This window comes from Triticum urartu, chromosome 7A (assembly GCF_056163025.1).
Source record: "Triticum urartu cultivar PI428250 chromosome 7A, HENAU_Tu73, whole genome shotgun sequence".
Taxonomy (NCBI): Eukaryota; Viridiplantae; Streptophyta; class Magnoliopsida; order Poales; family Poaceae; genus Triticum; species Triticum urartu.
This window is the reverse complement of record NC_141879.1, coordinates 347,138,377-347,282,555: the sequence shown is the minus strand read 5'-3', so window position 1 is coordinate 347,282,555 and position 144,179 is coordinate 347,138,377.

Sequence of the window (144,179 nt, the reverse complement as noted above, 5' to 3'; positions counted from 1 at the left end):
GGTCGAAGTGAGGAATTTGTCTATTAATCATCTTCAAAAATAATCAACCTAATTGCACTCTCCAGTAAAAAATGGCAGCAAATCTCGTGAGCGCTAAAATTTCTGTTTTTTACAGCAAGATCATAAGGTCTTCCCCCAAGTCTTCCCAAAGGTTCTACTTGGTGCAAACACTAATTAAAAGCATAAAATCACATCTAAACATAATCTAGATGAATTATTTATTACTAAACAGAAACAAAAATAAAATTGGGTTGCCTCCCAACAAGCGCTATCGTTTAACGCCCTTAGCTAGGCATTGATAATTTCAACGATGCTCACATGAAAGACAAGAATTGAAGCACAAAGAGAGCATCATGAAACACGTGACAAAAACATCTAAGTCTAACATACTTACTATGCATAGGAATATTATATGCAAACAAATTATCATAGCATGCAAAAACTAGCATATGCAAGGAAGTAGAAAGAAACAATAGCAATCTCAACATAACGAGAGGTAATTTAGTAACATGAAAATTTCCACAATCATATTTTCCTCTCTCATAATAATTACATGTGGGATCATAAGCAAATTCAACAAAATAGCTATCACATAAAATATTTTCAACATGATCCACATGCATGCAAATTTGACACTCTTCCAAAATAGTGGGATTAACATTAACTAAAGTCATGACCTCTCCAAACCCACTTTTAATAATATTGAAAACACTATTATCAATCTCATATTCATCATGGGGCTTAAATAAATTTTCAAGATCAAAAGAAGAATCACCCCAATCATGATCATTGCAACAAGTAGTAGACATAGCAAAACTAGCATCCCCAAGCTTAGGGTATTGCATAGACATCAATAGAATTTATAGTAAAATAATTGCAATCTTGCTTTTGATTCAAGGAACTAACAAGTATGGGTGCAATAGAAATAATCGCGTGTTTAACATAAGGAACTATAGAAAATTCATCTCCATAAAATATTGGCATCATGGCTCTAAGAATAGCAAGCATCATGTTCATCAATGGATATTTCAATCAAATCATCGGAATCACAATTATCTATAGGTTCGTGCATATCATTATTTTCTTCCAAAGCAACGGTCCTTCTCTCAATAAATTCCTTAACATAGGCATTGTGAGCATAGTTTTCATAGCAATATTTAAGTATGTCGGAATTATCAGATTTGTTGGAAGTAATATCATACTTTTAAATCAAAGAAACAACTTCATGAGCACCCTTAAAAACGAGAAATTCTTCAATTTGTTCGATATCATAGTAACTATAAACATCCTTTCCATAAGAAGATAAGACTTCATTATCATTAAACTCATATAGGTAGGGAAGGTGTTTTTTAGGGTTCTTAGAGCGACAAGTAAAGTCATAAATTTCACAAAGATTCCAAGCATAGCATAGCAAACTATTTATTTGATACCATAAGAGCTTCCCCTTTTCAGACAAACGACGATGCACAAAATGAGCATGCTCATCTAAAGATTTCCCATCAACTAGGCTAGTTGGGGTTTCAGCACTAGCGCATAAGGATCGAAGATGATCCAAGTAGAAAACTTTAAGTGGATCCATATCAATAGATTTTTAGCAAGCAAAGATGCAAGCAAACAGAAGGAACATGGAAACACAAACAAAAAGACATATGGGAAGAAGGCGAAGAAAAGGCAAAGGTGAAGTGGGGGAGAGGAAAACGAGAGGCAAATGGCTAATAATGTAATGCGAGGGATAAGAGTTTGTGATGGGTACTTGGTATGTCTTAACTTGATGCAACCTCCCCGGCAACAGCGCCAGAAATCCTTCTTGCTACCTCTTGAGCGTGTGTTGGTTTTCCCTTGAAGAGGAATGGGTGATGAAGCACAGTAGCGTAAGTATTTCCCTTAGTTTTTGAGAACCGAGGTATCAATCCAGTAGGAGGTAACACACAAGTCACCTAGTACATGCACAAACAAACAGGAACCTCGCAACCAACGCGATAAAGGGGTTGTCAATCCCTTCACGGTCACTTATGAAAGTGAGATCTAATAGAGATAATAAGATAAATATTTTTGGTATTTTGATGATATAGATTGGAAAATAAACGGTAATAGAAATAGCAAGTTGGTACGAAAATAATATGATGGAAGATAGACCCGGGGGCCATAGGTTTCACTAGGGCTTCTCTCAAAATAGCATAAGTGTTGCGGTGGGTGAACAAATTACTGTCGAGCAATTGATAGAAAAGTGCATAATTATGAGAATATCTAGGCATGATCATGTATATAGGCATCACGTACGTGACAAGTAGACCGAAACGATTCTGCATCTACTTCTATTACTCCACACATTGACCACTATCCAGCATGCATCTAGAGTATTAAGTTCATAAGAATAGAGTAACGCATTAGGCAAGATGACATGATGTAGAGGGATAAACTCAAGCAATATGATATAAACCCGATCTTTTTATCCTCGATGGCAACAATACAATACTTGCCTTGTTGCCCCTGCTGTCACTAGGAAAGGACCCCGCAAGATTGAACCCAATGCTAAGCACTTCTCCCATTGCAAGAAAGATCAATCTAGTAGGCCAAACCAAACTGATAATTCAAAGAGACTTGCAAAGATATTTATATCATGCCTAAAATAATTTAGAGAAGAATCAAATATTGTTCATAGATAATATTGATCATAAAACCATAAATTCATCGGATCTCGACAAACACACAGCAAAAAGAATTACATCGAATAGATCTCCAATATAATTGAGGAGAACTTTGTATTAAGATCCAAAGAGAGAGAAAAATACATCTAGCTAATAACTACGGACCCGAAGGTCTGTGGTAAACTACTCACACATCATCGGAGAGGCTATGGTGTTGATGTAGAAGCCCTCCGTGATCGATTCCACTCCGGCAGAGCTCCGAAAAAGGCCCCAAGATGGGATCTCACAGGTACAGAAGGTTGTGGCGGTGGAAATAGGGTTTCGTGGTGCTCTTGGATGTTTTTGGGGTATATGGGTATATATAGGATGAAGAAGTACGTCGGTGGAGCTGCGAGGGGCCCACGAGGGTGGAGGCCGCGCCTGCCCCCCTGGGCGCGCTCCCTGCCTCGTGGCCTCCTCTCTTCTTTCTTGATGGCCACTCCAAGTCTCTTGGATAACGTTTGTTCGAAAAATAACTCTTCCAAAGGTTTCATTCCATTTGATATTCCTTTTCTACGAAACACTAAAATAGGCAAAAAAACAGCAATTTGCACTGGGCCTTTGGTTAGTAGGTTAGTCCCAGAAATAATATAAAAGTGTAAATTAAAGCCCATTAAACATCCAAAACAGATAATATAATATCATGGGAGAATCAAAAATTATAGATATGTTGGAGATGTATCAGTAGCCCCTGAGACTCTGTTCGGTTTTGAAAAAAGCCGAACAGAGGATCACATAGTATTCAGAATAGGTGACGTACTTTTATTTTTTTATAACAAGATTCCCTATTGGCGGCAACCGGCCAGGATGCTGAAGTTTCCGAACTCAATCAGAAACTAAAGCTGGCTGACGATTAGATCAACCACGTTAACAAGTGGTTCGATGAGGCACAAGTTATGTTTGTACGCTTGAAAGAGTGTAATCATATATCTGAAGTGATATTCAAATTCAGAGTTTAACTCATGTACTGCTATGATGATGAGTGCAGGTAACGCGGCCGAGGTTGAGACCCTCAAGAGCGCCCTTGCCCAAGCCAAGGAGGAGGTGAAGGTGGGCAAAGCGGCTGCGGAATTAAAGGCCGAACAGGTCACCCGCCGCCACCACGAAGAGTGGGTGGCCGAAGTGGAGCAAAAGCTAAAGGAAACCATCGGAAAATGCGAGGCTTTGGAGGAGAAGACTATGGCCCAAATGGCCAAACTCGCCAAAGCCCTCAATGAGGCCAAGGAGGCATGGACTGAGTCCCGGAGTGCTCGTAAAGAGATCCGGAGGACGGATAGATATCGGCTGGTAAGCCCTATCTTTTGCAGACTATATTTGGGGGTCAAAGATATGCCTTGCTCACTTGACTCTAGAGTTCTCCATATGCCTTTGCGGATCTTCCGAGGTGTGCTGCCGATGCCACGCAGTTCTTCCGAGCCCAGGAGGGGAACACAACAGTGAAGCTATTCTGGTCACAGTTCCTGGCGCCAGAGCATCTGGAGCTGTTGAACAACCAGATAATGCAACTGTCGGAGCTGCATAGGATGTCTAGCCTTGCCATGAAGTACATCATAGTATAGCTTGGCAGCCGAACCCATTCCCAGCAGCTACTTCAGCTTGGTGAGGCGACTCGTCGATGCACTTACCCGAGTTGAAGCTGTGAAGCGCTCGACATGCATAGAGGGTGCGCGGACGCCCTTTGCCCATGTCAAGATGCACTGGGCGAAAATGAAGGCCACCATCGTGGCAACCGAAGGCCCGCCCGAAGGCAAGGACCACCGCAAGCCGGAGAGGTACTTTGACGATGTCCTAGCGGGTGCCCGAATAGTAGACGACCAATGCTCAAAGGATATCATGTTTGAGTAAATGTATTAGGCTTATTCAGACTTTGTTTTATGAACCAAGGCTTGTAAAATATAAAGGCCTTTACCTGAAATTATTTTCCTCATGTGCAGCCGTTTCAATTCTAAAAGTTTGCCAGTCGCCGGCTTCAACCCCCACGTAGAAGCTACAGGGGTGTTCGGGATAGCGTGTGATCACACTTGACCCAACGTCTTGGTCCGTAAAGGAGGTGTCTGCGTAGCTAAACAGGCAATCAGATTATGCAGCTTTATTACTTTCACTTAGCCATAGGAGTTTGACGGTGGGGCTAAGGACTAGCCCCTGGTGCGTGTGCGGCCATCCGAACTAGGACGACTTTATTGCATGACTAGGCGAAGCCCAGCCCTTCGTATAATACGGAGTAAATCACAAAAGATTTGTAGTTAGTCGCCGAATCGGTGACCAGCTCTCGCCCTATCATGAAAGTCAATTTTTGGCTTTCTCTACTGAGGTGTTTGACCGGACGAACCGGAAACACAATCGCAGTAGTTCTCCCTTTACTGCCTTAGCTGAACTAGCGGAACGTAAGGTGGTAATCATAGGAGCCGGGCAACCCAACTCTAGACCAAAGACATGATTCGGAGTTGATGCATATAATGCAGTATTCAGGATGCCGAAATATACCCTAAAAGTATTTGGACTTCCGAATATATACGTGGCCGAATGGAGCCCCGGATATTTAGGCCGGACCAAAGTATATATGGCAATCTGAAGCAGAGAAGGAACACAGATTATGAGATAAACCAATACCGAACAGGGGTTGGCGAAAAACTGTTTCCATTATTATCAGATAGATAGGTCAAAATGTGCTATTACAGGTAATGCCATAGACATCAAGGCTATTTTACATGCTGAGAATTTGTAAACAGGGGGAAGTTGTATACAGGGCCTCAAAAGAAAAGGTAGTCTTGAAGATCCCATTGATGCCCTACCACACATCTCCGCCACTTTCGCCTTGGTAAAAGATCCTTTGAGAGGAGAAATCGATGATCATTTATACAAAAGGGGCCTGGAGAAGAGCCCGTGTACGACCGTAAAGTAACTAGGTTTTAATGAACTTGTAATATGAAAGAGAAAAGAAAAGGAAGGAAAGAAAAGAGAAAGAAGGTTATGGTCCAAATAGGGTCGAGCCGTACTATAGATCTTGTCCACAGTGTGCCTCCACCGTTTGCCTAGGGTATTTTAAGTGCGTAATTATGCACATGCGGTACATATGCTTCGGTTTTATGAGCCGATCGATGGAGGCAAAATTACTAATCCTGCTCAAGATCCATCGAGATGTCGTTCTGCAGAGTAGGCCGAACTCGCTTAGCGGTGTCCTATGGCTTGGTGGCCGATGGTTTGTTCAGCTTCATGAGGCTGCTCTGTACTTCAGCTGCAAGGGCCGCGGTGTGCTCCTCAGTACGGAGGGAGCGCTCCATGTTGCCATTGATCATGATAACACCGCGCGGTCCGAGCATTTTGAGCTTTAAGTAAGCATAGTGCGGGACTGCGTTGAAACATGCGATGGCAGTTCGTCCGAGCAGTAAGTGATAACCACTGCGAAAGGGGACAATATCGAAGATCAAGTCTTCGCTTCAGAAGTTCTCCGGCGAAAGGAAGACTACTTCTAATGTTAACGAACCCGTGCAGCGGGCCTCTACGTTGGGTATCACTCCTTTAAAAGGTGGTGTTACTAGGCTTGATTCTTGACGGGTCAATACCCATTTTACGAAAAGTGTCTTGATAAATCAGGTTAAGACTGCTGGTGTAGGATCGAAAGTATGTCTAGAGGGGGGTGATTAGACTACTTGACCAAATAAAAACTTAACCTTTTCCCAATTTTAGTTCTTGGCAGATTTTAGCTATTGTAGGACAAGTCAAGCAATCATCACACAATTCAAGCAAGCATGCAAAGAGTATATTGGCAGCGGAATGTAAAGCATGCAACTTGTAAGAATGTAAGGGGAAGGGTTTGGAGAATTCAAACGCAATTGGAGACACGGATGTTTTTCCCGTGGTTTGGATAGGTGGTGCTATCCTACATCCACGTTGATGGAGACTTCAACCCACAAAGGGTAACGGTTGCGCGAGTCCACACAGGGCTCCACCCACAAAGGGTAACGGTTGGGCGAGTCCACAAAGGGCTCCACCCACGAAGGGTCCACGAAGAAGCAACCACCCACAAAGGGTCCACAAAGAAGCAACCTTGTCTATCCCACCATGGCAATCGCCCACACAGGACTTGCCTCACTAGCGGTAGATCTTCACGAAGTAGGCGATCTCCTTGCCCTTACAAACTCCTTGGTTCAACTCCACAATCTTGTCGGAGGCTCCCAAGTGACACCTAGCCAATCTAGGAGACACCACTCTCCAAGAAGTAACAAATGGTGTGTAGGTGAACTCCTTGCTCTTGTGCTTCAAATGATAGTCTCCCCAACACTCAACTCTCTCTCGTAGGATTTGGATTTGGTGGAAAGAAGATTTGAGTGGAAAGCAACTTGGGAAGGCTAGAGATCAAGATTCATATGATAGGAATGGAATATCTTGGTCTCAACACATGAGTAGGTGGTTCTCTCTCAGAACATATGAGTTGGAATTGTGTGTGTGTTCTGATTGCTCTCTCCATGAATGAAGAGGAGGTGGAGGGGTATATATAGCCTCCACACAAAATCCAACCATTACACACAGTTTTCCAATCTCGGTGGGACCGAATAAACAAACTCGGTCGGACCGGAAAGGTAAACCTAGTGACCGTTAGAGATTTTTGGTGGGACTGACATGCAACTCGGTAGGACCGATATGGTTAGGGTTTGGGCATAACGTAATCTCGGCGAGACCGATTACACAAACTCGGTGGGACCGAATTTGGTAATTAGCTAACCAGAGAGTTGGTCAGGCAAACTCGATGGGACCGATTTGCTCTTTCAGTGAGACCGAAAAGTTACAAAAAGGAAACACTGAATTTACATTGCAATCTCGGTGGGACCGATTCGCTCTTTCGGTGAGACCAAAAAGTTACGAAAGGGAAACAGAGAGTTTGCAACCCCATCTCGGTGAGACCGAGATCCCTATCGGTAGAACCGATTTGCTAGGGTTTGCCAGTGGCTTATGACAAATGAAACTCGGTGGCGCCGGATAGGAAGAATCGGTAGGACCGAGTTTGGCTTAGGGTTTTGGTCATATGTGGATATGGGAAAGTAGTTGAGGGTTTTGGAGCATATCACTAAGCACATGAAGCAAGAGGCTCATTAAGCAACACCTCATCCCTCCTTAATAGTATTGGCTTTTCCTAAAGACTCAATGTGATCTTGGATCACTAAAATGTAAAATGAAGAGTCTTGAGCTTTTGAGCTTGAGCCAATCCTTTGTCCTTAGCATTTTGAGGGTTCCACTTTCACATCCATGCCATGCCAATCATTGAGCTTTCCTGAAATAATCATCTTGGAATAGCATTAGCTCAATGAGCTATATGTTGTTATGAATTACCAAAACCACCTAGGGATAGTTGCACTTTCAATCTCCCCCTTTTTGGTAATTGATGACAACATATATATCAAAGCTTCGATAAATGATAATAAGCATGAAATATATCGTTGCTTTGAGAAGTATGTGACAAGTAAGAGCTCCCCCTAAATTTGTGCATATTTAAAATTTGCTTTGGACTGCAAATGCACAAAGAGTTAGAGTCATGGGTTACTCTTCCATGTCACATACATCTTGGTGGAGCGCTTAAAATGATAAGAATGAAATACATGCACTCATCACCAAGAATAGTGAATGATCACATAAGATTAGATAAGATAATAGCATTCATCAAGCATTAAGTGTAGCTTATGATCAAACACATGATCATCAATGTCTCACAAATAATGACGTAGTATCTCAAGCACTCAAAAGCAAAAAAGTTCGAAAAACCACCAAATAAAGCAAGAGAGAAAAAGGCAACACTCCCTCTCTCTCAAAGCCTATGATCTATACATTTTTCTCCCCCTTTGGCAACAAGTTACCAAAAAGTTCCTAGAAAATGCATAGTACTAGATCGATGCTCAGGCTTGATCTTCAGGTGTTGGTGGAGTCCGGATCACTCCAAGGACGAAGGCTTCTGTAGACGCTGAAGTAGACGCTGGAGTTGGAGCTGAAGTAGATGCTGGAGCTGGTGGAACTGAGGCTGTGGCTGGAGCTGAGGCAGTTGCTCTTGTGTCAGGAACTGGCACTGCAGACGACCTCAGACCTCTTGGCACTCTAGCAAAGGCATCAGTTCTAGTCCTGCCTCTCCTCTCCTGCATGTCATCTTGGAGCTACTCCACTGCAGTCTGAATCTCTGTTACCTTGACATCCAAGTCATAGAACTTTTGTTCCATGATTCTCTCTAGGCTTGCCTGGTTCTGAGTTAGGGTGGCTAGTCCTTTCTCAATCCGCAGGGTGGATGCAATCAGGTAACCAAGCTGCTCTTGTTTGGTTTTCAAGAAGTACTCAGATGCCTCCTCTTGAGTTGGCATCTTGGCAGCTTTCTCCTTCCTTGCCTTCTCCTTCTTTGCTTGTGCTTGGGCAGACGATGGCTCATTCTCAGTCATGACAACTTGATTGTCCTCAAAATCTGGACGGATGGGCAGGTGTTCCTTGTCCAATAAATATATGCCCGTGCCCATCTTAGAGTTGATGAGCTCCTGAATCTGAGGGGCATATCCACAGCTCCTCTTCTGATCTGCTGCAGTCCTCTTGATAGTTTCTACTATGAGGCTCATGACCTTGAACTTCTGTGGCACATCAAAGACATGAAGCAAGTTGATTGCATGGCCTCTGATCATCTTGTGATCTCCAGACTTGGGCAAGAGACTGTGCCTCAATATCCAATTTATAGTTGGCAGCCCTGACAGAAGGTAATGCACAGACCCAAATTTGAAGGTGTCAAGAGCTTCATTGGGAATTTCCTTGTACATGTTGGACATTGAGTTATGATCCATCTTTTTCTTGGCATAAATGTCCAAGTCATCTGCTTGCTCCTCTGGGGCATTGATCAACTTTGCCCATTCCTCAACAGTAGATTGGTACCTCGTACCTTCAGACATCCAAGTGATCCTTCCATCTGGATAAAAATGTGCCATGGAGTAGAATTGCATAATGAGCTCCTCGTTCCACTTTGTGAGCTTCTGCCCAACAAAGTCTGCAACTCCACAAGCACTAAAGCTGTCATACACTCCAGGGTAGTGTTCCTCATTGTCCTTGATGTATTGCCAGTCAACCCATCTCATATCACAGACTATTGGCTTCTTATCAAGCAGCTCTGTCTCATAGAAATCTTGCTGCTCCTTGGTGTGAAATCTGTAGTCCACAGCAGTCCTCCTCCTTGAAGCATACGGGTCTGCTTCTCTCCACTTCCTCAGCCCTGAGTCTCTCCTGAGCTTCATATCCTCAGCCACAGGATGAGCATCGTTGTGGTCTGGGATCTTGGGCTTGAGCTTTCTAAGAACTTGCTCTTCATCCTCTTCTTCAGCAACAGTCTCAGGCACTGGGGCCTTGTTCTTCTCAGCTGCAGGTATGTTCCTTGTATTCCTCTTTGGTTTTGTCTTGGAGGCAGCTTTGGGTGCTTCTTTGGGCTTAGATGCAGCAGCCCCTGATTTGATAGCATCACCCATCAGCTTGGGTGCCTTAGGTGTTGGTGCAGCTACATCTTCTTCCTCTTCCTCTTCCATGATGGAAGCCTTTCTAAGCACTCTGGCCACGGTCTTCTTGACCCTTTCCTTCCTCTTCTTGCCTTCAGCAGCAACTGGCTCTTTGGGTGCAGGCTTTTCAGTTGAAGCTCTTGCCTTTGACATGGGCTACCTGCCTGCTAGCCTTTTGATTTTCAAACCTGGCTTTGTGCCTTGAGCTGGCTCAACTCTCTTTGATGTGGCCTCTTCCTCTGCCACATAATCTTCATCTTCAGAATCAGAAGTTCTCTTCTTCCTCTGTCTGGTGGCAGCTTTTGGCAAATTGCTAGGAGTACTCCTGCTGCCATCATCTGAAGAACTTGAGGGACTAGTGCCCTCACTCATCTGCACCTGCTCTTCTGACATGTTCTGGCTGTCACTCTAGTCTGACATGATGAACAAGCTGACTGCTGACCCTGTGAACAGATTATAGATGAGGCAGAATAGATGAGCATCACAAAATGCAGAGATTTTTGCAAAAGAATGATCCAAAAACTTAGTTTTAGTTTCCCACTGAAATCATCTCGGATCTACCGATTTTTAAACTCGGTGATACCGAAGCAGTTTTGGCACCTAAACTAGTGAACTCGGTCAGACCGAGTCACAGTTCGGTGGCACCGAGACTGCTAGGGTTTCACAGAGTTCCAAAATCGGTCACACCGATAAGTAATTCTCGGTCAGACGAGTCTCACTTGTGCAATGGCATAAGCCAAATCGGTGGGACTGAGTTTTTCAACTCGGTGGGTCCGAGATGGTTTCGGCGGAAACCTAACCCTAAAATTTTCGAATCAAACCTAATCTACGAGCGTATTGACTGGATAGGAGTGTTTCAATTGTGGCAAGAATCATGATGATCACAATGTGCTAAGAATCGGATTGGAGAATAGCACAAAGATCGAGTCCATACCCTAGTTCGGCGGAGACTCGCTACGGCGGCAACGGCGGGGCAGAATTCCCGTTGACGGCGACGGAGACCAGCGACTGGAGGCGGCTGGTGGCGAGAAGACGATCCGGAGACCACGTTGGCAGAGCAGGCTATCACGCGAGCGAAGGGGTTCGGAGAAATTTCCAAATTTTTCCCGTGACTATATATAGCCCGACCCTGTCGGTGTGACCGAGTGGAACAACTCGGTGGCACCGAGATTCATAACTGTAAGCAGTTACTGAAACTCGGTGTGACCGAAAAGTTCAAATCGGTTACACCGAGATCGAAAACCTAGATCAACTTAATGATCTCGGTAGGACCGAAAGTGGGGTATCGGTCAGACCGAGAATCATAAAGAGGTTTTGGAAGTTTAAGTCTATGACGAATCGGGGACTCCGAGCGCTCCTCACACAGAGTGGTTCGAATCTGACTTGATCAAATTTTGTGATGTAGCATGAAAAGAGTTTGAGACGAGAAAAGCATAGATAGCTAGAGGAGGTTCTTAGGCATTCTTGTCCATCCACTTGGCAAAAAGAAATAAAACCGAACAATCAAAACAACAAGTGGATGTCCTCGAATGAGTAAAATATGCAACCAGCATGCTCACACAATAAGATGGCAAATGAAATATGTGACAAGGCATGCACAACCAATTCTAGCATCTATCAAGCAATTTGCGATGACTAGGCCATCTATATATGAGTATATTGACTTAGGAGTCAAGTGAGAACACTTGATCATAGGTCATACTCATCGTTTAAGCTCAAGTGGGGTTACCACTTTTACATAAAGCATTGTTGTGTTCACATCTTTAGAGTTGCTTTAGCTCAAGTCTTAGAGTAAAGCTCCCCCTAGATGTGATATCCCCCCTAAGAGGGATGAACTAACCTTGGGTTTTGTCGATGATGACTTCATGTAGATGTTGAAGATGTGGACGCTCAATGTTGATGTAGATCACTTGGAGCTATCCATTTGAGTGAATTGCACTTTCAATACCTACATGGGTTAGTCCCACAAGGAACAAACAAGGATATCCATAGACATAGAGTGATGCACACACAAGATGATGTCCATGAAAACTTTTAGGTTACCTTGTCCCTTGTCTTACCAACAAGAGGGTTTGTGACTCCTTGAACTAGTGCAAGATGTGGAAGTTGATTGCACTTGTTCTTGCCAAAATAATAAGAGTGAAGTATGTTGGCGGAGTCACCCTCAAGAACTCTCTAGTTCTTCTTCTTTTGGATCCACACCATCTTGATGGGAATCCTTGGAGTTGTAGTCGTACTTGATGAAGTGGAACTTGAAGTAGTCTTGGGAATCCACTTGACCAAGGTCTTAGGAGCTTCTTTAAATGCATCAATTTCCTCTTGAAGCTTGTCCTTGCCTTTTTGCTTGTAGTCTTGTGGTGGAAGATCATCTTGAGCTTGTGTCCCCTTGAAAGAAGTATCATACTTCTCTTGTTGAGGAACAAACTTTGTCTTGGGGTATTGATCTTCTTCCCACTCAACTCCATTGGCATTGAACTTTCGTTCAAAACCAACACCTTGATTCTTCCGGTGCATTCCTTGCTTGCGCACAATTTCCTCGAATTGCTTACTCCCGGCAAGGCTTTTGTACACTCCTTTCTCTATAATTACCTTCAATAAACTATTTTCTTGCTCAAGTGTAACTTGGCTAAGAGAATCATTAGTGGAATCAAGAGAACTACTAGAAGCAACAATATTGGATATAGCATGATCATTGTTACTGCTAGAGGAAGAATCTTTCTTGTTCTTGTTACTAGACTTGACTTGAGGCATGTAAGTGGATAAGAGTAAACGCTTGGCAATGTGAGAAGAACTTTTCTTGCGGAGATCATCATTGATTGCTTTTAAGAACTCATGCTCTTGCTCAAGATTGAGCTTTTCAAAGCGTAATTTCTCATGAGCTCTTAAAAGTTCTTGATGATCTTCGAAGATAGTTTCATGAGCTAACTTAAGAGTGTTTAATTCTTTAGTTAGAGCCTCAATCTTCTCCTTATCATTGTCATTCGTTTTATCTTGATTAGCATGATTAATTGGTCTTTCATCATAGTATTCATCACTAGAGTTGTCAACAAGCAAATCATCACCTAACAAGTCATCTTCATCACTATTGAAATCAACATACTCGGGATGTGTTACCTTAGGACCTTTGGCCATGAAGCATCTTCCAACTCCTTCATTTGGTGAGTCAAATATGTCGTAGGAGTTGGTTGACACAAGTGCTAGACCGGCAACACCTTCATCTTGAGTATCTTCGGAGTCGGAGTGATAACTTCTCTCGGAGTGGCTGTCGGAGTCGGAGCCGGATACCCATTCACCAACATGAGCTTGATGTCTTCGTCTTGTGTAGCTCCTTGATGATTTTTCCTTCCTTTCCGAATCCTTGCTTCTCCGTGAGTATCTTCGTTCATAACGATCATCTCTACTCCTTCTCTCTCTTGGTGGTGATTCTTTGCTTCTTCTTTTTGGAGAATCTTGTCTTCTCTTGTAGGGAGCCGTACACTCATTGGAATAGTGTCCGGGTCTTCCACAACTGTAGCAGTTTCGCTCTCGACTAGAAGATCTTTTGTCATTGTAGGACCTTGACTTGAAGCTTCTATCTTTGCTTCTACTCTTGTAGAACTTGTTGAAGTTCTTCACCATTAAGCTCAATTCTTCATTGAAGTCTTGTTTCTCACTTGATGATGTGGGGGCTTCACATGAGGCTTTATAGGCACCACTTGACTTGTTGTGAAGTTCCTCTTTATCCTTAAGTGACATCTCGTGAGCAACAATTCTTCCAATCACCTCCGTTGGCTTGAGATCTTTGTAATTGGGCATCATTTGGATCAATGTGCACACGGTATCATATTTTCCATCCAAGGCTCTTAGGATCTTCTTGATGATGAATCTATCGGTCATCTCTTCACTTCCTAAGCCGGCAATCTCATTTGTGATGAGAGCAAGCCTAGAGTACATTTCAGCGACACCTTCACCATCCTTCATCTTGAACTTGTCAAGTTGACTTTGAAGCACATCCAACTTGGATTCCTTGACGGAGTCGGTACCTTCGTGCATATCAATCAAAGTGTCCCAAATTTCCTTTGCATTCTCAAGACGGCTGATTTTGTTGAATTCTTCGGGGCACAATCCGTTGAAGAGAATATCACAAGCTTGAGCATTGTATTGCAACATCTTCAACTCATCCGCGCTAGCTTCACGGTTTGGTTCTTTCCCATCAAAGAAGTCACCTTGCAAACCAACACACACAATAGCCCAAACGGCGGGGTTATGTCCAAGAATATGCATTTTCATTTTATGCTTCCAACTAGCAAAATTAGTACCATCAAAGTAAGGACATCTACGGTGATAATTTCCCTCGCTAGACGCCATACTCTCCTAGGTTGTGAAACCAAGGCTATGACTACCAAAAGCTTATGGAGATCAAAGCAAATGGAGACCAAAGCTCTGATACCACTTGTAGGATCGAAAGTATGTCTAGAGGGGGGTGATTAGACTACTTGACCAAATAAAAACTTAACCTTTTCCCAATTTTAGTTCTTGGCAGATTTTAGCTATTGTAGGACAAGTCAAGCAATCATCACACAATTCAAGCAAGCATGCAAAGAGTATATTGGCAGCGGAATGTAAATCATGCAACTTGTAAGAATGTAAGGGGAAGGGTTTGGAGAATTCAAACGCAATTGGAGACACGGATGTTTTTCCCGTGGTTCGGATAGGTGGTGCTATCCTACATCCACGTTGATGGAGACTTCAACCCACAAAGGGTAACGGTTGCGCGAGTCCACACAGGGCTCCACCCACAAAGGGTAACGGTTGCGCGAGTCCACAAAGGGCTCCACCCACGAAGGGTCCACGAAGAAGCAACCACCCACAAAGGGTCCACAAAGAAGCAACCTTGTCTATCCCACCATGGCAATCGCCCACACAGGACTTACCTCACTAGCGGTAGATCTTCACGAAGTAGGCGATCTCCTTGCCCTTACAAACTCCTTGGTTCAACTCCACAATCTTGTCGGAGGCTCCCAAGTGACACCTAGCCAATCTAGGAGACACCACTCTCCAAGAAGTAACAAATGGTGTGTAGGTGAACTCCTTGCTCTTGTGCTTCAAATGATAGTCTCCCCAACACTCAACTCTCTCTCGTAGGATTTGGATTTGGTGGAAAGAAGATTTGAGTGGAAAGCAACTTGGGAAGGCTAGAGATCAAGATTCATATGATAGGAATGGAATATCTTGGTCTCAACACATGAGTAGGTGGTTCTCTCTCAGAACATATGAGTTGGAATTGTGTATGTGTTCTAATTGCTCTCTCCACGAATGAAGAGGAGGTGGAGGGGTATATATAGCCTCCACACAAAATCCAACCGTTACACACAGTTTTCCAATCTTGGTGGGACCGAATCAACAAACTCTGTCGGACCGGAAAGGTAAACCTAGTGACCCTTAGAGATTTTCGTTGGGACTGACATGCAACTCGGTAGGACCGATATGGTTAGGGTTTGGGCATAACATAATCTCGGTGAGACCGATTACACAAACTCGGTGGGACCGAATTTGGTAATTAGCTAACCAGAGAGTTGGTCAGGCAAACTCGGTGGGACCGATTTGCTCTTTCGGTGAGACCGAAAAGTTACAAAAAGGAAACACTGAATTTACATTGCAATCTCGGCGGGACCGATTCGCTCTTTCGGTGAGACCGAAAAGTTATGAAAGGGAAACAGAGAGTTTGCAACCCCATCTCGGTGAGACCGATATCCCTATCGGTAGAACCGATTTGCTAGGGTTTGGCAGTGGCTTATGACAAATGAAACTCGGTGGCGCCGGATAGGAAGAATCGGTAGGACCGAGTTTGGCTTAGGGTTTTGGTCATATGTGGATATGGGAAAGTAGTTGAGGGTTTTGGAGCATATCACTAAGCACATGAAGCAAGAGGCTCATTAAGCAACACCTCATCCCTCCTTGATAGTATTGGCTTTTCCTAAAGACTCAATGTGATCTTGGATCACTAAAATGTAAAATGAAGAGTCTTGAGCTTTTGATCTTGAGCCAATCCTTTGTCCTTAGCATTTTGAGGGTTCCACTTTCACATCCATGCCATGCCAATCATTGAGCTTTCCTGAAATAATCATCTTGGAATAGCATTAGCTCAATGAGCTATATGTTGTTATGAATTACCAAAACCACCTAGGGATAGTTGCACTTTCAGCTGGCGCTGTCCATAAGGACTCGAGTGAGATGGTATCCATCAATGATTGGATCGAGGACTAGGGCTGCCGAACCACCATGACGGATACTGTACGGGTGGTCCCTACGATCGAAGGTGATTGGGCAAGCCGACCATGGGTTGAATTTAGGGGCGACGGGCTCTACGGCGTAGACGTCCCTTAGTGCGCGCTTGCGCTCCCTCTTGGGGATATGCATGACATATATCATATTCGCTGTTTTCACCTCAGGGGGAAATTTCTTATGTCCCCCTATGTTCGATGGGCGGGGCTCATCATCGTCCTCGCTTGGCAGCCCTTTCCCCTTGTGTTCGATATTTCACTTACCGGCATGTTTAAAGACCCAACAATTTCAGTTGGAATGATTGGTAGGCTTGTCGGGGTGCGTGAATATGGCAAGGTCGGTCGAGTATTTTGTCCAAATTAGATGGCCCGTCCTTATTTCCTTTGAATGGCTTCTTCCACTGACCGGGCTTAGAGCCACTAAATTCAGCGTTGACCACTGTATCTTCAGTTTCTTCATTGTTGTTCCGACGCTTGTGTTTGTTATGTCGTGGCCTTCCGTTTCCATCCCTGGTTTCGGAGGTGTCAGGGTCACTGGTACTGTTGCTTCTGCGAGCTAAACATCTATCTTCTCCTGCACTGAAGCGGGTCATGAGTGTAGTAAGAGTTGCCATAGACTTCGGCTTTTCCTGGCCGAGGTGTCGGGCGAGCCATTCGTTGTGGATGATGTGTTTAAAGGCTGCTAGGGCTTCGGCGTCCGGACAATCGATGATTTGGTTTTTTTAATTAAGAACCAAGTCCAGAGTTTGCCAGCTGACTCTCTGGGTTGCTGGACTATGTGACTAAGGTCATCGGCATCCGGTGGCCGGACATAGTGCCTTGGAAGTTGTCTCGAAAGGCATCCTCCAAATCTTACCATCTGCCAATGGAGTTCTCTGGGAGGCTATTCAACCAATGTCGTGGTGGTCCTTTTAGATTTTGGGGGAGGTATTTAATGGCATGGAGATCATCATCGCGAGCCATGTGAATATGGAGAAGAAAATCTTCAATCCATAACGCGGGATATGTGCTTCAATCGTATGCTTTGATGTTTACGAGTTTAAACCCTTCTGGAAACTGGTGCTACATTACCTCATCGATAAAGCACAAGGGGTGTGCGGCGCCTCTGTATCGGGCAACGTCCCGACGGAGTTCGGACGACATCCGTGTTTGGTTTTCGCCCCGAGTTTGGTTGTGCTTATCGCGCCAAGCTTGATGGCCATCATCTTGCGTTGGAGCACGTCCCCTTGATCCATAGATTGATCTAGTCTGACCGGCTCTATTGTCCAGGTCCTGACATAAGTTGTAGGTGTAGCCCGGAGCCGCTACCTCTTTGCCTCTACGGCGAGGTGGCGTGGGCTGGTGTTCGGCATAAGCTGCCGCTTTGTCCCATCCATGTGGTGGTCGGTCTGGTTTGTCAGCGTGATTATATCTTGACGGTATTGGCTCAAGGGCTTCATCGTCAAATTGTGGTAGTAGCCGACGTGTCGGATAACTCTTTGTTGGGCGCTAGAAGCCGTATTCTTCGACAGCCAGGACCTTGGTCCATCTGTCATTGAGCGTATCATGTTCGCCTTGAAGTTGTTGTTGTTTCTTTTTTAGGCTCCTCGCATTGGCGATTAGTTGTCGCTTGAAGCGCTCTTGCTCGAGGAGTTCCTCTGGCATGATGAAATCTTTGTTGTCAAGGCTGACATCCTCCTTGGAGACCGGTAGATAGTTACTATCCTCCAAATCCTCATTCCTGATAGATTCGCAGGGGTTAACTTGTCCCTCCTCCCATTCATCCTGCTCGGACGCAGGCTCAACGACGTCTTCAGGGTCTTCGGCGTCATTCGGAGTATTGTTATCTCCGGTGCCAGTATTACTTTACTTTTCATGACGCGATTTTGAGCGGCGCCGCTGGCGTCGGCATTTTGATGGTGCCTCGACAGGCTTGTCCTTGATCGGGTTTTTAGCATAGTCGTCATCCTTCTTTTCGGGGGTGTCCACCATGTACACGTCGTAAGTGGAAGTGGTCTTGGCCTGGATCGTCTCCGGCATCGTCGTTCATACCGTCCATGTCTTGCATAATCTAGCATGCCGGAGTCCTCGACAGTGGCTATTAAGTGGGTGGTGGGTGGGAACCAGAATTCCCCGCTCTCAGCCCCTAATCCGGGCTGGGCGTAATTCGGAGGTGATACTTTCATAATGGTGAGAGATCGCATTAAGTCTAGGGCCTCGTTTAGGAGCGGAGGCTAGACGGGAAACCGGGGACCTGTGGAGCTAGGCATGGTAAGCGTCACCTGGCCGTGCTCAATGGACGCAGGTCACCCAGAGGTGAGTTCGGCTCCCCGATGGTAGGGAGAGTCCTGTTTGATTCCAGGCCTGTTGGTAATATAGTCGCCTCTAGGTCTCCGGCAGGGAGCTCCGTAGTAGGAGAGAGTCTAGTGAGGTTAATACTCCTGCCTTTGGACCAGATGGTCCGCTCTGGATCTAAAGCTAGGGTAGGAATGATAGTTTATCCTTGAATGGTGCTTGATGGTTAATCCGACGGGTTCCCTTCTTGAAGATGAGGAATAGCGGTCGAGGTTGTGAACCCTTCGAAGATCAAGTCTCCCTGGATATCTGCAACATAGTTCAGGCTTCCGAACCTGATCCGATGATGAGGGGTGTAGCTATCGATCTATTCAAGGTGACCAACTGAATTGGCATGCAGAGCGAAGCCGTGAAACACAAAAAGTTAACCAGGGGAGAATGTTTCCCCAGAAACAGCATCATTGTCGATGATTGAATGAGCCATCGAACCTTTTGCCGACGACACAGTGGAACTCTCAATGAAAGCACCAATGTCGGTGTCGAAACAGGTCGATCTCGGGTAAGGGGTCCCGAACTGTGCGTCTGAGGATCGAAGGTAACAAGGGACTAGGGGAACATAATGTTTACCCAGGTTCGGGCCCTCTTAAAGGAGGTAAAACCCTACATCCTTCTTGATTGTATTTGATGAGTATAGGGGTTACAAGAGTTGATCTACCTAGAGATCGTAGTGGCTAAACCCTAGATGTCTAGCATGTATGAATTATGATGACCTCTACGGACTAAACCCTCCGGTTTATATACACACCGGAGGGGCCTAGGGTTGTATAGAGTTGACTTGCAGAGGAAGGAAATTACATATCCGGACACCAATCCTGCCATCCATGCATAGGAGAGTCCTACCCGGACACGGGGGAAGGTCTTCTGCCTTGTATCTTCATGGCCCATCAGTCCGGCCCATATCACACAGCCCGAACACCCGAGGACCCCCTAATCCAGGACTCCCTCAACAACGTCTACGAACGCAGCCGCATCTGGCCAGTAATACCAAGAAGATATGTGATCTGCCTGAGCCAAGGACCACGCTCCGCCTCCAGTGGCGGATATTGCTGGAGCTTGCATGCCGCCATCAGTGCCTTAGTCGGTGTGTGATGACCCACAAGTATAGGGGATCTATCGTAGTCCTTTTGATAAGTAAGTGTGTCAAACCCAATGAGGAGAAGAAAGAAATGACAAGCAGTTTTCAGTAAGGTATTCTCTGCAAGCACTGAAATTATCGGTAACAAATAGTTTTGTGATAAGGTAGTTCATAACGGGTAACAAGTAACAAAAGTAAACAAGGTGCAGCAAGGTGGCCCAATCCTTTTTGTAACCAAGGACAAGCCTGGACAAACTCTTATATAAAGGAAAGTGCTCCTGAGGACACATGGGAATTATCGTCAAGCTAGTTTTCATCATGCTCATATGACTCGCGTTCGTTACTTTGATAATTTGATATGTGGGTGGACCGGTGCTTGGGTACAGCCCTTCCCTGGACAAGCATCCCACTTATGATTAACCCCCTTCGCAAGCATCCACAACTACGAAAGAAGAATTAAGGTAAACCTAACCATAGCATGAAACATATGGATCCAAATCAACCCCTTACAAAGCAACGCACAAACAAGGGTTTAAGCTTCTGTCACTCTAGCAACCCATCATCTACTTATTATTTCCTAATGCCTTCCCTTAGGCCCAAACGATGGTGAAGTGTCATGTAGTCGACGTTCACATAACACCACTAGAGGAAAGACAACATACATCTCATCAAAATATCGAACGAAGACCAAATTGACATGACTACTTATAGCAAGACTTCTCCCATGTCCTTAGTAACAAACGTAACTACTCACAAATCATATTCATGTTCATAATCAGAGGGGTATTAATATGCATAAAGGATCTGAACATATAATCTTCCATCGAATAAACGAACTAGCATCAACTACAAGGAGTAATCAACACTACTAGCATCCCATAGGTACTGTGACGCCCGGATAATCAAGCTACAGTAAACCTCTGCTAATGTTGTCACGTCACCACGATTACTGTTGATAATCTCGCGATGATTCAAAACTCTTTCAAATTCAAATTTGAAATAAAGTTAAACTATAAAAGTTTCCAAAAGTCAAAACTAATATGTTCTAAATGTAGCAAGTAATTCATAATAAATATTGGTGGAGAAGACACACTATTATAAAGTAGTTAAATGCACTGAAATAAATAAAATAGTGGTAGAACTATTAATTAATTGCCCGTAAATTAATAAACAAATACAAACTACTTTCTAAAATGTGCTATATTGCTTGTGGCAGTGGGATGTTTAGAAATACTAATTTAGGGACTATTATTGTATTTTAATTAAACTAAAATCTATTAAAGGTTAAAAGAAAACAAAAAACAAAACTAAAAAAAGACAAAAGAAAAGAACCCCTCTCCCTGGGCCGAATGGCCCAGCTAGCTACAGGCCGACCCGGCCGGACCGGCCCACCCCACCTCACCTACTAACCCCCCAAGGGACACCGAACACTAACCCACTCCTCCCACTCCCCACGTCTCTCCTCTCCTTGTCCCGATCTGGATCAGGGACGAGCGCCCCCTCCCCCCCATCGACGAGCGCCCCCTTCCCACCCCTCTACCGCACGCCCCCGAGGGCGCCCCTGGCGCCGCCGCCCCGCCTCTACCTCGCTGACGCCGCCTCCCCATCGGACCAGGGCCACCGGACCGCCCCATCATCATCTCCTCCCCGCCGGTCCTCACCGACCCTCGCCGCCCGAGGACCCCGCCGTTGCTCGCCGCCCAAGACCGCTTCACCACCGGCCGCGGCCTTCCTCCGCCCGCCCCTGCCGTCGGTGCCGCCCCGCGCCTCCCTTGGCCATGCCCGGTCGTGGCCGATGCTCGCCCGCATCTCGTCACCGCCCTGCACGCCTCGACGTCCTCCTCGTCGCTTGCTGCCGACCTCACCAAGCGCTTCCCCGAACCCTGTTCACCGTGAGCTCCTACTGCGCGTCCCCTTCTTCCCCCCCCACTGCTTTACTCGTTGTTCCACCATCGCACATGCGCACCGTGCCTAGACACCCGCGGTCACCGTGGCCATTCCCATCCGCGCGTGCCTCACCGCGCCTGGCGACCGTCCGCGCACCTCGACGCCCCGCGTGAGGTCGCCCCTCCGCGTGCAGTCGCGCAGCCCTGTGCCCGTCCCTCATGCTCCCAGGTCGCGCTGCTCACCGCCGTTCCAGCCGTCCGGCCTGCCGCGCTGGCGGCCCTCGTCTGTGCGCGGGCATAGCCCATGCCGGTTGTGCCTCTGCCAGATTGGGCAGGTCCTGCTAATTGGGGGTTAGATTAGCACTAACCCCCTCCTAGTTAGCCACTAACAATGGGCCATGCCCCTGTTTAAGTAAAACAAAAAAGTAAAAGATTAATTAAATAATAATTGTTAATTAATTAGTAGGTTAATTAGTTAACTTAATTAACCTACTTAATAACCTAATCAACCGGTTAGTTAATCAAATGTTATTTAGTAAAACATGTATGAATGACATGCGGGCCCCATGTGCCCTTTTGACCAGTCAACGGTCCAGTCAAACGTTGACTGGACATTTGACCAGGGCCCCACCTGTCAGCCCCTTAGGCACACTCTGGGTACACTTCCTGTGTACCCGTAACATTTAAATACAATTTAATTTCGAATTAAATTAAATCCAGAAATTAGAAAAAATCAATGAAAACTTTAATAATTAATATAAAATAATTTGTACCTCGGATGAAAATAATTTATATATGAAAGTTGCTCAGAACGACGAGACGAATCCGGATACGCAGCCTGTTCGTCCGCCGCACATCCCTAGCCTAGCGAACACGCAACTTTCCCCCTCCGATTCATCTGTCCAAAAACGCGAAACACCGGGGATAATTTCCCGGATGTTTTCCCCCTTCACCGGTACCACCTCGTACCACGTTAGGGCACACCTAGCATCACGCTTTGTCACGTCATGCATCGTCATGCATTTGTTTGCATTATATTTATTGTTTCTTCCCCCTTTACTCTCGCTAGACACCGAGACCGACGCCGCTGCTACCTAGTACGACTACGGTGTTGATGACCCCTCTCTCTTGCCAGAGCAACCAGGCAAGCCCCCCCTTTGATCACCAGATATCGCCTATTCTTCTCTCTACTGCTTGCGTTAGAGTAGTGTAGCATGTTACTGCTTTCTGTTATCCTATCATGATGCATAGCCTATCCTTGCTACTACTGTTGTTACCTTTACCTGCAATCCTAAATGCTTAGTATAGGATGCTAGTGTTCCATCAGTGGCCCTACACTCTTGTCCGTCTGCCATGCTATACTACTGGGCCATGATCACTTCGGGAGGTGATCACGGGCATATGATATATACTTATACAGTTACATTACTTATGATACTGTTCGGAGATGGGGGCTGAAGGGGCAGGTGGCTCCATCCAGATAGTGGTGGGCCTGAGTTCCCGACGGCCCCCGACTGTTACTTTGAGGCGGAGCGACAGGGCAGGTTGAGACCACCTAGGAGAGAGGTGGGCCTGGCCCTGGTCGGCGTTCGCGGTTATTTCAAAATAACATGCTTAACGAGATCTTGGTATTTGATCTGAGTCTGGCTACTGGTGTATACGCACTAACCATCTACGCGGGGACAGTTATGGGCACTCGATGTCGTGATATCAGCCGAAGCCTTCGTGACGTCAGCGACTGAGCGGCGTGCGCCAGATTGGAACGTAAGCCTGCTCTTGTATTAAGGGGGCTAGTTCTGCTTCCGGCCACCCTCGCAACGTGCAGGTGTGCAATGGGCGATGGGCCCAGACCCCTGTGCCATAGGATTTAGACTGGCGTGTTGACCTCTCTATTGTGCCTAGGTAGGGCTGCGACGTGTTGATCTTCCGAGGCCGGGCATGACCCAGGGAAGTGTGTCCGGCCAAATGGGATCGAGCGTGTTGGGTTATGTGGTGCACCCCTGTAGGGAAGTTAATCTATTCGAATAGCCGTGATCTTCGGTAACAGGACGACTTGGAGTTGTACCTTGACCTTATGACAACTAGAACCAGATACTTAATAAAACACACCCTTCCAAGTGCCAGATACAACTCGGTGGTCGCTCTCTAACAAGGCGACGAGGAGAGGATCGCCAGGTAGGATTATGCTACACCATGCTACTTGGAGGACTTCAGTCTACTCTCTTCTACATGCTGCAAGACGGAGGCTGCCAAAAGCGTACTCTTCGACAGTATTAGCTATCCCCCTCTTATTCTGGCATTCTGCAGTTCAGTCCACCGATATGGCCCTTTACACATATACCTATGCATATGTAGTGTAGCTCCTTGCTTGCGAGTACTTTGGATGAGTACTCACGGTTGCTTTCTCCCTCCTTTCCCCCTTTCCCTTCTACCTGGTTGTCACAACCAGATGTTGGAGCCCAGGAGCCAGACGCCACCGTCGACGACGACTACTACTTCTCGGGAGGTGCCTACTACTACGTGCAGCCAGCTGACGACGACCAGGAGAAGTTTAGGAGGATCCCAGGCAGGAGGCCTGCGCCTCTTTTGATCTGTATCCCAGTTTGTGCTAGCCTTCTTAAGGCAAACTTGTTTAACTTATGTCTGTACTCAGATATTGTTGCTTCTGCTGACTCGTCTATGATCGAGCTCTTGTATTCGAGCCCTCGAGGCCCCCTGGCTTGTAATATGATGCTTGTATGACTTATTTTATTGGTAGAGTTGTGTTGTGATATCTTCCCGTGAGTCCCTGATCTTGATCGTACATGTTTGCGTGTATGATTAGTGTACGGTCAAATCGGGGGCGTCACAGGTACCAATCTGAGATTTTGAGACAAAGATCGGATACAAAAGAGAACTAGGGTTTGAGAGGAGATGGTGTTGGTGAAGATGTTGATGGAGATTGACCCCCTCCTGATGAGAGGATCGATGGTGATCACGATGTTGACAATCTCCCCCTCCCGGAGGGATGTTTCCCCGGCAGAACAGCTCCACCGGAGCCCTAGATCGGTTCCGCCTCGACATGGCTTCACTTCGTCCCGAAAGCTTCCTTCTGATTTTTTTCGAGGGCAAAAGACACCTTATACCAGAAGATGGGCATCAGAGGCCTGCCAGGTGGCCCACGAGGCAGGCGGTGTGCCCAGGGGGTAGGGCGCGCCCCCACCCTCGTGGATGGTGGTTGGCACCCTCTGGTGCTTTCTTCACCCAGTATTTTTAATATATTCCAAAATTGACTTTCATGGAGTTTCAGGACTTTGGGAGTTGTGCAGAATAGGTCTCTAATATTTGCTCCTTTTCCAGCCCAGAATTCCAACTGCCGGCATTCTCCCTCTTCATGTAAACCTTGTAAAATAAGAGAGAAAAGGCATAAGTATTGTGACATAATGTGTAATAACAGCCCATAATAGAATAAATATCGATATAAAAGCATGATGAAAAATGGACGTACCAACTCCCCCAAGCTTAGACCTCGCTTGTCCTCAAGCGGAAACCAATATCAAAAAATATGTCCATATGTTTAGAGATAGAGGTGTCGATAAAAAATAAAATTCGGACATGAGGGCATCATGATCATTCTTAGAATAACAATATATATATATATAGGGTCGGTCTATTATGATAACACCCTTAAGACACTTATTCTGATAAACAAAAACCTTATTCTGCTAACACAAGAAAACTACTCAGCCCCGCACCCACCCCGAACTAAACCAGGCCACCTACCACTAACCCACGATCCCCTCCACCTTCGTCCGCAGATGCCACCCCCCACCACCGGCCAGCCTTCCCCGCTCCGCCGCCTGATAATCCCCAAGTGTAGGGAATCATCGTAGCAATTTCCAAAGGTGGAAGTGATAAGTATGGAGTGTCGAACCCAATCGGTGTGTGGAATTGTCCTAGGAAATTGTTAACAAGGCCGATAGTCGTCATTGCAATTTCATATGAGGGAGAGTCATAAGCTAACATACTTCCTCTTCTTGGATCATACGCACTTATGATTGGAACTCTAGCAAGCATCCGCAACTACTAAATATCATGAAGGTAAAACCCAACCATAGCATTGATGCATCAAGTCCTCTTTATTCCCATACACCATGTCCCGCTTATCCGTGTTTGTGTTTCAGTCGCTCATGCAACGCAGACAATAAGGAAACCATGGACATATTGCAACACCCTACAGCGAGAATCCCTCACGCTTCCGCGACACGGAGGGCACCATAGGACAGCACCAAAGTAAAATATACAACTCATACCAATCTAGATCATCAATCAACCCAAAGACAAAGGATATCTACTCAAAACATCATAGGATGGCAACACATCATTGGATAATAATATGTGGCATAAAGCACCATGTTCAAGTAGGGATTACAGTGGGGTGCGGGAGAGTGGACCGCGTGAAAGAGATGAGGATGGTGATGATGATGGTGATGTTGATGAAGACGATCACCGGAGAGATGATTCCCCTCCCGATGGCACTCCGGTGCCACCAAGAGAGAGGAGGAGAGGTTCTCCCCCTTGTGCTTCCTCCTCCATGGCCTCCCCCTGGATGGGCAGAGGTTTCCCTCTGGTCCTTGGCCTTCATGGTGATGATGGCCCCTCTGTGATCCTCCTCCATAGCCTCCGGTGATGATGGCCCCCTACGGCAGGGTGCCGGAGAGGGCCTAGATTGATTTCTTTTAGCTACAGAGGCTTGCGGTGGCTGAACTTCCAATCTAGGTAAATTTCTAGAGGTTTCTATATATATAAGAGGTTTTGGCATTGAGAACAAGTCAGGGGGGTCTCCGGGCTGTCCACGAGGTAGGGGGTGCGCCCAGGGGGCGCGCCTCCCACCCTCGTGGGCAGCCCGGAACTCTTCTGGCCCAACTCTTTTACTCCATGGCCTTCTTCTGGTCAAAAAATGAGCTCCATCAAGTTTCAGGTCAATTGGACTCCGTTTGGTTTTCCTTTTCTGCGATACTCTAAAACAAGGAAAAAACAGTAGCTGGCACTGGGCTCTAGGTTAATAGGTTAGTCCCAAAAATCATATAAAATAGCATATAAATGCATATAAAACATCCAAGGTTGATAATACAATAGCATTAATACTTCATAAATTATAGATACGTTGGAGACTTATCAGCATCCCCAAGCTTAATTCCTGCTCGTCCTCAAGTAGGTAAATGATAAAAGAAATAATTATGTAGTGTGAATGCTAACAAATGCTTCAGTTTGATCAATGATAGTTTCAACCACTTTTTATAGCATCATTATATATCATAATAGTAGCTCATTTTCATAAAACTTTTCATGATCAAGTAACAAGCTATTCACATGTTAAAGTATAGATCATAAACTTTCTTGAAACTAACAAACTATATTCTCAGTCATCAAACAATTGCAATTCATCTTATTTTAAGGAAGGGTCTATTCAGAGCTTTGATTTAGCAAACTCTACATACTCAACTATCATTTAATCTTTCACAATTGCTAACACTCACGTGATATTTATGGGTTCAAAGTTTTAATCGGACATAGAGAAAGATAGGGGCTTATAGATTCGCCTCCCAACCTTTTACCTCAAGGGTAATGTAAAAAATAATAGTTCATGATAACTTACATCCAATTGGATATATATATTAGTATCTTTCCAACACAATGTGCTTGCCAAAAGATAAAATGTAAAAAGGAAAGTGAAGCTCACAATGACTCTTGCATAATGGTAGAAGATAAAAGTAAAATATAGGCCCTTCGCAGAGGGAAGCAGAGGTTGTCATGCGCTTTTATGGTTGGATGCACAAAATCTTAATGCAAAAGAAAGTCACTTTATATTGCCACTTGTGATATGGACCTTTATTATGCAGTCTGTCGCTTTTATTTCTTCCACATCACAAGATCGTATAAAGCTTATTTTCTCCACATTAATAGATCATACATATTTAGAGGGCAATTTTTATTGCATGCACCGATGACAACTTACTTGAAGGATCTTACTCAACCCATAGGTTGGTATGGTGGACTCTCATGGCAAAACTGGTTTAAGGAATGTTTGGAAGCACAAGTAGTATCTCTACTTGGTGCAAATAATTTGGCTAGCATGAGGGGGGAAAGCAAGCTCAACATGTTGGATGATCCATGACAATATACTTTATTTCGGATATAAAAAAATAACCCATTACGTTGTCTTCCTTGTCCGACATCAACCTTTTAGCATGTCATATTTTAATGAGCGCTCACAATTACAAAAGATGTCCAAGATAGTACATTTATATGTGAAATCTCTCTTCCTTCAATATTCTTTCATGAATTGTTCAAGTCACCAATTTTACGTTTGCTAACTTTCAATAAGTTTACTACCTATGCTTGTTGTGTGTGAAGTCATTACTCCCCATGGTATAAGCATATGAAACATATATAAATTCAGATTTATGATATTCTATTCATTGAACCATTTACTCGTGAGTAAATGACAAACTACTCCAAAAAGATATAAGTGAAGGACACTGAGTAGTCAAATAATTAACTAGCCATGGGAGGATTCTTTTTCATTCAAGATTTCAGATCCAATGATTTTATTCAAACAGCAAGTAAAATTGAAAATACGCTCCAAGCAAAACACATATCATGTGATGAATAAAAATATAGCTTTGAGTAAGGTATACCAATAGTTTTGAAGACGAAAGAGGGGATGCCTTCCGGGGCATCCCCAAGCTTAGGCGCTTGAGTCTTCCTTGAATATTACCTTGGGGTGCCTTGGGCATCCCCAAGGTTAGGGTCTTTCCATTCCTTATTCTCCTCATATCGATATCTCACCCAAAGCTTGAAAACTTCAATCACAAAAAACTTAATAGAACTTCGTGAGATAGGTTAGTATGATAAAGAGTAAACCACTCACTTTGGTACTGTCAAAAACAAGGCTCATAATTGTTCTCACACAATGCCTACTGTACCATATCATTTCTACAATTTATATTGAGAAAATATAAGCCATGGAAACTAGAAAACAAGCAAACTATGTAATGAAAACAGAATCTGTCAGAAACAGAGTAGTCTTTAATGATCAGAACACCAACCATACTTTTGCTACTCCAAAATTTACTAAATAAATTTCTGGACGTGAGGAACTTGTCTATTAATCTTCTTAAAAAAGAATCAACACAATCTCACTCTTCTGTAAAAAATGACAGCTAATCTCGTGAGCGCAAAGTTTCTATTTTTTACAGCAAGATCACCTTAACTTTCACCCAAGTCTTCCCAAAGGTCTTACTTGGCACTTTATTGAAGCAAAAGCTATAATACATGATTACTACAGTAGCTTAATCATGAGAACACACAAAAACAGTAAGGGTAAATATTGGGTTGTCTCCCAACAAGCGCTTTTCTTTAATGCCTTTTAGCTAGGCATGATGATTTCAATGATGCTCACATAAAAGGTAAGAATAGAAACATAAAGAGGGCATCATGAAGAATATTACTAGCACATTTAAACATAACCCACTTCCTATGCCTAGGGATTTTGTGAGCACACAATTTATAGGAACAAGGATCAACTAGCATACGAAGGAAAAACGAGGATAACTTCAAAACTTTAAGCACATAGAGAGGAAACTTGATATTATTGTAACTCCTACAAGCATATATTCCTCCCTCATAATAATTTTAAGTAGCATCATGAATGAATCAACAATATAACCATCACACAAATAATTCTTTTCATCATCTACAAGCATAGAAAATTTACTATTCTCCACATAAGCAAAATTCTTCTCATTCGGAATAGTGGAATCATTACTAACTAAAGTTGACACTCTTCCAGATCCACCTTAGATTATAGTATTATTAATAATCCAAAAGATATAAGTGAAGTTCATGAAGCATTCTACAATTAATATAGACTAACCAATATCCAAGCTCAAAATATATAAGTGAAGCACACGAAGCATTCTATAAAACCATACTCAAAAGATTTAAGTGAGGCACAAAGAGCAATTCTATAAGATCATACTTAAAAGATATAAGTGAAGTACATGAAGCATTGTATAAATAAGTGAAGGGCTATCTCATACTATCATGGTTCATAAAGGAAAAAAGAAAAAACATAAAGGACACAAATCATGTGAACAAAACAAAAATCGAGGTATACCGATAATTGTTGAAGAAGAAAGATGGGATGCCAAACGGGGCATCCCCAAGCTTAGATGCTTGAGTATCCTTAGAATATTTACTTGGGGTGCCATGGGAATCCCCAAGGTTGATCTCTTGCCTCTCTTTATTCTTCTCACATCGGTAACTCCTCGTTCTTCAAAACACTTCATCCACAAAAAACTTTTAACAAAAACTTTGTGAGATCCGTTAGTATAATAAAGCAAATCACTACCTTTAGGTACTGTTTCAAACTCATTATAATTTCATATTAGAACTATATCTACTGTATTCCAACTTCTCTATGGTTCATACCCTCCGATACTAGCCATAGATGCATCGAAATAAGCAAACAACACACGAAAAACAGAATCTGTCTAAAGCAGGATAGTCTGTAGTAATATGGAGGTTTAGTAAACTTCTCTAACTCCAACAATTATGAAATAAACTTTAAAATTTGCAAAATTTATACATAAGTAATGTGCAAAAAGTTTCAGACCCATTTGACTTTCCAGTAAAAAAGGTAAAATACCGCGCTACATCCAAAGTTTCTGTTTTTGTTCTGCACATAGTAAACAAGCAATCTAATCATCCTAAAACCAAAGCTTGGCACATTATTTTTATAATACAATGGATATATATAAGGGGATAATTATTTGCAGAGAAACTTCCATGAAAAATTCTACATTGTTTCCGTGAGAATGAACACGAGTGCTCAAGGTCGACCCTCACTTCTTCAATGCATAACTTTCCAATCACTTCTCTTTTTGAAAAACTTTTTAGGCATGAGAGGCAAGTAATTTTTTTGTATTTTTATTCTTTTAAAAAATTGTATGTTTCACCCACAACTAAATCGAAAAAAGGAAAAACAAAATCTACTTAGTGAAGAAAGCAAACAAGCACACACGAGAATATCAAGCCAACGCTATTGCTCCCCGGCAACGGCGCCAGAAAAAAGCTTGATAATCCCCAAGTGCAGGGAATCATCATAGAAATTTCCAATGGTGGAAGTGATAAGTATGGAGTTTCGAACCCACAAGGAGCTAAAGGCAATATCAATATTCTCTCGAGCCCTATCTACCACTGATATGACTCTATGTACGCCGAACGTTTGCTTCCAACTAGAAACGAGAAACAAAACTACGTTGGGGGCATGAAGTGGATAACTTTGTATTATATCGGAGAGCTAAAATATTAAAGTAGGTGATATTATCATAAAGTTAGAATATATTAATAAATATTATAAATAGCAAGTGTTGACTAATGATGGATCGGTGTGCGGAATTGTCCTAGACAATTGTTAACAAGACCGATAGTCGTCATTGCAATTTCATATGAGGGAGAGGCATAAGCTAACATACTTTCTCTTTTGGAGCATATGCACTTATGATTGGAACTCTAGCAAGCATCTGCAACTACTAAAGATCATTAAGGTAAAACCCAACCATAGCATTAAAGCATCAAGTCCTCTTTATTACCATACGCCATGTCCCGCTTATCCGTGTTTGTGTTATAGATACGTTGATAATATAATAGCATGAATACTTCATAAATTATAGATATGTTGGAGACGTATCACCGCCTGCCCCCACCCCTCCACCAACCTTATGCCACTGCTGGCCCGACGCTAGAGGCAGTTGCTGGTAGCGCACCACTATAACACCCCGGATGTAATTTACCTTATATGTATCCCAACTCTTGCCGTTTCCGGTGCTAAGTTATTTTATTTCCTCGGGTTCGGGTTTTTGTCTCCATGTGTTGTTGCCTTTGTCATGCATCTCATATCATGTCATCATGTGCATTGCATTTGCATACGTGTTCGTCTCATGCATCCGAGCATTTTCCCCGTTGTCCGTTTTGCATTCCGGCGCTCCTATCTCCTCCGGTGCCCCTTTCTACCTATTTTCGTGTGTTGGGGTTAAACATTTCCGGATTGGACCAAGACTTGTCAAGCGGCCTTGGTTTACTACCGGTAGACCGCCTATCAAGTTTCGTGCCATTTGGACTTCGCTTGATACTCCAACGGTTAACCGAGGGACCGAGAAGGCCTCGTTTGTGTTGCAGCCCATCACCCTTCCAATTTGGCCCAAAACCCACCAAAGACCCTTCCATCACCTAGAGCGTTTGATCACGATCGTGTGGCCGAAAACCGCACTCCATTTGGAGCTTCCTAGCTCCGTCTATGCCTATAAATAGATCCCCCACGAAAAATCCCGGATCCCCTCCTTCCAAACCCTAGGTTTTTCCCTCGCGCCGCGCCGGACGTGTCCGATTCCGGCCGGACATGTCCGATCTGCCTCCCCGCCGCCACGTGTCGCGCCGCGACTCGCCCGCGCGCCGCCCCACATCGCCGGCCCGGAGAGCCTAGGGAGGGCCCTCCCGGCCCGCGCGCGCCCGCCGCCACCATCCCTCGCCCGAAGCCACTCGCCCGCGCCCGCCGTTCTTCTTCCCCGCGACCGCCCGCCCGGAGCTGCCGTGCGCCATCGCCGGCATCGACGACCGCGGCCGCCGCCTCCTCAACCGCCGGCGCACGCCTCCGCCGCGCCGCCCGAGGCCGGCGCCGCCACCGCCGCCATCGTCCTCGCCCGCAAGGCCGGCGAGTTCCTTCCACTGCTCCGGTGAGCTCCCTCACCTCCGGCCGCCTCCCTCTTCTCTTTGGTGAATAGTGTACTCCGGTGAACCTCGGGATCCGCGCCCGGCCAGATCTGGATCTCGAGACTCGGTTGACTTTTGCCCGCAAGCCCTAATTATTTTGCAAAATTTGGCATGTCGTATCTCTACATCTGTAGCTCCGATTTACGCGTGTAGCATATCAAAATGTTCATTTCAAAGAGTAGATAATTTCATCTCATTGCGTCATTTTCATTTGAGCTCATCTTGATGCCCGAAATGCTATTGGAAGAGGGCTATGTGATAAAATTGCCAGATCTGTTTCATCAAATAGATATTTGTCATTTTTGCCATGATTAATGTGTGCATGATATGCTCCTGAGCTCTACATGAGTTTTGTTATATGCCATGCCATCTTTACACAGGTTCTTACCATGTATTTTTGTGATATGTGTGGTGACTAGCACAAGCTTGCAAAGTAGCGTATTCGGTAATGCTGATTTCAGGGACTTAGAATTTCTCTAAGTCCTTGTCCTGATTTTGTCATTATGTCATATGTTCATGTTCTTTCCTAGTCATCCGTGCCTCTTTTGAGGATGATAATTAAGGATGTTTTGTTAACATTGTGGTGATCTATCCATCCATGTATTTTTTTGCATTTATGGAGCACCCTAGCTTGAGTTAATTGAGCTCTACTTTTGCTATTTCGTGAATCCTGGCAGATTATTAACTTGTTAGTGATTTTGTCGAGGATGTTGCTATTGATCCGTGCATGCTATGATGTTGTTCTTGCCATGTCTAGCTTCTATTCCATGTAATTTTGATGGGTGTATGCTTAGTTTGTCATGCCATGCTCTGTAGTTAGTGCATCGAGCTCGTGAACATGCCTACTCGTTAACTGATTTGCATGCTCCAGTTTTTCACCAAGTCTGTAATCTGATTATGTTTTTGCCATGTTCACATGCTTGCAATTGTATTTTCTCATCCCTTTTGGCTCAAGGTCACTAAGGGACTTTTGTTAAGTGCTTTGAGTAGCTTCATTCCATGCCTTGCTTTGCCATGTTAAGTATCTGTAGCATGTAGTTTTCATGATCTAAAACGTGCTACCTGATGTTAAATTCCAGACTTGTGTTAATTTCACTAAGTCTGAAACCTGTTATCATTTGCACTTTTTCCATGCTTGTTTGAACCTGTTAATGGATGAATTGGCCGTAGCTCAGTGTTAATCTTTTGTCAAGCATCATGAGTGGATCCATGCCATGTATTTTGTTGTCATGTTTGAGTGCTGTAGCATAATTATCTTGATGCTTTTAGATGGCTACTTGCTGATTATCGCAGACCGGTGCCATATTTGTTTTGCTTGCCATTTCCAAACCGTGCATCCGATTCCGGTGATCTTTATATCGATTTCAACCGAAATCACCTCACCTTTCCAGTGGAACTCTTGGATTTCCATGTTGAGGCCAGGTTCAATCATTCCTTGTCAAATCTTGCATATGCATCACATATCGCATCCCGCATAGCATACCATGTTTGCATCATGTTGTTCGAGCATTGCACGTGGTTGATTGTGTTCCTTTTGCTTGTTTGTCTTGTTTGGGTAGAGCCAGGAGAGGAGTTTGCTAACGAGGAGCCCGTTGAGTTTGCTTACGAGGATCAAGTCAACTCTGACAACTTTGCAGGAAAGATGATCATACCCTCGAAATCACTTCTATCTTTGCTTGCTAGATGCTTGCTCTTTTGCTATGCCTATGCTACGATGCCTACCACTTGCTTATCATGCCTCCCAAATTGCCATGTCAAACCTCTAACCCACCATGTTCTAGCAAACCATCGATTGGCTATGTAACCGCTATGCTCAGCCCCTCTTATAGCGTTGCTAGTTGCAGGTGAAGATTGGAGATCGTTCCTTGTTGGAACATTGTTTATTGTTGGGATATCACCATATTATCTTGTTATATTAATGCACCTATATACTTGGTAAAAGGTGGAAGGCTCGGCCTTTTGCCAAGTGTTTTGTTCCACTCTTGTCGCTCTAGTTTCCGTCATATCGGTGTTATGTTCCCGAATTTTGCGTTCCTTACGCGGTTGGGTTATAATGGGAACCCCTTGACAGTTCGCCTTGAATAGAACTCCTCTAGCAATGCCCAACCTTGGTTTTACCATTTTCCACCTAGCCTTTTTTTCCCTTGGGTTTCCGGAGCCCGAGGGTCATCTTTATTTAAACCCCCCGGGACAGTGCTCCTCTGAGTGTTGGTCCACCTCGTCAGCCGCCGGTGGCCACCAGGGGCAACTCTGGGCTGGCCTACCGGAAGTTTGGACAATCTGAGTGTGCCCTGAGAACGAGATATGTGCAGCTCCTATCGGGACTTGTCGGCACATTCGGGCGGTGTTGCTGGACTTGTTTTTACCATTGTCGAGGATGTCTTGTAAAACCGGGATGCCGAGTCTGATCGGAATGTCTCGGGAGAAGGAATATCCTTCGTTGACCATGAGAGATTGTGATGGGCTAAGTTGGGACACCCCTGCAGGGATTTGAACTTTCGAAAGCCGTGCCCACGATTATGGGAAGATGGGAATTTGTTAATGTTCGGTTGTAGATAACATGAATACTTAACTTAATTAAAATGAATCAACCGCGTGTGTAACCGTGATGGTCTCTTCTCGGCGGAGTCCGGGAAGTGAACACGGTGTTGGAGTAATGCTTGACGTAGGTTGATATAGGATCACTTCTTGATCATAGTTCTTCGTTCGTGCTTTGCCTTCTCTTCTCGCTCTCTTTTGCGAATTGGTTAGGCGCCATATATGCTAGTCGCTTGCCGCAGCTCCACATATTACCTTGCCTTACCTATAAGCTTAAATAGTCTTGATCGCGAGGGTGCGAGATTGCTGAGTCCCCGTGACTCACAGTTTACTTCCAAACCAGATGCAGGGACCGATGACACCGTTCCAGACGATGCGCTTGAGCTCAAGTGGGAGTTCGACGAAGACTCTCGCCGTTACTATGTGTCTTTCCCAGATGATCAGTAGTGGTGCCCAGTTGGGGCGATCGGGGACCGTGTCGCATGTTGGGGTTGATCTTTTATTTTGGTACCGTAGTCGGACCATGAGTGTATTGGATGATTGTAATGTTATTCATGTATTTGTGTGATGTGGCGAGTGTAAGCCAACTATGTATCCTTTCCCCTTTTATATATTCACATCGGTTGTTGTGAACATTACCTTACTTGCGACATTGCTTTCAATGTGGTTATGCCTCTAAGTCGTGCTTCGACACGTAGGAGATATAGCCGCATCGAGGGCGTTACAACCACCCCGCCACTCCACCTCCAGTGAGCCAGCGATGGGATCCGACCCTCCCCAACCAACATCGCACCCCTACCTTCTTCACCTGCACCTTCCTCCCCCTCACTCCACCACCGCCGCCAGCAGTAGACCCGCCCCAGCGATCCCCTCCACCTTCCTCCGACACGGGGCGCCGCCGCCTTGCCCTGGACCAAGACACCATGCTCCCTCGCCACTGGATCCCGTTGTCAGCCACACCGCAACGAGCCCGGGCACCACGAGCCACCGCAAGGCCAGCCATCGCCGGATCCGGACAACTGCGGCCCCACACGACCTGCCATCGTCGGTTCGTAGCCCGCAGGGCCTTGCGCGAGCCGCCTCCTCTCCCTCCGTCGCATGGGGCCGCCCCACCTTCTCCTCCTCCCTGGTTCAGATCGAGCCAAGAACGAGCTTTCTCCTCCTCGTTGCGGTCCCCGGCCATGGCGCCATCTGTGCTGCTCGGCCGTCACCCCACCTCATGCAGCTCGATCGCCGCCCCTGTGCACCTCGCCCCTTCCCCCATGCAGCTCGGTCCCTGGCCAAGGCTTCCATCCTCCAGATCCGGTGTCCATGGCTTCCGTTTCCTCCTCTACGCCTGTAATGGTGGCGACAACCACCCGTGCAGTACAGAAAAGGGCTTCTTTCTTATTTTTTTGCTGTTTTGGATGTGAAGTGCTGCCGGATCCTACAAGCAGTATGTTGTTCGCCTTCATGTGGTTCATCCACGGCCGCCGCGAATCCCCTCCCTTCCCTACCCTCTCTATTCCACAGACGGGCACGCTCCTCACGGGGCTGCTACTGGTCTAAGCACCGTGGGACGAGCTCAAGCGCCTGGTCTCCTTACGGGCGCATGATGGAAGCGATGCAAGTCATGGAGGATGGTTGGCGTGCGTGTTCCGTACTGCCTGACCGAGCCAGCCACATACGCGGGTGTCGTGCCAGTGATGTTCGCCATGGATGCATGGTGCAGTGCACCTCGTCGTCTGGTGCGGTTCAGAACAGTTTCTTCCCACATTTTTTCTGGATTTTGCATGTGCGATTCAGTCACATCACGTGAGAAAATAATTTTGTGTGTATTTTTTCAGATTATGGTTGTTGATTTGGGTGAATTCAGTTTCTAATGAAGTTTGTTAAATCCCTATGTGTAGTTCGGCTGGCGCCGACATGAGGTTCACTTCTACATGGTAGCTTGGACGCCTTGGCATTGCACATTGTCATTTGCTGTGGTGTCATGCGGTGTGTGTGGCATGCAACTTGAAGCAAGCGGGCATGCAATTTAGACCGTTGTTTGCGGGTTTTTTGTCTATCAAATGTATCCGGTTGGGATATGATGTATTGTGTGTAAAAAATATTTGTTGAGAAGTTTATTTCAACAAGCATTAATGGTTCATTTTCAAGAGAAAAAATTTGTTGATGAAGGCCACTTCGAGGAGTCTTGTGGTTCATTGTATTTAGTGAGGAGTCTTGTTGTCTCATACAGTTTGCTATAAAACTGATAGATGTGGCTTTGAAACTCACTTAGTTGTCCCATGTAGTTTGCTATAAAACTTCTACGTGGTTCACTTGTCCCACTTGTAAAACACTTGTAAAATAGGAAAAAACACTTGTAAAAATAGGGGAACATAATATCTCAAAGAAGCTCGCTTCTATATTAGATGTAGTTCACTCACTCAGTCACAGTGGTCCACTCGCTTGGTCAACGCGCGTAAAAAACTTGTAAAACAGGGAAAAATAATATCTCAAAGAAGCTCGCTTCTATATTAGATGTAGTTCACTCGCTCAGTCACTGTGGTCCACTCGCTTGGTCAACGCGCGTAAAAACATGTAAAACAGGGAAAAATATCTCAAAGAAGCTCGCTTCTATAGTAGATGTAGTTCACTCGCTCAGTCACTATGGTCCACTCGCTTGGTCAACGCGTGTAAAAAATTAATAAGTATGAAAAAAAGACAACAAAAACTCATGAGGTTCACTTTGGGTAGTGTTGCAGTTCACTTTTGAGAGTGTTGCGGTCCACTGTCGTTCAAAAAAGAGTTGAAAGAAAGACAACAAAAAATTGTGCGAGAAAAGTTTACGTCCGACAAAAAGAAATCAAGAAGTTCATTTTCCCGTATGATGCAGTGCGGTTTTTAGTCTGAAAGCAGTGCATTCTTCTGTCCGATGCAGTACATACAACGATTTTGGTCTCGTGAAAAATAGAGTGTCTGCTTTTCGGTAAAATCAAAACTGCTCTTAAACCGTAAGGAATTAGACAGAGTGTTCTACATGAAAAAGTTGCGTCTCGTCGATATCTTTCCAACGGTGTATGATTTGAATTATTCCGACCATAGGTTCATAAAAATTTCGCGCAAAAATGGCCGCTGCCTCTCGACGTCAGCCGCATGATTTTCAAAATTAACTAAAAATCATAAGGAATCTCGAAAACATTTCAACATATGAAAGTTGCACCTTGTCCGTAGATTTCCAATGGCGTATTATACGTCTCGTTTCGATAAACGATTCAAAAACTGAAGCAAAAACAGTACCGAAAATTGCAAAAAATTCGAAAAAACACAATTCCGCGATTTACTAAATTTAAAAATGCTCTTAAACCGTAACAAATTAGAGAAAAAAATAGATATGAAAAAGATGCGCCTCGACGATATCTTTCCAACGGTGTATAAATTGCTTCATTCCGACGAGCGGTTTAAAAAAGAACTTGAAAAAACTCTCGCTGCCACTCGTCGTGTGCCGCACCGTTTTCAAAACTGCTCTTAAACCGCGAGGAAACTTGAAAAGTGTTCAACATGACGAAGTTGCATCTAATACATAGCTTTTCAACAGTATATTACACACCTCGTTCCGATAAACAGTTAAAAAACTAGAGTGAAAAAGGTACCAAAAAACACTGTCTGCAGTTTTTTCCGACACGAAGTTCACTAATCTCTGTATTGTAGTGCCCTCGCGTTGAGCATGCAGTGCGGAAGTGTTATCATAATAATTATTCTGCTAATATTAGCAGAATAGACGGGCTGTATATATATGGATCCAAATCAGCCCCTTACGAAGCAACGCATAAACTAGGGTTTAAGTTTCAGTCAGTCTAGCAAACCATCATCTACTTATTACTTCCCAATGCCTCCCTCTAGACCCAAACAATGGTGAAGTGTCATGTAGTCGACGTTCACATGACACCACTAGAGAGATGACAACATACATCTCATCAAAATATCGAACGAATACCAAATTCACATGACTACTAATAGCAAGACTTCTCCCATGTCCTCAGAAACAAACGTAACTACTCACAAAGCATATTCATGCTCATAATAAGAGGGGTATTAATATGCATAATGGATCTGAACATATGATCTTCCACCAAGCAAACCAACTAGCATCAACTACAAGGAGTAATCAACACTACTAGCAACCCACAGGTACCAATCTGAGGTTTGGATACAAAGATTGGATACAAGAGATGAACTAGGGTTTGAGATGAGATGGTGCTGGTGAAGATGTTGATGGAGATTGACCCCCTCCTAATGAGAGGATCGTTGGTGATGACGATGGTGATGATTTCCCCCTCCGGGAGGGAAGTTTCCCCGATAGAACAGCTCTGCCAGAGCCCTAGATTGGTTCCACCAAGGTTCCGCCTCGTGGCGGCGGAGTCTCCTCCCGAAAGTTTGCTTATGATTTTTTTCTCAACGAAAGACTCCATATAGCAGAAGATGGGAATCGGAGGGCCAACCAGAGGGAAGTTTCCCCGGTAGAACAGCTCCCCCAAGCTTGAGGGATGCTTTCTCCTTCGCGGGGCCAAAAATTATATATATAATTACAATCACGATGAACAAGATTCATAGGATAAAACTTCTGATGGAATTCCAGTTTCAACCGTTTGTAGTCCCATGATCCCATATCATCACATAGCCTATACCATGTCAATGCATCTCCCTTCAAAGATAAAGGGAATACCTTCTTCTTGATAACATCATCGGGCATACCTGCAAGCTTAAATAATCCACAAACTTCATCCACATAGATTAAGTGTAAGTCGGGATGCAATATTCCATCTCCTGCAAAAGGATTAGCTAGCAGTTTCTCTATCATACCCGAAGGAATTTTGAAGTAAACATTTTCATTTTAAGTAGGTTCATAATCAGAGGGGTATTAATATGCATAATGGATCTGAACATATGATCTTCCGCCAAGTAAACCAACTAGCATCAACTACAAGGAGTAATCAACACTACTAGCAACCCACAGGTACCAATCTGAGGTTTGGATACAAAGATTGGATACAACAGATGAACTAGGGTTTGAGATGAGATGGTGCTGGTGAAGATGTTGATGGAGATTGACCCCCTCCTAATGAGAGGATCGTTGGTGATGACGATGGTGATGATTTCCCCTCCGGGAGGGAAGTTTCCCCGATAGAACAGCTCTGCCAGAGCCCTAGATTGGTTCCGCCAAGGTTCCGCCTCGTGGCGGTGGGATCTCCTCCCGAAAGTTTGCTTATGATTTTTTTCTCAAGGAAAGACTCCATATAGAAGAAGATGGGCACCGGAGGGCCAGTAGGGGGCCCACGAAGCAAGGGGGCGCGCCCAGGGGGATAGGGCACGCCCCCACCCTCGTGTCCAGGGTGTGGCCCCCCTCTGGAACTTCTTGCGCTCAGTATTTTTTATATATTCTTGAACTAGCTTCCGTGAAGTTTCAGGACTTTTGGAGCTGTGCAGAATAGGTCTCTAATATTTTCTCCTTTTCCAACCCAGAATCCTAGCTGCCGGCATTCTCCCTCTTCATGTAAACCTTGTAAAATAAGAGAGAATAGGCATAAGTATTGTGTCATAATGTATAATAACAGCCCACAATGCAATAAATATCGATATAAAAGCATGATGCAAAATGAACGTATCGACTCCCCCAAGCTTAGACCTCGCTTGTCCTCAAGCGAAAGCCGAAATCGAAAAATATGTCCACATGTTTAGAGATAGATGTGTCGATAAAAATAAAATACGGACATGAGGGCATCATGATCATTCTTAGAACAGCAACATATATATATATATTGGCATATGATCTCTTATGCTAAAGTAACAATTCAATCACAAATTCAAGTATGAACCATAAACTTCATTGAGAACCAACAAACTATAATCTCAGTCATTGAGGCAATTGCAATTTATCATAACATAGGAAAGAGTCAATATAAGAGCTTTTCAGCAAATCCACAGACTCAACCGTCTATTAGTCTTTCACAATTGCTAACACTCACGCAATATTTATGGGTATGAAGCCTTAATCGGACCCAGAGAAAGATAGGGGCTTATAGTTTTTCCTCCCAATGTTTTACCTCAAGGGTAATGTCAACAATAATAGTTCATGAAGACTCACATCCAATTAGCTATATATATTAGGATCTTTCCAACATATTGTGCTTGCCAAAGGATAAAATGTAAAAAGGAAAGGTGAAGATCACCATGACACTTATGTAAGGTAGAAGATAAAAGTAAAAGATAGGCCCTTCGCAGAGGGAAGCATAGGTTTTCATGCGCTTTTATGGTTGGATGCACAAAATCTTAATGCAAAAGAACGTCACTTTATATTGCGACTTGTGATATGGAACTTTATAATGCAGTCCGTCGCTTTTATTTCTTCCATATCACAAGATCGTATAAAGCTTATTTTCTCCGCACTATTAAGTATTTAGAGAGCAATTTTTATTGCTTGCACCGATGACAACTTACTTGAAGGATCATACTCAATCCATTGGTAAGTATGGTGGACTCTCATGGCAAAAACGAGTTTAGGGATATTTGGAAGCACAAGTAGTATCTCTACTTGGTGCAAAGAAATTGGCTAGCATGAGAGGGAAAGGCAAGCTCAACATGTTGGATGATCCATGACAATATAATTTATCTCAGATAAAAGAAAACATAACTCATTACGTTGTCTTCCTTGTCCAACACCAACACTTAGCATATCATACTTTAATGAGTGCTCACAATCATAAAAGATGTCCAAGATAGTATATTTATATGTGAACCTCTCTTTCTTTATTACTTCCTATTAATTGCAACGATGACCAAAACTATGTTTGTCAACTCTAAACAACTTTTATTCACCATACTCTTTATATGTGAAGTCATTACTCTCCATAAGATCCATATGATCTCTTTATTTCTTTTTTATTTCTTCTCTTTATTTTATTCCCTCAAGATCATAGCAAAATCATCAAGCCCTTGACTCAACACTAATCTTTATTATATAGCTCACGAACTCGATTACATAGAGGGATCATAAAGCAAAACTGACAACTAGATCATACTAAAACTTTATTCTACTAGATCAAGATATTACTAAAAGGATCGAACTAAGAAAAACGGTAAAGATAAAAGTGATGGTGATACGATAACAGGGCACTCCCCCAAGCATGGAAATTGCCAAGGGGAGTGCCCATACCGATGTGATTATGTCTCCTTCTTTGGGGTGGTGATGTGATATTCTTGGCGATGATGCCCCTCGGGATACGATTCTCTTCCTCGAGCTTATTGACTTGCTGCTTGAGGTTCATTATTTCCTTACGGAGCTTGCCAGTGATGGCTAAATCTCCTTTCACCCAAGGATGTTGCATAGTTGCGGTTGAACAAGTAACACTCTTTTTCATATTTTCATAAGAAAGAAATCTAGCATTGGAAGGGATAATCGAGTTTGGAATAGCTGAGCTCGGTGGTTCCCCCATCATGAATCCTGCCTGAAAACGAGAAGTAACTTCTTGATCCTCCTCCATGGCATCTATCCTTTTCAAGTCAGCTTCCATATCTTCCTCCGTTGAGGGCCCAAAGTGATAGGCATCATTGTTTCCACCTGGACCTGGTATCGGATGAGACACCCGACTCTCCCTGACTGACTCTTGAGAAGACATCTTGCACTAATCTGTGGTGGAAATAGCTCGAAACAAAGACATGAGATATTTGTGTGATACGGTGGTCAAAACCTTCGAGAGACTATATAATGAATTTTTACCGACCAAAAGAAGTATCGTGCAAGAAAACAGAGTCCGAAGAGCACACGAGGTGCGCACGAGGCAGGGGGTGCGCCCAGGGGGGTAGGGTGCGCCCTCCACCCTCGTGGAATCCACGTGTCCTTTCCGGTCTGCTTCTAATTTTCCTATGTTTTTAAATATTCCAAAATGGAGAAAAATTGCCATTAGAACTGTTTTGGAGTCGGTTTACTTACCGTACCACATACCTATTCCTTTTCGGAGTCTGAAACATTCTAGAAAGTGTCCCTTATGTATTCCTCCGGGGTTACGGTTTCAATAATATTGGTTTCAACATTTATGGGATTACCTGAGATATAATGTTTGATTCTTTGACCGTTCACCACCCTCAGATTTGTGCCTTCGAAGTTGTTGATTTTTAAGGCACCGGAATGATAGACCTCCTCGATAACGTAAGGACCTTCCCATTTAGAGAGAAGTTTGCCTGCAAAAAATCTTAAACGAGAGTTGTATAGCAATACATAATCACCTACATTGAACTCACGCTTTTGTATCCTTTTAGCATGCCATCTTTTAACTTTTTCCTTAAACAGCTTGGCATTTTCATAAGCCTGGGTTCTCCATTCATCAAGTGAGCTAATGTCAAATAACCTCTTCTCACCGGCAAGTTTGAAATCATAATTGAGCTCTTTAATGGCCCAATATGCCTTATGTTCTAGTTCAAGAGGTAAGTGACATGCTTTACCATAAATCATTTTATATGGAGACATACCCATAGGATTATTATATGCAGTTCTATAGGCCCATAATGCATCATCAAGTTTCTTGGACCAATTCTTACTAGATCTATTAACAGTCTTTTGCAAAATTAATTTGAGCTCTTTGTTACTGAATTCTACTTGACACTAGACTGTGGGTGATATGGAGATGCAATTCTATGATTAACGTCATACTTAGCAAGCATTTTACGAAAGGCGCCATGAATAAAATGTGAACCACCATTAGTCATTAAATATCTAGGGACTCCAAACCTCGGGAAAATAATTTCTTTAAGCATCTTAATAGAGGTGTTATGATCAGCAGTACTAGTTGGAATAGCTTCTACCCACTTAGTAACGTAATCAACAGCAACTAAAATATGTGTATACCCATTAGAGGAAGGAAAAGGTCCCATATAATCAAAGCCCCAAACATCAAATGGTTCAATAAAAAGTGAATATTTCACAGGCATTTCTTGACGTCTACTAATATTACCAATTCTTTGACATTCATCACAATACAAGACAAACTTATGGGCGTCCTTGAAGAGAGTAGGCCAATAAAAACCAGATTGCAATACCTTATGTGTAGTTCTATCTCCAGCATGGTGTCCCTCATAAGCCTCAGAGTGACACTTGCGTAGGATATGTTCCTGTTCATGCTCAGGTACACAACGTCTAATAATACCATCTACTCCTTCTTTATAAAGATGTGGGCCATCCCAAAAGTAATGTCTCAAATCATAGAAGAACTTTTTCTTTTGCTGGTATGTGAAACTAGGTGGTATAAATTAGCAACAATATAATTAGCATAATCAGCATACCATGGAGCAGCTCGAGAAGCATTTATGACATTTAATTGTTCATCAGGAAAGCTATCATTAATAGGTAGTGGGTCATCAAGAACATTTTCTAATCTAGAAAAGTTGTCTACAACGGGGTTCTCAGCTCCCTTTCTATCAATAATATGCAAATCAAATTCTTGTAGCAAGAGAACCCATCTAATAAGTCTAGGTGTAGCATCTTTCTTTTCCATAAGGTATTTAATAGCAGCATGATCAGTGTGAATAGTTACTTTAGAATCGACAATATAAGGTCTGAACTTATCACAAGCAAATACAACTGCGAAGAATTCTTTTTCAGTAGTAGCATAATTTCTTTCGGCGTTGTCTAGAGTTTTACTAGCATATTGAATAACATTTAATTTCTTATCAACTCTTCGCCCTAGAACAAGACCTACAGCATAATCACTAGCATCACACATAATTTCAAAGGGTAAATTCCAATCAGGTGGCTGAACAATGGGTGCAAAAATCAATGCTTTCTTAAGTATTTCAAATGCTTCTACGCAATCATCATCAAAGACAAAAGGAATATCTTTTTGTAATAGATTAATCAGAGGCCGAGAAAGTTTTGAGAAGTCCTTAATCAACTTCCTATAAAAACCGGCATGACCCAGAAAGCTTCTTATACCTTTAATGTCCTTGGGACATGGCATATTTTCAATAGCATCAACTTTAGCTTTATCAACTTCAATACCTCTTTCAGAAATTTTATGCCCCAAGACAATATCTTCATTAACCATAAAGTGGCACTTCTCCCAATTCAAGACAATATTAGTTTCTTCACATCTATGCAAAACTCAATCAAGGTTGCTTAAGCAATCATAAAAGAGGATCCATAAACGGAGAAATCGTCCATGAAAACCTCACATATCTTTTCACGAAAGTCAGAGAATATAGCCATCATGCATCTTTTAAAGGTAGCAGGTGCATTACATAAACCAAAAGGCATACGTCTATAAGCAAAAGTACAGAAAGGTCAAGTAAAAGTGGTCTTTGATTGATCATCAGCTGACACAGGTATTTGAGAGAAGCCAGAGTAACCATCTAGAAAACAAAAATGTGTATGTTTGGATAATCTTTCTAGCATTTGATCAATAAAAGGTAAGGGCTAATGATCCTTTTTAGTAGCCTCATTTAATTTGCGAAAATCAATTACCATCCTATAACCTGTAATAATTCTTTGCGGAATCAATTCATCTTTATCATTAGGAACAATAGTAATACCTCCCATCTTAGGGACACAATGAATAGGACTTACCCACTGACTATCAGCAACGGGATAAATTATACCTGCCTCAAGGAGCTTTAATATTTCTTTTCTTACCACTCTTTTCATCTTAGGATTCAGCCGTCGTTGATGATCAATAACTGGTTTGGCGTCTTCCTCCAAATTTATTTTGTGCTGACATAGAGTGGGACTAATGCCCTTAAGATAATCAAGAGTATATCCAATAGTAGCATGATGCTTCTTCAGAGTTTTCATTAATCTCTCTTCCTCCTTCTCTGAAAGGTTAGCACTAATAATAACAGGATATATTTTATTTTCATCAAGATAAGCATATTTAGGAGTATCTGGTAATGGTTTAAGCTCAAACACGGGATCGCCCTTGGGTGGAGGAGGATCCCCTAGGATTTCAACAAGCAAATTATGTTTTAGAATAGGTCCCTGTTTAAAGAATACTTCATCTATTTCCCTTCTTTCATTCATGAACATATCATTTTCATGGTCTAGCAAATATTGTTCTAATGGATCAGTAGGAGGCACGGCAATAGAAGCAAGACCTATAATTTCATATTTACTAGGAAATTCTTTATCATGGGGTTGTCTACGAAATTTAGCAAAATTAAACTCATGAGACATATCCCCTAAACCAACAGAAACAATATCCTTATTGCACTTTAAGCATTGACAGTATTTAAGAAGGGTCTACCAAATATAATAGGGCAAAAGCTATCTTGTGGGGAACCAAGAACAAGAAAATCAGTAGGATATTTAACCTTTCCACACAAGAGTTCAACGTCTCTAACAATCCCAACGGGTGAAATAGTATTTCTATTGGCAAGCTTAATGGTAACATCATTACCTTCTATCTCAGCTGGTGCAATATCATGCATAATTTCTTTGTATAAGGAAATAGGTATTGCACTAGCACTAGCACCCATATCACACAAGCCATGATAACAATGATCTCCTATTTTAATAGAAATAACAGGCATGCCTACAACAGGTCTATGTTTATCTTTAGCATTAGGTTGAGCAATTCTAGCAGACTCATCACAGAAGTAAATAACATGACCATCAACATTATCGACCAAGAGGTCTTTAATCATAGCAAAATTAGGTTCAACTTTAACTTGCTCAGGGGGTTTAGGTGTCTTAATATTACTTTTGTTGACTACAGTTGAAACTTTAGCATGATCCTTTATTCTAACAGGGAAAGGTGGTTTCTGAACATAAGAAGTAGGTACAACAGGATCATTATAAATGATAGTCTTTTCTTCAACTTTAATAGGTGCAACTAATTTTAATTCAATGGGAGGATTATATTTAAACCACTTATCCTTAGGGAGATCAACATGAGTAGCAAAGGATTCACAGAAAGAAGCTACTATCTCAGAGTCAAGTCCATATTTAGTGCTAAATTTACGGAAAACATCGGTATCCATAAAAGATTTAACACAATCGAACATAGGTGTTATACCTGACTCCTTACCTTCGTCGAGATCCCAATCTTCAGAGTTGCATTTAATTCTCTCCAATAAATTCCATTTGTATTCAATAGTCTTCATCATAAAGGAACATTACAAGAAGTATCGAGCATGGAGCGATTGTTGTCAGAAAGCCGAGCATAAAAATTTTGAATAATCATTTATCTTGAGAGCTCATGATTGGGGCATGAATATAACTGATTTAAGCCTCCCCCAAGCTTGAGCGATGCTTTCTCCTTTGCGGGGCCAAAAATTATATATATAATTACGATCACGATGAACAAGATGCATAGGATAAAACTTCTGATGGAATTCCAATTTCAACCGTTTGAAGTCCCATGGTCCCATATCATCACATAGCCTATACCATGTCAATGCATCTCCCTTCAAAGATAAAGGGAATACCTTCTTCTTGATAACATCATCGGGCATACCTGCAAGCTTGAATAATCCACAAACTTCATCCACATAGATTAAGTGTAAGTCGGGATGCAATGTTCCATCTCCTGCAAAAGGATTAGCTAGCAGTTTCTCTATCATACCCGAAGGAATTTCGAAGTAAACATTTTCATTTTTAGTAGGTTCAGTAGGTTGAGGAGCAACTCTTTGCTCTACTAGTCGAGGTGAAGATACCCCGAACAAGCCCCTCGGAGGATTACTTTCCATAGTAACAAGTGACAGTAAATTTCAGCATACTATATAAATTTTTCCTTACCAAAGGCGCTTCACTCCCCGGTAACGGTGCCAGAAAAGAGTCTTGATGACCCACAAGTATAGGGGATCTATCGTAGTTCTTTCGATAAGTAAGAGTGTTGAACCCAACGAGGAGCAGAAGGAAATGATAAGCAGTTTTAAGCAAGGTATTCTCTGCAAGCACTGAAATTATCGGTAACAGATAGTTTTGTGATAAGGTAATTGGTAACAAGTAGCAAGTAATAAAAGTAAATAAGGTGCAGCAAGATGGCCCAATCCTTTTTGTAGCAAAGGACAAGCCTGGACAAACTCTTATATGAAGGAAAGTGCTCCCGATGACACATGGGAATTATCGTCAACCTAGTTTTCATCACGATCATATGATTCGCATTCGGTACATTGATAATCTGATATGTGGGTGGACCGGTGCTTGGGTACTGTCCGTACTTGGACAAGCATCCCACTTATGATTAACCCCTATTACAAGCATCCAAAACTCCAACATAAGTATTAAGGTAAACCTAACCATAGCATGAAACATATGGATCCAAATCAGCCCCTTACGAAGCAACGCATAAACTAGGGTTTAAGCTTCTGTCACTCTAGCAACCCATCATCTACTTATTACTTCCAAATGCCTCCCTCTAGGCCCAAACAATGGTGAAGTGTCATGTAGTCGACGTTCACATGACACCACTAGAGAGATGACAACATACATCTCATCAAAATATCGAACGAATACCAAATTCACATGACTACTTATAGCAAGACTTCTCCCATGTCCTCAGGAACAAACATAACTACTCACAAAGCATATTCATGTTCATAATCAGAGGGGTATTAATAGCATAATGGATCTGAACATATGATCTTCCAGCAAGTAAACCAACTAGCATCAACTACAAGGAGTAATCAACACTACAAGCAACCCACATGTACCAATATGAGGTTTGGATACAAAGATTGCATACAACAGATGAACTAGGGTTTGAGATGAGATGGTGCTGGTGAAGATGTTGATGGAGATTGACCCCCTCCTAATGAGAGGATCGTTGGTGATGACGATGGTGATGATTTCCCCCTCCCGGAGGGAAGTTTCCCCGGTAGAACAGCTCCGCCAGAGCCCTAGATTGGTTCCGCCAAGGTTTCGCCTCGTGGCGGTGGAGTCTCCTCCCGAAAGATTGCTTGATTTTTTTCTCGACGAAAGACTCCATATTGTAGAAGATGGGCATCGGAGGGCCACCAGGGGACCCATGAGGCAAGGGGGCGCGCCCCCACCCTCGTGGCTAGGGTGTGGCCCCCCTCTGGAACTTCTTGCGCTCGGTATTTTTTATATTCTGGAAATAGCTTCTGTGAATTTTCAGGCCTTTTGGAGCTGTGCAGAATAGGTCTCTAATATTTGCTCCTTTTCCAGCCCAGAAGCCCAGCTGTCAGCATTCTCCCTCTTCTTGTAAACCTTGTAAAATAAGAGAGAATAGGCATAAGTATTGTGACATAATGTGTAATAACAGCCCATAATGCAATAAATATCGATATAAAAACATGATGCAAGATGGACGTATCATCTTCCACCTCCCGTTCCCCACGCCCACCCACACTCCTGCACATCTCGCCACCCCTACGCGCCTCCATCCCGGACGACTGGCGCGCCAACGCCACCGGAACAACGCGCTTCCTGGCCGCCGCACGTCATCCCCACCCCGAGGAGCCCCCCGCCGGCCGGGATCTCCGTGCGCCACCGCCGAGATGTGGATCTCAGCGCGCCACCGTGGACCACCACATCCAGCGCACTATCCGTAACCTCCCGTCTCTCACATCTCTCTTAATTACCACCTTCATGCGCCGGCGCCTGCGCACCACCGCCGCGGAGATTGCCAACACCAACCACCCCGGCGCAGAGGCAAAAACAAGATGCACCCACACCTCCACCAGCCACCCTAGCCACTGGCGCCTTGGGCCCCACCACGGTCGCGACCTACCCACCCCGTCATGCCGCTCGAGCTCCCTCACCTGGTCCTCCCGATGCCCACCTTCTATCCATGTCGCCAGATCCCCCACCTCGGAGCCGGGCTGACTTTCTTCCCACGGCCGAACTAAACTTCATCGCGTTGCTGGCTTCTACCTCGAGAACCAGGCCTTTCTTCCTCCATGCTGCTGCTGCAACTCTTCCTACATGCTGTGGTTGGAACAATTTGGGAGCAACAGCGAGTGGTTGCATTCAGGAACTACGGTTTAGAGTTGTAGAGTGTTTCAGAATTTCAGTGGTTGATATTCCTTGATGCTGGAGGTCAATGAGCTTTTGTTGTTTTAATGAGAATTTGAGTGTTGATCTTCTGGTTGTGATAGCAACATGATTCTCAAGTATCAGTCAGGATTTTACTTATGATTAGCTCCTCTCTTATAAAGTGACACTAAAGACACTTTGTGGTGACAGTATATCAGTATGATATAGCTTCCGATAGCCTAGAAGTTGGAGATCTAGTGTTAGTTATAGTCTAAGACCAACATTTAATTTTGTAGATTCCTCTTTTCTAGTGTCAGATCTCATTTCTGCAAGTCTTCTGCTGCCCTCTGTAATAGTTATTTACTTGTTTGTTCTGCAAGTCTTCTTTCAACAACTAATGCATTCCTTCTTACGTTTCTGCAGTTTTGTTAACTAAACTTCACTTTCTTGAATGATTGAACGACATATGATGTTTGGACAATTAGTCTAAATGCTCGTGTGTGAAATGCCACCGAAGGTATATATCAATCCTATTTTCACATGTTACACTAGTCTGAGAGTGTGGCTTGCACTTTGTCTTCGCCCCACCTTAAGACAAAATGATAAATAAATTCATCCATTCCACATGTGTGTTTCTGCGGATTCAGGGGATTTGTTGTAAATTTCCAATTTTCCTTTTTGTGTCAATGAGCTAATTTCTGAGATGGTTAGAGACGTTCCATGAAGTTCTGGTATAGCTATACACCAGCTTCATAGATGTGGTCAAGGGATCAACCCCCTGCGTTCCACTGTCTGACAGGTTGTTGTGGATCCCTGTGATGATGCCAATTTTTGGGGACACAAACATCAGGAAGGACGACATGAGCTTGTGTATATTCTCAGGAACGGCCAATCCTTCGCTCACCCTGGTCGGTTCAATGTTCCTCGAAATGGAATACATCAAGCAGCAAGCTAATTGTTACAAATCCTTCCATGTCAAACTCAATGATTTGTCATTCAATGCCACTCTAAGCTGCATTTGTTTTTCTCTTGGTGTCTTGTGAAAGGAAATAGCAAGCTACATGGGTCTAGAACTTGTGGAGATCAACATAAAAAGGTTTGTTGATGGCGTCATGACCTCTAGCCACATGGAGGTATTCATCATGATTGATGCGTGTAGAAGAGCTACTCATCATCATTTTTTGAGTCTCATCACGTACTACATGCGTCACCGGCTGCCGCCGCGAACGGCGTCTGAACGCCATCATGTACTGCCACCCCCCGCGCCACCTCCAGCGCGTACCCGCTACAGCCTCGGGACAAACCTCCTCCACTCGGGCGACTGGCCGCTCCAATTTCCCCTCGCTGGCCATCGTAGGCCTCTGTATCCTCTCATGGTGGCTCCTCCCCTGTGGCACAAGCAAGGTCTACTACGGCTGGATGATACTCAAAAAATGGTGGCATGCACTAAAACAAATACTCCTGGCATACCCATGTCGTTGGCAGCCGAAGGTATTTTAGTTACTAGTTCTTCCATATGGTAGAGGAATTTCTTTCAATCCACCCTCACCAGAGCTCGTGGCATCAATTCTTTATTTTTTCTGTGTGAAAATTTATGAGAAGTAAGGAATAGTTCTGCCCGATGAGCAGTTCCAATTGAGTTCTCCCTACAGATAGTATGACTTTTATTTCCAAGCATTAAGTTATCCTAGATATTTGATTGGTAATCCACCTTGCAAGCAAGGATGCTTTGAAAATGAAACACGTGATGTTTGATACACCTTGGTACACCATGTCTCAAGTTCTCTGCATTTTTTGTTAAAGATCATCGGACTGGGCATGGGCTGCTTATGTGTTGTACGCCTTGGGCGCCCCTGTGCTGGTGATGAGTTTGATGGCCGTGCATTGGCCTGCATTGCATGTCCGAACTGTGCCGGCCATGCGTCCGACGACCTCGTCCATCCCTGATCACCTCTTCCGCACAATCAGCCACACATATACATACATGCATGTACTGTATTATAATTGAATTTCAGAGCTTCTGAGCTCTCTGAATCAGTGTGCATGTTTTTATATTGTGTAATTGCATAGCTCCACCACTGAATTTGAAAATTAAGTCAATGCTTAAACTTGATAAAAAAAGATCCATAAATAGTGACAGATTAAGTGTGTTTTCAGGGAAGTGAGTTGGGAATTTAGATGTTCCTTTTCATAATATTAAGGGCATCGATCATTCAACTGTTTATGTTATCCTTCATGCCCTGACTTGAGTGAATTTATGTGAACTAGCATAGTATATTGTAATTTTCTGATTTTGAGTCGTGGCATATAGTCCTCACACAAAGTAGTTGCAATATATTGAAGTATATTATGCACATAGTTATCCTGCCTAATGCCTAAACTAGTACCTTTTCAATCTTTGTGCTGACTACTAAGCATAATTATTGTAGGTCTTCCCTGACCTTTGGTCATGGGAAAGCGGTGCTGCTCCGGCAAGCTCCTCCGTCCCCTGAGCACAATGCTATCCATGACGGTCTCCACCCTCCTATTCCCTCATCAAGGATGATGTCACTTTTTTGCGAAACAGAAAGTTTTGTAGTTCTTCAGTATGTGTCCATAGAAACCTATGACAATTTCTTCAGTAGAAGTTCAACAAAAAATCCTGCTGTAGTTCTTGAGTATTGTTCCATTAGAATTTCATGTTATCTAAGCATTTTTTACTTGCTATTGCAGATAAGTGTTTGTTAGAATTGTCATTTTGTCAAGAAAGTACCATTGTTCGGTATATGTTTTGAAAATTTCATCTTTTGTGTGCCCGGTGTGAATCGTTGGTCTTCTCTCACTTTTGCTCCTCAATTAGAGGTAGCTTGTTGATTTTCGCACTTGATGGAGAACATATCCTAAAATGTGAAAAAAATTGTTCCCCAATGAATAATTTATTGTTCGTAAAGATCTATTTTCTTCCAGAGTGATTATTTTTTCTCCTAAACAAAGAACTTTATGTTCCTAAGTGAGGAGGTATTATAGGGAATTACATGTATGTGTTTTTCCGAAAACTTTCTTAAACCATTTTTGATGAAATATAGGGAACTTCATGTATGTGTTACTCCCAAACGAGATGAAACTTTGTGTGTACAATTTTTTAATATACCATATTGATTGAGATCTAAAAGGGCATGCTTTTTTAATAATCTAGAAGTTCAATGACTTCCATCTTGAAAGTTCAAAAGACATTGTTTTTGAGGGAGAACGCATCCTGCCTAGAAGATGCATATGGGATAAAATGTAAATTCGCAATGAAGTTCATATATATATAAAGTTGAAGTACGCATACAGAAAAAGGTGCATTTCTGAAGAAAAAAAGGTACATGTTTTCTAATTCCAGATGCTTATATGATCGTCCTACACCGATATCATTTTCATTTTAGGTGAGCCAAATTCTTGTGTGGATGTGTTGTGCATGTGCTTGTGCGTAGTACACTGAATAGCACAAAAAAACTATTATTTTTGCACATGTTGGATTCAAGGGAAAACATGTATAAAAAAGGTGTGATTTTGAAAGTTCAGCTGTAACGAACATCGAAGTTCGAACCAAAAAAATGTAAACAAAAAAGTCATGGAATTCAAAGAATAAAAACTATGGAGTTTCATGAAAAAAATTAATAGCACACAAAGTTCATGTTTCAGAAATTCCGAAGTTCGCGCGTACCACGTACAGAAGAAAAATCATCAAATGAAAAAGCGACCGCCTAGGCTATTTCACCGAAAAGCAAAAAATGCATAAAAATTGTCGCGACAAAATTCTATAAGAACTTCAAATTTAAAAACCGAAGCAGGTCAACGTTAAAAAATGAAGTTGTTATTATCTAAAAGACAAATTTGGAAGTTCAGAAAGTTGAACAAGAAGTTAAAAAAAGTAGTTCAAAAATCTTTATAACGGATTTTCCCCATTTGTAAAAAAATAAAAGAAGTTCAAACTAAAACGAGGAGAATTTCAAAAGATTGTATAAGAATTGATTTTCTCTATTCTATAAAAACTAGAAGTTCAAATTAAAATAACAGTGCGGTATCATTGTTTATATAAAAAAGCATTTTCCCTGTTACTAACCAATAAAACTGAGAAGTTCAAATTTTAAAAATGGTGAAGTTATATGTTTATAAAAAATTCAAAATTTTCACATTACTAGAAAATAAAACTAAGAAGTTCAAATTTTAAAACAAAGAAGTTCGAAAAACTTGATTTTCCTCGTTACTAAAGAATAAAACTAAGAAGTTCAAATTAAAATAACAGAGAAGTTCGAAGTATATAAAAACTCATTTTTTCTCATTTCCCTCGCTACTGAAAGTGTAGTGCCCTCGCGTTGAGCGTGCAGTGCGGAAGTGTTATCATAATAATTATTCTGCTAATATTAGCAGAATAGACGGGTTGTATATATATGGATCCAAATCAGCCCCTTACGAAGCAACGCATAAACTAGGGTTTGAGTTTCAGTCACTCTAGCAAACCATCATCTACTTATTACTTCCCAATGCCTCCCTCTAGACCCAAACAATTGTGAAGTGTCATGTAGTCGACATTCACATGACACCACTAGAGAGATGACAACATACATCTCATCAAAATATCGAACGAATACCAAATTCACATGACTACTAATAGCAAGACTTCTCCCATGTCCTGAGAAACAAACGTAACTACTCACAAAGCATATTCATGCTCATAATCAGAGGGGTATTAATATGCATAATGGATCTGAACATATGATCTTCCACCAAGTAAACCAACTAGCATCAACTACAAGGAGTAATCAACACTACTAGCAACCCACAGGTACCAATCTGAGGTTTGGATACAAAGATTGGATACAAGAGATGAACTAGGGTTTGAGATGAGATGGTGCTGGTGAAGATGTTGATGGAGATTGACCCCCTCCCGGTGAGAGGATCGTTGGTGATGACGATGGTGATGATTTCCCCCTCCCAGAGGGAAGTTTCCCCAGTAGAACAGCTCCCCCAAGCTTGAGCGATGCTTTCTCCTTCGCGGGGCCAAAAATTTTATATATAATTACGATCAAGATGAACAAGATGCATAGGATAAAACTTCTAATGGAATTCCAATTTCAACCGTGTGTAGTCCCATGATCCCATATCATCACATAGCCTATACCATGTCAATGCATCTCCCTTCAAAGATAAAGGGAATACCTTCTTCTTGATAACATCATTGGGCATACCTGCAAGCTTAAATAATCCACAAACTTCATCCACATAGATTAAGTGTAAGTCGGGATGCAATATTCCATCTCCTGCAAAAGGATTAGCTAGCAGTTTCTCTATCATACCCGAAGGAATTTCGAAGTAAACATTTTCATTTTCGGTAGGTTCAGTAGGTTGAGGAGCAGCTCTTTGCTCTACTGGTCGAGGTGAAGATACCCCGAACAAGCCCCTCAAAGGATTACTTTCCATAGTAACAAGTGACAGTAAATTTCAGCACACTATATAAATTTTTCCTTACCAAAGGCGCTTCACTCCCCGGTAACGGTGCCAGAAAAGAGTCTTGATGACCCACAAGTATAGGGGATCTATCGTAGTCCTTTCGATAAGTAAGAGTGTCGAACCCAACGAGGAGCAGAAGGAAATGATAAGCAGTTTTCAGCAATGTATTCTCTGCAAGCACTGAAATTATCGGTAACAGATAGTTTTGTGATAAGGTAATTGGTAACAAGTAGAAAGTAATAAAAGTAAATAAGGTGCAACAAGATGGCCCAATCCTTTTTGTAGCAAAGGACAAGCCTGGACAAACTCTTATATGAAGGAAAGCGCTCCCGAGGACACGTGGGAATTATCGTCAACCTAGTTTTCATCACGATCATATGATTCGCGTTCGATACATTGATAATCTGATATGTGGGTGGACCGGTGCTTGGGTACTGTCCTTACTTGGACAAGCATCCCACTTATGATTAATCCCTATTGCAAGCATCCAAAACTACAACATAAGTATTAAGGTAAACCTAACCATAGCATGAAACATATGGATCCAAATCAGCCCCTTACGAAGCAACGCATAAACTAGGGTTTAAACTTCTGTCACTCTAGCAACCCATCATCTACTTATTACTTCCAAATTCCTCCCTCTAGGCCCAAACAATGGTGAAGTGTCATGTAGTCGACGTTCACATAACACCACTAGAGAGATGACAACATACATCTCATCAAAATATCGAACGAATACCAAATTCACATGACTACTTATAGCAAGACTTCTCCCATGTCCTCAGGAACAAACGTAACTACTCACAAAGCATATTCATGTTCATAATCACAGAGGTATTAATATGCATAATGGATCTGAACATATGATCTTCCACCAAGTAAACCAACTAGCATCAACTATAAGGAATAATCAACACTACTAGCAATCCACAGGTACCAATCTGAGGTTTGGATACAAAGATTGGATACAACAGATGAACTAGGGTTTGAGATGAGATGGTGCTGGTGAAGATGTTGATGGAGATTGACCCCCTCCTAATGAGAGGATCGTTGGTGATGACGATGGTGATGATTTCCCCCTCCCGGAGGGAAGTTTCCCTGGTCGAACAGCTCCGCCAGAGCCCTAGATTGGTTCCGCCAAGGTTCCGCCTCGTGGCGGCGGAGTCTCCTCCCGAAAGTTTGCTTATGATTTTTTTCTCAACGAAAGACTCCATATAGCAGAAGATGGGCATATGAGGGCCACTAGGGGGCCCACGAGGCAAGGTGGAGCGCCCAGGGGGATAGGGCACGCCCCCACCCTCGTGGCCAGGGTGTGGCCCCCCTTTGGAACTTCTTGCGCTCAGTATTTTTTATATATTCTGGAAATAGCTTCCGTGAAGTTTCAGGACTTTTGGAGCTGTGCAGAATAGGTCTCCAATATTTGCTCCTTTTCCAACCCAGAATCCCAACTGCCGGCATTCTCCCTCTTCATGTAAACCTTGTAAAATAAGAGAGAATAGGCATACGTATTGTGACATAATGTGTAATAAGAGCCCATAATGCAATAAATGTCGATATAAAAGCATGATGCAAAATAGACGTATCAACTCCCCCAAGCTTAGACCTCGCTTGTCCTCAAGCGAAAGCCGAAATCGAAAAATATGTCCACATGTTTAGAGATAGATGTGTCGATAAAAATAAAATACGGACATAAGGGCATCATGATCATTCTTAGAGCAGCAACATATATATATATATATTGTCATATGATCTCTTATGCTAAAGTAACAATTCAATCACAATTTCAAGTATGAACCATAAACTTCATTGAGAACCAACAAACTCTAATCTCAATCATTAAGGCAATTGCAATTTATCATAACATAGGAAAGAGTCAATATAAGAGCTTTTTAGCAACTCCACATACTCAACCGTCTTTTAGTCTTTCACAATTGCTAACACTCACGCAATATTTATGGGTATGAAGCCTTAATCGGACCTAGAGAAAGATAGGGGCTTATAGTTTTTTCCTCAGAATGTTTTACCTCAAGGGTAATGTCAACAATAATAGTTCATGAAGACTCACATCCAATTAGCTATATATATTAGGATCTTTCCAACATATTGTGCTTGCCAAAGGATAAAATGTAAAAAGGAAAGGTGAAGATCACCATGACTCTTATTCAAGGTAGAAGATAAAAGTAAAAGATAGGCCCTTCGCGGAGGAAGCATAGGTTGTCATGCGCTTTTATGGTTGGATGCACAAAATCTTAATGCAAAAGAACATCACTTTATATTGCCACTTGTGATATGGACCTTTATAATGCAGTCCGTCGCTTTTATTTCTTCCATATCACAAGATCGTATAAAGCTTATTTTCTCCGCACTATTAAGTATTTAGAGAGAAATTTTTATTGCTTGCATCGATGACAACTTACTTGAAGGATCATACTCAATCCATTGGTAAGTATGGTGGACTCTCATGGCAAAAACGGGTTTAGGGATATTTGGAAGCACAAGTAGTATCTCTACTTGGTGCAAAGAAATTGGCTAGCATGAGAGGGAAAGGCGAGCTCAACATGTTGGATGATCCATGACAATATAATTTATCTCAGATAAAAGAAAACATAACTCATTACGTTGTCTTCCTTGTCCAACACCAACACTTAGCATGTCATACTTTAATGAGTGCTCACAATCATAAAAGATGTCCAAGATAGTATGTTTATATGTGAACCTCTCTTTCTTTATTACTTCCTATTAATTGCAACGATGACCAAAACTATGTTTGTCAACTCTAAACAACTTTTATTCACCATACTCTTTATATGTGAAGTCATTACTCTCCATAAGATCCATATGATCTCTTTATTTCTTTTTTATTTCTTCTCTTTATTTTATTCCCTCAAGATCATAGCAAAATCATCAATCCCTTGACTCAACACTAATCTTTATTATATTTCTCACGGACTCGATTACATAGAGGGATCATAAAGCAAAACTCACAACTAGATCATACTAAAACTTTATTCTACTAGATCAAGATATTACTAAAAGGATCGAACTAAGAAAAATGGTAAAGATAAAAGTGATGGTGATACGATACCAGGGCACTCCCCCAAGCATGGCATTTGCCAAGGGGAGTGCCCATACCCATGTGATTATGTCTCCTTCTTTGGGGGTGGTGATGTGATATTCTTGGCGATGATGCCCCTCAGGATACGATTCTCTTCCTCGAGCTTATTGACTTGCTGCTTGAGGTTAATTATTTCCTTACGGAGCTTGCTAGTGATGGCTAAAGCTCCTTTCACCCAAGGATGTTGCATAGTTGCGGTTGAACAAGTAACACTCTTTTTCATATTTTCATAATCAAGAAATCTAGCATTGGAAGGGATAACCGAGTTTGGAATAGCTGAGCTCTTTGGTTCCCCCATCGTGAATCCTGCCCGAAAACGAGAAGTAACTTCTTGATCCTCCTCCATGGCATCTATCCTTTTCAAGTCAGCTTCCATATCTTCCTCCTTGAGGGCCCAAAGTGATAGGCATCGTTGTTTCCCCCTGGACCTGGTATCGGATGAGACACCCGACTCTCCCTGACTGACTCTTGAGAAGACATCTTGCACTAATCTGCGGTGGAAATAGCTCGAAACAAAGACATGAGATATTTGTGTGATAAGGTGGTCAAAACCTTCGAGAGACTATATAATGAATTTTTACCGACCAAAAGAAGTATCGTGCAAGAAAACGGAGTCCGAAGAGCACACGAGGTGCGCACGAGGCAGGGGTGCGCCCAGGTGGGTAGGGCGCGCCCTCCACCGTCGTGGAATCCACGTGTCCTGTCCGGTTTGCTTCTAATTTTCCTATGTTTTTAAATATTCCAAAATGGAGAAAAATTGCCATTAGAACTGTTTTGGAGTCGGTTTACTTACCGTACCACATACCTATTCCTTTTCGGAGTCTGAAACATTCTAGAAAGTGTCCCTTATGTATTCCTCCGGGGTTACGGTTTCAATAATATTGGTTTCAACATTTATGGGATTACCTGAGATATAATGTTTGATTCTTTGACCGTTCACCACCCTCGGATTTGTGCCTTCGAAGTTGTTGATTTTTATGGCACCGGAACGATAGACCTCCTCGATAACGTAAGGACCTTCCCATTTAGAGAGAAGTTTGCCTGCAAAAAATCTTAAACGAGAGTTGTATAGCAATACATAATCACCTACATTGAACTCATGCTTTTGTATCCTTTTAGCATGCCATCTTTTAACTTTTTCCTTAAACAGCTTGGCATTTTCATAAGCCTGGGTTCTCCATTCATCAAGTGAGCTAATGTCAAATAACCTCTTCTCACCGGCAAGTTTGAAATCATAATTGAGCTCTTTAATGGCCCAATATGCCTTATGTTCTAGTTCAAGAGGTAAGTGACATGCTTTACCATAAATCATTTTATATGGAGACATACCCATAGGATTATTATATGCAGTTCTATAGGCCCATAATGCATCATCAAGTTTCTTGGACCAATTCTTACTAGATCTATTAACAGTCTTTTGCAAAATTAATTTGAGCTCTTTGTTACTGAATTCTACTTGACACTAGACTGTGGGTGATATGGAGATGCAATTCTATGATTAACGTCATACTTAGCAAGCATTTTACGAAAGGCGCCATGAATAAAATGTGAACCACCATTAGTCATTAAATATCTAGGGACTCCAAACCTCGGGAAAATAATTTCTTTAAGCATCTTAATAGAGGTGTTATGATCAGCAGTACTAGTTGGAATAGCTTCTACCCACTTAGTAACGTAATCAACAGCAACTAAAATATGTGTATACCCATTAGAGGAAGGAAAAGGTCCCATATAATCAAAGCCCCAAACATCAAATGGTTCAACAAAAAGTGAATATTTCACAGGCATTTCTTGACGTCTACTAATATTACAAATTCTTTGACATTCATCACAATACAAGACAAACTTACAGGCATCCTTGAAGAGAGTAGGCCAATAAAAACCAGATTGCAATACCTTATGTGTAGTTCTATCTCCAGCATGGTGTCCCTCATAAGCCTCGGAGTGACACTTGCGTAGGATATGTTCCTGTTCATGCTCAGGTACACAACGTCTAATAATACCATCTACTCCTTCTTTATAAAGATGTGGGCCATCCCAAAAGTAATGTCTCAAATCATAGAAGAACTTTTTCTTTTGCTGGTATGTGAAACTAGGTGGTATAAATTAGCAGCAATATAATTAGCATAATCAGCATACCATGGAGCAGCTCGAGAAGCATTTATGACATTTAATTGTTCATCAGGAAAGCTATCATTAATAGGTAGTGGGTCATCAAGAACATTTTCTAATCTAGAAAAGTTGTCTGCAACGGGTTTCTCAGCTCCCTTTCTATCAATAATATGCAAATCAAATTCTTGTAGCAAGAGAACCCATCTAACAAGTCTAGGTGTAGCATCTTTGTTTTCCATAAGGTATTTAATAGCAGCATGATCAGTGTGAATAGTTACTTTAGAATCGACAATATAAGGTCTGAACTTATCACAAGCAAATGCAACTGTGAAGAATTCTTTTTCAGTAGTAGCATAATTTCTTTGGGCGTTGTCTAGAGTTTTACTAGCATATTGAATAACATTTAATTTCTTATCAACTCTTCGCCCCAGAACAAGACCTACAGCATAATCACTAGCATCACACATAATTTCAAAGGGTAAGTTCCAATCAGGTGGCTGAACAATGGGTGCAGAAATCAATGCTTTCTTAAGTATTTCAAATGCTTCTACACAATCATCATCAAAGACAAAAGGAATATCTTTTTGTAATAGATTAATCAGAGGCCGAGAAATTTTTGAGAAGTCCTTAATAAACTTCCTATAAAAACCGGCATGACCCAGAAAGCTTCTTATACCTTTAATGTCCTTGGGACATGGCATCTTTTCAATAGCATCAACTTTAGATTTATCAACTTCAATACCTCTTTCAGAAATTTTATGCCCCAAGACAATACCTTCATTAACCATAAAGTGGCACTTCTCCCAATTCAAGACAATATTAGTTTCTTCACATCTATGCAAAACTCGATCAAGGTTGCTTAAGCAATCATCAAAAGAGGATCCATAAACGGAGAAATCGTCCATGAAAATCTCACATATCTTTTCATGAAAGTCAGAGAAGATAGCCATCATGCATCTTTGAAAGGTAGTAGGTGCATTACATAAACCAAAAGGCATACGTCTATAAGCAAAAGTACAGAAAGGTCAAGTAAAAGTGGTCTTTGATTGATCATCAGCTGACACGGGTATTTGAGAGAAGCCAGAGTAACCATCTAGAAAACAAAAATGTGTATGTTTGGATAATCTTTCTAGCATTTGATCAATAAAAGGTATGGGCTAATGATCCTTTTTAGTAGCCTCATTTAATTTGCGAAAATCAATTACCATCCTATAACCTGTAATAATTCTTTGCGGAATCAATTCATCTTTATCATTAGGAACAACAGTAATACCTCCCTTCTTAGGGACACAATGAACAGGACTTACCCACTGACTATCAGCAACGGGATAAATTATACCTGCCTCAAGGAGCTTTAATATTTCTTTTCTTACCACTTCTTTCATCTTAGGATTCAGCCGCCTTTGATGATCAATAACTGGTTTGGCGTCTTCCTCCCAATTTATTTTGTGTTGACGTAGAGTGGGACTAATGCCCTTAAGATCATCAGGAGTATATCCAATAGCAGCACGGTGCTTCTTCAGAGTTTTCAATAATCTCTCTTCCTCCTTCTCTGAAAGGTTGGCACTAATAATAACATGATATATTTTATTTTCATCAAGATAAGCATTTTTAAGAGTATCAGGTAATGGTTTAAGCTCAAACACGGGATCGCCCTTGGGTGGAGGAGGATCCCCTAGGATTTCAACAAGAAAATTGTGTTTTAGAATAGGTCCCTGTTTAAAGAATACTTCATCTATTTCCCTTCTTTCATTCATGAACATATCATTTTCATGGTCTAGCAAATATTGTTCTAATGGATCAGTAGGAGGCACGGCAATAGAAGCAAGACCTATAATTTCATCTTTACTAGGCAATTCTTTATCATGGGGTTGTCTACGAAATTTAGCAAAATTAAACTCATGAGACATATCCCCTAAACCAACAGAAACAATATCCTTATTGCAGTTTATCTTAGCATTGACAGTATTTAAGAAGGGTCTACCAAATATAATAGGGCAAAAGCTATCTTGTGGAGAACCAAGAACAAGAAAATCAGCAGGATATTTAACCTTTCCACACAAGAGTTCAACGTCTCTAACAATCCCAACGGGTGAAATAGTATCTCTATTGGCAAGCTTAATGGTAACATCATTACCTTCTATCTCAGCTGGTGCAATATCATGCATAATTTCTTTGTATAAGGAAATAGGTATTGCACTAGCACTAGCACCCATATCACACAAGCCATGATAACAATGATCTCCTATTTTAACAGAAATAACAGGCATGCCTACAACAGGTCTATGTTTATCTTTAGCATTAGGTTGAGCAATTCTAGCAGTCTCATCACAGAAGTAAATAACATGACCATCAACATTATCGACCAAGAGGTCTTTAACCATAGCAACATTAGGTTCAACTTTAACTTGCTCAGGGGGTTTAGGTGTCTTAATATTACTTTTGTTGACTACAGTTGAAACTTTAGCATGATCCTTTATTCTAACAGGGAAAGGTGGTTTCTGAACATAAGCAGTAGGTACAACAGGATCATTATAAATGATAGTCTTTTCTTCAACTTTAATAGGTGCAACTACTTTTAATTCAATGGGAGGATTATATTTAAACCACTTATCCTTAGGGAGATCAACATGAGTAGCAAAGGATTCACAGAAAGAAGCTACTATCTCAGAGTCATGTCCATATTTAGTGCTAAATTTACGGAAAACATCGGTATCCATAAAAGATTTAACACAATCGAACATAGGTGTTATACCTGACTCCTTACCTTCGTCGAGATCCCAATCTTCAGAGTTGCGTTTAATTCTCTCCAATAAATTCCATTTGTATTCAATAGTCTTCATCATAAAGGAACATTACAAGAAGTATCGAGCATGGAGCGATTGTTGTCAGAAAGCCGAGCATAAAATTTTTGAATAATCATTTATCTTGAGAGCTCATGATTGGGGCATGAATATAACTGATTTAAGCCTCCCCCAAGCTTGAGCGATGCTTTCTCCTTTGCGGGGCCAAAAATTGTATATATAATTACGATCATGATGAACAAGATGCATAGGATAAAACTTCTGATGGAATTCCAATTTCAACCGTTTGTAGTCCCATGGTCCCATATCATCACATAGCCTATACCATGTCAATGCATCTCCCTTCAAAGATAAAGGGAATACCTTCTTATTGATAACATCATCGGGCATACCTGCAAGCTTAAATAATCCACAAACTTCATCCACATAGATTAAGTGTAAGTCGGGATGCAATGTTCCATCTCCTGCAAAAGGATTAGCTGGCAGTTTCTCTATCATACCCGAAGGAATTTCGAAGTAAACATTTTCATTTTCAGTAGGTTCAGTAGGTTGAGGAGCAACTCTTTGCTCTACTGGTCGAGGTGAAGATACCCCGAACAAGCCCCTCAAAGGATTACTTTCCATAGTAACAAGTGACAGTAAATTTCAACACACTATATAAATTTTTCCTTACCAAAGGCGCTTCACTCCCCGGTAATGGTGCCAGAAAAGAGTCTTGATGACCCACAAGTATAGGGGATCTATCGTAGTCCTTTCGATAAGTAAGAGTGTCGAACCCAACGAGGAGCAGAAGGAAATGATAAGCAGTTTTCAGCAAGGTATTCTCTGCAAGCACTGAAATTATCGGTAACAGATAGTTTTGTGATAAGGTCATTGGTAACAAGTAGCAAGTAATAAAAGTAAATAAGGTGCAGCAATATGGCCCAATCCTTTTTGTAGCAAAGGACAAGCCTGGCCAAACTCTTATATTAAGGAAAGCGCTCCCGATGACACATGGGAATTATCGTCAACCTAGTTTTCATCACGATCATATGATTCGCGTTCGGTACATTGATAATCTGATATGTGGGTGGACCGGTGCTTGGTTACTTTCCTTACTTGGACAAGCATCCCACTTATGATTAACCCCTATTGCAAGCATCCAAAACTACAACATAAGTATTAAGGTAAACCTAACCATAGCATGAAACATATGGATCCAAATCAGCCCCTTACGAAGCAACGCATAAACTAGGGTTTAAGATTCTGTCACTCTAGCAACCCATCATCTACTTATTACTTCCAAATGCCTCCCTCTAGGCCCAAACAATGGTGAAGTGTCATGTAGTCAACGTTCACATGACACCACTAGAGAGATGACAACATACATCTCATCAAAATATCGAACGAATACCAAATTCACATGACTACTTATAGCAAGACTTCTCCCATGTCCTCAGGAACAAACGTAACTACTCACAAAGCATATTCATGTTCACAATCAGAGGGGTATTAATATGCATAATGGATCTGAACATATGATCTTCCACCAAGTAAACCAACTAGCATCAACTACAAGGAGTAATCAACACTACTAGCAACCCACATGTACCAATCTGAGGTTTGGATACAAAGATTGGATACAACAGATGAACTAGGGTTTGAGATGAGATGGTGCTGGTGAAGATGTTGATGGAGATTGACCCCCTCCTAATGAGAGGATCGTTGGTGATGACGATGGTGATGATTTCCCCCTCCCGGAGGGAACTTTCCCCGGTAGAACAGCTCTGCCAGAGCCCTAGATTGGTTCCGCCAAGGTTCCGCCTCGTGGCGGCGGAGTCTCCTCACGAAAGCTTGCTTGATTTTTTTTCTCGACGAAAGACTCCATATAGTAGAAGATTGGCATCGGAGGGCCACCAGGGGGCCCACGAGGCAAGGGGGCGCGCCCAGGGGGTAGGGCGCGCCCCCACCCTCGTGGCCAGGGTGTGGCCCCCCTCTGGAACTTCTTGCGCTCAGTATTTTTTATATATTCTGGAAATAGCTTCCGTTAAGTTTCAGGACTTTTGGAGCTGTGCAGAATAGGTCTCTAATATTTGCTCCTTTTCCAGCCCAGAAGCCCAGCTGTCGGCATTCTCCCTCTTCATGTAAACCTTGTAAAATAAGAGAGAATAGGCATAAGTATTGTGACATAATGTGTAATAACAGCCCGTAATGCAATAAATATTGATATAAAAACATGATGCAAAATGGACGTATCATCTTCCACCTCCCGTTCCCCACGCCCACCCACGCTCCCGCACATCTCGCTACCCCTACGCGCCTCCATCCCGGACGACCGGCGCGCCAACGCCACCGGAACAATGCGCTTCCTGGCCGCCGCACGTCATCCCCACCCCGAGGAGGCCCCCGCCGGCCGGGATCTCCATGCGCCACCGCCGAGACGTGGATCTCAGTGCGCCACCGTGGACCACCACATCCAGCGCACTGTCCGTGACCTCCTGTCTCTCACATCTCTCTTACTTACCACCTTCATGCGCTGGTGCCTGCGCACAACCGCCACGGAGATCGCCAGCACCAACCACCCCGGTGCTGAGGCAAAAACAAGATGCACCCACACCTCGACTAGCCACCCTAGCCACTGGCGCCTTGGGCCCCACAGCGGTCGCGACCCACCCACCCCGTCATGCCGCTCGAGCTCCCTCACCTGGTCCTCCCGATGCCCACCTTCTATCCATGTCGCCAGATCCCCCACCTCGGAGCCGGGCTGACTTTCTTCCCACGGCCGAACTAAACTTCATCGCGTTGCTGGCTTCTACCTCGAGAACCAGGCCTTTCTTCCTCCATGCTGCTGCTGCAACTCTTCCTAAATGCTGTGGTTGGAACAATTTGGGAGCAACAGCGAGTGGTTGCATTCAGGAACTACCGTTTAGAGTTGTAGAGTGTTTCAAAATTTCAGTGATTGATATTCCTTGATGCTGGAGGTTAATGAGCTTTTGTTGTTTTAATGAGAATTTGAGTGTTGATCTTCTGGTTGTGATAGCAACATGATTCTCAAGTATCAGTCAGGATTTTACTTATGATTAGCTCCCCTCTTATAACGTGACACTAAAGACACTTTGTGGTGACAGTATATCAGTATGATATAGCTTCTGATATCCTAGAAGTTGGAGATCTAGTGTTAGTTATAGTCTAAGACCAACATTTAATTTTGTAGATTCCTCTTTTCTAGTGTCAGATCTCATTTCTGCAAGTCTTCTGCTGCCCTCTGTAATAGTTATTTACTTGTTTGTTCTGCAAGTCTTCTTTCAACAACTAATGCATTCCTTCTTACGTTTCTGCAGTTTTGTTAACTAAACTTCACTTTCTTGAATGATTGAACGACACATGATGTTTGGACAATTAGTCTAAATGCTCGCTTGTGAAGTGCCACCGAAGGTATATATCAATCCTATTTTCACATGTTACACTAGTCTGAGAGTGTGGCTTGCACTTCGTCTTCGCGCCACCTTAAGACAAAATGATAAATAAATTCATCCACTCCACATGTGTGTTTCTGCGAATTCAGGGGATTTGCTGTAAATTTTCAATTTTCCTTTTTGTGTCAATGAGCTAATTTCTGAGATGGTTAGAGACGTTCCATGAAGTTCTGGTATAGCTATACACCAGCTTCATAGATGTGGTCAAGGGATCAACCCCCTGCGTTCCACTGTCTGACAGGTTGCTGTGGACCCCTGTGACGATGCCAATTTTTGGGGACACAAACATCAGGAAGGACGACATGAGCTTGTGTATATTCTCAGGAACGGCCAATCCTTCGCTCACCCTGGTCGGTTCAATGTTCCTCGAAATGGAATACATCAAGCAGCAAGCTACTTGTTACAAATCCTTCCATGTCAAACTCAATGATTTGTCATTCAATGCCACTCTAAGCTGCATTTGTTTTTCTCTTGGTGTCTTGTGAAAGGAAATAGCAAGCTACATGGGTCTAGAACTTGTGGAGATCAACATAAAAAGGTTTGTTGATGGCGTCATGACCTCTAGCCACATGGAGGTATTCATCATGATTGATGCGTGTAGAAGAGCTACTCATCATCATTTTTTGAGTCTCATCACGTACTACATGCGTCACCGGCTGCCGCCGCGAACGGCGTCTGAACGCCATCATGTACTGCCCCCCCCCCCCGCGCGCCGCCTCCAGCGCATTCCCGCTACAGCCTCGGGACAAACCTCCTCCACTCGGGCGACTGGCCGCTCAAATTTCCCCTCGCAGGCCGTCGTAGGCCTCTGTATCCTCTCATGGTGGCTCCTCCGCTGTGGCACAAGCAAGGTCAACTACGGCTAGATGAGACTCAAAAAATGGTGGTATGCACTAAAACAAATACTCCTGGCATACCCATGTCGTTGGCAGCAAAAGGTATTTTAGTTACTGGTTCTTCCATATGGTAGAGGAATTTCTTTCAATCCACCCTGACCAGAGTCGTGGCGTCAATTCTTTATTTTTTCTGTGTGAACATTTATGAGAAGTAAGGAATAGTTCTGCCCGATGAGCAGTTCCAATTGAGTTCTCCCTACAGATAGTATGACTTTTATTTCCAAGCATTAAGTTATCCTAGATATTTGATTGGTAATCCACCTTGCAAGCAAGGATGCTCTGAAAATGAAACACGTGATGTTTGATACACCTTGGTACACCATGGCTCAAGTTCTCTGCATTTTTTGTTAAAGATCATCGGACTGGGCATGGGCTGCTTATGTGTTGTACGCCTTGGGCAACCCTATGCTGGTCATGAGTTTGATGGCCATGCATTGACCTGCATTGCATGTCCGAACTGTGCCGGTCATGCGTCCGATGAGCTCGTCCATCCCTGATCACCTCTTCCGCACAATCAGCCACACATATACATACATGCCTGTACTGTATTATAATTAAACTTCAGAGCTTCTGAGCTCTCTGAATCAGTGTGCATGTTTTTTTATTGTGTCATTGCATAGCTCCACCACTGAATTTGAAAATTAAGTCAATGCTTAAACTTGATAAAAAAAGATCCATAGATAGTGACAAATTAAGTGTGTTTTCAGGGAAGTGAGCTGGGAATTTAGATGTTCCTTTTCATAATATTAAGGGCATCGATCATTCAACTGTTTATGTTATCCTTCGTGCCCTGACTTGAGTGAATTTATGTGAACTAGCATAGTATATTGTAATTTTCTGATTTTGAGTCATGGCATATAGTCCTCACACAAAGTAGTTGCAATATGTGGAGGTATATTATGCACATAGTTATCCTGCCTAATGCCTAAACTGGTACCTTTTCAATCTTTGTGCTGACTACTAAACATAATTATTGTAGGTCTTCCCTGACCTTTGGTCATGGGAAAGCGGTGCTGCTCCGGCAAGCTCCTCCGTCCCCTGAGCACAATGCTGTCCATGACGGTCTCCACCCTCCTATTCCCTCATCGAGGATGATGTCACTTTTTTGCGAAACAGAAAGTTTTGTAGTTCTTCAGTATGTGTCCATAAAAACCTACGACAATTTCTTTAGTAGCAGTTCAACAAAAAATCTTTCTGTAGTTCTTGAGTATTGTTCCATTAGAATTTCATGTTATCTAAGCATTTTTAGTACTTCCTATTGTAGATAAGTGTTTGTTAGAATTGTCATTTTGTCAAGAAAGTACCATTCTTCGGTATATGTTTTGAAAATTTCATCTTTTGTGTGCCCAGTGTGAATCGTTGGTCTTCTCTCACTTTTGCTCCTCAATTAGAGGTAGCTTGTTGATTTTCGCACTTGATGAAGAACATATCCTAAAATGTGAAAAAAATTGTTCCCCAATGAATAATTTATTGTTCGTAAAGATCTATTTTCTTCCAGAGTGATTATTTTTTCTCCTAAACAAAGAACTTTATGTTCCTAAATGAGGCGGTATTATAGGGAATTACATGTATGTGTTTTTCTGAAAACTTTCTTAAACCATTTTTGATGAAGTATAGGGAACTTCATGTATGTATTACTCCCAAACGAGATGAAACTTTCTGTGTACAATTTTTTAATATACCATATTGATTGAGATCTAAAAGGGCATGCTTTTTTAATAATCTAGAAGTTCAATGACTTCCAGCTTGAAAGTTCAAAAGACATTGTTTTTGAGGGAGAACGCATCCTGCCTAGAAGATGCATATGGGATAAAATGTAAATTTGCAATGAAGTTCATATATATAAAAAGTTGAAGTACGCATACAGAAAAAGGTGCATTTCTGGAAAAAAAAGGTACATGTTTTCTAATTCCAGATGCTTATATGATCGTCCTACACTGATATCATTTTCATTTTAGGTGAGCCAAATTTTTGTGTGGATGTGTTGTGCATGTGCTTCTACGTAGTACACTGAATAGCATAAAAAACTATTATTTTTGCACATGTTGGATTCAAGGGAAAACATGTATAAAAAAGGTGTGATTTTGAAAGTTCAGCTGTAAGGAACATCGAAGTTCAAACCAAAAAAATGTAAACAAAAAAGTCATGGAATTCAAAGAATAAAAACTATGGAGTTTCATGAAAAAAATTAATAGCACACAAAGTTCATGTTTCAGAAATTCCGAAGTTCGCGCGTACCACGTACAGAAGAAAAATCATCAAATGAAAAGCGACTGCCTAGGCTATTTCACCGAAAAGCAAAAAATGCATAAAAATTGTCGCGACAAAATTCTATAAGAAGTTCAAATTTAAAAACCGAAGCAGGTCAACATTAAAAAATGAAGTTGTTATTATCTAAAAGACAAATTTGGAAGTTCAAAAAGTTGAACAAGAAGTTAAAAAAAGTAGTTCAAAAATCTTTATAACGGATTTTCCCCATTTGTAAACAAAGTCAAAGAATTTAAAATTAAAAGAAGGAGCATTTCAAAAGAATGTATAACAATTGATTTTCTCCATTCTATAAAAACTAGAAGTTCAAATTAAAATAACAGTGCGGTATCATTGTTTATATAAAAAAGCATTTTCCCTGTTACTAACCAATAAAACTGAGAAGTTCAAATTTTAAAAATGGTGAAGTTCGATGCTTATAAAAAATTCAAAATTTTCACATTACTAGAAAATAAAACTAAGAAGTTAAAAATTTTAAAACAAAGAAGTTCGAAAAACTTGATTTTCCTCGTTACTAAAGAATAAAACTAAGAAGTTCAAACTAAAATAACAGAGAAGTTCGAAGTATATAAAAACCTATTTTTTTCTCATTAGTAAAGAATAAAATGAAGAAGTTCAAATTAATAATAGGAACAACAAAAAAGTTAAAAAAAGATTTCCCCCATTTTTTAGAAAAACTACAAGTTCAAAATTCGCGAGTATGAAAAAGTTAGCACGGGAAAATTGTGTGTTTTCAACAGCTTTCCACCGGTATATCATTTGCTCAATTTTGGTAAGTGGTTGGGGAGTTAGGGGCAACAACCATTTGTGAAAACACAGACTGAAGTTCAAATAGAACTGCTCTAGAAGTTCAACCTCTTCACGCACTGCATTTTCGGAGACTATGGTTTTGCGATGAAGGAAGAACGCATGATCTCAGAAGTTCAGATTGATAACTGCCAGAAGTTCATGTACTACACAGTGTGCATTTTGTATTAAAAAAGAATAAAAAACAAAGGCTAAAAGTTTTGTTGCTAGAAGTTCAAGTGCTCGGCCGGAGAAAGTTCAAAAAATTTTGTGAGAGAGGTTGAACAAAAATACGTGACAGAAGTTCAAAGTGAAAATAGCGGGAAGTTCAACTACCACACGGAATGCATTTCAGATAAGAATATAAGAATAGAAGAATAGAAAAAAAATCTTAAAAGGTTTCTTGCAAGAAGTTCACGTGCTCCTCCTAGTATAGTTCAAAATTCATGTGCGAGACGTCCGTCGCTCATTTACATGTTGAAAAAACACAAAAAACAATGTTGTTTTGTCATTTTTAAAACTGCTCTGAAACGACAATGAATTTGTAACACGTGTCTACATGAAAAACTTGTTGCTATTCATAAGTTTTCCAACGTTATATTATGTGCCACATTTCGATGAATGGTTTAATATTTTCATGTATACCATTTAAAACACATTTTTATGTATTCAGAAAATTATTATCTGTTGAAAGAACTTCATAGTGAAAACAACGAGAAGTTCAAGTACTACAAGGAATGCATTTCAGGTGAGAATAAAAGTATAGAAAAATAAAAGCTTAAAAGGTTTGTTCAAAGATGTTCAAGTGCTCTGTCCGGGGAAGTTCAAAAATTCCTGCAAGAGAGGTTCACCTTGTATTTCCATGTTCAAAAACATGAAAAAGAAATTATTTTTTGTGTTTTAAAATAATTCTCTCAATCCACAAAGAAATCCAGTTTTATTTTGGAGCAATTTGATTTCAAAAAGGAAATAAAATTCAAATTATAAAAATGAAAAAAGTTCATGTACTATATGGTGTGTGTATATGAGAAAAATGAATTAAAAAGCAAGGTCCATTTTTTGTTATAAGTTCAAGTCCTCGGTCGGAGAAAGTTAAAAAAATTATTGTGAGAGAGGTTTGTACAAAAGGAATGTCATTTGTGTAACACTTACGAATGGATGAGAAAATTGAAAACGAAAATACATCACAGAAGTTCAACGTGAAAACAGCAGGAAGTTCAACTACTACACTGAATGAATTTCAGACGAAAAACTTTTAAAACAGTCGCGAGTATGAAAAACGATCAACACGGGAAAGTTGCGTGTTTACAACAGCTTTCCATCGGTATATCACTTGCTCAATTCCGGTGAGTGGATGGATAGCTACGGGCAAAAAAAGCACATGAAAAACATAGTGAAGTTCAAGTAGACAGGCCGAGAAGATCAGGTTCTTCACGTGGTGCATTTTCGAAGAATCTGTTTCGCGATAAAAGCAGAATGAATGATCTTGCCATTTTCTAAATTACTTGAAAATGGCTAGGAATAAGAGAAAACCATCAATATGAAAAGGTTTCGTATTTTCCTTAGCTTTTCAACGGTATATTATTTGCCTCATTCCGATAAAGTTTGTAAAAATTACGGCAAAAATACCTTTTTAGCCATTTTCAAAATTGACTTAAAACAGTAAGGAATTTGGAGAAAAAATATATACCAAAAAGTTTCAGATTTCCTCAAGCTTTCTAACTCCATATTGCTTGCTACATTCAGACGTCCGGTTAAAAAATTAGCTCAAAAATACGAACTCGGTGCAACTTGGACCATTTTCTAAATTACTTTTAAACCGTTCAAAATTAGAAAAAACTTTAAACATGAAAAAGTAGCGCATTTTCATAAGCTTTCCCACGCCATATCATTTTCCTCTATTGGATTAGCAGTTTAGAAATGACATAGAAAATATGAACTCGGCTGTTTGGTTTGCGAAATTTTACGATTTTCCAAATTACTCTTTAACCGTAGGGAATTAGAGAAAACTTTCAACATGTGGAAGCAGCATTTTTGTAGCACCTTTCCAACGCCATATTATTTGCCTCATTCCGATAAAAGGTTTTGAAATACGATCAAAAATACGATTCATGTTTTTTGTATGAAGAAAAAACGGTTTTCAAAACTGCTCTTAAACCACTTACATTTTGCCAAAACTTTAACTCGGGCCATGATACTCGTGTCCATAGCTTTCCAATGGTATATTGCAAGCCCCATTTGGGCAATGTTTGCAGAAGTTCAACCTAGAACTAGGGGAAGTTCAGGTCGAACAACTCAGGGAGTAAAATTGCAACAGAGACATGTTTCATCACAACCCGAGAGCAAATCCGCCAATGAGCAAGATTCCTATTTAAAACGAGCACTTAGTTGCTAAAAACCATTTGTAGATTACACTTACTTCACATAGAACATGACTGACCAAAAAAATTCGCGCAGGGAGACACGGTTGAGAAGATAGCCCGAAGGTCGAGTTCCTACAGAGGAAAGTTCAGGCGTGTAACTCAGGAAGTTCATGTTGTGATCAGAATAGTATTTATGTACGTGATGTAAGTGTAATCTATATACAGCCGGTCTATTATGCTAATATTAGCAGAATAATTATTCTGATAACACTTCCGCACTGCACGCTCAACGCAAGTGCGCATCATTATTTGAACCAAGTGTGCTGTAGTACTCACGAGAGTGAACTTCCCGTCGCAAAAAACTGCATGGTGTGTTTTTTCGGCATTGTTTTCGCTCTAGTTTTTAACCGTTTATCGGAACAAGGCATATAATATACCGTTGGAAAGCTATGGATTAGGCGCAACTTCGCTATGTTGAACACTTTTCGAGATTCCTCGCGGTTTAAGAGCAGTTTCAAAAATGGTGTAGCGGATGACGAGTGGCAGCGAGCATATTTTCATGATTTTTTCTAAACCGCACATCGGAATGAAGCAAATGATATGCCGTTGGAAAGATATCGTCGAGGCGCAACTTTTTCATATATAAAAGTTTCTCTAATTCGTTACGGTTTAAGAGCAGTTTCAAATTTACTAAATCACGGAATTCTGTTTTAAAAAAATTCAAATTTTCGGTACTGTTTTCGCTCTAGTTTTTGAACCGTTTGTCGAAACGAGGCGTGTAATACGTCGTTGGAAAGATATGGAGCAGGCGCAACTTTCATATGTAGAATTAGTTTTGAGATTCTTTATGGTTTTAAGTTAATTTTGAAAATGGTGCGGCGGACGACGAGTGGCAGCGGTCGTTTTTCGTGAAATTTTTACAAACCGCTTGTCGAAATGATTCAAACGATATGCCGTTGGAAAGATATCGATGAGACGCAACTTTTCCATGTACAAAACTCTCCCTAATTCCTTACGGTTTAAGAGTAGTTTTAAATTTACCGAAATGCGGACACTATTTTTCGCGACACTCAAATCGACGTCTGTACTTCATCCAACTGAAAACCGCATTGCATCGGATGAAAAACCGCACTGCATGAGACGTATTAGAGAACTGCATGGTTTATTTTATTCAAATATATTTTTTCAAGGACGATAAAATAGAGCGCACTTCACATCGAATGTAAATGAACCACAACACTATCAAGAAGTGAACCGCATTACTTTTCTTCGCTTCCATAACCATTTTTTTGCACTTACAAGAAGAACAACATCATACGGCCGACCGCACTGCTTCAGACTGAAAACCGCACTGCATCGGACGGGCAAGCGAGCTGCATAATTTCTTTGTGGGATGTAAATTTTCTCAGACGAGTTTTTGTTGTCTTTTTTTTTACTTTTTTTATGAACAAGAGTGGACCGCAGAGACGAGGGCAAGTGAACCGCAACATATCTCGAAGTGGACCGCATTACTATTTTGTTGTTTCCCTAACCTTTTTCGCACTTCATGTTGGTAGCAAGTAATATAGAGACAGACTGCAGTGTAGTGTCCCCAGCCGAAACTGCATCAAATGACATTCAATGTTTTTTTACAATGAACTTCAATTTTTCAAAAAAAATTCTTACAACATCTTTGTAAATCTGAAAAATCAACAATAAAGAACTGCAACAAAACACCCAGCTACACCGCACCGATGACTCAGGCGCATGACAGTGTTGTACACAAGGAATAATCGGAAGAAAAAAGGTCTAGAACAAGGACCCAGGCGAACCGCACGCTGGCGATGGACCGCACCGCATCAAAGGACCCACGCAAACCGCACACTGGCGATGCATCGCATTGTGTCGAGGGACACAGGCAGGCTGCATGCTGGCATCGCAGGACGGGAATACGTGCTGCCTGACCTGCAAAATAGAGAAAGTAGAGGGAATCAGGCAACAAGGAGTAGAGAGATAAAATACATCGTCACCAGAGCACGTCGGAGGAGCCCAGGATCCGTCGCTCACCGTGCACTGCATTCCCACGCATGACCGAACCACACGCGTGTGCTGCCCGAGCTGCATGGTGACTCCCCACTGAAGTAAATGCCCACGGGGTGAGTAACTCACCCCGTGGTGGAACGGGCACCGACGCTAGTGTAGACACCTCCCTACACAGCACAACACCTCACGTGAGGGGAGGCATGCAGAGGGATCGGCAACACGTGACCCGGCGCCATGGGTCTCACTGAACTTCAAAACAAAACACAGCGAGCTGCAAAAAAGAATCAAAGGAGCTGCAAATGGGGGGGGCAGATCCTGTGACCGGCGCCCTGCTGGTGTAGATAAGTAGGCAGGACCATGGCAGGGGTGGCACGCCTCGAACTCGCCCGATCCGTGCGAGAAGAGGACGATCCAGGAGGGAAGAACCCAGATCCGGCGCGGGATCCATGGATTGAGGACGAGAGAGCTGCAGGGGGTTGGTGCGATGAACTGCATCGGGAGGTTGCACGGGAGCTGAAGCAGAGGAGGGGGCGTGGACTGCACACACACTCACAGTAGTAGATGCAAACTGCCAGGGCGCGGCCGGGGCTGGAGTGGGGCGGGGCCGGGGCCATCACCAGGGCGGCGCTGCGGGACGGAGGCGCGCCGGTCAGAAGGGGGAGGAGGCGGGGCGGCACCAGGTAGCTGGAGTGGGGCGGGGCCCGGGCCATCGCGAGGGCGGCACTGCGTGACAGAGGCGCGCCGGCTGGGAGAAGGAGGAGGCGGGGCGGCACCAGGTGGAAGGAGGGTCGCGCCGGGCGGGAGGAGGATGAGGCGGGGCGGCGCCGGGTGGGAGGAGGTCCACGCCGAGCTAGAGGACGAGGCGGGGCGGCGCCAAGTGGGAGGAGGGTCGCGCCGGGTGGGAGGAGGAGGAGGTGGGGCGACGCCAGGTGGGAGGAGGGCCGCTCTGGGCGGGAGGTGGAGGATTCGGGGTGGTGGTGGCCGGGATTTGGGGTGAGCAGGACGGGAGGTGGAGGTGGGTGGTGGTGCGTGGGGTGGGTAGGTGGGCGGTGGCGTTTTTGTTTGTCTCGGTGTTAGAATAACTATTTGGATCACGACATGCCCTATATAGGCCCGAAGAGGCGTTCCTGAACTCCCGAGAAACCCACCCGATCAGTTAAAGAAAAAACCAACCCCACCCACTTACCACGACTTGCTCCCCTACCCTCTCCCATCCCCTCTGCACACTCCTCCTCACGGCATCGCGTCACCGCCGAAGAACTTCTCCCGATCCACCGCTGCCGCCCCGCATCCCGCCGCCGCCCCGCCCTGCGTCCCGCAACCCGCCGCTGTGTCGTCCCCCGTCCCGCCGCCGCAACCATGCCCTCAAGCTTCGCCTGCATCCCGTGCTCAAGCCCTCCCGTGTACTCTATTCGGGCAACGTGAAGTCGAGCGACGCGTACGCGAAAGTGCTAGTGTACCTGAGCTCGGTGTGCTCGCGGGGGGGGGGGGGGCAGATCCTGTGACCGGCGCCCTGCTGGTGTAGATAAGTAGGCAAGACCATGGCAGGGGTGGCACGCCTCGAACTCGCCCGATCCGTGCGAGAAGAGGACGATCCAGGAGGGAAGAACCCAGATCCGGCGCGGGATCCATGGATTGAGGACGAGAGAGCTGCAGGGGGTTGGTGCGATGAACTGCATCGGGAGGTTGCACGGGAGCTGAAGCAGAGGAGGGGGCGTGGACTGCACACACACTCATAGTAGTAGATGCAAACTGCCAGGGCGCGGCCGGGGCTGGAGTGGGGCGGGGCCGGGGCCATCACCAGGGCGGCGCTGCGGGACGGAGGCGCGCCGGTCAGAAGGGGGAGGAGGCGGGGCGGCACCAGGTAGCTGGAGTGGGGCGGGGCCCGGGCCATCGCCAGGGCGGCACTACGTGACAGAGGCGCGCCGGCTGGGAGAAGGAGGAGGCGGGGCGGCACCAGGTGGAAGGAGGGTCGCGCCGGGCGGGAGGAGGATGAGGCGGGGCGGCGCCGGGTGGGAGGAGGTCCGCGCCGAGCTAGAGGACGAGGCGGGGCGGCGCCAAGTGGGAGGAGGGTCGCGCCGGGTGGGAGGAGGAGGAGGTGGGGCGACGCCAGGTGGGAGGAGGGCCGCTCTGGGCGGGAGGTGGAGGATTCGGGGTGGTGGTGGCCGGGATTTGGGGTGAGCAGGACGGGAGGTGGAGGTGGGTGGTGGTGCGTGGGGTGGGTAGGTGGGCGGTGGCGTTTTTGTTTGTCTCGGTGTTAGAATAACTATTTGGATCACGACATGCCCTATATAGGCCCGAAGAGGCGTTCCTGAACTCCCGAGAAACCCACCCGATCAGTTAAAGAAAAAACCAACCCCACCCACTTACCACGACTTGCTCCCCTACCCTCTCCCATCCCCTCTGCACACTCCTCCTCACGGCATCGCGTCACCGCCGAAGAACTTCTCCCGATCCACCGCTGCCGCCCCGCATCCCGCCGCCGCCCCGCCCTGCGTCCCACAACCCGCCGCTGTGTCGTCCCCCGTCCCGCCGCCGCAACCATGCCCCCAAGCTTCGCTTGCATCCCGTGCTCAAGCCCTCCCGTGTACTCTATTCGGGCAACGTGAAGTCGAGCGACGCGTACGCGAAAGTGCTAGTGTACCTGAGCTCGGTGTGCTCGCGGGGGGGGGGGGGGGGGGGCAGATCCTGTGACCGGCGCCCTGCTGGTGTAGATAAGTAGGCAGGACCATGGCAGGGGTGGCACGCCTCGAACTCGCCCGATCCGTGCGAGAAGAGGACGATCCAGGAGGGAAGAACCCAGATCCGGCGCGGGATCCATGGATTGAGGACGAGAGAGCTGCAGGGGGTTGGTGCGATGAACTGCATCGGGAGGTTGCACGGGAGCTGAAGCAGAGGAGGGGGCGTGGACTGCACACACACTCACAGTAGTAGATGCAAACTGCCAGGGCGCGGCCGGGGCTGGAGTGGGGCGGGGCCGGGGCCATCACCAGGGCGGCGCTGCGGGACGGAGGCGCGCCGGTCAGAAGGGGGAGGAGGCGGGGCGGCACCAGGTAGCTGGAGTGGGGCGGGGCCCGGGCCATCGCCAGGGCGGCACTGCGTGACAGAGGCGCGCCGGCTGGGAGAAGGAGGAGGCGGGGCGGCACCAGGTGGAAGGAGGGTCGCGCCGGGCGGGAGGAGGATGAGGCGGGGCGGCGCCGGGTGGGAGGAGGTCCGCGCCGAGCTAGAGGACGAGGCGGGGCGGCGCCAAGTGGGAGGAGGGTCGCGCCGGGTGGGAGGAGGAGGAGGTGGGGCGACGCCAGGTGGGAGGAGGGCCGCTCTGGGCGGGAGGTGGAGGATTCGGGGTGGTGGTGGCCGGGATTTGGGGTGAGCAGGACGGGAGGTGGAGGTGGGTGGTGGTGCGTGGGGTGGGTAGGTGGGCGGTGGCGTTTTTGTTTGTCTCGGTGTTAGAATAACTATTTGGATCACGACATGCCCTATATAGGCCCGAAGAGGCGTTCCTGAACTCTCGAGAAACCCACCCGATCAGTTAAAGAAAAAACCAACCCCACCCACTTACCACGACTTGCTCCCCTACCCTCTCCCATCCCCTCTGCACACTCCTCCTCACGGCATCGCGTCACCGCCGAAGAACTTCTCCCGATCCACCGCTGCCGCCCCGCATCCCGCCGCCGCCCCGCCCTGCGTCCCGCAACCCGCCGCTGTGTCGTCCCCCGTCCCGCCGCCGCAACCATGCCCCCAAGCTTCGCCTGCATCCCGTGCTCAAGCCCTCCCGTGTACTCTATTCGGGCAACGTGAAGTCGAGCGACGCGTACGCGAAAGTGCTAGTGTACCTGAGCTTGGTGTGCTCGCGGGGGGGGGGGGGGGGGGGGCAGATCCTGTGACCGGCGCCCTGCTGGTGTAGATAAGTAGGCAGGACCATGGCAGGGGTGGCACGCCTCGAACTCGCCCGATCCGTGCGAGAAGAGGACGATCCAGGAGGGAAGAACCCAGATCCGGCGCGGGATCCATGGATTGAGGACGAGAGAGCTGCAGGGGGTTGGTGCGATGAACTGCATCGGGAGGTTGCACGGGAGCTGAAGCAGAGGAGGGGGCGTGGACTGCACACACACTCACAGTAGTAGATGCAAACTGCCAGGGCGCGGCCGGGGCTGGAGTGGGGCGGGGCCGGGGCCATCACCAGGGCGGCGCTGCGGGACGGAGGCGCGCCGGTCAGAAGGGGGAGGAGGCGGGGCGGCACCAGGTAGCTGGAGTGGGGCGGGGCCCGGGCCATCGCCAGGGCGGCACTGCGTGACAGAGGCGCGCCGGCTGGGAGAAGGAGGAGGCGGGGCGGCACCAGGTGGAAGGAGGGTCGCGCCGGGCGGGAGGAGGATGAGGCGGGGCGGCGCCGGGTGGGAGGAGGTCCGCGCCGAGCTAGAGGACGAGGCGGGGCGGCGCCAAGTGGGAGGAGGGTCGCGCCGGGTGGGAGGAGGAGGAGGTGGGGCGACGCCAGGTGGGAGGAGGGCCGCTCTGGGCGGGAGGTGGAGGATTCGGGGTGGTGGTGGCCGGGATTTGGGGTGAGCAGGACGGGAGGTGGAGGTGGGTGGTGGTGCGTGGGGTGGGTAGGTGGGCGGTGGCGTTTTTGTTTGTCTCGGTGTTAGAATAACTATTTGGATCACGACATGCCCTATATAGGCCCGAAGAGGCGTTCCTGAACTCCCGAGAAACCCACCCGATCAGTTAAAGAAAAAACCACCCCCACCCACTTACCACGACTTGCTCCCCTACCCTCTCCCATCCCCTCTGCACACTCCTCCTCACGGCATCGCGTCACCGCCGAAGAACTTCTCCCGATCCACCGCTGCCGCCCCGCATCCCGCCGTCGCCCCGCCCTGCGTCCCGCAACCCGCCGCTGTGTCGTCCCCCGTCCCGCCGCCGCAACCATGCCCCCAAGCTTCGCCTGCATCCCGTGCTCAAGCCCTCCCGTGTACTCTATTCGGGCAACGTGAAGTCGAGCGACGCGTACGCGAAAGTGCTAGTGTACCTGAGCTCGGTGTGCTCGCGGGAGGTGCAGGAGCTCCGCGTGGAGGGCGCTGCAGAGGGCCACGCCTTCGTGCTCAGCCTCCGGGAGGGGCAGAAGGTGGCGGGCGACTTCAAGGGTGTTACCATGTCGTGGTCGAGGGTGGCGGAGGAGAAGACGACATGGCGGGCATCAGGGCGGTGCTGCCGCCTCAGGTTCTACGAGCGACACCGCCAGCTCATCGTTGATGAGTACATGCCGTACGTCCGCCGCGCCGGGCATGAGGTCACGTTCGGCAACCGTCCTTGCGGGCTCTACTCCAACAAGGAGCTCAGCTACTAGCCTACCAGTACATAATCAATCGATCAATTAGCTTGTTATTATTATTTTTCACATTTTTGATCCGATAATCTGAAGTTCTGAATGAACACTCGCCTGAATGGGCAATGGGTCCAGAGCAATGTGAAGCATTTGCTGTTTTCATCTTGCTAGAAATTACGTACTCTGGTTTATGTTCAGAAGATCACTGATTCTATCTTCAAATGTCGATCGACCAGCTCTAGGAGGGACGAGGTGTGGAGAAGTCCAACTTCCCCTGTATACTCACATGATCACTGGACACTCTATTTCTTAGAGAAGTTGCAGCAACATGATTCAGCAAATTGCTTTTGGATGCTATTATTGTTACTGAAATTTTGTGCAGGTGGACGTCTGGCTGCAAGTATCCCTGCGTGTGTGTTTTTTACTTCAGCGCATTTTCTTCAGGGCAGTGGAGAGCACCCTCTCCCTGACTAGATCTGCATCACCACCCTGAGTTATCCCAACGCAGCCCGGAGCCGTTCAACTATGCAGCCCTGGGCCTTTCAACGATGGAGCCGACAGCCGTTCATGAACACAGCACCCCGGATCCTGCTCCCCACCATCCAGTTCAACTTCTGCTGAATCCGGTAAGGGAGAATTCTTGTGAGAGCAATTTCCTGTTAACTTTTTGTCATTCAAAGTTCTAATTTGTTAGCTACTTCAGCTTTAGTTCGCCTGTATATGTGGCTAACAAGGTGGCATGCATTCAGCTACGACTTTGCTTTTGTTTCCACATGTCGCGAGTTGCCATTTGCCTGAAAAGATTTATGTATACTGGGATCTCCACGTACTGAACATGCTACAAAAATATCTCATGTAGATTCATCCCCCTGTTTGATTCTTGTTGTAGTTCAAGCAGCCACAAACCATTGGCATTTTTTGTCTGATGCTCCACGTCTTATAAGTGTCCACTCTAAAAAAAGATTTTTTTTGCAATATAAGTGTGAACTTCTCCGTTTCCATGCACCTAAAATAAGTACGTATTTTTGGGTTAGTACTAAATAGATTAGGAATTCTTTGGAAGTTCAAATATTATAGTCTGGAGAGTTCAGTCATTGGATTTTGGGAAGAATGTGTCTTACTGATAAAAAAATGAACAGATAAAAAAATACAAAATAGGTTTTGGTTAGTACAAAAAAGGTTAGGAATTGTTTGGCATTGGTGGGGTGTTGGAGTGTTACTACTACTTGGTTCACTTTCATTTCAAGGGGATTGCTTGAAGCTATCTTTGAAGCTATAAACATAGTTGTCTTGATTTCAAATAGCGGTCCATGGGAAGAAAATTGAGCTATGAAGCTGAGCTTGTTGTTATGCCTCTGATCGTCCACCTCTTTCCTGTAGGTGTTGATCCTGGTGCTTGTCGCCATTTACGAGGAAGATAGTCGGTCTTTGAGCTGGTGATGATCTTGCTGTTGCTGGGATGCTATTCAACATGAGGGTGTGGTCTCCCTTGAGGTGTAGCGTCACGATATATATGTTGCTGCCACTTTTGGATTTATTGTTGAGATGGTCGCTCAAGCTCAATATTGATTAGTCCTTTCCCTAGATCTTTCTCTACATGCTCTGTAGGTCATCCAGTAAGAACCAAAAGTATGCCTCTAAGCTGCTTGTGTTTATATTCCACTAAAGAAATAGTACTGCTGCACATGGTCGACTGTGCTTGACCATTTAGTAATTAGTATGGCTAACAATTTTTAGCAGTAATTAGCACGGCTGCTCCATTGTGTCAATTTTCAGCAGGCCAACTTGATTAATGCTAGTGCAACTCATCTTCCACTGTCATGGCAAGTTGTCGTGCGTGTGCACACATCTTAAACAAAATCTTACTTTCTGAATCATATGGAGCCACTACAGTCCAAATGTTTGATTTTCAGCAGCCAATGTGTTAATTAACCAAATTTGTGCATTGAAAAAAATAGTAGGTGATGCTTATGAATCTGTACAATAAAAATAGTAGGTCAGCAAGCTAATGTGTTGATGAACCAATTTAGTAGGGTGCAGTGTTCTCTACAAACATGGCTAGCAGGGTACTAAAGGGGTATTTTAACTTGACTAAAATGCCTCATTGTGTGTGTTGCAGTGACGACAAGGACACACCACTCTGCCTCCTCTGTTTCCGGTGACGACACACCACTGTTATGGTCGATTAGTCTTTTGGGTTTAGATGTACGAGGTGTATGATGAAGATGAGACAGTGTAGTGAAGTCCATTTGGACATGTGAAATTCAGTGAGGCATAAGAAAGGAATAAGATCTAGCAGCGGATGTTGCCGACCTCGACTAGTGGTTGCCGGATTTCGTGTTTCTTCTGTACAGAACTGATGCATTTCTTCTCTTCTTTCTGCAGTTTTGTTAACTGAACCTAAACTATCTCGACTGATTGAACTGCACAGAACTTAATGGGAGGTCGCGCAGAGGTGGCTCGAGCAGGCGGTGCAGCAGTTCGTTGCAGCCCCTCGATGTCGTTCAACTCCAGCAGCCAGCTACCTCAAAAGCCAACAGTAATCTCCTACTCCGACTCCGGTGTGCATGTAGCTTTTGGGCATGTGCCGATGTGTGGCTGAAGCTCTTTCTTTCTCTCCATAGTCTCATGTGCTGATCTTTGCCTCTCTCCATAGGTCGAGTGAAAAACTAGTAGTAGGACGAACACAAATGCTTTTCTACAGGAACACAAAAATGATCGTGCTACTTGCCACAAAACATAATAAAAAGCTCAATGTGTTTTTGAAAAAGAAAAATCAAACTGACGTTTGAAAATGGGCAGCAGAAGTTCATGTCAAACTAACGGGGCAATTCAGCATTTATTCTTGAAAAAGTGGAGAAAATTGTACATGCTCTGTAGGTCAAAATTTTGGCTTTAATTTATGTTTTGTGAAGGTCAAAATATTGTGTTCGACAAGGTCAAGTGTGTTATCTCAGCAAGTTCAAAATAAATTTAAACATGCAAGAAAACAAAAAGAAAGGGAGAAGTTCAATTTCTAAAGATGACGCGGTTCAACGTGTAAACCAACGTTGACAGAAAACAAAAAGAAAAGGAGAAGTTCAATTTCTGAAGATGATGCAGGTTGATGTCCAAACCAACGCAAAAACACACACAACAAATGTTGTTTTGGTGTCTTAAAATATTTTTATTCATAAAAAGGATTAAGGAAAAAACCAGGAAGTCCATATTAAAAAGATGGAGAAGCTCGATGATTATAGAAAACTCAGATTTTCCTCGTTATTAAAGATTGGAAACAAGAAGTTCAAAAACAAAATAACAAGAAGTTCAACTTTAAAATTAGAGTGCTTAAAAATTTCATAAAATAAATTAGGAAATAAAACCAGGATGACCATATTAAAAAGATGGAGAAGTTCGGTGATTATAGATAACTCAGATTTTTCCTCGTTACTAAAGAATGGAAACAAGAAGTTCAAAAATAAAATAACAAGAAATTCAACTTTTAAAAATAGAACTTCAATATTCATAAAAAAGGATTAAAAAATCATTAAAAAATTCATAAAAAAACTCAGAATATTCACGTAACCGAGAGAAGTTTAGATTGATAACTGCCAGAAGTTTACGTACTACACGGTGTCATTTTGCTTTAAAAAAAGAATAAAAAAGCAAAGGCTAAACTTTTTGTTGTTATAAGTTCAAGTCTTCCGTCGGGGAAAGTTAAAAAAATTATTGTGAGAGAGGTTTGTACAAAAGAAATATCATTTGTGTAACAATGATGAATTAATGAGAAAATTACAAATGAAAAATACGCCACAGAAGTTCAACATGAAAACAGCAGGAAGTTCACCTACTAAACAGAATGAATATCAGATGAAAAACTTTTAAAATTGTCACGAGTATGAAAAAATGATCAACACGGGAAAGTTGTGTGTTTACAACAGCTTTCCATCAGTATATCACTTGCTCAATTTCGGTGAGTGGATGGAGAGTTACGAGGAATGGATGAAGATCTACGAGCAAAAAACACGTGAAAAACAGAGTGAAGTTCAAGTAGACATGCCGAGAAGTCCAGGTTCTTCACGCGGTGCATTTTTGAAAAATCTGTTTCGCGATAAAGGCAGAACAAATGATCTCTCCATTTTCGAAATTACTTGAAAACGGCTAGGAATCACAGAGAACCATCAACATGAAAAAGTTTCGCATTTTCCTTAGCTTTTCAACGGTATATTATTTGCCCCATTCCGGTAAAGTTTGTAGAAATTACGGTGAAAATACGTTTTTAGCCATTTTTAAAATTACCTTAAAACAGTAAGGAATTGGGAGAAACAATATATACCAAAAAATTCGTATTTCCTCAAGCTTTCCAATGCCATATCATTTGCTGTATTCGGACATACGGTTAAAAAATATATTGTAAATACGAACTCAGTGGAACTTGTACCGTTTTATAAATTACTCTTAAACCATTTAAAATTAGAAAAAACTTTCTACATGTAGAAGTAGCGCATTTTCATAAGCTTTCCAACGCCATATCATTTGCCTCAATTGGATTAGCTGTTTAGAAATGACATCGAAAATACGAACTCTGCTGTTCGGTTTGCGAAATTTTACGATTTTCCAAATTACTATTTAACCATAAGGAATTAGAGAAAACTTTCAACATGTGGAAGGAGCGGATTTACAGCAGCTTTCCAACGCCATATTATTTGCCTCATTCCGATAAACGATTTAGAAATGTGATCGAAAATACGATTCACATTTTTTGTTTGATGAAAAAACGGTTTTCAAAACTGCTCTTAAACCGCTTACAATTTGCCAAAAATTCAACTTGGTTCATGATACTGGTGTCCATAGCTTTCCAACGGTATATCGCAAGCCCCATTTGGGCAATGTTGGCGGAAGTTCAACCTAGCATTGGGAGAAGTTCAGGTCGAACATCTCACGCAGTAAAATTGCAACACAGACATGTTTCATCACGACCCGAGAGCAAATCCTCCAATGAGCGAGATTCTGATTTAAAACATGCATTTAGTTGCTAAAAACCATTTGTAGATTATACTTACATCACATCGAACATGAGTAACCAAAAGAATTCGCGCGGGGAGACACGGTTGAGAAGATAGCCCAAAGGTCGGGTTCCTACAGAGGGAAGTTCAAGCATGTAACTCGGTCGGAGAAAGTTGAAAAATTTATTGTGAGAGAGGTTTGTACAAAAGAAATATCATTTATGTGACACTGACGAATGTATGAGGAAATTACAAACGAAAATACGTCACAGAAGTTCAACTACTACGCTGAATGAATTTCAGATGAAAAACTTCTAAAACCATCGCGAGTATGAAAAAATGATCAACACGGCAAAGTTGCGTGTTTACAGCAGCTTTCCATCGGTATAACACCCGCTGAATTCCAGGGAGTGGATGGAGAACTACGAGTTGTGGATGGACATCTGCGAGCAAAAAAAAGCACATCGAAAACAGAGTGAAGTTCAGGTAGATATGCTGAGAAGTTCAGGTTCTTCACGCGGTGCATTTTCGAAGAATCTATTTCGCGATAGAAGCAGAACATATGATCCCGCTGTTTTCGAAATTACTTGAAAACGGCTAAGAATCAGAGAAAACCATCAACATGAAAAAGTTTTGCATTTTCCGTATCTTCTCAATGGTATATTATTTGCCCAATTCTGATAAAGTTTGTAGAAATTAAGGTGAAAATACGTTTTTCTCCATTTTCGAAACTGACTTAAAACCGTAAAGAATTGGGAGAAACAATACATACCAAAAAGTTTCGCATTTGTTCAAGCTTTCCAATGCCATATCATTTGCTGCATTCGGACGCATAGTTAAAAAATTAGCTCGAAAATACGAACTCGGTAGGACTTGGACCATTTTCTAAATTACTCTTAAACCATTCAAAATTAGAAAAAAAAACCTTTCAAGATGAAAAAGTAGCGCATTTTCATAAGCTTTCCAACGCCATATCATATGCCTCCATTGGATTAGCCGTTTAGAAATGATATGGAAAAAACGAACTCAGCTGTTCGGTTTACGAAATTTTATGTTTTTTCAAATTACTCTTTAACCATAGGGAATTAGAGAAAACTTTCAACATGTGGAAGGAGCGGTTTTGCAGCAGCTTTCAAACGCCATATTATATGCCTCATTCCGATAAACGGTTTAGAAATGCGATCGAAAATACGATTCACATTTTTTGTGCGAAGAAAAAACAGTTTTCAAAACTACTCTTAAACCGCTTATATTTTGCCAAAAATTTAAGTTGGGTCATGATATTGGTGTCCATAGCTTTCCAACGGTATATCGCAAGCCCCATTTCGGCAATGTTGGCGGAAGTTCAACCTAGTTCACAAGGAAGTTCAACGTACTACTAGCGGGGCAGGACAGGTTGTGATCAGAATAGTGTTTATGTGTGTGTATATATATATATAGTCATATGGTTTCTTATGCTAAAGTAACAATCCATTCACAATGTAAAGTATGAATCAAAAACTTCATTGGAAGCTAGCAAACTATAATCTCAGTCATTGAAGCAATTGCAATTTATCATAACATCGGAAAGAGTCAATATAAGAGCTTTTCAGCAAGTTCACATACTCAACTATCATTTAGTTCTTCACAATTGCTAGCACTCACACAATACTTATGGGTATGAAGTTTTAATCGGACACATAGAAAGATAGGGGCTTATAGTTTTGCCTCCCAACCTTTACCTCAAGGGTAATGTCAACAATAATGATTTATGAAAACCCACATCCAATTAGCTATATATATCAGGATCTTTCCAACATATAGTGCTTGCCAAAGGATAAAATGTAAAAAGGAAATGTGAAGATCACCATGACTCTTGTATAAAGTATAAGACAAAAATAAAAAATAGGCCCTTCATAGAGGGAAGCAAAGGTTGTCATGTACTTTTATGGTTGGATACACAAAATCTTAATGCAAAAGAACGTCACTTTATATTGCCACTTGTGATAGGGACCTTTATTATGCAGTCTGTCGCTTTTATTTCTTCCATATCACAAGCTCGTATAAAGCTTATTTTCTCCACACTAATAGATCATACATATTTAGAGAGCAATTTTTATTGCTTGCAACAATGACAACTTACTTGAAGGATCTTACTCAATCCATAGGTAGATATGGTGGACTCTCATGGCAAAACTGGGTTTAAGGATATTTGGAAGCAGAAGTAGTATCTCAACTTGGTGTAAAGAATTTGGCTAGCATGAGGGGGGAAGGCAAGCTCAACATGTTGGATGATCCATGACAATATAATTTATTTCGGATATAAGAAAACATAACCCATTACGTTGTCTTCCTTGTCCAGCATCAACTTTTTAGCATGTCATATTTTAATGAGTGCTCACAATCATAAAATATGTCCAAGATAGTATATTTTTATGTGAAAAACTTTCTTTCTTTATTACTTCCTATTAATTGCAACGATGACCAAAACTATGTTTGTCAATTCTCAACAACTTTTATTCATCATACTCTTTATATGTGAAGTCATTACTCTCCATAAGATCAATATAATCTCTTTATTTCTTCTTATTCTTTCTTTTATTTTTTTATTCCCTCAAGATCATAGCAAGATAACCAAGCCCTTGACTCAAAACTAATCTTTATTATATATAGCTCATGGACTCGATTACATAGATAAGGATCAACACAAAAACTCAAAGCTAGATCATACTAAACTTTATTCTATTAGATCAAGATATAACCAAAAGGATCAAACTAAGAAAACGGTAAAGATAAAAGTGTGGTGGTGATACGATACCGGGGCACTCCCCCAAGATTGGCAGTTGCCAAGGGGAGTGACCATACTCGATACTCAGTTCTCCTTTGGTGGTGGTGATGATGATGGGGCTGTTGATGGAGTAGTCAACTTCAATAATGCACCCTCCAGAACTTGCAGTTCTTGGAGCACACGTTGGAGCATATTTGCATTCTTCTAAATTTCCTCCATAAGATGCTTATTTTCAGGCCCCCAAGAACTCTTCCCTGCATTGCTTTCTCTTGGATGGGATATGTCCCAATTGGAGGGTATATGTATACGAGGGGTGTTCTACACTCCGTAACTATGAACCAAATTATGAAAGTTGTTCCGATGTAACCTGTGTAAGGGCCTCCTAGGGGAAAGCCCTTCTCGAACCTCTTGGCCTTCATGATTGTTTGCAGCTTCTATTGCTTGATGGGGATTTAGAATAGTGGAGATGCCCGCCAAAGTACCCCTCTCCGAAGCCGGAGGTTGTTCCTTAAGTGAATCTCCTTCATCCTCCTCCGTCATGGCTCCCTCGGCATCCTCCCTTCTAAGTTCCATCTGCATCAACCAAGCATCGCCGTCCGTGTTGTTCGAGGAGGAGGACGACATAATGCTTGGCCTTGGAAACTCTGGCAGAAAACAGCTCGAAACACAAACAGGAGATGTTTGCGTGGTACGGTAGTCAAAACCTTCGGGAGATTATATAATCAATTTTTACTGGCAACAAGAAGTATCGTGCAAGAAAACGGAGTCCGGAGGGCACAGGAGGTGCCCATGAGGCAGGGGGCGCCCCAAGGGGGTAGGGCGCGCCCTCCAACCTCGTGGATGCCTCGTGTCCTTTCCGGACTACTTCTTATTTTCCCTATTTTCTTAAATATTCCAAAATAGAGAAAAATTGTTGTTAGAATGGTTTTGGAGTCGGTTTACTTATTGTACCACCTACCTATTCCTTTTCGGAGTCTGAAACGTTCTAGAAAGTGTCCCTTATGTACTCCTCCGGGGTTACGGTATTAATAACATTGGTTTCAACATTTATGGGGTTACCTAAGATGTAATGTTTGATTCTTTGACTGTTCACCACCTTTGGATTTGTGCCTTCGAAGTTGTTGATTTTTATGGCACCAGAACGATAGACCTCCTCGATAATGTAAGGACCTTCCCATTTTGAGAGGAGTTTTCCTGCAAAAAATCTTAAACGGGAGTTGTATAATAGAACATAATCACCTACATTAAACTCACGCTTTTGTATCCTTTTGTCATGCCATCTTTTAACTTTTTCTTTAAACAGTTTGGCATTCTCATAGGCCTGGGTTCTCCACTCATCAAGTGAGCTAATGTCAAATAGTCTCTTCTCACCGGCAAGTTTTAAATCATAATTGAGTCTTTAATGGCCTAATATGCCTTATGTTCTAGTTCGAGTGGTAAATGACATGCTTTTCTATAAACCATTTTATACGGAGACATACCCATATGATTTTTATATGCAGTTCTATAGGCCCATAATGCGTCATCAAGTTTCTTGGACCAATTCTTTCTAGACCTATTAACATTCTTTAGCAAAATTAATTTAAGCTCTCTATTACTCATTTCTACTTGACCACTAGACTGTGGATGGTATGGAGATGCAATTCTATGACTAACATCATACTTAGCAAGCATTTTACGAAAAGCACCATGAATAAAATGTGAACTACCATCAGTCATTAAGTATCTAGGGACTCCAAACCTTGGAAAAATAACTTCTTTAAGCATCTTAATAGAGGTGTTATGATCGGCACTACTAGTTGGAATAGCTTCTACCCACTTAGTAATGTAATCAAAAACAACTAAAATATGTGTATACCCATTAGAGGAAGGAAACGGTCCCATATAATCAAAGCCCAAAACATCAAATGGTTCAATAACAAGTGAATAGTTCATAGCCATTTCTTGATGTCTACTAATATTACCAATTATTTTGACATTCATTACAAGACAAGACAAACTTATGGGCATCTTTGAAAAGAGTAGGCCAATAAAAAGTGGATTGCAATACCTTATGTGCAGTTCTATCTCCATCATGGTGTCCTCCATAAGCCTCGGAGTGACACTTGCCTAGGATCTGTTCCTATTCATGCTCAGGTACACAACATCTAATAACACCATCTACTCCTTTATAAAGGTGTGGGTCATCCCAGAAGTAATGTCTTAAATCACAGAAAAACCTTTTCTTTTGCTGGTATGTGAATCTAGGTGGTATAAATTTAGTAACAATGTAATTAGCATAATCAGCATACCATGGATCAGTACAAGAAGCATTTATGACAGCTAATTGTTCATCAGGAAACCTATCATCTATAGGTAGTGGGTCATCAGAACATTTTTTAACCTAGACAAGTTGTCTCCAACGGGGTTCTCAGCTCCCTTTCTATCAATAATATGCAAATCAAATTCTTGTAGCAAGATAACCCATCTAATAAGTCTAGGTTTAGCATCTTTCTTTTCCATAAGGTATTTAATAGCAGCATGATTAGTGTGAATAGTGTCTTTAGAATCAACAATATAAGGTCTGAACTTATCACAAGCAAATATAACTGCTAAAAATTCTTTTTCAGTAGTAGCATAATTTCTCTGGGCATTGTCGAGTTTTACTAGCATATTTAATAACATTTAATTTCTTATCAAATATTTGTCCTAGGACAGCACCTACAGCATAATCACTAGCATCACACATAATTTCAAAGGGTAAATTCAATTAGGTGGCTGAACAATAGGTGCAGAAATCAAGGCTTTCTTAAGTATTTCAAATGCTTCTACACAATAATTATCGAAGACAAAAGGAACACTTTTTGTAAGAGATTAGTCAGAGACCTAAAAAAATTTGAGAAGTCTTTAATGAACCTCCTATAAAAACAGGCATGACCAAGGAAACTTCTTACACATTTAATGTCCTTAGGACATGCCATCCTTTCAATAGCGTCAACTTTAACTTTATCAACTTCAATACCTCTTTCAGAAACTTTATGCCCCAAAACAATACCTTCATTAACCATAAAGTGGCACTTCTCCCAATTCAAGACAAAATTAGTTTCTTCACATCCCTGCAAAACTCGATCAAGGTTGCTTAAGCAATCATCAAAAGAAGTTCCATACACGGAGAAATCATCCATGAAAACCTCAACAATCTTTTCACAAAAGTCAGAGAATATAGCAGTCATACATCTTTGAAAGGTAGCAGGTGAATTACATAAATCGAAGGGCATACGTCTATAAGCAAAGGTACCGAAAGGGCTAGTAAAAGTGGTCTTTTCCCGATCCTCTTTTAACACAAGTATTTGAGAGAAACCAGAATAACCATCTAGAAAGAAAAAATGTGTATGTTTGGATAATCTTTCTAGCATTTGATAAATAAAAGGTAAAGGGTAATGATCCTTTCTAGTAGTTTTATTTAATTTGCGGAAATCAATTACCATTCTATAACCTGTAACAATTCTTTGTGGGATCAATTCGTCTTTATCATTAGGAACAACAGTAATACCTCCCTTCTTAGGGACACAATGGACAGGACTTACCCACTGACTATCAGCAACAGGATAAATTATACCTGCCTCCAGAACTTTAGTATTTCATTTCTTACCACTTCTTTCATCTTAGGATTTAACCGTCGTTGGTGATCAACAACCGGTTATCATCTTTCTCCAATTTTATTTTTTGTTGGCATAGAGTGGGACTAATGCCCTTAAGATCATCAAGAGTATATCCAATAGTAGCGCGGTGCTTCTTCAGAGTTTTCAATAATTTCTCTTCTTCCTACTTTGAAAGGTTAGCACTAATAATAATAGGATATATCTTCTCTTCATCAAGATAATCATATTTAAGAGTATCAGGTAATGGTTTGAGCTCAAACAAGGGATCACCCTTGGGTGGAGGAGGATCCCCTAGAATTTCAACAGCAAGTTGTGCTTCAAAATAGGTCCCTGTTTGAAGAATACTTCATCTATTTCCCTTCTTTCATTCATAAACATATCATTTTCATGGTCAAGCAAATATTGTTCTAAAGGATCATTAGGAGGCACGACAATAGCAGCAAGACCAATAATTCCATCCTTACAAGGCAATTCTTTATCATGGGGTTGTCTATGAAATTTAGCAAAGTTAAAATCATGAGACATTTCCCCTAAACCAACAGAAACAATATCCATTTTGCAATCTATCTTAGCATTAACAGTATTCAAGAAGGGTCTACCAAATATAATGGGACAAAAGTCATCTTGTGGGGAACCAAGAACAAGAAAATCAGTAAGATATTTAACTTTCCCACACAAGACTTCAACATCTCTAACAATCCCAACTGCTGAAATAGTATCTCCATTGGCAAGCTGGTGGCCAAAAGCATGTGCAATATCATGCATAATCATGCATAATACCTTCTATCTCAGCAGGTGCAATATCATGCATAATTTCTTCGTATAAAGCATGAGGTATTGCACTCGCACTAGCACCCATGTCACATAAGCCATGATAGCAATGATCTCCTATTTTAACAGAAACAACAGGCATGCCTACAACAGGTTTATGTTTATCTTTAGTATCGGGTTTAGCAATTCTAGCAGCTTCATCACAAAAGTAAATAACATGCCCATCAATATTATCGACCAAGAGATCTTTAACCATAGCAATACTAGGTTCAACTTTAATTTGCTCAGGGGGTGTAGGTGTTCTAGCAGTAGTCTTACGAACCACAGTTGAAGCTTTAGCATGATCCTTTATTCTAATAGGGAAAGGTGGTTTCTCAATATAAGCGGTAGGAACAATAAGATCAAGATTAGAAGTGATAGTCTTTTCTTCAACTTTAATAGGTTCAACTACTTTTACTTCAATAGGAGGATGATATTTAAACCACTTATCCTTAGGGAGATCAACATGAGTAGAAAATGATTCACAGAAAGAAGCTACTATCTCGGAGTTAAGTACATATTTAGTGCTAAATTCATGAAAAGCATCGGTATCCATAAAAGATTTAACACAATCAAACTTAGGTGTTATACCTGACTCCTTACCATCATCGAGTTCCCAATCTTCAGAGTTGTGTTTATTTCTTTCCAATAAATCCCGTTTGAATTCAATAGTCTTCATCATAAAAGAACCAGTACAAGAAGTATCGTGCATGGAGCGATTATTGAGAGAAAGCTGAGCATAAAAATTTTGAATAATAATTTCTCTTGAGAGATCAAGATCGGGGCATGAATATAACATGATTTAAGCCTCCCCCAAGATTGAGCGATACTTTCTCCTTCGCGAGGCCAAAAATTGTATATATAATTACGATCACGATTAACCAGATGCATAGGATAAAACTTCTGATGAAATTCCAATTTCAATCGGTGGTAGTTCCATGATCCAATATCATCACATAGCCTAAACCATGTCAATGCCTTTCCCTTCAAAGATAAAGGGAATACCTTCTTCTTGATAACATCCTCGGTCATACCTGCAAGCTTAAATAATCCACAAACTTCATCCACATAGATTAGGTGCATATCGGGATGTAATGTTCCATCTCCTGTAAAAGGATTAGCTCGCAGTTTCTCTATCATACCAGAAGGAATTTCAAAGTAAAAAAATTCAGTATGTTCAGTAGGTTGAGAAGCAACTCTTTGCTCTACTGGTCGGGGTGAAGATACCCCGAACAAGCCCCTCAAAGGATTGTTTTCCATAGTAACAAGTGACAGTAAATTTCAGCACACTATATAATTTTTTCCTTACCAAATTCCACTTACCGAAGGTGCTTCACTCCCCGGCAACGGCGCCAGAAAATAGTCTTGATGACCCACAAGTATAGGGGATCTATCATAGTCCTTTCTATAAGTAAGTGTGTCAAACCCAACGAGGAGCAGAAGGAAATGACAAGTAGTTTTCAGTAAGGTATTCTCTGCAAGCACTAAAATTATCAGTAACGAATAGTTTTGTGATAAGGTAGTTCGTAAGGGGTAATAAGTGAAAAAAGTAAACAAGGTGCAGCAAGGTGGCCCAATCATTTTTGTTGCAAAGGACAACCCTAGACAAACTCTTATATAAAGGAAAGTGCTCCCGAGGACACATGGGAATTATCATCAAGCTAGTTTTCATCATGCTCATATGATTCACGTTCGTTACTTTGATAATTTGATATGTGGGTGGACCGGTGCTTGGTACTGCCCTTCCTTGGAAAAGCATCCCACTTCTTATTAACCCCCTTCGCAAGCATCCGCAACTACGAAAGAAGAATTAAGGTGAACCTAACCATAGCATGAAACATATGGATCCAAATCAGCCCCTTACGAAGCAACACATAAACTAGGGTTTAAGCTTCTGTCACTCTAGCAACCCATCATCTACTTATTACTTCCCAATGCCTTCCCCTAGGCTCAAACAATGGTGAAGTGTCATGTAGTCGACGTTCACATAACACCACTAGAGGAAAGACAACATACATCTCATTAAAATATCGAACGAATACCAAATTCACATGACTACTTATAGCAAGACTTCTCCCATGCCCTCAGGAACAAACGTAACTACTCACAAATCATATTCATGTTCATAATCAGAGGGGTATTAATATGCATAAAGGATCTGAACATATAATCTTCCACCGAATAAACCAACTAGCATCAACTACAAGGAGTAATGAACACTACTAGCAACCCACAAGTACCAATCTGAGATTTTGAGACAAAGATCGGATACAAGAGATGAACTAGGGTTTGAGAGGAGATGGTGCTGGTGAAGATGTTGATGGATATTGACCCCCTCCCGATGAGAGGATCGATGGTGATGATTTCCCCCTCCCAGAGGGATGCTTCCTCGGCAGAACAGCTCTGCCGGAGCCCTAGATTGGTTCCGCCTAGAGAGGGCGGCGCTTCGTCCCGAAAGCTTCCTTCTGATTTGTTCTAGGGCGAATGACACCTTATACTAGAAGATGGGCATCGGAGGCCTGCTAGGTGGCCCACGAGGCAGGGTAGTGCGCCTAGGGGGTAGGGCGCCCCCCCCCCCTCGTGGAGGGTGGCTGGCTCCCCTCTGGTGCTTTCTTCGCCCAATATTTTTAATATATTCCAAAACTGACTTTCATGGAGTTTCAGGACTTTCGGAGTTGTGCAGAATAGGTCTCTAATATTTGCTCCTTTTCGAGCCCAGAATTCTAGCTGCCGGTATTCTCCCTCTTCATGTAAACCTTGTAAAATAAGAGAGAAAAGGCATAAGTATTGTGACATAATGTGTAATAATAGCCCATAATGCAATAAATTTCGATATAAAAGCATGATGCAAAATGGACGTATCAGCATGTAGATGGTGTGCACCATGGTTGCCGATGGGACAACCGAAACACGAGCCTGGTCCTCATGTCATGGAGGAGTGGCAGCTTAGTCGCGATTAACACTCATGCCGTGGCCCACGACACCTCCTCCGTCGTTCTGCTCCGCCTATCCTCCGCCACCTTGGGATGGGTGGCGAACCTCCTCCAGTGCTGGGGGAGGACGAGGAGGCGGTGCTTGCTCAGGAGGGGGAGGCGGCACCTGTTGGGAAGCGGCCGCAGCCTCCTGATGCCGGTGCCACGCCAAAGAACGTGCCTCCTGACTAGTTACTGGGGCCATGGATGCCCCAGAGTGCCTCGACGCCATGGGTTAGAGCACGGTTGCAGCTTCTAGAATAACAATTGTCACGGGTGGTAACAATGAAAGGGCCAGACACCTCATTCCCCTACCTGGCACGCCAAATGTCGGTTTCTAAGAACCTACATATGAATTGTGAGCAACAACCCATTGAGAGTTCGGCCAGGGACTGAACACGTCTAGCGATCCTAAGTCATGGATGAATGTGATGGATGAACTATCGATGAACACAAGAGCTACCCAAGGTCAGGCCACCTTCTTGGTGTAATACCCTAGTCCTACTTTGTTTTGTATTGCAATGATATGGAGGTCCAATGTGTGTGTGTGTTACAAGGTGGAAAGATTGCCCCCTCGAATGGTCCCGATCCTCATTTATACATCAGGGGGACAGTGAAGGAAGGCGGTGGGGAGAGAATATCCCCCCCACCTCCGTCCACAGACGGTACCCCATACTGCTCGTAGAGCGCCATAATGTTGTCCTGTTGTGTGCTCACGCGAGCTGTCCTGCGGCACTATAGACGACCTCCTGAGGGACCAGACGTCATCAATAAGTCACTCAAGTCAAACCTTATCGCTTTCTCTTCACGCTTCATTCGAGGGTACAACCTACTTTCCTACCACTAGGAAGTACCATTTCCTTTACCTGCATGGAGCCCCCAAGCTGTCTTTCCGGAGAGCTCTTCTGAGGAGAAAGCTTCTTAGGGATGCTAGGCATCCTCCTTCTTCATGTTGCCAGTGCTCCTTGCAGACCACATCGCCTCTCGGTTGTCCAACCATGGGTACCCCGTAATCCACCGATAGGAGCCCACGCCTTGAGCGTTCCTGGGAAGACGTTGAAGTCTTCATATGTCTTTACACTTTCTTGTTGGTGTGGAAGTCGAGAGTCATGTGACAGTAGTACTTGTCAATGACTTGCCTAGAGGTTTCTTCGTCTTCTATCTTCATACCGCCAAGGTGGAGACGTGTGAATTAGCATTGCCATATCGATGTCTTTATGATTTTCCGGCAAGGAGGCCACTATTGACCGCACATAGAAGGGTTCGTGGATACCAGCTAGTCACGACACTGACACTCGGGCTCGCCCGATGCACCTTCCGCACCTACTGCCAACAAGGAAGCACTCCCCACCACCATCGTCATCAATGAATCACCGTCAGCAATTGCACCCAATGGGACAATGGCGCGAATTGCGTCCACCGAAAGTAGAAGGGGGCGGCGACCGAATTGCGGCCAAGAGGTTGCCGCCCGATGGGGTGAGCCGTCACCCGCCAGTCATGATGGGAGTGGAGTAGGGGAGTGGGGCGAGCTTGAAGGTTGGCCATGGGAGAAATCAGGAGGGTGGTGTGTGTGTGAGAGAGAGAGAGATAGAGAGAGAGACAGAGAGAGAGTAGTGTGCGTGAAAATGGTTGGCTCGGCCGTTTCCACTAAGGCTGGCCCAGGAGTGCTTTGAAGTTCGTGTGGGTTAGGATTTTGATGCAGCCCAAGCAACAAAACAGCCCGAAACTGCACCCCGCGGGCCTGACCGAGTGAAATGCAGCTAACCAAACAGGCCCCAAGGGGATCACTCCGGCATTGACATCAATTACGAGAAACTGGTTGAGGAGGACACCTGTAGGCTGCAGCAGCCTCTTTCTGAGAAACTACGAACAATTTTCTATACCAAATGGCTTCATTGGTTATTTGTACAAGGCTCGGCCACTTTATGTGTAAGGAAAGAGTGGAAGGAGAGTACTATTAGAATAAATCTGAGGCGTGTAGTTGATAATCCGAGGACCAAGCAATCACACGATCACAACACAAAGATTTGTTAATGAGGTTCACCGATATGACTACATTCCCGAGGTCTGACTATGGGTGCTCCTCCCCATGACACCGCTACAATACTGTAGTGAGTCACCCTAGACGCCGGCACATGTTGTCGACTTCCCATGCATTCATGTGCTATTATGTTAGCATAGGTTACATCGTGTGTCTACCCTCGCTATATATGAGAGCCGTAGGATACAAGTGTCCTACTAGGACACGACTTCATATCCTATCTAAACACAATACTACTTAGAGTGCAATTGTAACCTACCTTGTACACTATATTCGACACAACTCTAACAAACTCCACCTTGGCGAATATTCTCCACCAACTTGAATTCATCAATGCGTCAAACTTTCATGTACGTTGACCTTGAGCTTATTCCATGAGTACCGCTGCTACTCCAAAGACTCCATGTGACTCCACTTGCAACTTATAGTCCCTTATTTTCTTGAACATAGTCAATGCTCGAGCCAAATTAAATTCCCCTTGCTCTAGTTTGTGCTCCCAACATCCAGAGTATCCGTTGAACTCCATCACACACCGATCACTGACCGGCATGAAAGTGAACAATTCACATATTGGGTGTCACACATAAGGTTACCTGAACTCAACATCACCGCTCTTCCTTGACCGACTGTCTGAAACTTGAAAGAATTTCACCATTGCTTGTAGTCATCCTGAGTCAAATTCACAGTTGTCTCACCACATTTATGACCACCAGAGCCCTAATCCATCTCCATGTTCCATGTGTGTCGCACGCCTTGCCACTATTAACGTGCGGAGCATCTGCTGTCTTGGCCGAGTCTCAAGGGGCGCCAACCCACACCACTCAACCCCTACTTTAGAGTACCACCAATCATCATCGACCGATGACGAGTTTCACGCTTCCATCAGACCATTGGGCTCCAATCCGAACTACGTGCCTCTCACTTTTTTTCAGCTAAATAGGCTTCGACTCTCTGCCGACTTACGCCATCGTCCCTCGATCAACATCAAGTGAAGTCTTCCAGACTCCGCTCCACCTTCAACACGACTCCATGGTAGATGACCAATCCACCCCCGCACCACGCCGACTTCAAACTCTCATGTGCGCACCATCTTGAATCAACCTTGCGCCATAGTCTTGTCGAAGTCACACAAGCCCTCAGGCATGTGCCACGTGTTTCCACGCCCCAGAAGTCGGTCATCATCGGCATCACGCTCCTATGTCGTTGTCATCGATCCCACCACTGCCTCATGTTTCAACCAACTCACGTCGATCCGTCAGACTATCTAGTCAGACCCAACCAAACTTGTCCGGCTGCATGACACGCTCGAGGCTCTCAAATCATCTTTCACAAATTTCCATCCATCACATGATAATTCCATGTTAGGTGGCATGACTTCCCACAACGACTTCAAGCATCCTTATTGTACCAACAAAATTTTCACCCTTGTCTGCCATAACCCAAAGCTTCCAATTCCACCAAACTTCTCTACCTCAAACTTGATGCCCAATGGCGTCATGATTCTTTTTACAGTTGACCTTGTGAAAAATAACCGAGCATCTTTCCATGATGCCAAAGTACACAAGCAAACCTAAGGTGGTCACCTACTAGTACTAGTACCAATTCAACCAAAAAACTTTTGATCTTCACGTGTAGTAGCTCTAGATCAACCTCCAATGATGTTTGTTGCTTTGTAAATGTCTCTTGCTAAATCTGATGGATGCCAACGTGATGGAATTTTTTTCATCGCTAAATTGATCTATCTCCTGCCTTTTTGTGTCACATGAGGACTTGGTCCTCCCTTTTTTCTCTCAAACAAATCTCCGGTGTCTGCTCTTGCCTGATGTACACGACCGGATCCAGAGCACGTTCCGCCGTTTGGTCCGTGTCTCGCCGCCAACAGCCTTGCAGCTTCCGCCAGCTGGGCCGATGCCCATCACGTGCCTTTGAGCCTCCGCAACTAGCACCTGCTGCTTGCCTGCCTACCCTACACGACGCGTCACCACTGCTGCTTGTCATGCTCGCCAGACCAATCCAATTGTTTCACGTCCAGCCTGCCGCTGCCACGGGCACACGCGCCTTCTGCTGATCAGACCCCTGCTGCAACTTGTCGGTACATTGTTCTCGCCATCGATTGCATTGCCTTACAAAAAATTCCGATAACATCAAGAGTTTCTTTCATTCGCTGCAAACATTGCGACTGTCCTGATCGAAAGACGGAAACACCAAGTGACAACGACCCGCTCCACCGCTGCCGTCTTGCATCACGATTTAACTCCATGATCTTTTCACAAAGCACTTCCTATGGATCAACGATTGACTGCCTCATCGAACCTTGCTCATGATACCATTTGTTAAAATAAATTCAAGGCACGTAGTTGATCAACTCAGGACCAAGAAATCACACGATCACGACATAGAGATTTGATAATGAGTTCCACTGATATGTCTACATCCTTGGGGTCTGACTATGTGTGCTTCCACGCCAAACCTGGTATGGCTACATAGCTAGTCCCCAGGGATGTAGCCATATGGGTGAATCTCGTTAACAAATCTCGGTGTCATGCTCGTATGATTGTTTGGTCGGTAGATCGACTGTGCACATCGGAGTTATTCTAACAAGTACATGGAGGAAGCGGAAGAGTGGCTAGGAAGATTGCCCACAACTCTACTCAGGTGCATACAATCAAAGCCAAGATGGACATCATTTGTCATGGTTTGTACACATTGAAAGTTCTCGCTGGGTTGATATTGAAACTAATGCTACTGTCCAATTCTCGATATCATCTCCTCTTTTGTTTCCAGGCCACCACTGCCACAACAGTATATATATCACTTGCAACGCCATGTCATTCCCTTGCCTTAATCTCTTCTTATGCTTGCCTATTTGTTAGGTGCATCTTCAGTTACTCACACATATTAGGTTGTCCCACCGATCTACAAAACCTGGATGTTTGCTACCCACAATATGCCATGTAGTGCATTAGTTGGTGGATGTACATCATTCTGATTTCTGCACCGGTATTCTACGTGCCATCTTTCTGCTAGCTTTGCAATTTCATCATTGAGTAATCAATTTTGATTAATTAGCATGACTTATGTCACTTTATTTGTATTTAGGAATTAATCTATCATAATAGTGATACACAAGTCCATCATTAAGTAATTTGTTACTAATCAAGTTTTCGTATCTTGGATTGATTACAAATCCGAAAAACAATTTACCACTCAAAAAAATTACAAGTAGTGAAACAACATCAAAAGTACTCAAAGTACCGAGAGAAATATTAAGAAAATACATTCTTAGATAGAAAAACTCCCTACTATTTTCCTCCAAAGACCTTGGTCATAACAGTACTTTTTCTCCAGGACTCGATCATCATCAACATGATCACTAGATCGAGCTATGTATTAACACACATGCTTATGTGGATAGGCCTACTATGCACTAGGAGCTCTAAAATAAATATACGAGCAAGCTTATTTCTCCTCCTGATTGCCACAAAATACATAATTTCCCGCAAAGCAATATAGCAAAGTATGTGCATTTTCAATATTTTCTTTTTGAATTTTTAGAGTATGTTAATGCTTACTTTTTATCGATTAGGTATGCCCTGGCACCAGTGTTTACAAAAAAATTGACAGATAAATGAAATTGATTCTTCATACTTAGTTATTTCCTTCAGCTCTTAACATGTTTCTATTCAATGCAATTACAACACGCACACATAGAGAGGGTACGAGAAGGAGTGTAAGCTACAAGACACATGGGGTGTCGTACAAAAATAGAGGACATGGACGTGTGTGTGTGGGCGTGGGCGTTGTTTGTGTCATGCTTATTATGTGTTAGGAGTGTGTGATATTTTTTTCTCTCGTTGCAACACACAAGCATGTTTGTTATTCAGAGTTAAAGGGTCAAAAGGAGCATTTCCTTTTATTTAAACATAAACCAGGGCGGGATGTTATGGTTAGCAAACCTAGTGTCGGTGTCAAAACCAGCGGATCTTGGGTAGGGGGTCCCGAGCTGTGGATCTAGGATCAATGGGGAACAAGGGATGAAGAACACGGTGTTTACCCAGGTTCGGGCCCTCTGGAAGAGGTAAAATCCTATGTCCTTCTTGATTGTATTTTACGTGTATGATATGGTTACAGAGTCGGTCTACCTCGAGATTAGGCGAGCTAAACCCTAGGTTGATGGGGTAATGGATGTTGCTCTATCCCCAAAGACTAAAACCCCTTGGCTTATATAGACACCAGTAGGGTTAGGGTTACATGCAATCGGTTACACTGAAGGAAAGATCACACTAACCCTTGACTTGGAGGGCACACCACGACTTCGTAGATCTCCTATCCGTCCATGGATCCGCGCTCTAGCTTGGTCCCATAGTGGCCCATCAGTCCGGCTCATATGTAGTAGGACGACGGCCCGAGGACCCCTCAATCCAGGACTCCCTCGGTAGCCCCCGAACTAGCCTCCAACGCCAGGGCTTGTGTCCAGCATCCGCACAACTCACTCTCTTCGGCTTGTCAGGCAAGTTCTTCATCTCGTCCTGTGCATGCTCGGAGTTGAGTGGTGTCCGAAATCCGGGGGTTTACCTTACTTAGCCTCGAAGGCCAAAGTGCTCAAGTGTGAATAGTGCCCACGTCTGACAACTTTTAGCGAAGGGTCGTGGCCGGTCATACCACCGAACGGATGGCGGTTCTCGATGCGTGGCTCGTGGCAACCCTTTCATTGGCATGTCTCATCAAGGCAGAGATCGTGCCCGTTTTTAGGGGATATGATCAATGATTTCGATTCCCCCACCCGTGCATAACATCACGAGCGTATTGAGAAGTGGAGAAGATTATGGTGTAAAAAGGGGAACCCTTGGCTCCTCCGCGACCTATAAAAATGGGAACAACTACAGTTATCATCTTACGCCTTCTTCCACCTCCCGTTGTTGCCACTCCAATGTCCAGAGCTCCAGCGCCCTGCCTTATTCCTCTGTGTAGAATCCCTTCCAGCTCCTCCCTAGCTCTAGACATGGTCGAATCTGGCTTAAATGGCAAGTAGGACGCCTCCATCGTCACAAACAACGACATCGAAGAGCTAAAGTGAGCCGGCTACATATCGGCCGATATCACTCTCCGGGCCCCCGAGGAAGGTTAGGTCATCCCCACGCCCAAGCCAGGCGAGAGGGTAGTATTCCTTCCCCACTTTATCTGGGGGCTGGGTTTTCCTCTGCACCCCTTTGTGAGAGGGGGATAATGTTCTTTTACAGACTAGATTTTCATGAATTATCCCCAACTCCCTCCTCCACATTTCGGCCTTCATCCTCGTCTGCAAGGCACTCCTGCGAGTTCAGCCGCACTTCGGCCTATGGCTGAAAGTGTTCAATGTCAAGCCGAAGGTGGTCAATGGCGCCCAGGCAGACTGCGATGGAGCGATGGTCAACAAGCTGACCCGAGTCCAATGGCCGAGGGCCGGTTTATTGACAATGTCAAGGTGTGGCAGAATGAGCGGTTCTACATTACAAAACCAAGGGATGCGGCCTGGACGGCTGCTCCCGAATTCAGATCCGACACCCAGCGAGATTGACATCGTGTACCAAAAAAGGTACTAACTAGGGGTCCGCTGGTGAGGTGAAGCTGCTGCAGAAGTGCATCGTCAACGTGACGGAGATTGGCACCAAGCTAGACAATGTGGTCTAGATAATACTCAGACGTCGGCTCCTTCCTTGCCAGGTAAGGGCCAGTACAATGTGGGCTTGCAAGTCTGACGGGCCAACCATCGTGCAGTACCTATTCGGCACAACCCGCAACAAGGTGTGGGATCAGGTGTTCAAGTCCCAGGAGGACTGGCCAGCTGAGAATAAAGACATCGGCCTCGACGCCTTAAATACCCTGAAGAAGGTAATTGATCTCTTGCCCGGTATATGTGTCGGCGTTCTGGGAACGGGGGTCCCCAGACTTGCCTGCCTGCGGCCCATGGCGTGGCTCTGCAAGCGGGCCCATACGGCCCATCTTCACCAACAAGCATTCAAGACCCTCGCGAGGGGCCAACCCCCGCGAGGCGGATGACACAAGACCTCCTCAGGAGCAGCCTCACCAGGCTGGCTCGTGAGGGGCGGAGAGATCAAGGTAAGATAAACCTCGCGAGGTTCCCTTGACGTGAGCCATGACGACCAAGGCCAGGCGATTGCCAGGCGGGCACCAGCGCGCACACTATCCTTGTTTCCACTTTGGTGTTAAGGTGGCAAGCGCAGACGAAGAGTACCGAGGCTTCAAGCAAAGGTTTCCATATCGGTGCAACGAGACCAAGACCAGCAGGACGGCAGGACTTAGGTCACCGTGGAGCCCAAGACGGCGTCACCACCAGAGCCTTTGGCAGGCGAAGACTACTTTTGTTAGGATAAGCTGTACTAGTTGTCCCCTTTCAAATTGGCCGCTGTTGGCTCCCTTCCTGCTCAATATTTGGGGAGAGGACCAGGGCCTCTATAAATAGGACTAGCCACCACCATAGCTAGAAGATGAAGCCGGACAACCACAAGTTCACCAAGCACAATAACACCTCTCCTCAGGAGGCTGTTCTTCCCCTTGTACTGTTCATCTTCAACCCAAGAGGCAATCCACCACCACCACCACACTGGAGTAGGGTACTACACCACAACGGTGGCCCGAACTAGTATAAATTTTTGTCTTGTGTGTAGTGAGTTTGTGTGCCTAGCCTAGAAATCGCGAAGTGTGTGAGGGCATGACCAGTGAGGGAGAGATCTTCGCGGGTGCCCCAGTGTTCGAACCTTAGGGGTTTTGCCGGAACCTGAAATCCGACATTTGGCGCGCCAGGTAGGGGTGTGCCAGAGCCACTCTCCCGCCAGTCGATTCACCGATGCTCCGCGCTTCCCATGTCCGGCGACTCAAGGACCAACGGCGACCGCTGGGCATCCTGGCCAGCTCGGGCGGTGCCACCTTCCCAGGAAGACCTCAACCCTGCGCTCCAGGCGGCACGAGCGCCACCTGACGTTGCGGGGCGCGGGCGGCGTGGCCAGACGCCGTCCACCCTCACCCCATGACAGGCGCGAGCTGCTGCAAGGGCCGCAAGCCACGCCGCGGCGACGGCACCGCACACCCGGAGGGAGCAGGCAAACATGCGGGCTGCACTCACGGTGGCACGAGAGCTGCTGCGGTGCCGGCTGATGGAGAGCGGACGGGATGCACTGCTGGAACGCGTCGCCGAGCTACTGGACGCAGCGGCCATGGGAGCACCGCCCTTGTGCTACCAGCTCATGCCCCAGGCAGCGGCCGGATCCCACGGCGTGCCTCGCCGCGCCCGCGTGCCCCCGAGTGCGCCCGGGGGCCTCGTCGACACCAACACGATCCACGGCGGACGGTGCCCCATCACACCCGCACCACCCCAGATGGGTGCGGGCACGAGCGTCGCCACACACGGCCCCAGCGGGGCGCTACCCCACCATCCTGTGGACGACGTCATGGGTCGGGTGACATGGAGTGTGGGGCACTTCGGCGAGGTCTTCGGGGCAACGGCCTCGGAGGCCTACGTGCCCCGCATCATGAACCGGGAGTACACGCCGGAAGATGACCCTGGGTCGTTCCTCGAGCTGGGCTGGGAAGAGGAGGCGTTAGGAGCTAAGGCCTTCCAGGAGCCGCCCGAGAGCCCCACCAACCACGTCGTCGACAACAGCTACAGGGTACCACTAATCTCCCAGGGGCAGGTTTACGCTAACCATGAATCGCAAGTGAACCAGGTCACAGCGCCAGGCGACGGTTCCGGTGCGGTGGTATCCGTCTCACCAGGAGAAGCTTAGGGGCTGTGTGGGAGGGGCCAGGAGCAAGGCCCCTCCCCGTGTCGCACGGAGCAAGGCATCGCCCAGAGTTGGCCCTCTGCCAGGGAGGCGCTGGCGAGCCTTTTCTCGGAAGAGGACCCATGATCGCCGAGGGCGCCGCTGGCGTCCCCTCTGCCCTCGTTTGTGTCGTCCTGGTCTCCAGTCATCCCAACGGTGGTAGGGGGTGGCGCAAGCTGGGACCCTCGTCTGGCGATATGAAGTAAGGCTCACGCCTGTGAAGGTCTTCGCTCGTGACACTCTCACGTAAGAATGAGTGGGGTTGTACATGCACCGGAGTCTCAGGAGTGCCGCCCTCGAGCCTCGGGGGCTCCCTCCCACATCCTAATGGTAGCACTTAGCTCCGCGCTGGTGAGAAGACATGAAGACTAGACTAGGCGCCGAACGCGGCCATTTGCTTTGGATCTCTTTTCTGTAACGCTGCCTTCTGGATTTGGATTTAAGTTGAAGTTGAATTTTCATTGATGCGCGCGGGGGGTGCCTTTTCTTGTTCAAGTGATTTCTTGCTATCTTGTTCTTGTCTTATTTCGGAGTTCGCGCCTATTGCTTCCCCCTCGCGGGCCCCTCGTGAGCGTGGCTGGGCATGACACACACGCGCCACGCGCATGTCGCACCACGGCTAGCGCTTTCTTATCACTCGGCCCCCTCGGCGCGTGTCAACGAGTTCCTGAGGCGCTTCCTAGAAACTCGCATCCTCACGAGCTGGTTTTGGGCTCATCCAGGCTAAGGTAAACCGCAACAGCAACTTTGCCCCAGGGTGCGTGAGTTCATGAAGACACATATTCAACTTGACCTAACAAGATAGAGGCAGTAGTATATTTACATGAGGGGCTCCCCCTCCAAAAAATTCTCTTACAACCTCAAGGGCTGTGCCCGAGCCTCTGTGTGCGGGACAAACAGCTGGGAAACACGGGATCAGTCAGACATGTAGCTCGCTGCGTCCCCCAGATCGCCCTCAGACGCGTCGCTGGCATCGCTGCCACCATCGCTAGCATCACCATCACCTCCACCGGTGCCGCCATCATCGTCGACCACATCGCCCGCTGATAACCCACAAGTATAGGGGATCGCAACAGTTTTCGAGGGTAGAGTATTCAACCCAAATTTATTGATTCGACACAAGGGGAGCCAAAGAATATTCTCAAGTATTAGCAGCTGAGTTGTCAATTCAACCACACCTGGAAACTTAATATCTGCAGCAAAATGTTTAGTAGCAAAGTAATATGGTAGTAGTGGTAATGGTAGCAAAAGGTAACAGTAGTAAAAGTAATGTTTTTGGTATTTTGTAGTGATGATAGCATTAGCAACGGAAAAGTAAATAAGCGAAGAACAATATATGGAAAACTCGTAGGCAAAAGATCGGTGATGGAGAATTATGCCGGATGCGGTTCATCATGTAACGGTCATAACCTAGGGTGACACAGAACTAGCTCCAGTTCATTGATATAATGTAGGCATGTATTCCGAACATAGTCATACGCGCTTATGGAAAAGAACTTGCATGACATCTTTTGTCCTACCCTCCCGTGGCAGCGGGGTCCTTACGGAAACTAAGGGATATTAAGGCCTCCTTTTAATAGAGAACCAGAAAAAAGCATTAACACATGGTGAATACATGAACTCCTCAAATTACGGTCATCACCGGTAAGTATCCCGATTATTGTCACTTCGGGGTTAACGGATCATAACACATAATAGGTGACTATAGACTTGCAAGATAGGATCAAGAACACTCATATATTGATGAAAACATAATAGGTTCAGATCTGAAATCATGGCACTCGGGCCCTAGTGACAAGCATTAAGCATAGCAAAGTCATAGCAACATCAATCTCAGAACATAGTGGACACTAGGGATCAAACCCTAACAAAACTAACTCGATTACATGATAGAACCCATCCAACCCATCACCGTCCAGCAAGCCTACGATGGAATTACTCACGCATGGCGGTGAGCATCATGAAATTGGTGATGGCGGATGGTTGATGATGACGATAGCGACGGATTCCCTTCTCCGGAGCCCTGAACGGACTCCAGATCAGCCCTCCTGAGAGGTTTTAGGGCTTGCGGCGGCTCCATATCGTAAAACGCGATGATTTCTTCTCTCTGATTTTTTTCTCATCAAAACTCAATATATGGAGGTGGAGTTGGAGTCGGAGAGGCAAGAGGGGGCCCACGAGGTAGGGGGCGTGCCCGAGGGTGGCAAGCGCGCCCCCCACCCTCGTGGCAAGTCGGTGGGCCCCCTGGCCTTCATCTTTGGTAGGTATTTTTCTTATTTTCTGAAAAGTGTCTCCGTGAAGTTTCAGGTCATTCCGAGAACGTTTGCTCCTGCACATAAATAACACCATGGTAATTCTGCTGAAAACAGCGTCAGTCCGGATTAGTTCCATTCAAATCATGCAAGTTAGAGTCCAAAACAAGGGCAAAAGTGTTTGGAAAAGTAGATACGTTGGAGACGTATCAACTCCCCCAAGCTTAAACCTTTGCTTGTCCTCAAGCAATTCAGTTGACAAACTGAAAGTGATAAAGAAAAACTTTTACAAACTATGTTTGATCTTGTTGTTGTAAATATGTAAAGCGAGCATTCAAGTTTTCAGCAAAGATTATAACCAACCACATTCTCAATAACGCATAGGTCTCAAGTTTACTCATGTCAATAGCATAATCAACTAGCGAGCCATAATAATAAAACTCGGATGCCAACACTTTCTCAAAACAATCATAATATGATATAACAAGGTGGTATCTCGCTAGCCCTTTCTGAGACCGCAAAACATAAATGCAGAGCACCTTTAAAGACCAAGGACTGACTAGACATTGTAATTCATGGTAAAAGAGATCTAATCAAGTCATACTCAATGTAAACTAACAATAATGAATGCAAATGACAGCAGTGCTCTCCAACTGGTGCTTTTTAATAAGAGGATGATGACTCAGCATAAAAGTAAATAGATATGCCCTTCGCAGAGGGGGGCATGGATTTGTAGAGGTGCCAGAGCTCGGTTTTGAAACAGAGGTGAATAATATTTTGAGCGGTATACTTTCATTGTCAACATAAAAACCAAGAGATGGCGATGTCTTCCATGCTACACACATTATAGGCAGTTCCCAAACAGAATGGTAAAGTTTATGCTCCCCCTTCTACCACAAGCATCAATCCATGGCTTGCTCGAAACAACGAGTGCCTCCAACTAACGAGAGTCCCAGGGGGAGTTTTGTTTGCAATTATTTTGATTTAGTTTGCATAAAGCACGGTACTGGGCATCCCAGTGACCAGCCATTTATCTCGTGAGTGAGGAGCGGAGTTCACTCCTCTTGAGAATAACCCGCCTAATATGGAAGATACAGACAGCCCTAGTTGATACATGAGTTATTCGAGCATAGAAAACAAGATATTTATTTGAAGGTTTAGAGTTTGGCACATACAAATTTACTTGGAACGGCAGGTATATACCGTATATAGGTAGGTATAGTGGACTCATGTGGAATAACTTTGGGGTTTAAGGGATTGGATGCACAAGCAGTATTCCCGCTTAGTACAGGTGAAGGCTAGCAAAAGGCTGGGAAGTGACCAGCTAGAGAGCGACAATAGTCATGAACATGCATTAAAATTAATCAACATCGAATGCAAGCATGAGTAGGATATAATCTACCATGAACATAAATATCGTGAAGGCTATGTTGATTTTGTTTCAACTACATGCGTGAACATGTGCCAAGTCAAGTCACTTAAATCATTCAGAGGAGGATACCACCCTATCATACCACATCATAACCATCTCAATAGCATGTTGGCACGCAAGGTAAACCATTATAACTCATAGCTAATCAAGCATGGCACAAGAAACTATGATCTCTAGTTGTCATTGCAAACATGTTTATTAATAATAGGCTGAATGAGGAACGATGAACTAATCATATTTACAAAAACAAAAGAGGTCGAGTTCATACCAGCTTTTCTCATCTCAGCCCGTCCATCATATATCATCATAATTGCCTTTCACTTGCATGACCGAATAGTGTGAATAATAATAATAGTGCACGTGCATTGGACTAAGCTGGAATCTGCGAGCATTCAATAAATAGGAGAAGACAAGGCAATATGGGTTCTTTTGTCAGATCAACAATAATGCATATAAGAGCCACTTCAACAATTTAATTATGGTCTTCTCCTATCGGCCCCCAAAGAAAAGAAAAGAAATAAAACTATTTACACGGGAAAGCTCCCAACAAGCAAAAGAAGAAAAGGAAATCTTTTGGGTTTTCTTTTTAATTATTACTACAAGCATGGAAAGTAAACTAATTAAAAGCTACAACTAATTTTTTTTGGTTTTTCCTAAGGTTTATTAAACACACAAGAAGAAAGCATAAAAAGGAAATTAAACTAGCATGGATGATACAATGAAAAAGTATGAGCACCGACATTTAGCAATGAGTGTGTGAACATGAATATAATGTCGGTGGGAAATACGTACTCCCCCAAGCTTTGGCTTTTGGCCTAAGTTGGTCTATGACCACGGCTGGCCTGGCTGATATCCATAATAATAGTTGGGGTCGTACTGTGATGAGGAAGAAGAAGGCTCAGATTGCCACTGGCTGACAATCATCTCCGGATCCCACTGGTAATTAGACTGTCGTGAAGGATCAAATTGTGGTTCCGGTTTTGGCTCCTCGGCTGGTGCGGGGTTCCGGTAGGCGTGGATAGCCGTCAACGGAACAAGGTACGTGCCTACAGTCAAATCAAACAAAGAAGGAGCAAGCAAGGTAATAGTCTTAGGATGATGTTTATTAAAGAACAATTGATATTTAAGATCTCCTTCCCTATTCTTAACAATAAAATCATGTGCCACCATACTTTTATAATCTAGATAAACACGGGGCAGCACTTTTTCTTCCTTCTCAGCATGCCTAATAGGTATGTTAAAATGTGAAGCCAGGCGTGTAGCATAGATGCCTCCAAAGATGGGGCCCTTGGTACGGTTGAGACTTAACCCTTTGGCAATAATGCTCCCCATACTAAAAGAGTTATCACCGTATAAACCGTGGTGCAAAATAATAATATCAGGGATACTCAGGTTTCCACAGTTTCCGCGACCAATTAAGCAACGACTAGCAAATAATGCAAAGTAGCGTAAAACAGGAAAATGTATGCTAGTGATTCGTGCATCAGAAACCTTCCTTGTTTCCCCTATAGTGATACTGTCAATAAATCCCTCCACATCATCACGATGTGGTTCTTCTGTCTTGCCCCCAAAAGGGACTAAACAAATCCGGCAGAAATCATAAAGTGACATCTCCTTATGCTCATCATATAAATGAAATTCCACCGTAGGTGGTGAGTTCCTAGAATGAAAATGAAAGTTTTGCACAAAGGTATTTGTGAGCAAGAGATACTGATCGCATTGGTCGTGGAGGAAAGCGGTAAGGCCTGCAGTTTGAGCCAACTCATGAAAATCTTCATAAATCCCAACTGCTCTTAAGAAATCCTCGGAAGGCCATTCACACGCCCGAACCTCCGCGGTGCGAGGCAGATTATACTTAGGTTTTGGTGCCTTTTCCTTCGATCTTTGGCTCGATGAGCCCCTCAAAAGTCTCCTCATCATTTTCTGAAAATTCTGAAATTTTTAGTAACTTCAAAATTAAAGTAAACCAAACTCAATAATATTGATAGTAACTACTCCTACAAGTGCCTAGGGCCTATATCATGCATCAAAACTACTTTTGACCATATAAATTTGACATGCAAGCTCAAGAATAGGGTCACCTAAGTAGCAAAATTTTGTAATGAATAAAGCACTAGAACAAAAACTAATTGGACCAATGGAGGAGTCACATACCAAGGAACAATCTCCCCAAGCAGTTTTGTGAGAGGTGCTTTGAGCAAGGAGATCGAAAATGGCAGCAAAACGAGCTTGGACTTGGGTTTGAGTTGGTTATTCGTGTTTGGGGGAGGAAGATGAAGTGTGTGGGTGCAGGAATAAGTGGAGGAGGGCCACCGTGGGCCCACGAGGCAGGGGGCGCACCCTCCACCCTCGTGGGCAGGTGGTTGACCCCCCTGGTGTGTTCTTTGTTCCATAAATTCTCAAATATTCTAGAAAAAATCATATTTAATTTTCAGGGCATTTGGAGAGCTTTTATTTTCGAGGTATTTTTATATTGCACCGATAATCAGATAACGGACAGAAAATATTTATTTTTATTTTATTTAATATAAATAATAGAAAGTAAAAGTGGGGTATAGAAGGTTGTGCCTTCTAATTTCATCCATCTCATGATCATCAAAAGGAATCCACTAACAAGGTTGATCAAGTCTTGTTAAAGAACTCATTCCGAATAACATGGAACCGGAGAAATTTCGAATAACACTATGTTACCTCAACGGGAATATGCACATCCCCAATAATAAGAATATCATATTTCTTCTTGACAGTAGGAAGAGGAAATTCAAAACCTCCAAATATAATCGATGGAATTTTCCAATAAAGTTGATACTATGAACTTGAGATTGTTTCCTCGAAAAGTGTACTGTATGCTCATTACCATTAACATGAAAAGTGACATTGCCTTTAGTGCAATCAATAACAGCACCTGTAGTATTTAAAAAGGGTCTTCCAAGAATAATAGACATACTATTGTCCTCGGGAATATCAAGAATAACAAAGTCTGTTAAAATAGTAACATTTGCAACTACAACAGGCACATCCTCACAAATACCGACAGGTATAGCAGTTGATTTACCAGCCATTTGCAAAGATATTTCAGTAGGTGTCAACTTATTCAAATCAAGTCAATGATATAAAGAGAGAGGCATAACACTAACACCCGCTCCAAGATCACATAAAGCAGTTTTAACATAGTTTCTTTTAATGGAGCATGGTATAGTGGGTACTCCTGGATCTCCAAGTTTCTTTGGTATTCCACCCTTAAAAGTATAATTAGCAAGCATGGTGGAAATTTCAGCTTCCGGTATCTTTCTTTTATTTGTAATAATATCTTTCATGTACTTAGCATAAGGTTTGGTTTTGAGCATATCAGTTAATCGCATACGCAAAAAGATAGGTCTAATCATTTTAGCAAAGTGCTCAAAATACTCATCATCCTTTTTCTTAGATGGTTTGGGAGGAAAAGGCATGGGTTTCTGAACCCAAGGCTCTCTTTCTTTACCATGTTTCCTAGCAACAAAATCTTTCTTATCATAACGTTGATTCTTTGATTGTGGGTTATCAAGATCAACATCAGGTTAAATTTCTATGTCATTATCATTACTAGGTTGAGCATCATTATGAACAATAGGATCACTAGAAGCATGCAAAGTCCTATAATTTTTCTTTTTCTTCCTTTTAGAAGTACTAGGTGCATCTATATTATTTCTCTGAGAATCTTGCTCAATTCTCTTAGGATGGCCTTCAGGATACAAAGGTTCCTGAGTCATTCTACCACCTCTAGTCATAACTCTAACAACATTATCATTATTCTTACTTTTCAATTCATTGAGCAAATCATTCTGAGCTTTAAGTACTTGTTCTACTTGAGTCGTAACCATAGAAGCATGTTTACTATTAAGTTTAAGTTCACCTTTAACATTAGCCATATAATCACCCAAGTGTCCAAGCATATTTCAATTATATTTCAGTTGTCTACCAAAATAAGCATTAAAATCTTCTTGCTTAGCCATAAATTTATCAAACTCATCTAAGCATGGGCTAGCAATTTTAGTAAATGGGATTACAGATTTATCATATCTATAGAGAGAATTTACCTTTACTACCTATGTCGGGTTATCAAGACCATGAGTTTCTTCAAGAGGTAAAGGATTAATATTATATGTTTCTTCAACTGGCGGTAAATTAAGACCATGTATTTCTTCAATAGGAGGTAAATTCTTAACATCTTCAGCTTTAATACCCTTTTATTTCATAGATTTCTTTGCCTCTTGCATATCTTCAGGACTGAGAAATAGAATACCCCTCTTCTTCGGAGTTGGATTAGGAATAGGCTCAGGAATTGGCTCCGAAGGTGTCCAATTATTTTCACTTGTCAACATATTATTCAATAGAATTTCAGCTTCATCCGGTGTTCTTTCCCTGAAAACAGAACCAGCACAACTATCCAGGTAATCTCTGGAGGCATCCGTTAGTCCATTATAAAAGATATCAAGTATTTCATTTTTCTTAAGAGGATGATCAGGCAAAGCATTAAGTAATTGGAGAAGCCTTCGCCAAGCTAGTGGGAGACTCTCTTCTTCATTTTGCACAAAATTATATATATCCCTTAAAGCAGCTTGTTTCTTATGAGCAGGGAAATATTTAGCAGAGAAGTAATACATCATATCCTGGGGACTACGCACACAACCAGGATCAAGAGAATTAAACCATATCTTAGCATCACCCTTCAATGAGAACGGAAATATTTTAAGGATGTAAAAGTAGCAAGTTTTCTCATCTTTAGTGAACATGGTAGCTATATCATTCAATTTAGTAAGATGTGACACAACAGTTTCAGATTCATAACCATGAAAAGGATCAGATTCAACCAAAGTAATTATACCAGGATCAACAGAGAATTCATAATCCTTATCAGTAACAAAGATAGGTGAAGTAGCAAAAGCAGGGTCAGGTTTCGTTCTAGCATTTAGGGATTGCTTACTCCATTTAGCTAATAATTTTTTAAGTTTAGTTCTATTTCTGCAAGCTAAAATGGCTAAAGAAGCATCTTGATCAAAAACATAACCCTTAGGAATAGCAAGTGGTTCTTCATCATCACTTTCATCAGTATCATCAAATTCAATATTTTCAATTTCTCTTGCCCTAGCAAGTTGTTCATCAAGAAAAGCACTAAGTGGCATAGTAGTATCAGGCATAGAGGTAGTTTCATCATAAGTATCATGCATAGCAGAAGTGGCATCATCCATAACATGCGACATATCAGAACGAATAGCAGAAGCAGGTGTAGGTGTCGCAAACTTACTCATAACAGAAGGTGAATCAAGTGTAGAGCTAGATGGCAGTTCCTTACCTCCCCTCGTAGTCAAGGGATAGATCTTGGTTTTTGGATCTCTCAAGTTCTTCATAATGATAAGCAGATATATATCCCAAGTGACTCAAAGAATAGAGCTATTCTCCCTGGCAACGGCGCCAGAAAATGGTCTTGAGAACCCAAAAGTATAGGGGATCGCAACAGTTTTCGAGGGTAGAGTATTCAACCCAAATTTATTGATTCGACACAAGGGGAGCCAAAGAATATTCTCAAGTATTAGCAGCTGAGTTGTCAATTCAACCTAGAAACTTAATATCTGCAGCAAAGTGTTTAGTAGCAAAGTAATATGGTAGTAGTGGTAACGGTAACAAAAGGTAACAGTAGTAAAAGTAATGTTTTTGGTATTTTGTAGTGATGATAGCAATAGCAACAGAAAAGTAAATAAGCGAAGCACAATATATGGAAAACTCGTAGGCAAAGGATCGGTGATGGGGAATTATGCCGGATGCGGTTCATCATGTAACAGTCATAACCTAGGGTGACACAGAACTAGCTCAAGTTCATTGTTATAATGTAGGCATGTATTCAGAACATAGTCATACTTGCTTATGGAAAAGAACTTGCATGACATCTTTTGTTCTACCCTCCCGTGGCAGCGGGGTCCTTACGAAAACTAAGTGATATTAAGGCCTCCTTTTAATAGAGAACCGGAACAAAGCATTAACACATGGTGAATACATGAACTCCTCAAACTACGGTCATCATTGGGGTTAACGGATCATAACACATAATAGGTGACTATAGACTTGCAAGATAGGATGAAGAACACTCATATATTTATGAAAACATAATAGGTTCAGATCTGAAATCATGGCACTCGGGCCCTAGTGACAGGCATTAAGCATAGAAAAGTCATAGCAACATCAATCTCAGAACATAGTGGACACTAGGGATCAAACCCTAACAAAACTAACTCGATTACATGATAGATCCCATCCAACCCATCACCGTCCAGCAAGCCTACGATGGAATTACTCACGCACGGCGGTGAGCATCATAAAATTGGTGATGGAGGATGGTTGATGATGACGATGGCGACAGATTCTCCTCTCCGGTGCCCCGAACGGACTCCAGATCAGCCTTCACAAGAGGTTTTAGGGCTTGGCGGCGGCTCCGTACCGTAAAACGCGATGATTTCTTCTGTCTGATTTTTTTCTCATCGAAACTCAATATATGGAGGTGGAGTTGGAGTCGGAGAGGTAATAGGGGGCCCACGAGGTAGGGGGGCGCGCCCTAGGGGGCAGGCGTGCCCCCCACCCTTGTGGCAAGACGGTGGCTCCCCTGGCCTTCAATTTGGCAGGTATTTTTCTTATTTTCTGAAAAGTGTCTCCATGAAGTTTCAGGTCATTCCGAGAATGTTTGCTCCTGCACATAAATAACACCATGGTAATTCTACTGAAAACAGCGTCAGTCCGGGTTAGTTCCATTCAAATCATGCAAGTTAGAGTCCAAAACAAGGGCAAAAGTGTTTGTAAAAGTAGATACGTTGGAGACGTATCACCCGCGTCCGCTGCGACGACCACCCCATCGTCATGGGAAGTGAAGGCCCTGACCAGCGCGTCCACATTGTCTTCCACCCATCGCGACAGGTCGCCCCAGATGGCCTGGGGTATAGGAGCGATGGCGGCGTCAAAATCGAAGTTGGGGTCAGTGTTCTGGAGATGGCTGAAGACGCGGGAGAATGCACGCCCGAGCAGGCCACGGCTCCTCTCTTCAACAAGTTGGCGAGCTCCCTTGGAGCGATTCTCCAGGCGCGTCACCACGTCGGTCAAGAAGCGGAGGTGAAAGTGCAACTATCCCTAGGTGGTTTTGGTAATTCCTAACAACATATAGCTCATTGAGCTAATGCTATTTCAAGATTAATATTTCAGGAAAGCTCAATCATTGGCATGGCATGGATGAGAAAAGTGGACCCCTCAAAATGCTAAGGACAAAGGGATTGGCTCAAGCTCCAAGCTCAAGACTCTACATTTTCTATTTTAGTGATCCAAGATCACATTGAGTCTATAGGAAAAGCCAATACTATCAAGGAGGGATGAGGTGTTGCTTAATGAGGATCTTGCTCAAAATGCTTACTGATATGCTCCAAAGCCCTCAACTACTTTCTCACATCCACATATGACCTAAACCAGAAGTCAAACTCGGCCCCACCGATTCGTTCTATCCGGCGCCACCGAGTTCAGATGTCATAGCCACTGCCACAAACTCTAGGCAAATCGGTCTGACCGATAGGGATCTCGGTCTCATCGAGATGGGATTGTAATCTCTCTGTTTCCCTTTGTAATGTTTCGTCTCACCGAGATGAGCGATTGGTCCCACCGAGATTGCAATGTAAACTCTCTGTTTCCCTTTCGTAACATTTCGGTCTCATCAAAATGAGCGAATCGGTCCCATCGAGTTTACCTGACCAACTCTCTGGTTAGGTTATTACGAAAATCGGTCTCACCGAGATTACGTTATGCCCTAACCCTAATCATATCGGTCCTACCGAGTTGCATGTTGGTCCCACAGAAAATCCTAATGGTCACTAGATTTGCTGAATCGGTCCGACCGAGTTTATTAATTCGGTCCCACCGAGATTGGCAAGTTGTGTGTAACGGTTAGATTTTGTGTGGAGGCTATATGTACCCCTCCACCTCCTCTTCATTCATGGAGAGAGCCATCAGAACGAACCTACACTTCCAACTTACCTTTTCTGAGAGAGAACCACCTACACTTGTGTTGAGGCCAAGATATTCCATTCCTACCATATGAATCTTGATCTCTAGCCTTCCCCAAGTTGCTTTCCACTCAAATCTTCTTTCCACCAAATCCATATCCTGTGAGAGAGAGAGTTGAGTGTTGGGGAGACTATCATTTAAAGCAGATGAGCAAGGAGTTCATCATCAACACACCATTTGTTACTTCTTGGAGAGTGGTGTCTCCTAGATTGGCTAGGTGTCACTTGGGAGCCTCCGACAAGATTGTGGAGTTGAACCAAGGAGTTTGTAAGGGCAAGGAGATCGCCTACTTCGTGAAGATCTACCGCTAGTGAGGCAAGTCCTTCATGGGCGACGACCATGGTGGGATAGACAAGGTTGCTTCTTCGTGGACCCTTCGTGGGTGGAGCCCTCCGTGGACTCGCGCAGCCGTTACCCTTTGTGGGTTGTAGTCTCCATCAACGTGGATGTACTATAGCACCACCTATCGCAACCACGACAAAAACATCCGTGTCTCCTATTGCGTTTGAATCCTCCAAACCCTTCCCTTTACATTCTTGCAAGTTGCATGCTTTACTTTCCGCTACTCATATACTCTTTGCATGCTTGATTGAATTGTGTTAAGATTGCTTGACTTGTCCAAAGTTGGTAAAATCTGCCAAGAACTAAATTAGGAAAAGGATAAGTTTTATTTGGTTAAGTAGTCTAATCCCCCCTAGACATACTTTCGATCCTATAAGTGGTATCAGAGCTTTGGTCTCCATTTGCTTTGATTTCCATAGCTTTTGGTAGTCATAGCCTTGGTTTCACAACCTAGGAGAGTATGGCATCTAGCGAGGGAAGTTACCACCATAGAGTTCCTTACTTTGATGGTACTAATTTTGCTAGTTGGAAGCATAAGAATAAAATGCATATTCTTGGACATAACCCCGCCGTATGGGCTATTGTGTGTATTGGCTTGCAAGGTGAATTCTTTGATGGGAGAGAACCGAACCGTGAAGATACCGCGAAAGAGGGTAAGATGCTGCAATACAATGCTCAAGCTTGTGATATCCTCTTCAACGGATTGTGCCCCGAAGAATTCAACAAAATCAGTCGTCTTGAGAATGCAAAGGAAATTTGGGATACTTTGATTGATATGAACGAAGGTCCCTACTCTGTCAAGGAATCCAAGTTGGATGTGCTTCAAAGTCAGCTTGACAAGTTCAAAATGAAGGATGGTAAAGGTGTTGCTGAAATGTACTCTAGGCTTGCTCTTATCACAAATGAGATCGCCGGCTTAGGAAGTGAAGAGATGACCGACAAATTCATCATCAAGAAGATCCTAAGAGCTTTGGATGGAAAATATGATACTGTATACACATTGATCCAAATGATGCCCAATTACAAAGATCTCAAGCCAACGGAAGTCATTGGAAGCATTGTTGCTCATGAGATGTCACTCAAGGATAAGGGGGATCTCCATAACAAGTCAAGTGGTGCTTACAAAGTGTCGGTGGGAAACGACACCTATGGGATCACAAGAATCCCTACTGCGGTTGCGGGGCACGGGGTTGAGAGAAGAGCGGGTCTAACAGAGAGCATGCGGTTCGTTTATCCAGGTTCAGGCCGCGAGGATGCGTAAAACCCTAGTCCTGCTTTGGTGGATGTATTCTGAGTTCTCGAACTAGCTACAGGGTGTAACGAGCTCCAAAAGGCCGAATCCCTCCCCTCGTCGCCTTGGGCCTCCTTTTATAGAAAAAGGGGTGGCCGCAGTGGCACACAGGAGGTGGAAAGGCAACAATGTTGCGAGGTTATCCTGGTATTACAGGACAAAGCGCATTAAATGCGAGGCTTAGGTGTCCCTCCACTTTATCGGGGGCGGGGGCGAGGCCCGTCCCGTCCGTCGCCGCTCCTCCAAGCTTCGACACGCGCCATGTCCAGCGATGCATGTGGTGCCATGTAGGTAGGCAGGAAGCTGAGGTGGCGCGGTGGTGGAGTCTCCACAAAGGGCTGCATGTCGCCACGCAAGTGCTTGCCCAGCTGGTTGAGTCTGCAGCTACATGCGAACGACGGCGGAGACTTGGCTGGTGTGGGCCTGATGGTGGCCCTGCTGGTGCGCTTGGCGAGGGTGAGGGAGTCCTGGATTAGGGGGTGTTCGGATAGCCGGACTATACCTTCAGCCGGACTCCTGGACTATGAAGATACAAGATTGAAGACTCCGTCCCGTGTCCGGAAGGGACTTTCCTTGGCGTGGAAGGCAAGCTTGGCGATATGGATATGAAGATCTCCTACCATTGTAACCGACTCTATGTAACCCTAACCCTACCCGGTGTCTATATAAACCGGAGGGTTTTAGTCCGTAGGACAACATACACATCAACAATCATACCATAGGCAAGCTTCTAGGGTTTAGCCTCCTCGATCTCGTGGTAGATCTACTCTTGTACTACCCATATCATCAATATTAATCAAGCAGGACGTAGGGTTTTACCTCCATCGAGAGGGCCCGAACCTGGGTAAAACTTCGTGTCCCTTGTCTCCTCTTACCATCCGGCCTAGACACACAGTTCGGGACCCCCTACCTGAGATCCGCCGGTTTTGACACCGACATTGGTGCTTTCATTGAGAGTTCCTCTGTGTCGTCGCCGTCAGGCTCGATGGCTCGTATGATCATCGATAGCGATGTAGTCCAGGGTGAGATCTTCCTCCCCGGACAGATCTTCGTCTTCGGCAGCTTCGCACTGCGGCCAATTCGCTTGGCCGTCTGGAGCAGATCGAAAGCTACGCCCCTGGCCATCAGGTCAGATTCGGAAATTTAAACTACACTGCTGACATCCGTGGGGACTTGATCTTCGACGGATTCGAGCCACTGCCGAGCGCGCCGCACTGTCACGACGAGCATGATCTAGCTCTGCCGCCGAACAGTGCCCTGGAGGCCGCATCCGCATTGGCTCTGACCCTTAATTCGGAGCCAACTGCGCCGATCGAGGATGGGCGGTTGGACGCCACCTTGGGGGCTACAACCCCAACGGCAATTGAGCCAAGCACCAGCCCCGTACTCTGCGAGACCCGTGACTCCAAGGAGCCGGACTCCTCTCCGGACTCCGAGCCCCCCTCGCCCCTGCCGATCGAATCCGATTGGGCGCCGATCATGGAGTTCACTGCCGCGGACATCTTTCAGCACTCGCCTTTTGGCGATATCCTGAAGTCACTGAAGTCTCTCTCTTTATCAGGAGAGCCCTGGCCGGACTATGGTCAGCAACATTGGGGTACGGACGATGAAGAAATTCAAAGCCCACCCACCACCCACTTTGTAGCCACTGTCAATGACTTAACCGACATGCTCGACTTCGACTCCGAAGATATCGACGGTATGGACGCCGATGAAGGAGATGATGAAGAACCAGCGCCTACTAGGCCCTGGAAAGCCACCTCGTCATATGACATATACATGGTGGACACCCCAAAAGAGGGAGATGGCGATGGAACAGTGGAGGATGACCCCTCCAAGAAACAGCCTAAGCGCCGGCGCCAATGGCGCCGCTCAAAATCCCGCCAAAACAAACACGGTGATTCCAGCACGGGAGATAATAATACTCCGGAAAGCGACGAAGAAAACCCCGTCCAGCAAGATTTAGCACAGGAGGATGGAGAAACCAGCCCTCACGAGAGAGCGGCAGACAGAGAGGTCAAGGACGATAATTATATGCCTCCCTCCGAAGACGAGGCAAGCCTCAACGACGATGAATTCATCGTGCCAGAGGATCCCGTCGAGCAAAAGCATTTTCAACCCAGGCTTATGGCCACGGCAAGAAGCCTCAAGAAAAAACAGCAATAGCTTAGGGCTGATCAAGATTTGCTAGTCGACAGATGGACTGAAGTCCTTGCGGCCGAAGAGCATAAACTCGAACGCCCCTCCAAGAGCTACCCAAAGCGCGGGTTGCTACCCCGATTAGAGGAGGAAGCACTTGATGCGGCCGACTGGCCACCTCGTGGTCGCGACAGAGAGGCCTCTCGGCCCTCCACTCAAGCCGCACCTCGTACCAAGGCATGGGAATATGCGCCGGACTTATGAGACATGTTGGAGGACAAGGCAAGGCAAACACGATCGATCTGCGGATCGCGTGGGCACCCCACGGCTCGAGACGGTAACCGTCACGCTGGCCACAAATTCGGCGGGGCCGAACACAGTAGACAAGGCTCATTGGAGCTACGTCATGATATAGCCCAATACAGAGGCGCCGCACACCCACTCTGCTTTACAGACGAAATAATGGATCATCAAATCCCCGAGGGTTTCAAACCCGTAAACATCGAATCATATGATGGCACAACAGATCCTGCAGTATGGATCGAGGATTATCTCCTTCATATCCACATGGCCTGTGGTGATGATTTCCACGCCATCAAATACCTCCCACTCAAGCTTAAAGGACCAGCTCGGCATTGGCTTAATAGCTTGCCAACAGGATCAATCAGTTGTTGGGAGGACCTGGAAGCCGCATTCCTCGACAATTTCCCGGGCACTTACGTGCGACCCCCAGACGCCGATGACCTATGTCACATAATTCAGCAGCCAGAGGAATCGGCCAGGCAATTCTGGACACAGTTCCTAACAAAGAAAAATCAAATAGTCGACTGTCCGGACGCTAAGGTCCTAGCAGCCTTCAAACACAATATCCGTGACCAGTGGCTGGCCCGGCACCTTGGATAGGAAAAGCAGAAATCTATGGCAGCACTCACGACAATCATGACCCACTTTTGCGCGGGAGAAGACAGCTGGCTTGCTCGTAGCAACAATATGACCAAGAACCCTGGTAATTCGGACACCAAGGACAGTAATGGAAGGTCGCATCGCAACAAGCAGAAGCGCCGCATTAATAGCGACAATGCTGAGGATACGGCAGTTAATGCCGGATTCAGAGGCTCTAAATCCGGTCAGCAGAAAAAGCCATTCAAAAGGAATACTAGGGGCCCATCCAGTTTGGACCGAATACTCAACCGCTCGTGCCAGATACATGGCACCCCCGAAAAGCCAGCCAATCACACCAACAGGTATTGTTGGCTGTTCAAGCAGGCAGGCAAGATAAATGCCGAAAATGAAGACAAGGGGCTGCATAGCGATGACGACGAGGAGCCCCGGCCACCGAACAACAGTGGATAGAAGGGTTTTCCCCCACAAGTGCGGATGGTGAACATGATATACGCAACCCATGTCCCCAAAAGGGAGCGAAAGTGTGCGTTAAGGGACGTATACGCGGTAGAGCCAGTCGCCCCAAAGTTCAACCCATGGTCCTCCTGCCCAATCACCTTTGATCGAAGGGACCATCCCACTAGCATCCGTCTTGGCGGATTCGCCGCATTGGTTCTAGACCCAATTATTGATGGATTTCATCTCACTAGAGTCCTTATGGACGGCGGCACCAGCCTGAACCTGCTTTACCAGGATACAGTGCGGAAAATGGGCATAGATCCCTCGAGGATTAAGCCCACCAAAATGACCTTTAAAGGCGTAATACCAGGTGTAGAGGCCAACTGTACAGGCTCAGTCACACTTGAAGTGGTCTTCGGATCTCCAGATAATTTCCGAAGCGAGGAGTTAATCTTCGACATAGTCCTGTTTCGCAGTGGCTATCACGCACTTCTCGGGCGAACCGCATTCGCTAAGTTCAAATGCGGTACCGCATTACGAATACCTTAAGCTCAAGATGCCAGGCCCTCGAGGAGTAATTACGGTCAATGGAAACACCGAACGCTCCCTCCGAACGGAGGAGCACACGGCGGCCCTTGCAGCGGAAGTTCAAAGCAGCCTCTCCTGGCAGTTCTCCAGTCCGGCCACTAAACGACCAGACACCGTCAAGCGCGCCCGGAGTAACCTACAACAAGACCGCCTGGCACGATCCGAGCAGGCGTAGCAATGCGGCCCCAACCCCAACCCTCGCAAAAAGGCGACGCTAGTACTTCACGTACATAACTACGCTCTAGAGATACCATGGGCACAGGGGGAGGGGCACCATCACGGCACGCCCAATACATGGCTTAAACCGTACCAGGGGCTGCCGATTTTTTAAATTTTCTCTTACTTTCAGGACTTCATCCTTCGGAAGGCCTGTTCGGCAGTTCAATTGCCGCACAAACGATGCAGGAACCAGGGAAGCAGACAAGCCACGCCGCACTACGGAACTCCCAGGTGGTCTCTATCACGAGCAGTATACCCGTTCCGCATACTATTCCGCAGCTTGCCCCTGGAATGGACATCTTAACTAGTCCAACCTTCCACTTATCGCATTATCTGTATCGTTCTACTTTGATCGCAGCCCTTTCTAATAAACAATGCATAGCTTTCGTCTATTTTTGCATTACCTTTTTTAATATATGTTCCTTAACGACATGTTGCACCCATACACGTTGGTACGGCCAAAATACGCCAGGGGCTTTAGTACCCCTCAATATGGTGTGAGAAGTCTGAACACTTTAACAAGTGCGGCACCCCGAACTTATAGCATTATATGCATCGGCTCTGAATCATGTCTTGGGTCAATAGTTGGGTTCGCCCAGCTCCTATGTTTTGGTGCCTTACGTTCCGCTATATCGGCTAAGGTAGCACTAGGAGAACCACTGCGATTGTGCCCCGGTTGAGCTGGGTCGAGCACCTCAGTGGAGAAAGCTAAAACTGACTGTCATGATGAAGCGAGAGCTGGTCGCTGTTCGAGAGGTTTTTTTTTCGAGTCCCTAAAGACTTATGCCGCTTAGGGCGAGGAGCCGGCTCTGTCCGGCCAAGGCGTGGATAGCGCCCCGAACTCGGTCTTCCGAATACCAGGGGCTTCGCCGAAATTTAAAATTATAGAGGTCTATGGCTAAGTGAGAGTGTTCACGCGTTATAGTCTGATTGCCTTGTTCGTTGGGCTGAGCGCCTCCCTCGAAGGACCCAAACATGGGAAAAAGAGCGCTCAGGTTTATCCCCGAACACCCCAGCTCTAGCGGCATGGGGGTAGAAGCCGACGACTTGCCATCTCTCAGAATTGATAAACAGCCGCACAGAAGGTAATATTTTAAATTCCAACAGCATTGCTTAGCGCATATAAACAAGTTTTCAGCGCACAGGACAAAACGAGCAAGTTTCACTCAAAAATTACATCCCTAGAACATTCATCCGCCACAAGGCGGGCACCCTTCAGAACATCCTTATAGTAATTCTCGGGCTTGCAATGCTCTTTCCCCGATGGTGGCCCGTCCTTCACCAGCTTCTCAGCATCCAGCTTGCCCCAGTGCACCTTAGCATGGGCAAGGGCCCTACGGGCACCTTCAATGCAGACGGAGCGCTTGATGACTTCAAGCCTTGGACAGGCCTCCACCAACTGCCGCACCAGCCCGAAATAGCTCCCAGGCAGAGCCCCTCCAGGCCACAACCGAACAATAAGGCCCTTCATGGCCTGTTCGGCCGCCTTGTGGAGCTCGACCAGTTGCTTCAGCTGGTCGGTCAGGGGCACGGGGTGTCCGGCCTCAGCGTACTGAGACCAGAACACCTTCTTCGTCGAGCTGCCCTCCTCGGCTCGATAGAATGCGGCGGCATCGGACACACTCCGGGGAAGATCTGCGAACGCTCCTGGAGAACTCCGGATTTGGGTAAGTAACAAGTAACTCACGTTTATGTGCTTGCTTTGCATAAAGAATGCCTTACCCGCCGCTATCTTCTTCATCTCATCCAACTCCTGGAGGATCTTCTGGGATTCGGCCTTGGCAGATTTGGCATTTTCAATAGCCACCGCGAGCTCGGACGCTTGCGTCTTCGAGTCAAGCTCCAAACTCTCATGTTTTTCCATGAGAGCCTGGAGCTCTTGCCGCACCTTGCCAACCTCGACCTCATATTTCTCCCGCTCGGTGCGCTCCAAGGCCGCACTCTTCTCTGCCTCGACTAGCGCTTGCTTAAGGGTTGCCACTTCAGACGTGGCCCCTACAATAGCCACGATAATCCTGTCATTCTTTGCAATTGCACCTTTTTATATATACTTTTAACAAGGTATTTCTTACCTTCATTCTCCTCGAGCTGCTTCTTGGCACGCTCAAGCTCTTGCTCGGACCACTCGAGGTTCTGCTTTAGCGTTTCCACTTCCGCAGTCAATGCGGCGGACGCAAGCAGGGAAGTCTGCATATGCATATTGACTCATTTTTGTTAAACTCTTGCGAATTCTATTTGATCCTCTATTCGGCTTTTCTTCCCGAACGCCAAACAGAGCATCAGGGGCTACTGTGTAAGCGGTACTATTATTTACACATTCTTTACTTACCTCAAAGCCTGTCAAAAGGCTAGTACAAGCTTCAGTCAGTCCGCTCTTGGCGGACTGAACCTTTTGGACCACCGCACTCATAATGGCGCGGTGCTCCTCGTCGATGGAGGCGCCTTGGAGCGCCTCCAACATATTGTCCGGCTCCTCCGGTTGGACGGGGGCTACCGGCACGGCGGACTTGCTCCTCCTGGAAGGAGGTCCCCCGCCGGACTCTGGAACCTTTGAAGGTTCCGGAGCGGTGTCTGGCCTAGAGCCGGACTTGGAACCCTGAGGGGTTTCATCCCCTCTACTCCTGGAGTCCGGGAGGTCGCCTTGCGGCGCCTCCAGGACCACCTCCTCCCGGCTTGGAACCTGTTGAGACAACACTTCGGTGTCGTCCGTAGGGCGGGGGGAGGAAGCTGTCGGAAGCGAGTTCACATCCGACGAGTCCAGTGAGCCGCTCGACGACGCGTCGAGCCGGTCTTTGGGTGGGCTGCATAAACATATTCGACGTAAGGGAAAGCTGTGCAATAAATGAATACTATGAATTGCTCTGTAATCCGGATACTTACGATTTTGCCAGGAGCTTGGCCCTAGGCGCCCACTCCTCTCCGCCACCGTCGGCGTCGGTGGAGCGGTCCGGAGGAAGGGTTTTCCCCTTCTTGGACCCTTCGGCCTCCGCAGTTGGGGCGGCCTTCCTTTTCTTCCCTTCCCCCGCTGGAGGGGGAGGGGTCTCTTCTTCCTCCTCCTCGTCTTCACGGGAGGATTGCGTCTTGGATTCGTCGGATGATGAATCCAACACCTCCGGGCGTCGGGCACTCTTTCGAGTCCCCATGGCCTTCTTCTTGACCTTCTTCTCCGGCACCACATAGGGTGCCGGAACCAGCAGCTTCGCCAAGCGAGCATCCGCTGGGCCTTCGGGAAAAGGAGCCGGACAGTTGATCTGTCCGGAGGTCACTTGCCAATCATGTCAAAGGTAAGGGAGTTTAGATCCCGCATGGAGTCAAACTATGAAAAACTGATACCCTGTAAAAGGAAAAAATAGCTTACCGCGAGAGCATGACGCTGTGCACTGAATCCGCGATCCTCAGTAGAGGATGCGGGAGCCTTGGCGCCCTTGAAAAGCATCTTCCAGGCATCTTCGTACATCGTGTCGAAGAGCCTGCTCAGAGTCTGGTGCCGCGCCGAGTCGAACTCCCACAGGTTAAAAGCCCGTTGTTGGCACGGGAGGATCAAGCGGATGAGCATAACCTGGACTACGTTGACAAGTTTGAGCTTCTTGTCCACCAAGGTTTTGACGCATGTTTGGAGTCCGGTCAGCTCTCCTTTTTTACCCCACGACAGGCCCGTCTCTTTCCAGGACGTGAGCCACGTTGCGGGTCCGGACCGGAACTCAGGGGGCGCGACCCATTCGGCGTCGCGTGGCTCGGTGATGTAAAACCACCCCGATTGCCACCCCTTCAGGGTCTCCACAAAGGAGCCCTCAAGCCAGAGGACGTTGGCCGTCTTGCCCACCATGGCGCCTCCGCACTCCGCCTGGCTGCCGCGCACCACCTTCGGCTTGACGTTGAAAGTCTTGAGCCAGAGCCTGAAATGGGGGCGGATGCGGAGGAAGGCCTCGCACACGACAATAAACGCCGAGATGTTGAGGACGAAGTTCGGGGCCAGATCGTGGAAATCCAGGCCGTAGTAGAACATGAGCCCCCGGACAAATGGGTGGAGAGGGAAGCCCAGTCCGCGGAGGAAATGGGGGAGGAACACCACCCTCTCATGGGGCCTAGGGGTGGGGATGAGCTGCCCCTTTTCGGGGAGCCGGTACGCGATGTCGTTAGACAGGTATCCGGCCTTCCTCAGCTTTTTGATATGTCCCTCCGTGATAGAGGAGACCATCCACTTGCCTCCCGCTCCAGACATGGCTGGAGAAAGTTGAGGTTGGGAGTGCGGACTTGGGCACTGGAGCTTGAGTGCGCAAGAATGGATAGGCGAAGGAGGAAGAAGGCGTAGGTGAAAAGGTGGATCTTTATCTCCTTATATGGGTGGACGCAGCTACATGTCCCCACCCGCCTGATAAAACTCGCTTATCTCCAAACGCCGTAATCGATGGCGCGGTTGGGTTACCCACGCCCGTATTGATGAGAATCCCGGGATAAGGGGACACGATCTCTGCTTTAACAAGACGTGCCAAGGAAGCCTCCTCGCATAACGCGCTGAGATGGGACAGTAAAACGGTTCGAATAAAAGCTTGGCCGTGGTGTGATGTCACACTACGGAATACGTCAGCAGATTAGATTTGTGTAAATATTATTCTCTCTATGGAAATATGTGGAAACTTATTTTGCAGAGCCGGACACTATCTTTGTGTTCAAAATCTTCTATGAAGTACTTGGAGGAGGAACCCGCTTTGCAATGCCGAAGACAATCTGCGCGCCGAACTCGTCGTCATTGAAGCCTGGTTCAGGGGCTACTGAGGGAGTCCTAGATTAGGGGGTGTTCGGATAGCCGGACTATACCTTCAGCCGGACTCCTGGACTATGAAGATACAAGATTGAAGACTCCGTCCCGTGTCTGGAAGGGACTTTCTTTGGCATGGAAGGCAAGCTTGGTGATACGGATATGAAGATCTCCTACCATTGTAATCGACTCTATGTAACCCTAACCCTACCCGGTGTCTATATAAACTGGAGGGTTTTGTCGGATTTCTGGTTCCGGCAGACCCTTGAGGTTTGAACACTGGGGTGCGCGCGGAGATTTCGCCTCCTACCTACCCGCACCCCTCCGCCTCGCTAAGATCTAAGCTATGGAAAGAACAACACGAGAGACACAGGGTTTATACTAGTTCGGGCCACCGTTGTGGTGTAATACCCTTCTCCAGTGTGTGGCGTGGTGGATTGCCTCTTGGGCTGATGATGATGAACAATACAAGGAAGAACAACCTCACGAGGGTCTGCTCTTGGCTGGGGCGATGAACTGCTGGGAGGAGTTCAGTCAACCTTCTCTCTCTCTCTGATTCTGATTCTCTCCTCTCATTCTCTGATCTCCCCCTCTCTCCCCTGTGGGGGGCTGGTCCTATTTATAGAGGCCCTGGTCCTCTTCCCAAATATCGAGCGGGAAGGGAGCCAACAATGGCGGGCTAATTTGAAGGGGGACAGCTAGTACCAGCTATCCTGACAAAAGTAGTCTTCGCCTGCACAAAGCTCTGGTGGTGATGCCGTCTTGGGCTCCACAATGACCTCCATCTTGCAGTCCTCCTGGTCCTAGTCTTGTTGCACCGAAATGGCAACCTTTGCCTGATGCCTCGGTACTCCGCGGCTGCGCTTGCCCCCTTTGCACCGAAGAGGAAAGGAGGACACTACGCGGGCTGGCACCCGCCTGGCGCCTTTGCTCGTCATGGCTTGCGTCACGGGCACCTCGTGAGGTACCCTGCCTTGATCTCTCCGCCTCCTCGCGAGCTAGCCTGGTGAGGCCGTGCCTGAGGAAGCTCCGTGTCGTCCGCCCCGCGAGGCTTGGCCCCTCGCGAGGGTCTTGGGTCTATGTTGGTGAAGATGGGCCGTGCTGGGCCCCCTTTGAGCCATGCCGCAGGCAGGCAAGTCTGGGGACCCCCGTTCCCAGAACACCGACAGCAGCCCCCGAGCCCAAGGCGCGCCCGGACTTGGCTGTGCAGGGAGGCGGAAGGGCAAGAGCGAAGCGCCGCGGGCCCTAACAGCCTGCGGCCTTTGGCGCCGTGTGGCGGTTGATTGGACGTGAGCGCCTTAGCAACCGTGCGAGTTGATAAAGGAGCGGCATCTGCCTAGGCTTTGCTTTTTTCTTTCTCCGGTTGCTGCTCAGATCCCCTTTCTTGCGCCTCTCCTTCCTTCCTCCAAAATTTCCAGATCTACTCCGACCGCGTGACCTAGGAAGCCATGGCGCCTTGTCAGCCCCCGGCCGTAGCTTGGTACTCGTCTGCCCTGGACTCGCCGAACGTGTCAGAGGCGAGCCTCGCCCGGTTGCGCCGGATGGCGGCGGCGCGGGGCATCGACGGGGCGAAGGTGTTCAAGGCCGGCTCCTCCACCCCTGAGGGTCAAGGGAGCACCTTCTATCTATTCTTCGTAAGTGCCATTGTTGCTGGCCTGGTGCCTCCCTTCTCCGAGTTCTTCTTCTCTGTCCTCCGCCATTACAAGCTACAGGCTCTGCATCTCCACCCCAACTCCGTCCTTCTCTTGGCAATCTTCGCCTATTACTGCGAGGCTCACGTAGGGGTGCAGCCCTCAGTGGCCTTGCTGTGCCACTACTTCTACCTCCGGACCTCTCGCGGTCCTGCTTCCGCGTGCGCGAGCTTCATCGCGTATGGTTGCGCCATTGCCATCTCGAACCCCGGGAAAAGGATTGAGGGCTTCAGGAGCAAGTGGGTTTTGGCAGATGCTAGGCGCATTCACCCTCGGCTGATCTTGCCCACGGAGCAGCCCACGAGCTCCAGCGATTGGGGTCGAGCGGAGCTCGCGGACCCCCGCGCGAAGCTGGTGTTGGAGAAGATGGACGCGGATCTGAGGCCGACCAACATGGCGGCGGCGAAGCTGACCGGCGCGTCGCTGCTGAGGGAATTCCTGGAGCACCAGCTGGCTCCGCTTCGGCAGTACTCACTTCCGATGTGGAGGCCCCATCCGAGCCCCGCGGCCTTGGCCGACGGAGATCTGGTTGCGGTCCTCCAATCTCTGGTCGGGGGTGATGTGGCGTGGTTGGCGGGTGCTCCTACGCCCTTGTTCCTCCGCGACGACTAGGAGCAGGTAGTGGAGTCCATGCCCGTCTTCAACGGGGATGGGCCCGTGCCCATGGAAACTCCCGAGGAACCGGTGGACGTGCCCTCCGACGACTCCAGCAAAGAGGAGGAAGGAGGGGAGCGGGAAAAAGGGCCTGACTCCGAAGCGACTGACGGAGAGTCGAGGGCTCCCCTCCCCCGGCACAGGTCCCACGTCCTCCGCCTCTCTCCGAGCGATGACGACGAGGATGACGACAAGGATGACGACGAGCAGGACGTCGGGAGCTTGCTTCCGATCCCGAAGAAGGACAGGACCGGGCTGATCTCCCGTGGGTCTGCCCCGGCCCTGAGGCGGACCGCAGACGCACCTTCTACTTCCAAGCTTCCTGAGGTTGACCGTTCCAGCCGGCTTTCAGGCTTCAAATTTGGCCGGAGGCCCCTCGAGCTCACTGGCGACGACCCGTAAGCATTTGATTCTTGTCTTTATTTCTTGTTTTGCTTCTGAGACTTGACGTCCGCATCTCTTGGATAGGCTGGCGCCCGCAAGAAAGAAGTCGAAGGGAGCTCCCGAGGTTCCATCCGTGGCAGCGCCTCTGCCCGCGAACGAGGGTGACCGCGACGCACGGGCTTCTCCTGCCCGGTCATCCTCGCGAGGCCTGGCTGAGCTGGCTGGGGCGAGCTCGGCCCCCACGGCCCAAGTGACTCCCGAGGTGTCCTTGCTGCCGCCGCCACTACAGCCGTTGGGGCGCAGCAGACTCCGCCTCAGGATGCTGTGGCCGCGCAGCCGCCTTCTCCTCCTACTCCACCGGCTGCTGTCTCTCCGACTCCTTCTGCCGTTCTGGATCGTGCTGTTGCTGAGCTGGACCGACTGCGGCAGGATCTTCTTGGCGCCGACCCTCGCTTGGTGGCCGGGCGGTTGGAGCTGGCTTCAGGATGGGTTCGCTCCGACGCTTCGATTCGGGCGGCGCTGGTCCAGGCCTCAACGGCTTGCGATGAGGAGAAGCAGGCCTTCCTTGAGGCGAAGGCTACTCGTGACGTAGCCCTAGGGGAGGTGGTCGACGTCCGTGGTCGCTGCAAGGCACTGGAGGACGAGCTGCAGGGCCTGCGGGACCAGCTCGCGAAAGAGGTCCGCCTTCGCCAAGAGCAGGAAGAAGGCGTGAAGGCTCGTGAGGCGGTCATCAAGGAGAGGGAGGTCAAGCTCAGGAAGCGCCGCGACCACCTAGGCGCGCTGGAGCAGGAGTTGGGGGCGAGGAAGGCCGAGCTGGACGACAAGGCCCTGGTTCTTAGCGAGGACCGCGTGGCCTTCACGGAGATGGAGGCGAAGGCTCGCTCCTCGCTGAGGACGCTTTACGCAGCGGCCTGGAGAGCCCACTGGCTGGCGCCGAGGACGGCCCCGCCAAGCTGCTTCCCTTCCTGGTTCGCGCTCTTGAAGATGTCGCCCTTGGCCTTGGCCCCACGGCCGAGGCCGAGGTGCGTGTCCTGTCTTCTGCAGCACTGACGCGGGTCCTCACCCACATCTACCTTCGCGATCCCGACGTCGATGGCCTGCTGGAGCCAGTAAGCGGCGAGCGTGCCACTGCCGTTGCCGAGGCCGTGAAGGGTCGCGCGGAGGGTCTGCTGGGGAAGTTCCGGGCCTTCAGCACCAAGCCGAAGCAAGGCGCTGCCGACCCCACTGCTCCATAAGGCGAACCCACTCCGCGCTGCTCCACCGCCGACAAGTGACTCCGTTGTGGCTCCTATCCTGCCTTTAATTCCTGCACATGTATCATGCCTCGGGGAGGCGTTTAAACTTGCGTTTGGCATTGAGATAACAGTGTGGACTGTAATATTTGCTTTTGAATTCCTTGAAATTTGCGCTTTTCCTTCCTACTTGCTTATGTTCTACGCCGGCAGAGCCCGGCCCCGTGCATACCTCACCCAGCGTTAGTCCCGACCGGAAACCAGGACGGGGCCAAGGAGTGAGGGGATACGTGACAAGTTAGGCTCCTGAGTCGCGATGCTCAGGAGTCCCCCTTGGCGCACGAACAGCATGTAGGGAGGTGTGATGTGGGTGGATCTACCGTTCTACGTCTGCAGAGCCCGGCCGCACGCATACCTCACCCAGCGTTAGCCTTTCGGAAATAAGGAGTGAGGGGCTACGTGACCAGTTAGGCTCCTGAGTCGCGATGCTCAGGAGTCCCCCTTGATGCTCAAACGGCCTTCGTACCTTGGCTCCGCTCGAGGAGAGACGCGCGACGAACCAGGCCCGGGGGGGGGGGGGCTGGCTGGGCGGCGTGCGTCTGGGCGTGACCCAGGCGCAGCCCCCGTGCCCATCCCCCTCGCGCAGCACTCCCGAGGGGAGGCGTTATGATGAGGCTAGACACTAAGCTCTGGGCTCCCTGAGGTTGATGGGGCCCGGGGGCCACCCTCAGTTGTTTATCACCAGCGTGGAGCATAGCGCTTCCGTATGTGTACGGGCATAGCCGCTCCTCGATAGTGTCGTCAGCCAGCGCGAAGCATGGTGCTTCCAATGGTACGTGGGAGGGGGCCCCCCTCCGGGAGGAGCCACCGGGGCGTGTACAGCCCCGCCCTGACACGTGGCTGGCACGGTAGGGCCTGGCGATGTGTATCTGGGCACCCGTGGGCCAGCGCGGGACTCACGGGGCCCTACCTCTAGGCGGGTTGCGCCTGGCACTGGGCCTTATCTTGTGATGTGTCCCTGGAAATTTGGTTAGATGCCGGCACTCTACGTCCTCGGGTCCCGGCCCTCGAGCTGGTCTCAGCCGTCGTTGGTATGCCAGGTCACGATGCCGTGGACAAGGCCAGGGGGTGAGGGCTGGAGAGCCAGTAAGAGCCCTGAGTCGCGATGCTCAGGTACCCCCCCTTTAACGTGCAAGTGGTCGGCATGGAGAAGAAGAGGTGCCGTGGACCGGCATCAAATAATCAAGCATGGTGGGTATAACGCATAACCAGAAATAACTGCAAATGAGATAGATGCCACTGGGTCTGGCCCGAGCGACTTGGGGATCATGCAGCCCGAGGGGCACCCCCAACAAGGTAAGCTAACAACATGAAATAAAAGGGATACATGCCGCAGGGACGGACCCACGCGGCCCGGGAATAATGCAGCCCTGGGGGGTGGTCCCAGCTGGAAGTGAAACTTGAAAGATGTCACCTGATGATGTTGAGGTCGAAGGGGTGTTGGTGTAGCAGACTCGGTGGGCTGCGGAAGCCGATCCTCACGAGCCCCCTGGCTCGGGGGCCTCGGGAGGCTCTGGAGGTGCTGGCGGCTCCCCGCGGGCCATCTCCATCTCCGCCAGGGCTGCGGAACGCCTGGCCTCTTGTGCCTCCATGATGCCCCTCATGAGGCGCTGGTACGTGGCAGCCGCGTTCGGCAAGCCGTAAGGCATGCGAACGTAGCTGTGGGGTGGACCTCCGCAGCGCCCCACTCGCGAGGGCCAGAGGCGCTCCAGAGAGGCGACTCAGTTGAGCCCTGGTATGTCGATGCAGACGCGCAGTCCACCATCCTCGCCTGGATGGGGAGCCACTGCTGGTGGGCGGCGGCCGCCTTTCATGACTCTTGACTACTGTAGCTCCTGAATGGCCTTACTGACAAACTCCTGAGGGTCTGGCTCTCCTTTCCTTACTCCTTCTTGAGGGAAACATGCTTCGAAACACGCCTCCATGTGGTGCCCAAGCGCCTCCCTCGTGACCCTGGCCAGGTCGGTGGCCCTCCAGGGGAGAGCCCCCGAGCCCTTCCTGAGGAGGGCGCCGGGCGCGCTTCCCTATGCGATGGAAGGAGGTTCCCCCTGGGCAGGCACGGGCCCAGAGGGGCCTGCCTCCTGAGGGGCCGGGCTGGACAATGTCTTCTTCTTCTTGGGGGCGCTCTCGGGAAGCCTCCTGCATCCGCAATCCGGGTCTTCCAGTTATGCGGCCTGAAAGGCTCCTTCCAGGGAACATATCGCGTCCTTCTCTTCACAGGACACCGTGATGACTCCGCCACTTCCTGGCATCTTGAGGACGTTGTAGCCGTGGTGAGTTACGGCCATGAACTTGGCCAGCGCTGGTTACCCAAGGATGGCATTGTAAGGCAAGCGAATGTGAGCGACGTCGAAGTCGATGAGCATGGTGCGGTAGTTGTCGCGTGCCCCGAAGGTGACAGGGAGGCGGACCTGCCCAATCGGGACCGTGGAGCCATCGGTGATTCCGGAGAAGGGCTTGGTTGGCTGAAGCTGGCTGTAGGGCACTTGGAGATTGTTGAATGTTTCCACGGACAGGACGTTGAGCCCTGCCCCGCCATCGATGAGGGTCCTGGTGACCACCACATTGCTGATGATTGGGGAACAAAGCATTGGGAGGACTCCCGCTGTAGCCACACACTTGAGCTGATCTGCTGAGCTGAACATGATGGCGCATGCCGACCACCTGAGAGGGCGCGTGGCTTCAAGCCTGGGGAAGACTGCATTCATTTCGCGGGCGAACTGCTTGAAGATGCGTTGAGAGGCTGGGGCCTGAGCCCCGCCCAGGATGCAGGCGATCGCGCGTGGCTCCTGGAAGCCCCCAGCCCCCTCGTCTTGGTGGCGGTCCTTGTTTCTCCTTGGCTGCGGCGACAGCAGAGGGAGGCCTGCGTTGCCATGCGGGTGATCCTCGCGAGGCTGATCCCTCCAGTCTCCCTCGTGAGGCGGGCATTGCCAGCGATCCTCGCAAGGTTGATCGCGCCACCCTTGGCGCGGGCCACGGTCTTCCCGGCTTCCTGCGTTCCTTCCTCGTCCTCGACCGTAGCCCCGGTCACCGTGGTCGGGGCGACGGCCGATCCTTCCTTCTCACACGGCTCGGAGCTCTTGACATTCGTTGGTGTTGTGGGTGTGGAGGTCGTGGTACACACAGTACCGACTGCCCTTGGAAGGTTCGGGCTGATCTCTGCCCCGCTTGGTGTCTGGTTCTGCCACGAGCACGACAGCCCCCTTGCGCTTCACATCCTTGGCCTTGGGCTTCTTCTCTTCTGGGTCTGCGGCAGGCAGCTCGAGGAGGGAGAGACGCCCTTCCTCAGCCCTGGCGCACTTGGTTGCCCAGTTGAACAGCTCCAAGGAAGTGCACAGGTCTTCATGCATCGCCAGCTCCTCCTTCATCTTGACATCGCGCACGCCGTCGGACAAGGCTGAGATGATGGCCTCCTCAGTCACCTTGGGAATCTTGAGGCGTGCGTTGTTGAAGCGCTGGATGTACTTCTGCAGGATCTCCCCGGGTTGTTGCTTGATGCGGCGCATGTTGCTCACGGCGGGTGGCCGGTCGCGAGTACCTTGGAAGTTGGCGATGAAGCGGGTGCACATCTCGTCCCAGGAGGAGATCGTGCCTGGAGCCAGGTTCAGGAGCCAGGTGCGGGCCCCGTCCTTGAGCGCCATGGGAAACCAGTTCGCCATGACCTTCTCGTCTCCGTTGGCAGCTTCGATGCCGAGCTCGTAGAGCTGGAGGAACTCCGCAGGGTCAGCCATGCCGTCGTAACGAGGAGGCAGGTCCGGCTTGAACTTGCCGGGCCACACGACGTTGCGTAGCTCGGTGGTGAAGGCACGGCAGCCTGCTGTGGCCATGGGAGGCCTTGGGTGACGGAGAGCTTGGTCTTGCATGTCCCCACGCGCTGCAGCTGGGTCTTGACGTGCGGGAGCAGGAGCATGGTCGCGACGTGCTGGAGCAGGGAGCGCCCGGGCAGCTTCTTGCGGGCGAGGGACTTCTTGGCAGCTCTGCTCTTGCCGCGCTGGCACCTGACGAAGCGGGTTCCGCCCAGGGGCCACGCGCCTTGGAGCCATGGCGCCTTCTTGTGGAGGAGGCGGCCGGGGCGCCGCCGGAGCTTCGTCGCCCGCGCGGGGCGGGGTGCGGTGCAGCGGAATGGACGACGCAGGAGAGCCCCCTGCGGCGCGGACGAGCTCGGCGACGCGGTCGAGCCATTCTTCGTAGACGTCGTCGACGGGACGGTAGCGCAGGAGCTCGTTTGCCGCGATGAGCGTAGCTCGAGCCTCCATGGGTGCGCGGAGCGCGCGGGACGAAGAACCAGCTGGGGTGAGCGACGGAGTTGCGGTGCGGCCGTCTTGCCTCACGGACGGATGCAGAGACGATGCTTGCTGCTCGTCCCCCGCTCGGCCGGCGGCGGCGTTGACGGAAGGTGACGGGGAACGGCGAGGACGCCCGCCGACAGGAGCCGTCTGGGCGACGCGGGAAGCAAGAGCGGCCCGGCGCTCGGCGCGGGCCCGACGAGCGTCAGACATGGGCGGGATGGTCGGAGGAGAACAGGGTGGTGGAAGACGAATTCCGGCGCACCCCTACCTGGCGCGCCAAATGGCGGATTTTGGGTTCCGGCAGACCCTTGAGGTTCGAACACTGGGGTGCGCGTGGAGATTTCGCCTCCTACCTGCCCGCACCCCTCCGCCTCACTAAGATCTAAGCTATGGAAAGAACAACACGAGAGACACATGGTTTATACTGGTTCGGGCCACCGTTGTGGTGTAATACCCTACTCCAGTGTGTGGCATGGTGGATTGCCTCTTGGGCTGACGATGATGAACAATACAAGGAAGAACAGCCTCGCGAGGGTCTGCTCTTGGCTGGGGCGATGAACTGCTGGGAGGAGTTCAGTCACCCTTCTCTCTCTCTCTGATTCTGATTCTCTCCTCTCATTCTCTGATCTCCCCCTCTCTCCCCTGTGGGGGGCTGGTCCTATTTATAGAGGCCCTGGTCCTCTTCCCAAATATCGAGCGGGAAGGGAGCCAACAATGGCGGGCTAATTTGAAGGAGGACAGCTAGTACCAGCTATCCTAACAAAAGTAATCTTCGCCTACACAAAGCTCTGGTGGTGATGCCGTCTTGGGCTCCACAATGACCTCCGTCTTGCAGTCCTCCTGGTCCTGGTCTTGTTGCACCGAAATGGCAACCTTTGCCTGATGCCTCGGTACTCCGCGGCTGCGCTTGCCCCCTTTGCACCGAAGAGGAAAGGAGGACACTGCACGGGCTGGCACCCGCCTGGTGCCTTTGGTCGTCATGGCTTGCGTCACGGGCACCTCGTGAGGTACCCCGCCTTGATCTCTCCGCCTCCTCGTGAGCCAGCCTGGTGAGGCCGTGCCTGAGGAAGCTCCATGTCGTCCACCCCGCGAGGCTTGGCCCCTCGCGAGGGTCTTGGGTCTGTGTTGGTGAAGATGGGCCGTGCTGGGCCCCCCTTTGAGCCATGCCACAGGCCGCAGGCAGGCAAGTCTGGGGACCCCTATTCCCAGAACGCCGACAGGTTTTAGTTCGTAGGACAACATACACATCAACAATCATACCATAGGCTAGCTTCTAGGGTTTAGCCTCCTCGATCTCGTGGTAGATCTACTCTTGTACTACCCATATCATCAATATTAATCAAGAAGGACGTAGGGTTTTACCTCCATCAAGAGGGCCCGAACCTAGGTAAAACTTCGTGTCCCTTGTCTCCTGTTACCATCCGGCCTAGACGCACAATTCGGGACCCCCTACCCGAGATCCGCCGGTTTTGGCACCGACAGAGGGCCTTGCCGGGTGGCCTGGGAAGGGTCTTTCCGTGGCGTGCAGGCGTCCCCGGCAAGGTTCTTGCCGGGGGTCTTGCGGGTTTCTTCGGTGAGGATGGCTGCCTTCCTATCCTCATTTGACCTTGACTTTTCTTTATCTTCACGAAGATCTGCATGCCAGCACAGAGGTTCCTCCCGAGCCCTGTCCAATGCATTTGTCGAGTGTTGGTGGGCTCGAGGGTGGCTCGCTCGGCTGGCGTGGGCGAGTTTCCCCGGCAAGGGTCTTGCCGGGGCCGCTTAGGCCGCCCCGGCAAGGGTCCTTGCTGGGGAAACCTGCTTTTCCCATCTGATCTTTGTGGCCTTGGTCCTTGTCGTTGCTTTGCTTCGTCTTGGGCTTCGATCTTACCTTCGCTTACCTCCCTTGCTCTGCTCGGTGTGGTCACGGCGCGGCTCTGACTGCCCGTGCACAGGTAAAGGGGTACAAAAATGTGCCCCTATTTTTGTACACCGACAGGAGCCCCCGGGCCTGGGCCACACATAAGCGCGACACGTTGTTGGGTCAGGCCCAAAACGGTGCGTGGGTAGGCGGGGCGGTTTTTACCGCGGTAAGGTTTTTCGCGCGTTGTGCTTCCCACGACCCGCGCGCGCGGAGTGGGGTGGAGGAGCGTGCGTGACGTGGGAGGCATGCATGGGGCAGTTTCCACACGCAGGCGTCACATCGTGGTAAATGGGCGGCACGACCCGCGACTTCCCCAAAAAGAGGGATAGCCACGGGTGCACTGTTCCTTTTACCCTTAGCGCGACCCCAATCTTGGAAACCTCCGCCTGTCTCCCTCTTCTTCTCCAAGCTTCGCCTCCGCCCACCACCGTGGTGCTTCTGCCGCCCTCTGCTCCTCCCTCCTCCTTCAGCCACCATGGCGCCAAAATCCACCAGGGGCAAGGGGGTGGCCAATGATGCTGGGGCTGTGGAGCCGCCGGAGTGCGCGCTGTCGGGGCAACGGACGCAGTCCGCCTTCTTCTTCCCCTCGACGGTCTACGCGTCGGAGCTTCGGGACCTCTTCAGGCCCTTGTGGCGAGTGAAGACGGGGGGGAATTCGGGGCACCCGGCCACGCGCGTCATCCCCACCGCCTGCGCCGACCCTGCCCCAAATCGGTACCCCTTCTTCGTTGACTACCTTTCTTGCGGGCTCTGTCCTCCCTTCTCCGATTTCTTCAGCGACATCATGCACACCTTCGGCTTCTATCTCTTGGATTTACTCCGAATGCGGTGGCGTGCATGGCCCTTTTTGCGCACCTTTGCGAGGGCTTTGCCGGAGTACACCCCAGCACGGCGCTCTTCCGATACTATTTCTTCCCTCGGATCCAGCCGGGGGGTGCCGTCTCTGGTTGCGTCACTTGGATCCCAAGATACAAGGGGGTGTACCCGAACGGCGCCATGAAGAAGAGGCGGGAGGAATGGCGGGGCCGATGGTGCTGGATTGAAGAGAAGGACCCACCGGCCTTCTGCAAAGTTCGCCGAGTGCCGCCGATTCGCTGCAGCGATTGGAGCGACGTTGATGCTGCCGACGGGAGGCTCACGGTTGCCACCACCAGGATTCTCCGGCTTACCCAGGTCGGGCTCACCCTTGAAATGATCGGTGCGGATTTCATCCGCCACCGGATTGCTTCGTTGCATAACAAGGGGAGGCCAGCCTGGCTTTTCACGAACCCCACTAACATCATGCGACTCTGCCCCGGCCTCAACCATAACTTTACGATGCTGGCGGACACCCATTTCTGCCAGCGGCTCTTCCAGCTTGACGTGGGCCACGACGGCGAGGTTGAGCGGACCGGCAAGGTTACGAGGGCCGCCGCAAAGGCCGGCAAAGTCCTCAAGGGGCCGTTGTTCAGGCTGCCAATGGGGGTGGTCCCGTTGTGCAACAATTCGCGTCGGTCCGAGATCATTGCCATGATGCTGGAATGCAACGCGCATGGCCCCGACCCGAGCTGGAAGGAGCCAGAGGACGTCGAAGTGCAACAGTTCTTTGACACCCTGCACGAGGGGTACGTCAATGCCGACGCCGAGCAACTACTTGTCATGGACACCACCCAGGCGGAGTTGGACTACATCGCCACCAGGGCGAGGGAGGTACAGCTTGCCAGGGAGGCTGGCAGCGTCGGCTGTTCGGAGGACGAGGCAACGACGACTGCGGAGGAGGAGGAGCTCGCCCGGTGGGCGACGGCCGCCGGGGGAGCTAGCAGCGCCCGCACCAAGGCTCCTCTGGTCGAGGATGTGACCGGCGAGTGGGCGGAGGAGGAGGCCGAGGCCGCAGATCCGACGCCACCTACGGGGAGGGGGCGAGTCTTGCGGCGGGCTAGTTCCGGTGAGCCGGTCCGGCCCCGCAGGGCTGCGCAGCCGCAGCTGACCTCGGAGGGGTCCCGACCCCACACGAGGGCCGCGACGGTGATGGAGCCAGCGAAGGTCGCGGTGAAGAAGAAGACGGCCGCTCCTTCTTCATGCAAGCGTGCCCAGACGCCGCCTCCCTCCCCTCCTCCGGCGAACATCGGCGTGGGGAAACCTTTGATTATGGATCCCTCAGTCCGAGGAGGAAGAGGAAGACAGCATAGGAGGAGGAGGACGATGAGTAAGCATCCAGTTCCTCCCCGTTATCTCTGCCTCCCCAACCTGGGTTACTGATCTTGACTTGTCTTCATCTTTGAAGGGATGCGGAGACACTGGCCCAGAGAGCAAAAAGGACCAAGGTATCGGCGGGTGGCCAGCCCCGGCTGGTACTTCGAGGGCGCCCTTGGTGGTATTGAGCAGCCCGGATAGCAGCCCCCGGCAAAGCCCCCAACGTAAGTTCATCATTCTTCTCTCTTCGACATGTGTCAGGGGTGCGACACTTTGGTGCTGACCTTGCCAGGTGTGCAGGAAGGGAGCGGCAGCAGGAGGAGCCACATGGGGGCTACTCTCAACACGCCGCCCCCATCGACCACGCCGCCCCGAGGGATGTCCCCGACAAGGGCGCCAAGCACCGGGCCCACACACATGGAGGAGGAGGAGGAGAACTTTGGTGTCAGTGGCTTTGCCTCGACGCCAAATGTTGGCGGAGAGGGGACTTCCGTTTCCCAGCTGGGTGTCAGCATCAGTACGTCGTTCGCCATTTCGTCCCTGCTTTTTCTTCTTTCCGGCTCTTGGTCTTGGCTTTGCCTCACCCCTATCTTTGGTGCCCAGATTCCTCCTTGGTGGACCCAGAGGATGTGGACGTCATCATCGAGGGTGTCGCCAAGGCCGCCGGGGCGGACGCCGAGAAGGTCGCCGCTGAGGAGGCCGCCAAGGACGCTGCCGAGGAGGCCGTCGGGGGGGGCTTCCAAGGAGGCCGACAAGGCTGCCGCTGAGGAGGCCGGCAAGGGGCTTGCCGGGGAGACGAAGGAGAAGGCTGGTGACCGGCCTTCCTCCTCTGCTGCTTCCGGCTCCGGCAAGTACCTGAGGGTGAGCGAAGACTTGTTCGTTCACCTTCCGAGCGCGTCGAGTACCAGGACGCCTGTTGAAGGAGAGGTGTTCAATGATGAGGTGGTTGCCGCCACCGGGATCGAAGTCGTTGACGAGCCAATCGTCGGCGGCAGCGGTTCGCAGGAAGGGAGGCTCCTCCACGCCATGGGCTCCAGCTTCCGGAAGCTCCTGGCGCTCCACCGCGCCCGCATGGACAAGGTTGAGTCCAGGATGGCGGTGGTGGAGAAGGCGGAGGCGGACCTCCAGGAGCGCGTCGCCGAAGCGCGGGATTGGTTCCGCGAGGCCACCGAGAAGTTCAAGGCGGCCCAGGACGAGCAGGCCAGGCGCGACGTGGAGCTTACCATGAAGCTCGCCGACATCGAGAAAGCCCAGGAGGCGGCGAAGAACTCGGCCGAGGCTGCCGCGGCTGTTCGGACCCAGCGCGAGGCCACGCTGAACTCCCAGGAGGAGGATCTTGCCACACGCGAGGAGAAGCTCGCCGCCACACTTCGTGGCAAAGATGCCGAGGTGGAGAAGCTTGTCCTGCAGCGGACCAGTGAGCTGGAGCAGAGGCACAAGGAGGTACTCGATGCCCAGGCCCAGGTTCACGCCGGCAAGGTGAAGGAGTTGGAGGAGGAGCGCCACAGGCTGACGGAGCAGGCGTTGAAGCTGTCCTGGGAGAGGGACGCACTTAACGATGCTCTGACGGAGGCACAGGGCGCGGGCATCGGCAAGGCTGGGGAGCTTGCCGAGGCCAAAAACTCCATCGGGGATCTCAAGCTAAAGCTGAAGGGTCTCGAGGAGGCGCTGGAGGAGGCCAAGACTCGAGAGGGAAACCTGGCCACGGCGCTGGAGGGCGAGAAGCAGTTGCGGCGGAACGAAGGCCTCAACTTCGCCGATCATGTGGCGGGCAAGAACCGTTGGCTCGAACGCCTTGCTGTCGTCGCCAACCAGGCTGCCGCGCAGTTTTCCGCCATGGGGATGCCGGACGTGAGGTATGCCCCGGAGCGGAACGTGAGCGCCCATTGCACCTTGACCTTGTTCTTTGAGAAGGTCGTCCATGCTCTGGAGCAGCTCCAAGCCAACTGGGTGGTCCCACTAGCCGAGGAGTCCCGGATGCTTTGCCAGGGCGCCATGACCAAGGTCCTCACCAAGTTGGCACACAGGTACCCCGACCTCGACTTCGACGCCGAGCTGGAGAGCTCGCTGGAGGGTGTTGACCTCGTGCCGCTCAGGGAGCGCATCAAGCCCATCATCAGCCGTGTCGGCGAAATTCTGAGGGTGGAGGGCCAGCGCCGGGATTAGGCATCCCGTTCCTCATTGCCGCTGTGGGTTCACAACCAAGACAATTGTTATCTCTAGTTAGAACCGCGGCAACAATTTGATGTAACATAACTCTGCAGCACTTTCAGTACTATGCATGTTATTTCCCTGTTCGATTTCCCTTTGTATACGCACCCTACGCCAACTGGGGAGGCTTGCCGGTGCGGAAGCCCAAGGCGGCGTCTTGGGGACGGATCCCCATTGGCCTGTCGGGTATGCGTGCTGCCGGACGAGCCACCTTACCGTTCTTAACGCGGCCACTCAAACTGTCGAGCTTGACTCGAGTCAGACTCGAGAGCGTTGTCAATCGCGGAAGGCTAACCCTGCCACACTCGACATGGCTGCTTGAGCTGTTGAGCGGACTCAAAACAGGGCAAGAGCGTTGTCGATAGCGGGAGAGCCCCCTGGCGTGCAGGTTTTCCATACAAAGGCACGACATCTCCGAGGGAAATAACCTTGTACAAAGAGGAAAGAAAGTAGTCAGGGTTCGGTGTGACTTAGCTTCTGCTTGTAGTCGCTGCCGACGTCGATCTTTCGACCCCTTCTCCTGCCTCTCTTAGAGCCATCGCCATGAAGAAACGCTCACTTAATGCTAAAACCGATTCTCACAACTCGCCCCCTACCTGGAGCGCCAAAGATGTCGGTGGGAAACGACACCTATGGGATCACAAGAATCCCTACTGCGGTTGCGGGGCGCGGGGTTGAGAGAAGAGCGGGTCTAACAAAGAGCACGCGGTTCGTTTATCCAGGTTCGGGCCGCGAGGATGTGTAAAACCCTAGTCCTGCTTTGGTGGATGTATTCTGAGTTCTCGAACTAGCTACGGGGTGTAACGAGCTCCAAAAAGCTGAATCCCTCCCCTCGTCGCTTTGGGCCTACTTTTATAGAAAAAGGGGTTGCCACAGTGGCACACAGGAGGTGGAAAGGCAACAGTGTTGCGAGGTTATCCTGGTATTATAGGACAAAGCGCATTAAATGTGAGGCTTAGGTGTCCCTCCACTTTATCAGGGACGGGGGCGAGGCCCGTCCCGTCTGTCACCGCTCCTCCAAGCTTCGACACGCGCCCTGGCCAGTGATGCATGCGGTGCCATGTAGGTAGGCAGGCAGCTGAGGTGGCGCGGTGGTGGAGTCTCCACGAAGGGCTGCATGTCGCCACACAGGTGCCTGCCCAGCTGGTTGGGTCGGCAGTTGCATGCGAACGACGGCGGAGACTTGGCTGGTGTGGGCCTGACGGTGGCCCTGCTGGTGCGCTTGGCGAGGGCCTTGTCGGGTGTCCCGGCAAGGGTCTTTCTGTGGCGTGCAGGCGTCCCCGACAAGGATCTTGCCGGGGGTCTTGTGGGTTTCTTTGGTGAAGATGGCTGCCTTCCTATCCTCATTTGACCTTGGCTTTTCTTTGTCTTCATGAAGATCTGCATGCCAGCACAGAGGTGCCTCTCGAGCCCTGTCCAATGCATTTGTCGAGTGTTGGTGGGCT